The sequence below is a fragment of the Papio anubis genome, chromosome 7 (genome assembly GCF_008728515.1).
Source record: "Papio anubis isolate 15944 chromosome 7, Panubis1.0, whole genome shotgun sequence".
Taxonomy (NCBI): domain Eukaryota; kingdom Metazoa; phylum Chordata; class Mammalia; order Primates; family Cercopithecidae; genus Papio; species Papio anubis.
In genome coordinates, this window is record NC_044982.1 from 136,823,209 (window position 1) to 136,967,387 (window position 144,179).

Here is a 144,179-nt window from a genome sequence, read left to right on the forward strand (position 1 = left end):
CTCCCATTCGCCCTGTGAAATGCCTAGTCACCTTTGCACAAATCCAAGGTGAGTTCAGTTCACACGGGACCCTTTTCCCTATTGTGATAGTATATTATTGATTAACATCTATCCTTACAGTTTTAACTAATGTCCAGCTTTGTTTGTCTTTAATGCTCTTTACTAACCCATTTCAGAGTCACAACCTAGCAAAGTAGCATCTGAAATAGAAACAAAATTATGTGTTTGGCCTCTGAACTAATGATGAGCAAGCCACTTGTGAGCATAGCTTTTATTTGACTACCGGGTCCAGAAAACAAAGGGAAAATGCATAAGGTCCACACCTAGAAAGGAAACTTTTAAATGTACTGGAGGACCAGAGTGGCCTGCTGGGCCGTGAGCTCCTGTTCAGGGCCAACCTTGAGCAGTACTGCATGGTGGAAACAGCCTGGGCTTCACTGGAAGCCAGGAGACCTGGGTTTGACTATTTAAAGCTATGTGGGATTAAGAAAATGTGGCACGTATACACCACGGAATACTATGCAGCCATAAAAAAGGATGAGTTCATGTCCTTTGTAGGGACGTGGATGCAGCTGGAAACCATCATTCTCAGCAAACTATCACAAGAACAGAAAACCAAACCCGCATGTTCTCACTCATAGGAATTGAACAATGAGAACACTTGGACACAGGGTGGGGAACATCACACACCAGGGCCTGTTGTGGGGTTGGGGGAGGGGGGAGGGATAGCATTAGGAGATATACCTAATGTAAATGATGAGTTAATGGGTGCAGCACACCAACATGGCACATGTATACATATGTAACAAACCTGCACGTTGTGCACATGTACCCTAGAACTTAAAGTATAATAAATAAATAAATAAACAAAAAATAAAATAAAAAATAAAGCTATGTGACCTAAACATTGGTTTCCTCATTTATGAACCTTGAGCCACAGTGCCTGACTCATACTTGATGCTTCAAAAAAAGTACATGCATTTAAGCTCCCAGACTGGTTAATCAATGTTTCAGCAGCCAATTAAGTGACACAGGATATGTTTTGTTTCAGGGACAAACATAATTTATTTCTAGGTTATATTTCATGTCACAAGCTGAGCCACAGAAGCTGCCTGTCTACCCTCAGCCCTTTCTCTCTGACCAGCCTGCTGAGCCCATCTGGATCATGCTGGCTTCAACTCTTCGTTTGTATCCCATCGTGGGCCGTGAACCCCTGTGAGAATGTGATTAAAATTATGAACTCGCCCCCAAGAAAAATGCATGTACACATAAGCACACAAAGTTGGCATACAACTGTGAGGGGTTCTCAGAGTCCCTGAAGTATATCCGCAGACTCTGGCTGAAGACCCTGGGTCTAAACCATGGCCTGCAGAGGGCAGCAGGGCAGCTGGAGCCCACACTGAGAGCTGCATTCAGGGAAGCTGGGGACGCTGTAGAACTTGATGAGTTTTTTGAAGGCACTTTTCTTCAGCATCATCATCTCTTCTGGAAACCTGGAAAAGATTCTGACCCTGGAGGAGCCCCCATTCTTCACAGAGGCCTCTGTGGGCAGTGGCTTCTGAGCACTCACTGGCACACTGTTGCAGCTGAGGGAGCGCACTGTCTTCTTCTTAGTCTGCACAGACAAGTAACTGAACAGGAAGGAGGACAGCTTGTGCTTCGTGGCATCCGGGGCCTCTTCTGAAAAGCAGTCATCAACTGGGTCTGGCAGGCTTTCATGATGGCGGCCGTTTTCCCTTCTCATGGGACCAGCTCCCACACACTGAGGCTGCTTGATGATCTTCCTGGCCTGGACTGGATCATCTCCTGCCCCACTGACAGACTGAAGGGACGTTCCACCGGCCCAGGCTCGGGCGCCCCTGATTTGGGGGATGAGGTTCCCAACCCGAGGGCTGGGTTGGGAAGTACAGTGCTGACTCAGGATGAGAGTGGCAGCATCTCGGATGAGATTCCAGTCTCTCAGGATGTCATCCCTAGTGGTAAACTGGGATGTCACAGTGAAACGGATGATTAACTTGTCCTGGATAGTGGCCGGGATGAGGAAGAGATGGCCAGCTTTAGCGATTTCCTTTAACACATTTTCTGTGAGACAATTAGGACCCTGTTTGAAAAATAAAGAGAAGTCTCCATCACACCCCTGTCAGCATCCCCAGAGCCCAGCATTTGTGTTTCCGAGAGGCTCTGGAGCACCACATAACATCATTCACAGAGGGGCTTGGAAGATGGTATTACCTTTAGACGAAAAACCACCAGGCCAAGGTGCCTCTTGGCAGGAATTTCAAAGGAAGGGTCATTTCTGACCAGAGATTCAAAATATTTAGCCATTTCAGTACCCTGGAATTGCAAATATAAAGAGAACTGAGATTCACCATCGGACGAGGGACTAACTATGCATAAACTTTCATACTGCTAAATAGTTTTAAACCAGTGCCACCTTCCCATCACAGAGACCTAAGCGGCTTCTGCCTCATTGTCATCTCCATTTGATTTTGCTCATATTCCAAGCTGGAAAATGTCCAATGGCCCCCTGTTTCCTGTCACATCGGATCCACCTCGAGAATTCATCTCAGGGCCCTCTTTAAACTCAGCCCCAGAACCCAGAAGGCATGTGCTTTGCAGTCCAGGCAACCTGACCTCAACTCCTGGTTTCACAGCTCCTGGACCGGCCAAGTGGGCAAGTAAGGGCCAAAACCCAGCCCATGCTCTGCATCCCCAGCCAGGTGCCTCATGCGAGCTGCATCTGGCTATAGGAAGAGATGCCTGTTTCTAGGGCACATAAAGTTGCCATATGGGATAGTGGCAGCCCTGCCCCATCCTCAGCCTACATGCTTCACTTGCCTCTCAAACCTCTTCTCACCCTGTACCCCAAATGCCCTTTTCATCCCCTGTTTCTGACATTCCATAGAGAATATATTTTCACATCTTGTCCCCACCCACCATGGACAGGTTTTGGACCTGGTTAATGGATACAGAGTTTCCGCTCAGGATGATGAAAAAGTTCTGGAAATAACTCACACAACATTGTGAGTATACTTAATGCCACTGAATCGTGCACTTAAAAATGAGTAAAATGGTGCATTTTATGTTATGTATATTTTGTTACAATTTTAAAATGTTAAAGGCTTTGTATTATATTAATCTTCCACTGAAGTTCATGTCATCTTTTTAAATGTCCTGGGGTTTTTTGCTTTTTGTTTTTAAACTGGGATTACTAACTAAACAAGAACAGGACTTGCCTTTTCTTTTCTTTTTAAAAAATTTCTCCAAGCATCCAGAAGAGCTCAATAAAATATTTGCTAAGTAATTATATCAATTAGTTCTCACACTTGCTACTCTATTTCAAGAGAGGGCAAGGGATTTAGCTGATCGTCTTTTTTTTTTTTTTTTAAGAGGGTAGGGTCTTGCTTTGTCACACAGGCTAGAGTACAGTGGCATGTTGCACAATCAAAGTTAACTGCAGCCTTGAACTCCTGTGCTCAAGTAATCCTCCCACCTTCACCTCCTGAGAAGCTAGGACTACAGGCACGCACCACCATGCCCAGCTACATTTTTAAATTTTTTTGTAAAGACAGGGGTCTCACTAGGTTGCTCAGCCTGGTATCAAACTCCTGGGTTTAAGCGATCCTCCTTCCTAGGCCTCCCAAAATGCTGGGATTACTGGCATGAGCCACCATGTCTGGCCCTGATCCTTTCTTTTGACCATAATGAAATGAGTTTCTCCAAATCTTTCTCAGAGCCCCTTTCTCCCCTGCATGGTCAGTTTCAAACAGCACAGGACTTTTGACCTGCTCCATTTCTAACCTGGGCCCCTTCACCCCTCCTGAGGCAACCTGGTGATCCCTTGTCCTGGGAAGGGCAGGGATGCTGAACTTAGTGCGGACACTCAATCAGCATAGCACACCATAGCCCAGAACTCCTGAGCTCAATTGAGCTTCCCACCTCACCTCCTGAGTAGCTGGGACTACAGGCACGTGCCACTGTGCCCAGCTCAATCTTTCCATTTTTTAGAAGGAACCAAGGGAAAGTGACTTTCCCAAGTGACAGCAGGGAGATCTCCTTCCATTGTGCTTTTATCCCTCCTATAACGCATGCTGTTTGCAACAACATGTTGAAGCAGAGGTCAGGGGAGAGGAAAACACAGAGCACAGGCAGCACCACCACCTCCAAAGCCCCACTTCACAGGTCATGAAAAGAGAGCTGCTGCCAGTGCCCTGCACTGCTCTAGGTCAAGGGCAGGCACTGTGCAGCCATGGCCAAATATAGCCCCCACCTGTGCTTGTAAAGTTTTTTGGAACACAGCATTCCCATTTGCTTACATATTGTCTATGATAGCTTTTGTAGCACAGAGGTAATTACAATAGAGTATGGCCTACAAAGCCAAAAATATTTACTATCTGGCTTTTTATAGGAAATGTTTACCAATCCCTATTGTAGGTGATAGGAGATGATGATGATGAGGAGGATGGTGATGATGATGGCAACTTATAATTAGATGAAGAAGGAGATGATGAAGGAGGGGAAGAAGAGGAGAAGAGGAAGAAGTACTCATAGAGTACTTAACTGAGTAGTAGGTAGACCCTATGCTAAGGGCTGCATATATATTATCTCATTTAATTTGAGAGAGGTAGTATCCTTTTCTCATTTTTATAGATTAGGAAGGCATGGCCAAGGGTGGTGGCTCATGCCTGTAATCCTAGCACTTTGGGAGGCCAAGGTAGGCAGATTGCTTGAGCCCAGGAGCTTGAGATCAACCTGGGCAACATGACAAAACCCCATCTCTACAAAAAATACAAAATATTAGCCGGGCATGATGGTATGCACCTGTAGTCCCAGCTACTCAGGAGGCTGAGGTGGGAGGATCACCTGAGCCTGGGGAGGTCAAGGCTGCAGTGAGCTCTGATGGCACTACTGCACTTCAGCCTGGGCAACAGAGACCTCATCTCAAAAATAAATAACAATAAATGAATAAATAAGGCAGACAAATATAGAAAGTTTAAGTAATTTGTCTAAGGTCACCAAATAGTAAAGGGTAGAACTAAATTTCCATTCTTTAAAGCACTTCTCTGTAACAGAGAAATGTGAAATTTAATTTTATATAACTTTCCAAGAGCTCAGCGTAGTAGAAAGCAGCCCAGAGTTAAAGATTTGTAATTGGGAGGCTTCGGGGGAAGTCCCAGGCCTTCTTCCCTCAAGCAGGGCAATTGCTCCCTCTGAGCCTTGCCAGATGAGAGTGACCACCCCAAGCACTGTGCTAAGAATCTAATGAACAACTAGAATGTATGTTTGCATTGAAGGCATTATGCAAGTGTTAATAATTATCATCACAGTCAAGTTGAAGAGATAAAATTAAATCATATCAAACAGCTTTGTTTTCATTCCATTTCTTCTATCGTGGGACATTGGAAGAACTTTGAGCTCAGTTTTGTAAAGGGGTTTGAGTAGGTGATCATAGGGATGCTAATGAAGCAGAAACCAGAACAGATGGAATAGGCAGAAAAGCTCCTGGTGGAAGCAGAATTTAATCCATTCACAACATTTGGAAAGGAGAGGGCAATTCAGGTGAAGGACACGGGTGAAGGTGCAGAGATGGACTGAGCATGGGGTCTGGATGGGTCGATGAAATGCCCAAGCTAGGGTAGGAGCTGATCATCAAGTCCTTGAAAGCCAGGCCCAGGAGCGTGGGCCTCATATATGGTAGGCAATGGGGTTGCTAATAGGAATTCAGGGGTTTGACTCGCAGACGGAAGTGCTAAGGGAGGTTGGTCAGGATCTGCACATTGAATATCCAGTCCCAAATTGTAAGCAAAAAAAAACTTCCTAATTACTTGTAACCTCCACCAACCATTCCCCACCCACAACCCTCCAGTCTTGAGTCTGAGTTTCTAGAAACAGCACAAAGTGCCTAAAGTTCCTCAATATTGTTGGTGGCAGCTGCTCATTGGTAAACAACCAGTGGTGATTACAAAGGTAAAGTTACCAACATTAAAACCAGTCATATGAAACTGGAGAACATTATGTTAAGCAAAATAAGCCAGGCACAGAAGGACAAATTTCACATGTTCTCACTCAAGCATGGGAGTTAAAAAGCAAGCAAACTGAGCTCGTGGAGACACACAATAGAATGAAGGTTGGCAGAGGCTGGGAAGGGTAGCAGGGAATGGGGGATAAAAAGGTGATAGTTAACGGGGGCAAAAATACAATTAAATAGATCTAAGGTTAGGTGGCACAATAAGGCAACTGTAGTTAACTATAATTTGCTGTACATTTCAAAATAACTAAAAGAATGGACCTAGAATGTTTCTAACACAAAGAAATGATAAATGGTTGAGTGTGGATACCCAGTTACCCTAATTTGATCACTGTACATTGTAGGCCTGTATCAAAACCTCACACATACCCCATAAATAAATGCATAATTATTACATAAGCATAATAATTGATTTTTTTTAAGTTTTAAAAAGTCATAGTTACCGCTTCCACCACTTCATTTTGGTTTGTGTTTGTTTAACCCAGAAGGAATTCCCTAGAGGCAAGGTGGAAGGCCAAGGCACACACAGGCAGAAAGGATAGTGTCTCCAGCGTCCCCTGCCGCTTTTATCAATGGCTTTGCCTTGCATGTGGGCTCTTGTAGAAATGGGAGACCACCACCAGTGGCCAGAGTTCTTAAGTCCCGCCTCTTCCATGAAGAACATGGGAGAGAGGCTGTGCCTGTCTCATTTACCTCAGTGTCCCTTTCTTAGCACAATACCTTTGTAATTGCTGGATTGAATAGAAATAAATTAAGCCAAATAGGGGCTTCAATAAATGCCCGTCAATGCAGGGAGGTTTGTTCCAGACTTGGTAGGTCTACCTGTCCAAGCCAGGAGAGCATTGTTTAAGGCATAATCATAATAGTGCTAAAATATTCAGCCAGCTGTGACCACCGAGGTAATTCCAAAGCAGATAGGATCCTACCCTGGCCACACACACTTCCCCTTGATTTACTTTCTCTTTCTCTCTCTGCAAACCAGACTCTGGGGCCATCCCTCCCTAGTGCTCAGTGACAGCAAGGGGAACAGTGAGACACTCAGCAGAAGACAGGCATCAGGCGGCCCTCGGGACATGTTGTGCTCAGCGCTCCTCAGGTTAACAAAGAGAATCAAATCCCAGGAGCTGAGGAACAGGCCCAGACACCTGAACCAGACACCGCAAATCTCCTGGGCAGATCTGCAAAGTAGAAACCAGCTTTCCCCGCCATGAGAAAACGGAGGAACACAGGCTCAGCCCCCACAGTGGCATGCTACATACATGTCTGACATGTGCTTGAAGATTCTTCACCCCGAAGGACCGAATCACGAACCAGAGTTTAATAGACCGAAACCGTCGGCTCAGGGGGATCTGCCAGTGCTAGAAACAAAGGAACACAGTGCCCACGGTTAGAGACAAGGGCGCCCCACTCCCTCGGGCATTTCTGGGCATTATCTGTTGCCTGCCCAGCCCTCCAGGGATGAATGGTGTCACCATGACTCCGGAAGCTGTTGCTAAGGAGTAAGCCAAGCTTCCCAACGGTTGCCCCATCGTGTGACCAAGTCACTGATGAAGGTGGCCAATAGTCACTTGTCTGAGAGCCAGACAAGTGGAAATCAAGTCCATTACCCTGAACCAATGAGAAGGGCACTTTGCTTTAAATTGCTCCTTTAAACATTTCATCCCAGCCCAGAAATTCAACATAAGGGCAATACATTTTCACTCTAAACGAATCTATATTCCTTGAATAGCAGAAAATAAAGTCCTATTTTGATCCCCCCCAAAAATGTAAAGTATAGTGGTTAGAGCACAGACACTAGAGTCCTGCAGACCTAGGTTTTGCCTCCAGCTCTGCCACTTACTAGCTGTGTGACCTTGGGTAGTGCCACCTCACTGGCTCATCAGTGCGGGACGTAAAGAACCAACTGCACCTCCCGGGGAAGTGGCGTGAGGACAAAGAACGCCAAGAGCCTCAGAAGAAGTTGTCAGTAGGTGTTGGCTATTTCGATTATTTTAAAATGTGAGCTACAAATCACAGTAGCATTTCTGTCTAGAGCCAAGATGATCCCTATTTAACCTCACACTGCCTTGTTCATTTTCCTGTGAGATTCGTGTGATCTGAGGGGCATCACTCCAGCTGTCAGATTTCAAATGAGCAACGAAACTTCTGCCTCTGTTAGATGAAAATTGATCCTTTGCTCCTGGTGGCCAAATTCAACAGAGCTTAAAGTTCAAAGTTGCAGCCACCACAAACCTGAAAATTTCCAAATTAATTTCAGACTGATTTCTCAGATCTGAAAATAGAGCAGAGGATTTGGAAAACATTTGCAGTTATTATAATGAGTCATGTGGTTTCTAATGACGTCTCCCTCAAATGTCAGAAAGTTTCTACCACAATTTCTGTTGACTAAAAATAAATGTTTGTCCCACTGCGTATTTATCTGGCCATGCACAAGATTATCAAATCCTCACAAATGTCCTCACCTTCACCCTTCACCCCAGTTTCCTAAGCCAGGCACAGTTGGGACATCACCCCTTTGTTGATGGACAAAGTTTCCCCAGCATAAAAGTACTAAGCCTTTGATTTCCAAGCAAAAAACTCTGTTGTGCTGAGGACCAGCTTGTGGCCTTTGTGCCAGCAGAGGGCATCAAAACCTGAAAATGGAACAAAATTGCTGTAACAGGGAAAGCGTCAACTCCACCTCTTGTCCATGGACACTCCAAGAGAATAATGAACGGATGATAGGGGTCATCTCTTAAAAGGTTCTGATTTCCAGATAGTTATAGCCAATTTATTTCATATATAGAAAGAGCTACTTTGTTTTACCAGCAAATAAACCAGGATAGGCAGAGGTGATTTTATTTTGACTTCTTCACAATCTTCCTCATTCCCAGTTGCTCCTTTGCTTGTCACTATTCCAAAACTGATCCATGCTGACTCAGCAGAGTGGTTCTAGCCAACATTTTCTGTTGGATCAAAAAATCTGGACATACAAAGGCTGACAGGACTCTTCTGTACCTTGAGGCATCCCCAGCCTCCTCTATGTCCTTGTAAGGTTTTGCAGGGCTCCCCTGCCAAGGTCAAGGTAATGCTCCCTCCACTGGTGCTCTCTGTCCAGTGGGAGGCAGAAAAGAGGGAGCTTCTCTGCTGTCAGAGAATCTAGTCCTGATTTTAGGTGATTCCAGGGCCCCAGGGATTAAGCACCTAAGTCTTCTCTCCTGGGATGCTGGCCTATTTTTGGCTCTTCTCAGAGCAAGACGGAGCTTCTGTTCGAAGCTGCAGCCACCTGGGTGGGAAAGACATTGGGCCCATGTGAGAGTAGCTACGAGGACCCTCAGGATCATGACAAAGATAGCAGCTTCACTTTTCTAGGAGTTTCTTCATGGACTTCAAAATCAAATCCGTAGGATTAAAGGTGGGGGGAAGGATAACTGTCAGGCAGCACTTTCTGGGTGGAGAGGTAAAAATAATAAGGTTCCCCAGAGCAGGGCTGGGAAGAGTTTACTGTAACATTTTTATGAGTTATCTGGAAGAGAGAGAGAGCACTGTAAAATCTCCAAACTCCTGGGAATGAACCCCAGGAAGATCCTGAGGCACTGTGGTAAATGAATTTAAAGGGTAACATGAAATTCAAAAGGACAAGAGTGAACATAATGCTCCTCAGTTATGATGACCCAAATATACTGGTAGGAGAATGGGCATCAATTCACACTCAGGAAGCAAACCCACAGTTATCCCTAAAGATATCTGACCCTTGGGCTGTTCCGGAATTTTTTAAATTTTTCATTAAAAATCTCTGAAAACCCACCAGAAAGAGCAGTGGAGACAAAGAACCATTATTTTTCTTTATTTACCTCTAGAGGGTCTTCTGTCACTACCAGTAAGCCATGAGGCTTACCGCTGCAATTCTAATCCAAAAGCTTCAAAAATCTAAAGAGGGTGTGGGCTGGTCCAAAGGAGAATAGCCAGTATAATCAAGTGATGACGAAGGTATTATTTTAAGACTAAAAGGGCAAGACACTTCAGTTGTCCAAGAAGACAAGATAAAAGCATCTCTTCACAAGGAAGGACACTTACGGGGGTCAGACACTGCTCTCAGCGCTTCAGTGTATTAATTTGTATAATCCTCACAGCAAGCCTAAGAAGCCAGAACTGTGGTCATCAGCCTCATTCGACACAAGAGGAAATCTGGACACAGAGTTTAAGTCACTTGTCCAAGGTCACACAAGTTAGTAAACAGAAAGCCAGGACTCCAATACAAGCCATCTGGCTTTAGCACCTACATGCTTACCCACTGTCATAACAAATCTCAAAGAAGAGCTTTCAGAAATACTATGCCTACCATATATATATCGAGCACTTGCCACACGGTTATTGTGCTAAGTGATCTACACGTGTTCCCATTTAAGCTTCACAATACCGTGTGAATCAGTGCCACTATTCTCATTTTACAGATGAGGAAAGCGAGGCTCAGAGAGGTCCATTAGTTTCCCAAAGGGCCGCTGCTGCAATGGAATTCCAAACCAAGCTCGCCCCCACTCTGCTCTGCTGCCTTCGTTGGCCAGGTAATGTGTAATACATTCGTTTACATCCCTGTCTCCCCTCCAAGTAAAGGAAGGGCTCATCCTCAAACTGCGGAGTCAATTTGTAAGAACTCGTTTCCCTAAGGCAAAATACTGGCTGAGGATGTGGGATCAAGAGAGTTGAGGTTTGCCGGGCGCGGTGGTTCACGCCTGTAGTCCCAGGTACTTGGGAAGCTGAGGCAGGAGAATCGCTTGAATCCGGAAGGCGGTGGTTGCGGTGAGCCAAGATGGCGCCGCTGCACTCCAGCCTGGTTGACAGAGCGAGACTCCGTCTCAAAAAAAAGAAAAAAGAAAAAAGAGAGAGAGCGAGAGAGAGAGAGAGAGAGAGTTAAGAGAGTTGAGGTGCAGCCAGCTGGGGAAGTCAGGAATGCTCGGAGGCTTCCAGAACCTCACACAAGTCCCGCAGCCCGTCACTACCACAGAGCTGCCCCACAGCGCCTCTGTCAGGGACGAAAAAGCAAAAGCGATTTCAGCAAGAAGGCTCTTTCCCCACCGGGGAAATTGTCCACCCTGCCCTGCTGCTGGGTGGGAAACAAAAAAGATGACCCGAGATGGAGGCAGAAGGAACTGGTCCACCTGTGACAGGAAGAGCATTTCTAGGAATTAAAAAAATGCCACAAATATTCAGGAAATGTGCACACTGCCTCAAAGGCTAGTCTCATTTTCAACCATTTTCTGGGTTTCATTCTACATACTTAGGGACAATTAGAAACCAAGGTACGCATTGGCAATATTCTGAGAGGAGCTCATAGCGTGCTGCCTTCTGAAGGGAGCCACCGTCCAGATTTTTGGGGGGTCAGACGCCCGAGCCCACTAGGCTGCCTGTCCCTGGCCACTCACCATGAAGTCGGTGGCCACGCCTGAGTTGGCATGCCTGAGGTAGATGGGATTCACACTGAAGGTCTGCTGAAGCTTGTACTTGTCCTTGACCCTGTGGGTTTCCAAATGGGCATTAGTGGCTGGGGTCTCTCCAGAGGAGGCAAGGCTTTCCCGTGTGCTCAGAGCTGGGCTGCTCCACTCACCAGAACCCAGTACAGTCAAAATGCACCATCATCCACTTGGAAGGATTAAAGGTGAAGGAGTCGGCATACTCAATCCCCTTCAGAAACCCCCGGAACTCGGGGCACAGGAAGGCAGTGCCTGCATAAGCAGCATCGATGTGGAGCCACAGCCCCTCACGGGCACCTGAGGAGGCAAACATCACCTGGCTGGAGGGGAGGATGAAGTGGGGAAAGGTGTCTCTCACCTGGCCAAGCTGAGTGGTGGGCTGCAAGGATGATGTGCTTTGGCTAAATGAGAAATGGAGGGGTGTGGAGATGGGAGCAGGGGGAGTCAGTTTGAAGAAGTGGGGCTGAAGGAGGCATCGTTGCCTCCTAACAGGAAAGTCTACAAAGCCTCGCCCTTGCCTTTTTCTTCCACTGGGTAAAGGGCCAGCACCCTCTTGGCCTCAACCTAGAACATCCTGGCACAGAAATCAATTTCCCACCAGCACAGAGAGCAATGTTAGCACACCGAATACAAAAGTTAGAGGGTTTCTTGCTTGGGGGTTAAACAGTCCCGTCTGGGTTTCCTCTCTGCCTTTAATCTCTCCCATGATTTCCCCTACCCAACCCTTTTCCTTTTCTGAAGCTAGAATAGAAAGCATTTCTATTCTAGCCTAATTCACACTGTATTTTGGATATAGCCTGCATTAAGTAAAGTTCAACATACGAGTAAGAGGATGAGAAAACCAAAGCCTCTCCTAGGACAAGGGGCAAGGTAGGGCACCTCTAACTCTTGTCACACCACTGGGAAAGGCAGTGTCCAGGGATCCCTGGAAGACAGCCTCATGACCTTTGGTGGTTCTTCCCATGTCTCTGCATTGACCAAAGAGGAGCAGAATAATCCCATAGAGCTAGTCTCAGGTTCTTGCTTTCGGAGACATTTAAAAATGTATTCCTTGTCTTCCTAGCCAGAGAGGGAAGATACTTACAGATGGGGCCCAGCTCTGACAGACAGTCAAATGCACAGACCCCAGTGGTCCCTAGTGTTGCACAGACCTAGGGGAAAATGAAGGCAAAATATAGGAGGGTGGGCTCGTGTGACACATTTGGCCTGAGAAAGATTTCACCACACATGCGATCTTCTCCCATCCATCCCACCAGAACAGTGTATATTTCAGACTGTGTTTTACCATGACTCGTAAGAAACACATTTTATATAACAATCTAGTACATGTATACATGTGTATTTGGAAAAAAAGTTTCATAAAACAATGCATACTCTGGCTATCTGTGTGCACTCTAATATTTTATACTATATTTCTTTTTAATGCTGGTTATGACCCACAAAATTTATTCCACCACACACCTATGGATAGCACCTCATGATGTGTAAAATACTGTATGGGAGGACCTTTCTGCTTTCGTGTGCAGCATGTTACTTACCTGAATTCTGCCAAAATTCCTTCCTCACATCCAAGTTCTATCATTCTAAGCTTAGGCACACATCCTGACTTACAAAGACAGGCACCAAGCCCCGCTGCTTGTCTTCCTCGATGGCCTTCTGAAGAGCTTCCCCTCGGAGTGAGAAGTTGTCATCCACAGGCAGAAATTTCATCTTCACAAGGGATATCAAACCAGCCTTCTCCACGGAGGAGTGAGCCTAGAAGGGCCACAGAAACCTGTCAGCAAGAGTCGTCCTGGAATGATCACTCCCCAGAAACTGCTGAAGCCTAAGACTCGGGGAACCGAATACGATCGTTGCAAGCTTGCCTTCCTTACAGTTGCTGGAGACAAGCTTCCAGGTCTGAGCTGCCCGGAACCCCAGCGTACTCACATCTAGAAAAAAATTGCTCAGGGACCAAGATTCCAGAAGCCAAGCACCAACCCGAAGGGCTGTCCTGCGTCGGGCAACTCACCTGGTCAGACGCATAGGCCACGAGTCGGGCATTCAAGCAGGACTCATCAGCATCGGGCTCAGACGTTTTCATTTCCAGGATTTTGTTCTTCCTTGCTGCCAGCAGGGCAATCAAAGTGGATTCACTGACTGTGCTCTGCAGGGGAAAGGATTACCATGGCAGCCTTTCTGTGTTCTCTTGCCAAATTTCCCCAGGTTTTATAGTTGTTTCTCTCTCTCTCTTTCTCTGTGTGTGTGTGTGTGTGTGTGTGTGTGTGTGTGTCATAGCTATTCACAGAAGGAAATACACAGCTCCTCCTGCCCAAGGTGCCTATCTCCCTCCCCAGCTTGCATTCCTATTCTGCCTTCTAAAATAAGCTTGCACCTAATACCACCCTCTCTGTTAGAGAGGCCACAGAAACCGAAAAGAGAATGTTCTGTCCCTCCTGGATATGTTTGCTCCCCATATAAAACATATTTAAAAGAAGAACTCTCAGTTTATTACACAAATGGAAATGGAGTTCGATTCCCCAGGGAGAGAGGGTCCTGGCCTTTGCGAGAGGCTGGTGACTTGGGCCCATTTAGTTGTCAATAGCTCTTGTGACCTTGGGCTAACCTTTCCCCTCCAGAAGACTCTTTTCTGTCTATGAAATGGAGAGCATCCCTTTAACTGCTTCCCAGGACGGAAGTATAGATTATCCAAACAAGGGTTGGGTAGGATTTTGCTCTGGCCGTGATTGTGGAAATCTTCAGGGCCACCTCAGAAACTTCACAGGAGTCTTTATGGTTCCTCATCATTCATTCACCCAGTCTTTGATGTCTTTGCTTCTTGAAATCTTCAAGTAACCTATAGCTGATAGAATCCTGCTAAAAAGGCCTGGCAGACGCTGTCATGGAGAGTGGTGTGGACCAGATCACACAGATATTAAGTGTCTGGGAGTTACTCCATAACAAGCTATTTATGTAAAGAGGTACATAGCATAATAATAATAATAATAATAATCAGCTGGGTGCAGTGGCTTGCGCCTGTAATCCCAGCACTTTGGGAGGATCCCTTGAGTCCAGGAGTTTGAGACCAGCCTGGACAACATAGTGAGACCCTGTCTCTTAAAGAAAAAAAAATTAGCCAGGTTTAGTGGCGCACACCTGTAGTCCCAGCTACGTGGGAGGCTGAGGTGGGAGGATTGCTTGGGCCCAGGAGGTGGAGGCTGCAGTGAGCCATGATGGCTCCACTGCACTCCAGCCTGGGCGACAGAACCAGGCCCTGTTTTTAAAAAAAATAATAATAGTAACAACACCTTCCATCCGTATTGCAATTCCTAGTTTACAAAACACTTTCTGGCATTCTACTTGCTCCTCACAACACCTCTTTGAGATAATTATGATTCTTGTCACACTAAGATGAGGAGAGGGATGCTCAGAGAGATGATGGGACGAACTCAAGTTCACATGGCTGACGATACAGGAGAAAGCATGGTTTGGATTTAGACAGGCATGGGTTTGAATCCTCGTTCTTCTGCTTAGCAGCTGTGTAAGCTAGGGCAAGTTATTTAATCTCTCTGAACTTCAATGCTTTTATCTCAAACATTGGGGAATGGTACTATTCACCTACAGGGTTCCTGAGATAATTAGATGAAAAGCAAGATCATGTACCATAGACATTTAGCATGTTCTCCCAAATATGACATCCGAAGTTGTAACTATTTGCTGACAACCCAAAATGTCCACAACATGCAGCAATTTATCTTTCTTCCAAGGTTCAGATTTTAATCTTGCTGCAAGGCTGGAGTGAGAGAGGGAGTCACTCAGCTAGCAAGAGGACCCAGTGAACTTCCTGGCTCTCATCTCAGAGTGACATGGCAATTTTTTTATTTTTTGAGACAAGGTCGTCCTCTGTCGCCCAGGCTGGAGGGCAGTGGTGCAATCATAGCTCACTGATGCAAAAGCACCTAAGCGTTCCGGGAGGCACCCAGAAAGCTCCATTCCATGGCACTGCTGTTGAAAAAAAGAAATATTTGAAGAGCCATTATTTGACAACTATCCAAAAGATAGGGTCAGAGGATGCCATTAATCAGTTTATGCTGTTAGTTGCTCTCACTGCAAGGGATCTCCTGAACCTAGCAGGGAGAGAGAGAGAAGTCCTCCCTTGCCTTCTCCTTTCCCCTTTCACCGTGAGATGCAAAATGGGACAACAAAAGGGAATTGTCAGATTATAGACTAAGAAACCCGAATCAAGTCATACTGGACATGTGATCATGTGTTGGCTCTTTAATTGCTTTCAAAGGAAGTAGCAGCACATGTGAATGAAGCAGCAGCTGAGGTGGGAGTAGAGGTGGAAGCTGTGATGATGGTGGTGTTGGTGATGATGGTGTGGTAACGTGGGGGAAATTCCATGGAGAACGGGAGAATTGCCAGGTTAGGGTTTGGCTTGTTTTTCACTACTTAGCCCCCATGCTAGGCGAAGCTTTGCCAGGGGAAGTACCTGCAGGACGCCTCCGCCCTGGCTGCTGGGGTGGTAGTGCAAGAAGTGCTCTGGAAGTCCCAGCATTTTTGCCAGCCAGTCCATGACGTTCATCTCTAGCTCTGTACACGCAGGGCTGGATGCCTGAGAAAGGAAAAGGAACTTCGAACTGCACAGCCCCAGGGCACTGAGGTGCCCCCACGAGCTCCAGAAACATGTCTGCCCCTGATGGTGTCAATGGGAACCTTTCTGGAAAGGGGTCAATGTTAGGCTGTGTGCCTCTCTCCCGGTCCACGCTCTGTCAACCAAAAAGAGAAAATAATGTGGGGTTTTGGATTCATGTTGCCCTCAATGAGGCGAATTCTCCAAGGCTCTATGGAGAAATAGCCCTAGAAATCGTTGGCTTGGATTTGGTTCTCCAAGACCCTAAAATACATAGCTGAGAAGTCCTCAAATGCCCAGGGGGAGGTTTTAGGACTAAGAACGTACTCTTTCCTAGAAAAGATAGCCCCCATGCTAGGCGAAGCTTTGCCAGGGGAAGTACCTGCAGGACGCCTCCGCCCTGGCTGCTGGGGTGGTAGTGCAAGAAGTGCTCTGGAAGTGCCCTCCCACCCACACACCCGTAAGAGTTCAGGCTTAAAATAAAAAGATGTTCTAGAAGGCTTTTTGGCACCATTTAAAGCTGAGTGGTGCTTAAGGGGTTATTAAGGGAAGTCTCAGGACGTATCTCCAGCTACTCAAATACGAGAGCACAGGGGAAGTGGCAACCCAACAGGCATCAAATTGCTTAGTTAAGGTCACAAACTGTGGCAATAACCGGATCTATATCCAAATCTTATCTGTGTCTCTATGAGCTGTGTGATCTGGGGGAGATAAGTTGCTTAAGCCTCGATTTCCTCACCTACACAATGGGACCAATACTCGTGATTCCATAGGGTTAAAGGATGCAATGAGAAAATTAAAATAAAGCATAAGCTTAAAGAATGTAGCCGTTGTTAATAGTTATCGTGGAGCCATATTCAGAAAGAAAGGCAAAATATGTCTGCCGTAGGATGCCACTCCCTGCTACGTTCCCCATTGCCAGTAGTTACAGCCATTGCTACTCACCCACGTGAATCCCAAGCAGTTGATGGCATCAGCCAGCATGTCTCCTAGCAGGGAGGGCCAAGAGGTGAGGGCTGGGTAGTAGGCGTGCATATGGGGGCTCTGCCAATGTACCACCTGGAGGCAGAGCATGCACACAGTTGGCACCAGGAGGCTTTCTTTCTCCAGAGACCATCTCTGGCAAGGTGAAGTGTCACTCTAGACATGGGCTGACACTTTTAAGCAGAAATAAGTGACACAACTCCATGAAAATCCGACTTGTTAACTGGTGTTCTTGCCACTCACATGGCTCATGTCCTATGCTAGATCATCAGTGGAGCCTTTTCATATATGCAAAGTCCAGAAGGGAAAATGCAAAAGGAAAATCGCTGAAGTAATCCAGTTGTGGGATTCTGAGTGGTATTCACATTAGTCCCCAATACTTACCGCTCATGCCGCCTCTGCCCAGGAATAAAAGGAAGGAGAGACTGTGAGCTCTAGAAAAGTAGACTGCTTGTTTCACCCAGTTTCTTGCAAAAGGCACCTTTTGTTTTATGGAGCACTGAGCTCTCTGGGCATGCAGCTCAGAGGGTCAGGGTGAACAGGTTCAAAGCTGTCCTTAAGCATCACATTGGGAATGTAGTGAGGAGAGGAGACAGTAGAGAGGAGAGCCCAGACCAAGCATATTGGAGGCCAACCTCCAGGCTAAGCCCTGAGCCCACAATCAAACGCGGATGTAAGGAGGAGCTGAGTGGGCAGGGGGGGCCCCCCATCAGAAGTCAGAAGCAGCCCCAGTGGTTCATCTGCCTCATGGATTATCTAATCTCTCCTCATCTCACTGCTCTGCAAGCATGCCCTGTTCCTTTTTGAGCAATGCTGTGTCCCCTGATACAAAGGCACTCGCCATAAAGACATGACCTTCCAAAACCTGCCAGTTTTTAGAAAGCTACTAAATATTCATTTCCTACTCGAACTCTCCCCTAGCTCCCACAGCTCCCTTCGATCCCTTCCCTGAGCGATGGAACGCTGTAATTCTAGATGTTTCACTCTACTGAGGACTCATTTGATAACCTCTTAGAACATCATCCTGTTCTTTACTGTGCACAAATACTCAGAGTCCTTGAAGAACAAGGGCCTTGTCCTGGACAACATGTATAGTATAAGGAGCATAAGAATTAAGTCCAAGGACACAAGTTCCCATCCCACCTCGGTCCCTAACCAGCTGTGTGACTGTGTAGATTTACCATGAAGCTAATGAACTTAAGCTCCAACATACCATGTTTGCAGGGGTCTCTTTTGAGATTCATTCTTTTTTCTGAGACAGATTCTTACACTGTCACCAGGGCTAGAGTGCAATGGCACCATCTCGACTCACTGCAACCCCCGCCTCCCAGGTTCAAGCAATTCTCCTGCTTCAGCCTCCCAAGTAGCTGGGATTACAGGTGCCCACCACCATGCCTGCTAATGTTTTCATATTTTTAATAGAGACAGGGTTTCACTATGCTGGCCAGGCTGGTCTCGAACTCCTGACCTTGTGATCCGCCCGCCTCAGCCTCCCAAAGTGCTGGGATTACAGGTGTGCGCCACCGTGCCCAGCCTCATTCTTTTTTGTTTTTCAAGAGGAGGTCTCAAAAAGCGTTTACAGTACAGACCCCCTAAAACCAGGAGCCTATCCTGCACTTCCCTCAACCTCAGTTTCTCATCGTAAAATAAATCTTGTCTCCCAGGGTTGCTGTGTGGGTGGAGGTGTGGGCAAGAAATGTGTGAAATGTTAACGGTAAACTAATCATGTGGGTGACAGACACATCACATATCCTGACTTGACTCAGAGAATCAAACCTCTTCCTCCGATTTTCACCATGCAAGACTCATGACCGGTAATAACCACATCTCCTGCTCTCCATGCCTTCTCTTACTTACTTCTCACAGGACCTTATGGGGTAGGGCCTATGCATTATCTCTGTTTTACAGGTGAGAACTGGGGCTGGCAGAGAGAAGCAACATCCCTGTGGTCACACATACCCCATACGGACAGGTGACCTCAATGAGACAGAAGCCCAGACACCTGAGCAGGGTGGTGTCCTGACTTTTTCCATGGGAATGCCCTCTCTCTCTCGTGAAAAGTAAATGAGGATTGTCTAACCAGGGTTGGAATTAAAGGGGAAAGAGAATTTTTCTTCTCTTATTTTCTAGGTGGTGGCAGGAAGAGAAAAACTAATTCAGTTTTCAGTGAGGCACTGAGCAAAATGAGTAAGCAAAGGGCCAACTGCTTTCAGGCCAGCTCTCGGAGGCTGGTGTGGCCTGAGAGATGAGTTGAGAGATTTGACCCTTATTATCACTGTGTTTAGTGACAGTATTTTGGAAACCCCAGACAAGGGCTTCTACCTCCTAGCCCTATCAAGAGACAATAGTCTGTTCTCGTAAGATAAATAAGATAAAATAAGCCAGAAGGGCCTTATCAAAAACAAACAGACCTCTCTTTCCAGAAATGAGCTTCACCAACCACACCCACAGCAACTGCTGGAATTCCTTTCAATCAAATGAATCAGCTCCTTTCCACCTCTTCTGACAGTTGCTTTCAGTCTCACTCTCAGATTACAGTTAGCCCCTCAGCAGATTACATTTTACAGAATAAAAACCAGGAGATAATCTTATCAGGATCTAGCCTCCGTAAGCCTTACTGATACTGACATTTTCAAAAGATGCTTGTGAAATAGGCTGAATGGTCAAAGAGATGAGTGGCTTTATATGAAATTGCCTTCATGGCCAGGCGCAGTGGCTTAGGTCTCTCATCCCAGCACTTTGGAAGGCCGAGGTAGGAGGATCACTTGAGCCCAGGAATTGGAGACCAGCTTGGGCAACATAGTGAGACCTTGTTTCTGTTGCTTTAAAAAAAAAAAAAAAAATCAAAATTGCCATCACTTTCTGAGCTTGAGTATTTTCCCACCCCTGCCTCTAGCATATTTTTTGTCACTTTTTTTTTTTTTTTTTTGAGATGCAGTTTCACTCTTGTTGCCCAGGCTGGAGTGCAATGGTGCTATCTCAGCTCACCACAACCTCCTCCTCCCGGGTTCAAGCGATTCTCCTACTTCAGCCTCCCAAGTAGCTGGGATTACAGGCATGCGCCACCATGCCCAGCTAATTTTGTATTTTTAGTAGAGACGGGGTTTCTCCACGTTGGTCAGGCTGGTCTCGAATTCCCAACCTCAGGTGATCCTCCTGCCTCGGCCTCCCAAAGTGCTGGGATTACAGGCGTGAGACACCGCGCCTGGCCTTTTTGTCACATTTAAGTCAAAAGTTCTCTGGCAATGATGAAGGCAAACCTCAAGTTGGCCTCAGGAAGAGCCTCTAAACGTGTGTGGTTCAGAACACAAATGCCCTAAGCGGGGAGAGGGAGGACACAGCCTGTGTGGGGGTGCGGAACAAGAGAGGCAATGCTAGGGACCCAGGCTTAGCCAGGCACACTCAGGCACTCACCAGTAGAGGTGACAGAGGGTAGGAGAAACGGCAGAGCCTGTGAAGTAAGACTGGTCTAGGTTAAAATCCTGGATCTACCAGTTACTAATTCTGTGACTTTGGGCAAGACAATTAACTTCTCTGAGCATCAGCAGTTTCCTCATCTGTAAAACAGGGCCACTGGCACAGAGCTGGCACGTGGCAGGGAGCCCCACCACAGGAAGGGAGTCTACTTTAGCATGAGCACATGGCAGAGCTCCTCACCGCCGCTGGCCAGCGGTGTCATCACCACCCATCAAGGCAGGCTCCAGCTCAAGCCCATGCATCAGCCAGCTTCCATCAGCTTCCTGGCCCTACCAGCACTATCCCCGGCTGCACCTTCCATCATGGAAAGTATCAATGATTCAGGGAAAGCCCCCTCTTGCTCTTGAAAAGCAGCTCAATCACCAGACTTCAGAGGTGCCAGGAGGGGTTGCTGGGGCCCACTCAGTTTCCTGGACCAATGCAACCTGGTCACCAGAGTGTCCTTGCGGGGATGTGTTCCCCACTTCCTTCCTTCTCTTTGGTGTGGTCTCAGATACTGTATAGAAGAGTCCCTGGCTCCGTCGTCGGGGCCAGGCACTACCTCCAGCTTCCTCTCCGCTGTCTTACTACCCACAGTTGTCCTTTCCCCTCAGACAAAATGTTCTCTTCTCCACCCATCCCATGAGATTTCCACACTTCTGCCAGACTGTGCTCCGGAATGCAGGTGTTCTGGCCAGCCCTGCCCTGGCATCATAAACCTCTTGCCATGGCACAACTTGGAAAAAAAAAAGAAACCTAATACCAGTCAAAGTCCTGCCCTCCACATGCCTCACAGATGGGCTGGGGTGTTAGTGGCCAAGTGGCTGAAGGATGCATTCTCATCCCAAGCTGACACAAAGCAGGCCTTTCTTCAGGCCACCACCCACCCTTCTGTGCCCTGAAATCCAGATCTGCCCTTGTGGTCACTGTGTCTCACCCCAGGCATGATGATTCGTTCAATGTCCCCAAAGATGCTGTCCCAGCTGTCAGGGTCCTCAGGAGCACTCTCAGGCAGCTGGGCTCGCAGGTAGCCAGGCTGCACGTCTGGCGTCACACGTCTCTCCCGCACAGTGCTCAGGTACTGGCAGATGTAATCCACCATCTCTCTCCCTAGAAGTGACATAGAGAAATCAGGCTCGAGTCCTCTGACTGGGCCTGACCGATTTGTGCCCATCCCTCTCAGGTCCGGGCCAAGAGACTTGGTAAAGAAGGAGATGGATTTGGCCAGGCGCAGTGGCTCATGCCTGTAATCCCAGCACTTTGGGAGGCTGAGGCAGGTGGATCACTAGGTCAGGAGATCGAGACCATCCTGGCTAACACGGTGAAACCCCTCTCTTCTAAAAATACAAAAAAATTAGCCAAGCATGGTGGCAGGCGCCTGTAATCCCAGCTACTCGGGAGGCTGAGGCAGGAGAATCGCTTGAACCTGGGAGATGGAGGTTGCAGAGAGCCAAGATCGCACCACTGCACTCCAGCCTGGACCCAAAAAAAAAAAAAAAAAAAAAAGAGAGACAGATTCATGGGCCAAGGGTAGGATCTGATCCCCTGCACAACCTTATCTTCAGAATTTAAAAAAAGAGTAAGGGAGTGAATGAATGATGGAGGGAGATTCTGAGTGAGCAAATGAACAAGAGGGAAAATCTCCAAAGCACAAAACTCTAGCGCCAAAGTGAAACGTTTCATTTTCTTTCCCCTTCCTTTTTCCACTTCAATTTTGATTGTCTCTCCTACCTTTCTTTCCTTCTCAGAAACAGAACATCTATTAACTACTTTATAGGTTCCTTGTATCTACAAAGATATTATTTGTATCCACAAACTCTACAGCTCTTTGCATCCAAAAAGTGTTACACACACACCCACCAGTTATATCTGGTAGCACAGATGGAAAGATTCCATGCCCAGTTCCAATAAAGGACAAAAAAACTATTTTTTCACCATTCCCATTGAATCCGTTATTATTCATCTTTTTTGGACTCATATGAGGACTTAAATTCAAGAATCTGATTAAAACTGTAGGCTTACATACACACAGAACTTTGTGTATAATTTCTGAGGCTCACAGAATTCCTAAAGCACAACCATGGGTCCAGACCAAGCCCCCTGCCCTGGCCTGGGAAATGTGGCACCAAATCTTAATGACTTTCTCTCCCTCCCTGCTGCCTCCATCAACACATCAGTGCTTAGGATATTTTTTAGATGCTAAAAAAAAAAAAATGTATCAAGTGAATGAACATATGAATAAGGAAGGAAAAAAAGTCAAGTCGAACACTCTGAAACTATTGCAAATTATTTATCCTTTCAGGTTGCAGTCTTCAGTGCCTCTGTTGCTGTGTGTGTGTGTGTGTGTGTGTGTGTGTGTACATATTTCTTTGTCTGTCTCAATATCCATTCCTTAGTACTTCCTGAGCTGCTTTTACCTGGGAGAGGGAACTCAGTTTCTCCCCTCTGCATCAGCTTATGCAAAGTTCTTAAGAACAGAACCAGCCCCAGGCAACACTGATGAGACAAAGGTAGATTTCCACACCATTCTGTCTTCCTTCTGCTCCCCTTCAGCCCTCTCACATCCTGGTGCTTCTCCAGCAGGGCCCCACCAGAGATCTGAGAGCTCTAGACCTAACCCTCCACAGGTCCAGGAACAGTGCTAAATGTACTTGTATTCCACTCAGAGGATGAATATCTACAGGAACCTGCTCTCAGCTGACAGTGCCTTAGGAAAGCAACAGAAGAAGCTAATGCACACTAATTAGTGAGTAGAAGGATATAAAAAATTATAGAAATAAAGACATTCAAGATTCTCTTTTAAGCAACTACCTACTTTCCTGCTAAGGGAGAGCCATGTCTGAAAACTGGATAACCACTTGGTTTTGCCTGATACAGAGTAGGCGCCTACTAAATATTTATGAAATAAATGACTAAATGAAAGAACGCTACTGATAGGTTCGCACATGAAGGAATGAATGTTAAGAAAGAAAAGATTTGCAGTGATCACAGAATACTGAGAACATTTTTTTCTATTTCAGAATATGAACAATCCCCTTTTCCCATTTAGTGGCTCAGGAATCCAAATCCTCTATTTTGTGGGAAAGCGAGGAGGAAAAGCAAGGCACGGTAGTGTGGACGTGTGTGAGAGTGGGTATATGAGAGACAGAATGAAAGAGTGGTTGAAAAAAGTTTTACACTCTGATCCCACATCCCTTTTGCAGGAAAAAAAAAAAAGTGTTGCTGGTTCCAACTCTCAGAAGGCAATTCTAATGCTCCGGTCAAATGTCACCCCAAAATCTACGGGCCACCCACCAGCAGCTGTTCCTGCAGAAGTAGCAGCAGGGAAGAGGGCCAGGGATGCCTGTCGCTCACCTCTCTCTCTGTACTCCTCAGGCTCCATCATCTCCCTTGGGCTCTGGCTCCTTCTCACAGATGGACACGCAGGAGGTGGAAGGCGTGAAAGGCGTGGAGCAGCCCAGCTTCCCTCTCGCCAGCCCTGCGCACTCCCTGGCTGCCAGTGTGGGCCCTTTATTTAAAGGGTTCTTTCTTTAACCTTAGCTCCGCCCTTCAAAGTCCCTTCCTCTAGGTTTAATTAATTCCACCCTTTCTTTCCTGGTCCTCGTTGAAAACAGTGACCACAACTTCGACTGGTCAAGAGAGCCAGGATAAAAGGCGCTTCTAAATTAAGCAGTGCACTTAGCAACCCAAGCCTGCAGGCAGCCTCCAGGTGGATGCGGTAAAAGAGCCCTCAGTTATTTCTGCCCCTGGATTCAGACAATAGAGCTCCAGCCTCAGGCAAGCTCTCAGCTCAGTAGCCCAGAATAAGGCCAAGGGTATGCAGAAAAAGTAGCACAAATTATTAGTATTATTCCTGCCCCTGTTTCCTTATCAGCAGTAGGGAGGAAGGAACAGGCACTAATAGTGATGTCCCCTGTGCTCAGGAACGGGCAGAAGTTATCATTGACCACAATGGTTTTTCTATTACAATATACTACCTGTTGTTGTAGAGAATGAGAAAACACAGTTATAAGCCAAAAAGAATAAAAATTAAAACATCACCCCAAAATCATCACTTTTAGCACTTAAAGAAGTGGAAGGGGGCATGGAAAGGGACCTGCAGAAAACCCTGCAGGGAGGGGAAACACTATCCTTGGGGTTTGATTTCTGAGTAAAAAGTAATCCAGTGCTTGCAAGTTGCTAAATGCAATAGTCTGTCTGGTTTATTTGTTTCCCGTCGTCCTTCTTCCTCTCTTGGTGGCGTTTTATTTGTTACTGCTTCATCCTTGCAGCCCACAGTTTCTCTGGGCTTCCCTCCTACATCTCTGGCTGTTTGTTTCCTCCAGTGCTGGCACACCTCAGGGCACTGCCCTCCTTTCATCTTTCTTCTTACGTGGCATTGCCTATTTCTAAGGCTTTCTTTTTTTTCTTTTTTTTTTTTTTTTTCAGACAGAGTCTTGCTCTGTCGCCCAGGCTGGAGTGCAGTGGTGCAGTCTTGGCTCACTGCAACCTCTGCCTCCTGGGTTCACACAATTCTCCCACCTCAGCCTCCTGAGTAGCTGGGACTACAGGCACCCACCACCATGCCCCAGTAATTTTTGTGTTTTTAGTAGAGATGGGGTTTCACCATGTTGGCTGGGTTGGTCTTGAACTCCTGACGTCAAGTGATCCACCCGCCTCAGCCTCCCAAAGTGCTAGGATTACAAGTGTGAGCCACTGCGCCTGGCCCATTTCTCAGGCTTTAAATGTTACCTATGTGATATCCATATAGGTTTAAACATACCATCAGGCCCTCCCTATCTTTTGAGCTTCGAAATCTTATATCCAACTGCCTTTCTGACAAATCCTCTTGTATGACTCTGAGGCACCTCAAACTTAACGTATTGCAAAACTGTCTTTGCCCCAAAATATGCACCTCTTCTAGTCGTCCCTATCTCAGTTCATCATCTCTCCATTTTCCATCCACCCATCTATTCACCCCTTCACCATCCATTCATCCAACCACCCATCCATCCAACCACCATCCATCCATCCATCTATCCCTTCATCCATCCATTCATCCACCCAAATGCTGAAGGCATAAACCTGGAGTCTTCCTTCCCCTTCACCTTCCCTGCTCCCTGCCCAATTCAATCTGGTCAGATTCAGTTCTATTTCCAAAATAAATCTAGTCTGTCAAATTCTCCCCATTTCCATGACTACCACCCTATTCTGGTCCAAGCCACCATCATCCTTCACCTAGACTAATGCGGGAGACTTCTCATTGGCCTGTTACTGACCGTGAGTTCTTGGGCTCTCAATGTAATCGAAATTGAGAAGGCCAAAAGAGTTTTCCCAGACAGGGCTTTATCAGAGCTTATGCCCAGGCATAAGGCAGACAGCACAAGAGAAAGAGAATTCTCTGGCAGGCTCCCTGAAGAGAGTCAGGAAAGTAATTTTATGCTAAAGTAGGTAGGAACTTTTTAAATTACTACTGAAGAAACTACAGTGAGAAATCACTTCATACAGACTATGATGACTATAATAAAAAAGGTAACAAGTGTTGGTGAAGACAGGGAAAAATTAGAACTCTCATACTTTACTGGTGGGAATGTAAAATGGCACAGCCATTTTGGAAAATAATCTGGAAGCTCCTCAAAAAGCTAAACCTAGAGTTCTTTATGGCTCGACAATTCTACTGCTAGGTATATATCCAAGGAAAATGAAATCATGTCCACACAAAAACTTATACATGGGTGTTCATAGCAGAATTATTATAATAGACAAAGTGGAAATAATCCAAATGTTCATCAACAGATGAATGAATAAAATGCAGTATATCAATACAACAGAATATTATTCCACGATAATAAGGAATGAAATACTGATACATACCAAAACATGGATGAACTTGGAAACATACTAAGTGAAAGAAACTAGTCACAAGGAACCATATATTATATTATTTCATTCATATGAAATATCTAGAATAGTCAAATCTACAGAGACAGAAAATAGATTTATGGTTAGAGATGGGTAGGGAGCTGAAGATTGATGGCTAAGGAGAACAGGGTTTTTTGGCAGGATGGTGAGATGAAAATGTTCTAAAATTATTGAGTTTTTTGGTTTTGCTTTATTTTGTTTTGTTTTGAGACGGAGTCTCTGTGGCCCAGGCTGGAGTGCGGTGGCGCAATCTCAGCTCACTGAAACCTCTGCCTTCCGGGTTCAAGCAATTCTCCTGCCTCAGCCTCCTGAGTAGCTGGGATTACAGGCGTGAGCCACTGTGCCCTGCTGAAAATGTTTCAAAATTTATTATGGTGATGGTTGCACACTTCTGTGAATATACTAAAAACTATTAAACTATACAATTCAAAACAGGAAATTTTATAGAATGGGAATGATATTTCAAGAAAACTGTTGATTTAAGAAAAAAAATAATGCCCTAAGAAAATAAGGGCTTTGGTGAAAAAATGGCCTAGAGGATTTAGATTCCAGTGATATTGTCAATAAATCCTTCACAGGAGCCGGGGTGGGAAAAATAATAATATTGACAACGATATGGGAGGTAAAAAATTTGATCTCATGGAGGTAGAGAATAAAATGATAGTTACTAGAGACTGGAAAGGGTTGGTGGGAGCTGGGGGTGAGGAATAAATACAGATTGGTTAATTGGTACAAACATATAATTAGATGGAATTCAATAATATTCAATAGCACATTAGGATGACTATAGTTGGTAATTTATTATGTATTTCAAAATAGCTAGATTTGGAATGTTCTGAACACAAAGAAAAATGTTTGAGATGATGGATATCTTAAATACCTTCATTTGATGATTACACACATTGTATGCATGTATCAAAATATCACATATATTCCATAAACAGGTACAAATATTATGTATCAATTTTAGAAAGTGCCAAGCACCAAGTTAGGCACTTTTTTTTTTTTCTTTTTGAGACAGGGTCTCACTCTGTCAACCAGGCTAAAGTATAGTGATGTGATCACAGCTCACTGCAGGCTTAACTTCCAGGCCCTGGTAATTCTCCCACCCTCACCTCCTGAGTAGCAAGGACTACAGGCATGTGCTACCACACTCAGCTGATTATTGTTTTTTGTTTTGGGGGGTTTCTCTGTAGAGACGGGGTTTTGCCTGTTACCCAGGTTGGTCTTGAACTCCTGGGCTCAAATGATCCACCCAGCTCAGCCTCCCAAAGTGTTGGGATTACAGGTGTCAGCCACCACACCCAGCCAAGTTAGGCACTTTAAATAAAAAAGTATTAGTTATTTTTGGCCGGGTGTGGTGGCTCACGTCTGTAATCACAGCACTTTGGGAGGCCAAAGCAGGCAGATTACGAGGTCAGCAGATCGAGACCATCCTGACTAAAACGGTGAAACCCCATCTCTACTAAAAATACAAAAAAATTAGCCGGGCATGGTGGCGGGCGCCTGTAGTCCCAGCTACTTGGAAGGCTGAGGCAGGAGAATGGCGTGAACCCGAGAGGCGGAGCTTGCAGTGAGCAGAGATCGTGGCACTGCACTCCAGCCTGGGCGACAGAGCAAGACTCCGTCTCAAAAAAAAAGGTATTATTATTTTTTCTTCAAGTGTTGCTATCTTCCCATTATCTCTCTTCTATTCTGCAAATGCAGTCCTATGTTAAACTTGTGTATTATATATACTATTATATATAAACAGTATTGTATTCTTTTTTTATCTTCTTTTTTCTGAGTTGCTTTGAAAATATTTTTCCTATTTTTAGTTGTCTCTTCAAATATATCTAATATAATAAACCATTTATTGATTTCTTAATATTAGATATTATATTTTTTCAGTTGTAGAATTTTTTTTTTTTTTTTTTTGAGACAGAGTCTTGCTCGGAAGCTCCGGCTGGAGTGCAGTGGCCGATCTCAGCTCACTGCAAGCCATTCTCCTGCCTCAGCCTCCCAAGTAGCTGGGACTACAGGCGCCCGCCACCTCGCCCGGCTAGTTTTTTGTATTTTTAGTAGAGACGGGGTTTCACGGTGTTAGCCAGGATGGTCTCGATCTCCTGACCTCGTGATCCGCCCGTCTCGGCCTCCCAAAGTGCTGGGATTACAGGCTTGAGCCACCGCGCCCGGCCCAGTTGTAGAATTTTTATTTTTCTGCCTTATGGGGGCAAAAAAAGAATTTTTATTTGGTTCTTTTTTATAGTTTTCAACTCCTTGCCAAATTTTTAAATCTCGACTTTTATTTCATTGAACATAGTAGATGTTTTTTCAAATTGCTATTGAACAATATAAAAAAGGACCTGTGCAGGTGACAAGACGTACCATGCTCTCACGGAGTAAGACTTAATTAACATCATGAAGATAACCGTTTCCCCTAAGTTAACCTGAAAATTGAACATAATCTCAGTGGAACAATCAACAGGCTTTTGGGGTGTTCTATTTTGGAATTCAGTACCAACTTTTAATGTTCTTAGGAAAAATAAACCAGAATAAAGAAGAAAACTTTACAAGAGTAATAAGCAGTTTCTGTTCCTATCCAGAAGGTATTAAAATTTCTCATGAAGCTCAAATAATTAGAACAATGAGATAGATACTGGTGTACAAAGAGACAAACAAAAGGACCAAATAAATTTAAATGTACAGAAATTTCGCATCCTAATAAAGATAGCATCTCAGATCAGAAAGAAAAAGATGAACTATTTAATAAATTATGCTAGAACAAGGTGTTGCCATCTGGCAAGAAAAATAAGTTGGATCTATTTTTCACATCATGCACTTAAATAAATTCCAGAAAAGTCAGATTTAAATGTGAAAAATAGAAGCATAAAATTACATAAAACCATCACCACCATCAGGTTAACAGATGGTTTCATGGGTGTGTACACATGTCCAAACTCATCAAATTGTAGTAAATATGTGCTATTTTTGTATATCAATTATGCATCAATAGAGCTGTTTTTAAAAAGATGAAAATTAAATTACGAAAATTAGGAGCTTCTCTGGACAACCTCAGAGTAAAACATACATTTATAACTATGGTTCAATGCCAGAAACCATAAATCCAATCACATTTTTTTAAAACCGTAAGAAAAATCAAGATAAATAGCAAACCAAGAAAATATAATTGCAACATATTTGTACAATGGGCAAATTTGTCTAATCTGTGAAGAATTTCAAATCAAGAAGAAAAGAGGCCAGGCACAGTGGCTCATGCCTGTAATCCCAGAGCACTTGGGGAGGCCAAGGCAGGCGGATCACCTGAATTCAGGAGTTTGAGACCAGCCTGGGTAACATTGCGAAACCCTGGTGGGAGAATCACTTGAGCCTGGGAGGTGGAGGTTGCAGTGAGCCAAGATTGCCCCACTGCACTCCAACCTGGATAACAGAGTGAGATCCTGTCTCAAAAAAAAAAAAAAAAAGAAAGAAAAAGAAAAAGAAAAAGAAAAAAGATCAGCACTCTAATAGAAAAATGGGCAAAGGATAGTAAGATAAATTAGCAGAAAGGGAAATATAAAACTCATAATGGAGATCAATTTAAATCTACACTGACCTACCATATTTTACTTATCAGAATAACAAAAACCCCAGGTTAATAAACTCTGTGGGCAAGGCTGTAGGGAACTAGGAGCCCTCATCTAATGGTGGTAGAAGAGCATTCTGAAAATTCCTATAAAAACTTCAAATATACATGCCTTTTGATCCAGCTTTTCCACTTGAGGATATCCTTACTGATGTGCGCAAAGTAATTTTTTGTAGAACTGTTTGTAATAGCAAAAGACTGGAAACAACTGAAACGTACACTGCTAGGGAACTAGCACTGTACACTGCTAGATTACTCTCTGGTATGCCCACACAATGCAGCTCTACGAAAAAAAGAAGGACATGTCAAGATATATTAACAAATGAAGTACAGAACATTGTACTGTACTTGTCCCATTTGTGTTTAAAAAAAGAAAGAAAAGAAAGGAGAAAAATTGGCCGGGCGCGGTGGCTCAAGCCTGTAATCCCAGCACTTTGGGAGGCCGAGGCGGGCGGATCACGAGGTCAGGAGATCGAGACCATCCTGGCTAACATGGTGAAACCCCGTCTCTACTAAAAATACAAAAAACTAGCCGGGCGTGGTGGCGGGCGCCTGTAGTCCCAGCTACTCGGAGGCTGAGGCAGGAGAATGGCGTGAACCTGAGAGGCGGAGCTTGCAGTGAGCCGAGATCGCGCCACTGCACTCCAGCCTGGGTGACACAGCGCGAGACTCTGTCTCAAAAAAAAAAAAAAAAAGAAAGGAGAAAAATTAGAATACAGTATATATTTGCTTTTATGTTTTTTTTTCAAGACAGGGTCTCATTCTGTCACCCAGTCTGGAGTGCAGTGGCGTAATCATGGCTCACTGCAACCTCAACCTCCCGGGCTCAAGCGATCCTGCCACCTCAGCCTCCCAAGTAGCTGGGGCTACAGGTGCACACCATTCCTCAACATGTATTTAAGAATGTTAACTCTGTACTGAGCACTATGCCTTGCACTTGTCATGTACACTATTTGATTCAATCTTTACAACAACCTGGTGAAAGCCATTTTCTACATCATCTTTGAGAAACCAAGACTCAAGGAAATTAAACACTTGGCTAAAATTACAGAACATAATTACTGAAGAAGCCAGGATTTGAACCTAAGACTATCTGATCCAAAACCCATGTTCTTTCCACTACACCAAGCTGCCTCTCTCAACTTTACTGTTATTGACTCTTAAGATGACAGATATGTAGGATCAGGGGGCTAGTAGAATTCTAATTTTTGGAGGCTGTGCTAACCACTCCCAAACACTTTACTAAACATCATGTGCAATAATCCACTTAATCCTTTAAACTATAATTCAAAATACACAACTGTAAAATATCAGAAGTTAGAGCAAGTATTAAAAACAAGTTATATTAGGTAGCTTATTACATCTTTCAGAAACGCTAAAAGTGAAAATCCAATCTTTATCTCAGTAATTATCTGGAAAGTATACATTATAAAAAGGGGGAAGTACTGAACTAAAAAACAAAAGGATCAACTCGTAAATTAAAATTTCACTCCACCTTCAATTACAGGCACCCTGGGTGTCAGACTTATATAAAACTTCTTAGACTTCTTCCTCAGCTTGACATTAAGAATTGCACATAGGGGCTGGGCTCAGTGGCTCACGCCTGTAATCCCTACACTTTGGGAGGCCGCGGCGGGTGGATCACCTGAGGTCAGGAGTTCGAGACCAACCTGGCCAACATAATGAAACCCCATCTCTACTAAAAATACAAAAAATTAGCCGGTCATGGTAACAGGCACCTATAATCCCAGCTACTCGAAAAGCCTGAGACAGGAGAATCACTTGAACCCGGGAGGCAAAGGTTGCAGTGAGCTGAGATCGCGCCACTGCACTCCAGCCTGGGCAACAAGAGTGAAACTCCATCTCAAAAAAAAAAAAAAAGAATTGCACATAGAGGCATTCACTAAATATGTGCTAAGTTAGACAATACAAACGAAGTTTAAAAAAAAACATACAGTGGGAGAAGATATTTACAACTCATACAACTAGCAAAATATTAGTTTCCAGAAAAATACTAAACTTCAATATATCAGTAAGAAAAACTACACCCCCAAAATGGCCATGAACTGGTAATTCACAGAATGAACTTTAATGGATAAAAAATAAGAGGGAAAAAATGTTTGACCTCACTAGTAATAAGTGAAATGCAAATAATGAGAAACAATTTCATACCAACGTGGGTTGACAAAAATTTTTTTTTTCTTTCTTTGAGACGGAGTTTTGCTCTTGTTGCCCAGGCTGGAGTGCAATGGCATGTTCTTGGCTCACCACAACCTCCATCTCCTGGGTTCAGGTGATACTCCTGCCTCAGCCTCCCGGGTAGCTGGGATTACAGGCACGCGCCACCATGCCCGGCTAATTTTTGTATTTTTAGTAGAGACGGGGTTTCTGCATGTTGGTCCGGCTGGTCTTGAACTCCTGACCTCAGGTTATCCATCCGCCTCAGCTTCCCAAAGTGCTAGGATTACAGGTGTGAGCCACCGCGCCCGGCTGACAAGAATGTTAAAAATGTGACAGTATCAGGTGTTGGTGAGATGTGGTGAGATGAAAATTATCATTATTCCCTCATTATACTTTAGAAAGCAATTTGACAATATCTAGTAAGGTTGACTACTGTAGACCTAACAATTTCATTACTAGGTGCATGCCTCTGGGAAACTTGCATACGCTATAAGGAGATAATATACAAGGATGTTCATTATAGCACTATTCACATTAGCAAGAAATTCGAAATGGTATTTCTATACAGAGAAAAATGACAAATTATGATACATTCTTAATTTTATATAACAGTCAAAATGAATGACTTAGATACTCAAGTATAAACATGAATATCTAATATATCATTTACCTGAAAAAATCAATACGCAGAATGCTACTTATATAGTACAATAGCCTTAATAAAGTTTAAGAACCACACAAAACATATATTTCTGAAATACGGTCTATAATAAAAGCATAATGTAAAAATGTAGATAGAAACATCTCACACCCAGGATAGTGGTTGATATTGGTTACCTTTTAGGAGAGAGGAAGGGAATGGGTTATGGGGAGAAGACAAAATAACTACATCTATAACATTCTGTTTCTCAAAAGAATTAAAGCAAGAAAGGCCACTTAAGATGTATTAAATTTGGGTGGTAGGTACATGGATATTTTATTATTCTCTGTGATCTTTCATGAAAACTTCAAAACATAGTAAATGAATGCAATTTAAACAATTCTTAAGAGTCATGATGATGATGGTAAGTCTAGAATAATGAAAAATAGTAATGCAAAAACAAATGTTCTACTGTTAACTGGCACACAAAAATATATGGGAAAACTGCTTATAGAAAAACCAAGAAGACATTTAAATAATCCACACAATTCAAAATTATAATCCATGTAATCCATCAGCAGTAAGATTGGAATTGTATTCGATAATATTACGTATTTACAGATGTGGAAAACATTACATGTCAACCATGCACATGAGATCAAAACTATCCAAATTAAAAGCTGAGGAAGCTAGGGTCGGGCACGGTGGCTCATGCCTGAAATCCCAGCACTTTGTGAGGCCGAAGTAGGCAGATCACTTGAGGTCAGGTGTTTGAGACCAGCCTGCCAACATGGTGAACCCCAGCTCTACTAAAAATATAAAAATTAGCCGAGTGTGGTGGCGTGTGCCTGTAGTCCCAGCTACTCAGGATGCTGAGGCACAAGAATCACTTGAACTCGGGAGGTGGAGGTTGCAGTGAGCTGAGACTGCCCCACTGCACCCTAGCCTGGGGGACAGAGCGAGGCTCCGTCTCAAAAAACAAACAAACAAACAAAACTGAGGAAGCAATTAATAAAGCAGAATGAACAGAATCTCAGAAACCAGGTCAAAATTTTTCCGAAAAGCAACTGGTGCTTTTGAGGGGGTAGTTACAATATTTATCTGAAAATAAAGAGCCCCTAGAAATTGTATCCAAATTATGTTCAAAATTTGACTATCATTGAAGTGAAAAAAGTTAAAAGAGCTCTGTGTATCAAGAAGATCAAGACTGTGTATCTGTGTATCTATATATTTGGAAAATAGTTTTAATAAGTCACAAAAATATTGATATCAAAATTTTGGTTTGGAACCAGAAGCATATTTCCAATGATGATAGTATGTTTTCCATCGTAGGTTACACAAAATAATCTGAGAATGAATATGGAGAGCTTACGTCAAACTGAGTCCATGTGCATCCGGTTTTCTCAACTAACAGAGGAAGCAAATAGCAGACATCATTCAAAACTACAACAGACTAGTTATCTATAATGAAATCCAAGCACGGTAAATATTATTTGATGAAATAACGAATCTATTAGTTAGTCCATTCCTAAGTTGACCTGACATAATGGAGGAGTTATTTATTCAATAGAAACCAGGTGAATGGAAAATATTTTTTTCTATTTGCTATATAAGCCTGAGTGCTAATGCCTTGGGAACCCATCCATATGGACATTAAGGTTCCTTTGTTTGTGATTTTACCTGAAAAGGCTTTTCTTCTTGCTCTATTTTATTCTGAGTCAGCTCTCAAGGTCTTTCAGGTATTAAAGCACAAAGAAACTTTATAGATTTTATCATGAAAAAACTGTTATACAGTAGTATGGAAAAAATCAGTAACATCAGAATAAGGTACTCATAAACATTTCTATCAACTCATCAATTCCTGCTATGAGCAAGGATTTCTTCTAATTTTCAATAACATCATAAACGATCACGTTGAAGACATATATACTGGTAGAGATTTTCATCAGTCACATTTTGGACAAATATATTTGTAAGCAGATCTTTTTATTACAAACAAGTACAGATGCTCTCTGGCTTGCAATGGGGTTATGTCCTGATAAACTCATCCTGTCAAAAATATCATAAATGTAAAATGCAATTAATACCCCGATAAACCCATTGTAAAGTCAAACAATCACAAATCAAACCATCATAACTTGGAGACCATCTGTATAGTTTTCATTACATGAGATTTCTCATTTATCCCCTTTTCTCTTTAATTTTCTTCCCAACACTCCACCACCATAGAGAAATAGAGCAGTCCAGTGGCAGAGTAAAAGAACTATTCTGCCATTCATATCACAAAAGACTGATGTTAAGAAAATAATTCCTAAAAGCCAATGAAAGCAAATGACATCACAAGTCCTTTTGTGAAGCAATTTAGATATAAATAAAATAAATAACAATAAATAAAAATTAGTTGAGAAGCACAGTCCCTACAGATACTACTCAGATGAGGCTTTCTGAAAGCATCACAGATTCAACCTAGAATTTATAATTCTAGAGGTCCAGAGACTATACAGAGGGAAGTGTTAAATCTGAATCAAGTAATTGGGCAGTCAAGATGCCTAATGAACTCGGTGTCTAGATAATACGTAACAAGAACGATTCTAGGTGCATAGGAAAGAAAATAATTCATTACACCGTAACACTAAATGGCTTGCTTGTCTTGCAGAACCCTGGTTGAGAAAGGTTGCTCTAGAAGTGTTTGTTCATATATATGTCGAAACAATTAACCAGTGATGTGGCAACCAGATGACTGCTAACTACAAATCCATCATTTGGATATGTAGTGGAAACAACTGCGTGGATTTCTGAAAACTTTTATTTCACAGACTTTTATTTTTGTCAGTTCTTTAAATCCTCTGCTCACAGCACCATTGAGAATGACTAGAATGCAAAGCTTTTACAGCCCACCTGAAAACAGTATGAAATAAGTGAAGGGAAAAAGAAACCGATTTTAAGTTTTAATTACAAATTCTTGTCTAAGTATTGATTTTACAGAACAGTAAATGAGATGTAAATGATTGAGAAATTGTAAGTTATATAACAATGACTCTGAAAAAGGTGAGCTTCCGCCATAGATACCTGAGTGCCTGATGCTACCACAGACTTACTCCTTTTAAGCACCAATTATTTTCTCCCATCTATGCCAGCTGTTGTTATTAGGAATCAAAATTATTTCTTGCACCAGGTAAAGTCTCAAGCAGGAGAGGAGATTGGAAGTCAAAGACAACATTAAGTTAGCTTTCACAAACTTGTTCCCAACATTGTCTTGAGGCTTTTCAGGGGCAGCCTGGTCTGAAAGCAAAACTCTACAGTGGTTGCACTCTGGGGTGAAGACATTGGCCCGTCTCTGCTCCTGCACCACGTCAGGGTACCTGGCTGCTGTACCAGCACCCTGCCTCACCTGACAAATTAATGTGCCAAATTAATGCTCTCTGTAACCAGAAACAGACATTCTCTATTGACTTTTCAGGACTGCAGAAAAAGTCACTTCATGTTACCGGAAATATGGCCTGGCATTTATTTATATTTATTTATTTATTTATATTTTTTTGAGATGGAGTCTCGCTCTGTCACCCAGGCTGGAGTGCAGTAGTGCGATCTCGGCTCACTGCAAGCTCCGCCTCCCGGGTTCAAGCAATTCTCCTGCCTCAGCCTCCTGAGTAGCTGGGATTACAGGCGCCCGCCACCATGCCTGGCTAATTTTTTGTATTTTTACTAGAGACGGGGTTTCACCCTGTTAGCCAGGCTGGTCTCGAACTCCTGACCTTGTGATCTGCCTGTCTCGGCTTCCCAAAGTGCTGGGATTACAGGCGTGACCCACCGTGCCCCGCCCCTGGCATTTTTAAAAACTAGTTTTTGGATCACTTAAAATATGGCAAATTTAGTGGAAAATTGAAAAAGATCTTTTTCCTCTTCCTTACAGAGTTCTTCAATTTGCCCTAAACCCTTTTTAAGCGCTTCCAGTAGTAACCATCAGGCGGGCAGACCACAGATCCCTTTATTACATTAACAAATAAACTGGTAATTCCAGTGAGAGAGTTAACAAATTCTCAAGAGCTACCTCAGGAATTTTAATGTCACACTGTGGAGAGTATAAAATATTCTCATATGGTAGCTCAAATATGCAGTAGGATAACATTTTTAATGTGTTAATAAGATGTGATAAAAACATAAGTCTACAATGAACATATGTGAAAAAGATATTTAATTGCAAAATAGAAAAGTAGGCGAGAGTACAGTTTTAAGGGTAATTGCTTTTTTATACAGTATAGATAACCTAGAGGGATGTTAGGGCTAAACAGTTCATAAAGCAATAAAACATTGAAAAATAAAGCAAGAAAAAGGGGTTTGAAGTAATGTTTTACCAAAAAAAAAAAAGAAAAAGTGAACAGTCTGCCAGTGTTTAATGTCCATACATTGTGGAATTCAACAATACTGTGATGAGGGCAAGTCACAGCACAGACACTGAGCTTTCAAAGGGAAAAGTAGAAGTTACATTAGACATGTCTATTGCATCACTGTAGTACAAAAAGTTCCTGTTCTACATACAAAAGCAATTTTTTTCCATAAGAATAATTTCCTGGGGAGAAATAAGTCCATAAAATATTTCAGAAACCCATATACATTGAGTTTTCCAAAAACATTATCTTAAAATCCAGTGCCTTAAAGTGCTTTCATGTGGAAATCATGATGGAAGGCACAGAATACAGTTTCACGTCCCCACTATTAAATTTTCGAAAAAGCACAGATTTTGCAGAATTGGCAAATTCAAGTTATCTTGTAGGCTGCTCCTTCCGAGAACATTGTCATTCCAATAAAACCAGCTGCTAGCTTACTTAGTTTCATGACCTATAGAGTAAAGGGGTTTTGTTTTTTTTTTTCCTGGTCACTTTCATCATTTCTGTGGGAGAAATACCTATGTAAGTGATGCATTTTGAAATTATAAAACATGCAGAATATGTACAAACAGAAATTTTTTAAAATATTTGCTTCATATACATGTAAATCTACTTGGGTATAGCTGAAATTGAACAAATATAAAAATTTTGCTTTCTAAAAAATGTTTTCAGAGAATCTGACACAACTTAAAGCTGTACAAAGATTTCCTGGGAGAAATCTTCTCTCTGTATAGAGGTTTATACCTATAGGAGTAATTCCAGCATCAGTCCACCATAATTATTACACAACATTTGCTCTAACCAGCAACGATCACCCTTAAAACTGTTCTGTTTCTGAGAAATTAAGGTTTGTACTAAAATCAAAAAGAATTCACAAAAACAGTGGCTTATTGTGGTTTTGGATCTCTTCAACAATCTTTATCAACTCATTTGGAACTGTAAAAAAAAAAAACAAAAACTATTTACAGAATTCAGTTTTAAATACATTTCACAACTTCTAAAGTAAAGTTTTATGTTACAAGAATTCAGAGCTCATGGCTTAAGTCCAATTATCAATCTGTAGTCTCTTCTATCATTCTGTATTCCCATGGCTGTACCTTTGTTGTGTACAGTTCAAGACTGTATTCTTTCTTGACCAAAAGTAAAATCAAACTACATGTTCGTTTCAATTAAACAGCTTCTTTATTAGTCTGAAGACGAGTCATAGCTTCCAACTTCTGTCTGTAGGCCTCTGCTTCCTGTTCTTTCTTTAGGAGCTGCTGTCGATATTTTTGTGCTTCTCGATTTGCTTCATCCAGCTGTTTCTGAAGAGCTTCTCTCTCCTAATTAAAAGAATAGGTTTTTTTTAATTTTGGCAAAAATACATTTTTAATACATATAGGCATGCATCCTTCAAATTAAAAAAAAAAAAAAAAAAACTGTAGTAGCTAAAAGTAGCCACCTACTGAAATTTCCTAGACATCTTGCCTTTTCTTTTTTTCTTTTTTTTTTTTTTTTTTTTTGAGACGGAGTCTCGCGCTGTGTCACCCAGGCTGGAGTGCAGTGGCGCGATCTCGGCTCACTGCAAGCTCCGCCTCCCAGGTTCAGGCCATTCTCCCGCCTCAGCCTCCGAGTAGCTGGGACTACAGGCGCCCGCCACCACGCCCGGCTAGTTTTTTGTATTTTTAGTAGAGACGGGGTTTCACCATGTTAGCCAGGATGGTCTCGATCTCCTGACCTCGTGATCCGCCCGCCTCGGCCTCCCAAAGTGCTGGGATTACAGGCTTGAGCCACCGCGCCCGGCCTATTTTTTTTTTTTTTTTTTTTTTTGGACATCTTGCCTTTTCAATCAATTCACTAATATTTAAGTCCCTAATTTTGTGCTCCACATTATGAGATATGGATCAGTTTCCGACCGCAAGGAAATTATTTTCCTATTTAGAAATAAGACTAACAGAAAGACTCCAAACTGGGCACCTGTACTTTTATACGTACTACAAAAACTAACAAAGAGTTTTTAAGAGGGAAATACACAACCACACCTCTTTATATTTCCATTTGTTGTGCTCTTACCTAAAGGTAATAATTATAAAACAATTTTACTGAGCACCCACTATATGAGTAAACAGGGTGATTTCCAACAATAAGCTTCTGAGACAGATATTATGCACAAGTTACAGATGAGAAAAATGATGCTCAGGGATGATGTAGCTCTCCTAAGGTCACATACTAAGGAGTTAGATTTATAGGGTTCTAACATTACTGCTTTTAAAACTATTTTTCATTTACAATAGCAAGCATGGTAATTCACCTTTAAAATGAAGAGTGCTGATCAAGATCAGTATTTCTTAAATTATACTGTTTCATAAACCAATAAAATACGAAATTATCAATGATTAAATTATATAGGTATAAAATGTATGTATTAAACTCCTCAGCAAACTGAGAGCTGAAACACAAATCCAATCCAATGAAAACGGTATTCTTTCTCCTCTTCCTCCTCACTCTGCCCCTATTCAGTTATTGCAGGAAAAACAAGGAGAAACATTTCAACGAACCCATTCCCACACCTCTAAGCAAGCACAAGGACAAAAGCTCAGCCTCCACAGACCAAAGCCCAAGGTTAGTTTCCATGGTCTTAGGAATGAAGCAACCTCATCACAGATGCCCAGGACCTCTGAGTGGGGTGAAGGCCAGGGTTCAGACTGTCACAAGAATGATGGGTCCGCAGTGGACAAGATAATTGGTCAGAGGGAACTAAAGGTAAGTGGTTGGCCGACTGCTGGGGAGGCACAGTATGAGGTTCTCTTTCTCTATATCCTATTCTGTGTATCCTCTGCCTCCTTGACTCTTGTCCATTGCCAACACCAAAGGATTCCTCACCTTCACTATTCACACGGTTGGTCCACAAGCAGGAGCATGTATAATCCCCCTGCCTTTCTGTGATTCCACTTCCTTCCCCACAATGGGAATGAAGCGAGATCCAACATTTCTTTTTCTCATGGGCCCACCAGATGTGGGAGTGATTCATTTGGAATCCAATTACACAAAATGTACAAGTAGAAGAAAGGAATGCCCCTTACCCCCAGTTTAAGCAATGCCCAGGCCCTATCCTGCTGCCTCCCAACACTTCTTCTCCCCTCCTCTTATCCTAACTCCAGCCAAGGTAGGAACAAGTCAGAAAAGACACCCTGGGATGAGTCCAAGGTAAGCAATCAATGCCAGTACCCTGGCTATGGACTGCAGGACTTTAAGGACACCAATGGAAGGGGTGAGGGGTGGAAGGTTGGATGTTACTTCCCAGGAGCTAGACCACAGCTCTGGCAGGAGTGTCCACAGCCATGCATGTGTTTTAAAATGTTACGTGTGGCCGGGCACAGTGACTCACACCTGTAAAGCCAGCATGTTGAGAGGCCAAGGCAGGCGGACCACTTAAGCCCAGGAGTTCGAGACAAGCCTGGGCAACATGGCAAAACCCCTACAAAAAAATACAAAATTTAGCCAGGCATGGTGGCATGCGCCTATCGTCCCAGCTGCTTGGGAAGCTGAGGCAGGAGAATCACTTGAGCCCAGGAGGTTGAGGTTGCAGTGAGCGACTCCACTGCACTCTGGCCTGGGTGACAGAGCAAGACCTTGTCTCAAAAAACAAGAAAAAAGAAAAAAACAAACACAAACTTACATGTATGTGAAAAATAAGACCAATCCTTTGGTAGCCAAAGTTTCGAACATGGGTAAAAATTTACCTTGATTTAGCAGGAAATATTGGAAGAGGTTAACTCTAAAGCATCTTCTAGTATTACCTATTTATTAACATTTAGAGTCAGGAAAGGATTCACAATTATTGCAGAAGATGAAAGCAAACCGAGTGAGGTAGTCTAACAGTGAAAAGAGCCTAACCCTATTTTCCATATTGCATATTTTAATTTCAAGAAGTACAATTTATCTTGATAAAAATGAAAAGATAGCTCCCTTCTGCCTACTAGGTGAAATAAAAAACTCATTTTCACAGCATTTTTTGGCTAATTCTATAAAACCTAGAAGACAAAGATCATTAGCACTGCATGCTGAATACATTTAATCTTTAAGATTGAAAGTATAATTAACAGTATACTTTTTTTTTTTTTTTTTTTTGAGACGGAGTCTCGCTCAGGCTGGAGTACAGTGGTATGATCTCGGCTCACTGCAACCTCCACCTCCCGGGTTCACACCATTCTCCTGCCTCAACCTCCCGAGTAGCTGGGACTACAGGCACCCGCCATCACGCCCGGCTAATTTTTTGTATTTTTAGTAGAGACGGGGTTTCACCATGTTAGCCAGGATGGTCTCGATCTCCTGACCTCGTGATCCGCCTGCCTTGGCCTTCCAAAATACTGGGATTACAGGCATGAGCCACTGCGCCTGGCCTAAATGTTTTTTAAAAGAGATAAACTGGGCAGGATATGTGAGCTGTTTGCTTGTGTGTAAACGTCAATTTTCTAACTGCCCTGGGCCAAACATGACAACTATGATTTTGTTTTAATAAAGTTTTATTGAAATATATCCACACCCACCCATTTTCAAATTGTCTATGGCTGCTTTCACTACAATGGCAGAACTGAGTAGTTGACAAAGAGACTGTAGGGTCCACAGAGCCGAAAATATTTGGTACCTGGCCATTTATGAAAAACTTTGCCTTCTTCAGCCTTAGAAAAAAGAGATATGGACTGGGTGCTGGGCATGCAGTGGCTCATGCCTGAAATCCTAGTACTTTGGAAGGCCAAGGCAGGAGGATTGCTTGAGCCTAGGAGTAAGAGACTAGCCTGGGCAACAGGGCAAAGCCTCATCTCGAACTCCTGACCTCAAGAGATCCTCGCACTTCAGTCTCCCAAAGTGCTGGGATTACAGGCATGAACCACTATGCCTGGCCGCAAAACCTTATCTCTACAAAAAAATACAAAAATTGGCCAGGCATGGTGGTGTATGCCTGTAGTCCCAGCTACTCAAGAGGCTGTGAGGTGGGAGGATTGCTTGAGCCCAGGGAGGTCAAGGCTGCAGTGAGCTGTAAATGCACCACTGCACTCCAGCCTAGGCAACACAGTGAGACCCTGTCTCAAAAAATAAATAAAAACATACATAAAAACATTAATTTTTAAAAAGAGAGAGAAATGACCTGGATATGGTGACTTATGCCAGTAATCTCAGTAATCTCAGTTCTTCAGGAGGCTGAGGTGGGAGGATCACTTGAGGCCAGGAGTCCAAGACCAGCCTGGGCAACATAGCAAGACACCCTCTCTACAAAAAGAAAAAAAAGCCTAGCCAGGTATAGTGGTCCCAGCTACTTGGGAGGCTGAGGTGGGAAGCTTGCTTGAGCCCCGGAGTTTGAGGTTGCAGTGAGCCATGACTGCACCACTGCACTTCTGCCTGGGTGACAAAGCGAGACCCTGCCTTAAAAAAGAAAAAAGAAAAAAAAAAAAAACAAAAAAAAAAAAACCAGAGAGAGATGTGACTATAAACATTTTTAAATTGTGGCAGATCAGGAAAGATAGCCATTAAAAAAAAAACACACACAAATTGAAAAACTTTGCATCAAATAAAACATTTTATAAAGTTTACAGAAATCAGTTTTTTAGAGAGCACTAAGGATCTCAAATCTGCTACCAGTTAAAGGACACAAATATTTCATTAAAAATAAAATTTACAGACATGAGCAGTGACTCGCGCCTATAATCCCAGCACTTTGGGAGGCTGAAGCGGGCGTATCGCCTGAGGTCAGGAGTTCAAGATCAGTCTGGCCAACACAGTGAAACCCCATCTCTACCAAAAATACAAAAATTAACCGGGCATGGTGGTATGCACCTGTAATCCCAGCTACTTAGGAGACTGAGGCAGGAGAATCGCTTGAACCTGGGAGGCGGAGGTTGCAGTGAGCCGAGATCGCAGCACTGCACTCCAGCCTGGGCAACAGAGTGAGACTCTTTCTAAAAAAATTAAATTAAATAAAATTTACTAATAAACGTATTTATCTTTAACCTCCATGGGAAAGAAAATGTAAAGGTATTTCCTGAAGTCACACAATAAAGTAATAGACAAAATCTGTTACTCCTAATACACTAAATATATTTCTTACACATGTACAAAGATTAATTTCAATTCAGAATAGTCTAACGTTTATTTTTGGAAATCTGTAAATAACACTCTTCCGGAAAATATATTCAATGCAGTAATAAATGGAAGATAAAATTATATACATTATTGCAATTTGGTGTCTTATTCACACCTTTCTCTCCAAAAAACAAACCTATTTTATTTCCTATATTGCTATATGCAGATGTAAAGCCCACAAAATGTACAATACACTTTCTACAGTTTAAAGTAATTTTTCCAGAGACTCTTGGAAAACCTCTCCATTGTTAGTTGGGAAACTGTAAACATAAATTCTTAGCACCTTATTGTATTATCATTTTTTCTTTTGTCTCACTCTGTCATCCAGGCTGGAGTGCAATGGCATAATCTTGGCTCACTGCAACCTCCATCTCCCAGGTTCAAGCGACTGTCTCGCCTCAGCCTCCCGAGTAGCTGGGACTACAGGCGTGTGTCACCACACCCGGGTAATTTTTGTATTTTTTAGTAGAGGTGGGGTTTTGCCAGGTTGGCCAGGCTGGTCTCGAACTCCTGACCTCAGGTGATCCACCCACCTTGGCCTCCCAAAGTGCTGCGATTACAAGCGTGAGCCACTGCCCCTGGCCAATTCTTAGCACCTTCTTTATGGAGAGTCACTCTGGGCATTGCAGTCACAGATACATGGAGAAAACCCGAACATTAGATTTTGTATAGAGTTAATTTTTAAATTTCTTTAAGTTTCTCAATCTCAGCATCATTGATATTTTTGGGCCACACAATTCTTTATTGTGGGAGGCTATCTTGTGCATTGTAGGATGTCTACCCAGCCTCTATCCATTACATGTCAGTGGAATGCCACTAGTCATGACAACCAAATATGTCTTCTGACGCTGCTTTAGAGAAACTTTTTCAGTTAATGGCCAAGCTGTCCCTCAGGAGTATAGAAGTCTCCCCCCAAGATAACTCCATTGGCCACCTAAGAAAATAAATTCAAAATAACAACTTCACGTATTATAAGGAAATGATTACCTGGTTTGGTGAAAACATTGGAGGTCATCTCTTCATTCTATATCTCCAGCCTACCACTACCTGTATACTCACTGTATGCTTCCAGGTTTCTCTGAAATAGCCCTAAGAGGTCAGGCAAGCTTGGCTTGAACATTTCCAGTGATGGAGAACAAGATTTCCATTACCAGAAAGCTCTCTTTACTAAAATCAAAACAAAGCAAGCAAACGAAAACCACTGTTCTTCACACCAAGCTGAAACCGAATCTCCCTAAAGCTCCATCTCCTGGGCCCTAGTTATTTTATACACCTCTCAATTCATACTTCCCTGTTATTTGCAGTTATTTTCCCTGGTCTCTCAAAGACTGTAAGAAAGAAATCAGGCTAAACTTTGAGGGAAACAGCAATGCTCCCTGGTCATTAGGTAAATAAAGGTACAGGCTGCACATTCATTGTTTAAAAATATAATCTGTTGAATTAAATAAGCTTACATTTAATAAAAAAATTCAAGTAATTTTAAAATAATACTTTATTAAAGAGTTAAAGCGAAGTACATTTTTTTACCTTATGTGTCTGAAAAAGATCATCTGACATATCAGAAAAACAACAAAAAGTATTAAATAATAAGTATACTGATACCGTTCAATGGAAAAATTGTTAGTTTGTGAATAAAAACTTCAACATCCTACACATCACTTTAAATCCTGAAGAAATAAAACAACCCAACATCAATATTTAAAGTCATAATTTTACCAAATATTCTGGTTAAACCATTAATCAGATTCTTTTAAACTCAATAATATATTTGTGGTGTGGCCAAAGATGTACCAGTCTTATATTTACATGAATTTAGAAAGGGTATTTTCTCATTGTCTTTAGTTTGACTTATGTTACCTTTTAGTGGCTTATTTTAAAACTCTCCTTTCTATAACAAGAACCTTTACAAAAAATTACTAAATATTCACCAAATTTACTACAAACACATATCAGATATAAATATTGTATGACTATGCTGACTTTTTCAATTCTCATAAAAACCCAAAAATTGAGACATTATTATTCTAAATTCCAGTTTGGAACACAATAAAACTGCAACTCAGAAAGATAAGATTCCTTGCCTCAATGCTAACAGAACAAGAGGTGGGATTCAAACTCAACTCATCTGATTTCAAGTTCAGTGGTTGCAGTTGTTCTTTCAAAGTTATTCAAGAATAACTTTGTTTTCATTTGATATAATTTATTATCAAGTTCATGGAGCAAAATTTTATTTACAGTCAGTCAAGAAAAAAACCTGTGAAGCAACTATGGTTTGGTTACACCTACAAACTGGTTTACACTTACAAATTACTCTGGGGGAGGGGAAAAAAAGTTGAATCCTATGAACAGCTAGTCTAAATTCATTTACTTTCCTTGAAAGAAGCAATTATCTACTGCTTTTAAAAAATAACCCATTTGACAAACATCGACCTTCTTTAAGAGGACCCCCTAGCCCAATTAGGTATTTTAGCTTCAGTTTTGAATGAAAAAAAAAAATTTAGCCAATATATACTGGTATTTTCCTTAGTGACTTGTAAGAATGGTGTGTGTAAGTTTAAAATATAAAGGATGAAGTGCAAGAACCAAAGACATTCCAGTGTTGTCAAGATGACAGACTATTATAAAACAAATTCTTCACTCACTCATTCATTCATTCAATATTTATTTATTGAGGGCTTGCTATATGTATAAGGCAAAAATAAACAAAATGAAAATACTACGCACTTTCATTCTGTATCAAAACAATACTGTCAGTAATAAATATAAAAGACAAAAAAAATTGAATTTATTTTGGATGACTGCGGCAAAGCACACCGGGTAAAAGACTCCTTACTTCTATTTCTGCAGATTCCACCCGGTTTTCAATTATTTCGATACATTGTCTCTTAGCTGGTGGTTCTTCACTTATAACAGTTTCTTCAGCAATGTCTGTTGCTGGTACTGTTAATACTAAAATGAAAAAAAATTTATGTATTACTTCATTTTCAGAGAGATTTATTAGAAATAAAACTAGTCTTGACACTGTTGATGCTACTCATCTAAAATAAGTACATTCCAAAACAATAATTCCAAATCATCGATCTGCTTTTTATGAGACTATCCATATATGTCTTTTTTATTACCTTCTTGCTTTTTTACTGTATTTACATATATTTTTAAATTATATAGATAATATATTCATTCATGACTCAAACATCAAAATATTTAACAAGCATATTTTGAGAGGCTTCATGCCCACCCCGATAACAGATAATCATTTTATTAATTTATTATGTATTATCCTTATATTAATTTGTTTAAAAATTAATATACATTCTCATTTTCCTTTCTTACGTAAAAGGTAGCATATATACAACAGATACATTGTTCTGCATCTGCTTTTTTCACTCCAGATACTTATAGTATCTTACATCATTACATAGAGAGCTTCTGTTTATTTAGCTTCTTAATATCCACTAAGTGGATATTCCATTATGAGCACTGAGAGTTCATAAACATTGCTTGTTTTTGTATTGGACTGTTGGGCTTTTTCTCAGTTTTTAGTAGCTCTTTATATAAATGTAATTATATAGAGAGGTTGTCCTTGCTTTGCACAGCAGTACAGGAACATAAAAACGACTGTGCAAGCTGAAATCACGTGAAGCCATCCTAATAATCACAATGGGGAAAATTACAATTGTTCCATGGCCTTTAAAATTTTTTGCCAAAACATGAAAAACCCTCTTAGTGACAGCTATAAATGTAAATAAAAATTTAAAAATAGTAAAACTAATATTTATCTAGTACAACGTAATTTAAAACATTAGAGATATTGAGAATTCGAGTTTTCTTTTTTATTCATGACATTTATAAATTAACTTGGAAAAAAATGAGAATTTATATCTATTAGACTGTACAGTCTATATAATTCACATGTTAACTATATATTTTTTATTCAGGAAGGCTTTAAAAGTTTATTTTTTAAAAATATTCAGTAGAACTCTCTCATTGCTATTCTTTTCCAGAGTTTTCCTTATTCTTCTTCCCTCTGCCCCATCAACATAAACTTTAGAATCAATTTGGCTAATTACAGAAAAAAACGTGATCTTTGTTATGGGCTGAGTGGTACTCCCACTCCCCAAATTCACATGTTGAAGTCCTAACCCCCAGTACCTCAGAGTGTGACTCTATTTGGAGACAGGGTCCTTAAACAGATAATTAAGGTAAAATGAGATGGGCCCTAATCCAGTACTACTGGTGTCCTTACAGGAAGAGGAGATTAGGACACAGATAACACAAACAAACTGAGGTAGACCATGTGAGGACAGGCCAGAAGATGGCCATCTGCAAATCAAGGAGAGCAGCCTCAGAAGAAACCAAACCTGCCCCAAGACCTTGACCTGGCACTTCTAGCCTTCAGAGCTGTGAGAAATCATTAGTCTGCATAATGATACAGGTTTTGGAAACAATGTTACGTCTGCTTGATACAAATATTTTTAAAGCTTTCTTCTTTTCTAAAAATTAGAATTAGTTCTTTAACGCTTTGTGAAAGCATCTGACCCTAATCCAATTTCAGACCAGCTATCAGCAGAAGATTTCAGCAGAGTGGGACAGAATGGCCTCCCAGGCTTCACAGGCCAAGTGTTCCCTCTTCTACTGTCACAGCAACAAACTCCTTTCTCCAAATCTGGTCTCTGTTCAGTGTCATACCTCCTCTGCCACTCAAAACCAAACCTGGTTTAGGTGAAGTTCTACCTCTAGCCCTGCCCTTCACTGGCCATGAAAGGCACACGCTCTACAATCCTACTCATTTTTTCTTCTTCTTTATTTTCTTGGAGACAGGGTCTCGCTCTGTCATCCACACTGGAGTGCAATGGTGCAATCATAGTTCACTGCAGCCTCAAACTCCCGGGCCCAAGCGATCCTCCTGCCTCAGCCTTCCAAGTAGCTGGGACTACAGGTTCACACTACCATACCTGGCTAATTTCGTTGTTTCTACTTTTGTAGAGACAAGTATCATTGTGTTGCTAAGGCTGGTCTTGAACTCCTGGCCTCAAGCAATCCTCCGACCTTAGCATTCCAAAGTGCTGGGATTATGGGCTTAAGCCACCATACCAGCCCTAGTCATTTTCTCCAAGATTATGTGTGGACACTATTTTTAGGGGGAGACAAGGTACAGGGCAATGCTTAGTTAGATACTTTCTGCAGCTTCTCTCTCTGCCTCAGTATTCATGCCCTATTCTATCTTAGTCCTGCATTCAGCACTTCCTACTGAGTCTGGGGCCCTATACTTCTGAGAAAGCATGTTTATCTTTATTGCTGAGCTTAACCCCTTTTCTTTCCTTGATGCACCAGCGTGGATTTCCGTGACAGTCCTCTTGTCCTCTGGCTGTAATGGCTTCAGATGCTTTTGGCAGCACTTAAAAATGTGGAATTCTGAGGTTTTCTCAGCCTTTTAGTTTTACTGAAAATGTAGTTGAGGCTTTTGTTTCATCTTGTTAGCCTTTGTGGTTTCCAAAAGGAGAAAAATGTTAGAATTCACAATAAAGCTGCTAAAATTTGCTACCATATTCCTACTACAAGTCCTAAGTCCACCTTTTTTTTTTCTTTTTCTTTTTCTGAGAAAGAGCTTCTCTCTGTTCCCCAGGCTGGAATGCAGTGGCACGATAATGGCTCACTGCAGCTTCAACCTCCTGGGCTCTAGCAATTCTGCCACTTCGAGCTCCCAAGTAGCTGGGACTATCAGTAAATGTCACCATGCCTAGCTAATTTTTTATAATTTTTTTAGACATGGGGTCTCACCACGTTGCCCAGGCTCCAACTTCTTTTTAAGTAGCTTTTTCTTATGTGATATTTTTAAAAGCTCACATGGTATTCCAATTGGATTAAATGATCTAGGAAACTATTGTCCAATGCTGATTTGAATTATTTATTTCAGGTATTATTTGTGGTGACATTTAAGCTCATTTTTCAACCAGAATACTTTAGGGCCAATTTCTCTTTCCACCTAGTATATACTCAGAGAAAGCAAGCTAATTTTAATTTTAATTAGCCTAAGCAAATAAAATTAGGTAATTAGGTGTCCTGCAAAGGGTTATACAAATATAACTCAAGGCAAAAATAAATTCTTTGGAACACATATCATAATTTCCTGAGAATTAAAAATAAACACAATCTCTTTGGACTGCAGAGAAGACTTAAAGAAAATAAAAATAAAATAAAAACAAACACAAACTTTATAAAAATGTCTACTACTAACCTTGTTGTCCATCTGGCATGGTCACAATGATGGGTTGACCAATTCCACTGGTTGGAATAGAGTGCAAATTTCCAAGCTGAATTCCATCTGTAACTATTGTGATGACTTGCTGACCCCCTGAACTAACTACTTGCTGAATGGCACCATCCACAGATTCTGCAGTAACTACTTCCTCCGTGGCCACTACTGGAAAAAAAAAAAGAAAACTCAGCAAACATATGTAACAGTATGAATAGAAACCTATTATTGCTTTGTCTGCTACTTTTGCTTTCTCTGCTTCTTTCTTTTCTTTTTTTAAATAGAGACAGGGTCTCACTCTGATGCCCAGGCTGGAGCGTAGTGGTGCAATCATGGCTCACGGCATCCTTAACTCGTGCACTCAAGTGATCCTCTTGACAGCCTCCCAAGTAGATGAGACTGCAGGTACGTACCACCATCCCTGACTAGTTTTATTTTTGTAGGGATGAGGTGTTGCTATGTTGGCCAGGCTGGTCTCAAACTCATGGCCTCAAGCAAGCCTCCTGCCTTGACCTCCCAAAGTGCTGAGAATTACAAACATGAGCCACCACACCTGGTCCCCTGCTTCTTTCTTACCCAGGAAAATTTGTACATGGTTTTAAAACTCAGTCTCCAGTGGTGTTGGAAATATCTATGCAACCAGTTGATTACAAGTCTCTCGTAATTTACAATACATAAGTTTCAACTATCTTCACATGTGAGTGGTTAAACAATTTCTCTTCATTTGGTTGTATGAGGTATAAAATTTAGAAGATCTAATATCATGACGAAGGTTGTATCTGTTTCATAAAACCTCACAATTCAGTCGGGTGCTGGTGGCTCAGGCCTGTAATCCCAGCACTTTGAGAGGCTGAGGCGGGAGGATCACTTGAGGTCAGGAGTTTGAGACTAGCCTGGCCAACATGGCAAAATCCCGTCTCTACTAAAAATACAAAATTAGCAGGGACTGGTGGTGAATGCCTATAATCCCAGCTACTCAGGAGGTTGAGGCAGGAGAATTGTCTGAACCTGGGAGGCAGAGGTTGCAGTGAGAAAAGATCATGTCACTGCCCTCTAGAATAGGCAACAGAACAAGACCCTGTCTCAAAACAAAACAAAACAAAAAATCCACAATTCATAAGATGAATTTGAATATGATTATACTCCATTTACATTTATATATGAGTTGACATACAGAATAAAGAGTATTCTCTTTTTGGATTAAGTGAGCAAGGATTTGCCTTGATAATAAGTGGTATACAGACGTGGTACTATGTGATAGTAAATAGTATAATATATTAACATTTCCACAAATAAAATCCCCAAATATGCTCTTAATAATTTATGAGAGCCTTAGAGAGGATTCTGGCAGCAAAAGCAGCACCTGTGTCCCTGTCTGGGTAGAGAAATTGCAACTTAATACTGCCAAAATCCTTTCTCACAGGCAATCCTACACCCACTACTGAACCCAAAAGACATGTAGAAGAACATACATGGTAGCTTTATGCATACTAGTAAAAAACTACAAACAACCCAGATATTCTTTGATAATAAATAAACAATGGTAGACTCAAACACAGCAATCTGACTGTATGCAAAACATGGGTGAAACTGACAAAAAAACAAAACTAAGTGATGTAAACCAGACACAAAAGAATATGTACTGTCTACCTTCCATTTATGAACTGAGCAATGTTTATACAATGTTTACAATTATCCTCTGTGAGCCCTTTGTGATAATTCCTCAAACTGCACACTTATAAGCATTTCTGTATATTAAACTGCACTTCAATAAAAAAGCATCAAAAGGAATGATAGTAATGGATTACTATCCATTGAATTTTTTTTTTTTTTTTTGAGACAGAGTCTCACTCTGTCACTAGGCTAGAGTGCAGTGGCGCGATCTTGGCTTACTGCAACCCCCGCCTCCCAGGTTCAAGCAATTCTTCTGCCTCAGCCTCCCGAGTAACTGGAACTACAGGTGCATGCCGCCACACCCAGTTAATTTTTTTTTTTTTTTGTATTTTTAGTAGAGACGGGGTTTCACCACATTGGCAAGGCTGGTCTCGAACTCCTGACCTCATGATCCGCCTGCCTTGGCCTCCCAAAGTGCTAGGATTACAGGTGTGAGCCACCACACCCAGCCTGAATTTTAAAAAATCTTTCTATCTGATTCATGCCTATAATACCAGCACTCCAGGAGGCCGAGGCAGTATGATCACTTGAGCCCAGGAGTTCAAGACCAGCCTGAGTAACAGTGAAATCCTGTCTACAAAAAATTTAAAAATTAGCCAGGTTTGTTGGTTTACACCTGTAGTCACAGCTATTTGGGAGGCTGGGGTGGGAGGATCCCTTGAGCCTGGGAGGTTGAGGTTGCAGTGAGCAGTAATCACAACACTGCACTCCAGCCTGGGTGACACAGTGAGACTCTATCTCAAAAAAAAAAAAAAAAATCTATCACAATACCTCATAAAAAGGAGAGAAAGGAGGAAATGGGAAAGGTCCTCCTGATAGAAAGACATCTAATTAACATTGAAAAAACACAAGTTAAGATAAATCATTGTAACTCCTGACGTAATAATTGCTTCAAGCGAGGATCAGTAGTGGGTGCTAAAAGCACTGGTAAAATCTTGTGGGGAAACAGGATACTCAAATGTTCTCAAAGTATCCCACCAAAGATTACTATTAGTTGCAAAGGGGAAAAACTACCTGAAAAGAGCCGGCAGTCACAATTCCACCAAGTGGTTCTTATCAGGATGGGCTGATATTATGTGCCTCCTTACGTGATGCACTGGGAGGTTACAAAATTCACTGGTGTTCTTCCTGGAAATGTCTGAACTAAATCTGACTATAAATGACATTTGGAGGACAACTTGAAAATGGACCATATATCAGATAATTTTTGTGATTAATGTTGATGTTTTTAGAAAATAAAATGGAGCCGTGGATACGTAGAAGGCTATTCTTACTCCTGAGATATACATGCCAAAGTAAAGGTGAAGTATATCATGATGTCCCCAGCCTCCTTTCATATAACTTGGCAAAATAAAGGTGTGTGCGTGTGTGTGTGTGTGTGTACAAGCACGCATGTGTCAGAGAACATACGGGCATGCCAAGATGTTAATAGTTGGTGAATACAGGTCTAAGTTATACAGGTTCATCCTCCAATTTTTCTGTGGGTTTGAAAACTGTCTACATATAAAAAAAATTAATTATAACTAGCTCAAAAAGAGGAATGACATTAAAAATTATTTCTAAATGGCATGGTTTTTAATGTGTTATTTACACATTACAAAAGTGTAATTACAAAAAGGGTAATTTTACAAAAAGTGTAATTAAATAAAACCACTCTACTAAAATCGAGCTACCATCCAGATACACAGTTGCTCTGAAACATGCTGAGTTTCTATCAACTCACAGTAGGGCATCATGGATATCAGTGATCACAGGATTTACTAAGACAGAGAGGCCATAAATATAGGAACTGCTTTTTTTTTTTTAAGGCAGGAAAAATACTAGGAAACTGGTTTTCACGATGTACTCAACAGGCCTGTACTCAACAGGCCTGGCTTCGACTGTTACTGTGTTACTTAGTAATCAAGGATCACAATACAAACCACAGAACACTCAAAATGCAAACAATCTTTATGTTTTGAGCTCTCTTGTAATTTTTGTTTACCTTAAACTATGATTAGGTTTTATCACCAAGCACTTAAGAAAATTTCAGGAAGATAATTACAAAATGAAAAGTAGGACATAAAATAGTAATATAGTCAACAGAACTACTACTAGGATTTTCAAACACATTAAGTATTGCTTTGATTTTTTCAAAAAACTATCCATATGAAAAAGAAATGTTCACTTGAGTTGAATACTAACTACAGTTAGTAAATATTTTAAAGCTTAATCATATGTAAGAAATTTCTAAGATCACACACAAGGCACAATTCAAGAACTTTCATCTTTGCACTATTTGCAATGACTATTATTAAAATAAAAGAGTTCTTGCCTTTCATCTAACAAGCTTTCTTTTTAAGTTGTGCTATGGTAAGATATTTAAGAAAAAATTAAAAGGAAACCAATTATGTAAGACAAAGTGCCCCCCAGAAGCTTTAAGAACAATCTAACAGTAAAATGTTGAAACATGTAAGAATAAAAGAGAAAGTCTAAAAACTCTTAAAAGATTATTGATTTTTAAAAATATATTTATATTCCAAAACATAAAGCTCCCTGGATAAAAAAAAAACTATAACATAAATATTCACTGATCTAATTCAAAAGTCAAGTTGTAATATTTAAAGAAAACCTAGATAATCTGCAGCACCTTTGAAGACATCTGAGATCTCTTGTTCAACAAGAATTCTGAATTTGGACGCCATAAAAATGAAATAAGACAGGGAAGAACACTGTCTTTGAAATGCCCTAAAAGACTGAAAATTCTACATAGAAACATTTAAATAATAAAATAGAAACTATGGGCCGGGCGCAGTGGCTCATGCCTGTAATCTCAGCACTTTGGGAGGCCAAGGCGGGTGGATCATGAGGTCAAGAGATCGAGACCATCCTGGCCAAGATGGTGAAACCCCGTCTCTACTAAAAATACAAAAATTAGCTGGGCGTGATGGCGCACGCCTGTAATCCCAGCTACTGGGAAAGCTGAGGCAGGAGAATGGTGCAAACCTAGGAGGAGGCGGAGCTTGCAGTGAGCCAAGATCATGCCACTACACTCCAGCCTGGGCGACAGAGCGAGACTCCATCTCAAAAATAAATAAAATAAAATAAAATAAAATAAAATAAAGTAAAATAAAAATAAAATAAATAAAGTAGAAACTATGTTCATTGAAGAAAAAAAAAAAACTTTTCAAAGGTATTATGGCAGCAGTTTAACCTGAAATTAAAAACAAAAAAGCAAAAACAAAACAACCTCATGAGGCCCAGTATGTATCCCTTAAAGCCAACTGAGTTGTATTACCCTATTTTTTATACAGACCAAAAAACAATCTGCAAAACAGATCTGGTTCAAATTTCACTTTTAGGAAGAACGGACGGAACTTTTTATTTTTATTGTTTTTCTTTTTTGAACCCCTATTTTGACACATAAGAAAGGAGGGAAATTTTAAAGGCACCAGATGCATTACACCTTTGGAAAAACCACTTTATTAGTAATTACCAGAAGTTGCTCTAAAGACAAAAAAGAAGGGTAATCACAGATGTGTATTTAATCAAGGTATTGTATAATTAGACCACAAGGAAGAATAAAGCTAAGCAAAGAAAAGTTGCTATAGGACTACAGGCTAGAGCTACGAAATAAGAGATGTATGAAAAAATATTTTTAAAGAGCCAGATAACTACACTACAGATGTAAGGCCTCCATCTTAACCAATCACAGCTTCTAATTCTACATCCCAAATAACCCTCTAATCTATTCACTCACTGTCTCTGTCAAATCTTCATTCACGCTATCACTATGATAACTCTTCCCTGGTTGACTGCATTAGACTCCAAACAAAACTCCCTTCCAAAGCATTCTTCTAAACCTGCCAAAGGATCATTTTTAAAGTCCTATATAATCTCACCTTCAGTCACCTTGAGTGACTCTTCCACTTACTGGGTTTAGCTGCACTGGCCTCCGGGTCCCCTAAAAAGTCAAGTACTTTCCTGTCTCAAAAGCTTTACATGTCCCTCTTGCTAAAATGTTCTTCCCCAAACTTTTCCCTGACTAATGCCTACTTTAATTTTCAGTTTAAATGTTTCTTCCTCTAGGAAGATTCCATGATCCACTAGAGTGGCCTGTAAGCCTTAGTAGAAAGACAGGAAAATGTGATTGTTTCTGTATACTAATAAATAATGTACAACATGGTGGTGGTTTTCCTCATAAGAAAATATATATCCACAATTCCCCCCCCAAAAAAAAGCTTTCACTTTTCTGTCTATTCATTTTGGAATGACTTTCAAAATGAAAATCACACAAAATGGTATGAGTTAGAATTAGTTCCAATCTATCTAAATCTTACCCATTCTTTAGAGCATAACTCAACACATTCCCCTCCACCACACCCACCCCCAACTCCAGCTAAAAGTAATCTCTTTCCACTGAACAACAATAGTAATTCAATGAGCTATTTTAATCATCCAGCACTGACAACCTGCTGTTATATTTGCTAGAACGTCAAGAAAAGACAGAGGTATCATTTGGTTTCTCAATGAAAATATTATAATAGACATTCTAAGGTTCTCATGGGACTACCATTAATATGTGTGGTATATGTCAAAAATGGTACTAACGTCATTTCCATTTTCTAATGGAAAGTTAATTCCACTGACTTCCAAATGGAAATCATTTCCATTTTGCAAGTCATTCCAAAATGAAGAGACATGAAGGTGCTATCTAAAGCCATAATTCCTGAGTGAAATGGCATGGTACCCTGGACTTCCACAATTGCCTTCTCTTTATATATAGGACCATGCCAACCAGCTAGTTTCCATTTAAAATACAGTCCATCTGCTGCTACATTCTGGCTGTTTTCTACCCAGGAAAAATGTTTATTGTACCACTTAGCTAGTAAAAGAAAAGAATATGAGCAGTAACAATCAGTGTACTGATGGAGCTTACACTATATTTTGGCCAACATCATTTTAAAAGGACAAGAAAGTAGCAGAACACTTATTTCAACAGACTACCTATTACTAGAAAAAGCTACAGAAACAGATACATCCCAAAAGTAATAGTGACGCTTTTGCTTGAAATAAGGTAAAATGAAAATTACACAAATAATTCAATATTGTGTAATTCAAATATCACAAACCAAATTATAAACATTCTAAAAGAGCCCACAGACCATGTGAATAAGCTGCATAAGACAGATGGTACATGATAGTGGTCACAGACACATACCTTGGGAATCAGTCAGACTTTGAGCATAATCCTCCTTTCTCTACTTAATAGCCACATGCCCTTTGATAAAATTATTCAACTTCCACAAACCAGTTTCATTATATATAAAATGGAGGTACCACTACTGTATTTTCCAGATTCTAACAAGCCCTTGAAAAGATATATATAAACATTTCGAGAATCAGGATGAGTCTGACAATTGATTTTAAAGAAACTGGATAGCCAGAAGTCGGAGAAATAATTTGTGGCAGATTTAGCTTTGCCTGAGTATGTGCAAACTGAGCTTTGAGTTGTTTACTCTGGTGATAACATACTTAAACTTTTATTTATTTTTTATTTATTTATTTATTTTTTTTTTTTTGAGACAGAGTCTCCCTGTGTTACCCAGGTTGGAGCACAGTGGTACAATCTTGGCTCACTGCAATCTCTACCTCCAAGGTTCAAGCGATTCTCCTGTCTCAGCCTCCTGAGTAGCTGGGATTACAGGCACATGCCACCACATCCAGCTAATTTTTGTATTTTTAGTAGAGACGGGGTTTCAGACACATGTTGGCCAGGCTGGTCTTGAACTCCCAGGTTCAAGCGATCCTCTGACCTCAGCCTCCTGAGCAGCTGGACCACAGGCACCAACCACCACACCTGACTAATTTTTTATATTTTTTGGTAGAGATGGGCTTTCAGCATGTTGCCCAGGGTTCCGGGCTCAAGGAATCCACCTATCTCGGCCTCTCAAAGTGCTAGGATTACAGGTGTGAGCTACCATGCCCAGCCAAAGTAAGTTGTTTAAACAAAAAGTCACAAACTAGTAAATCAAGGGCCAACTTAGATACAGGGACATTTTTTTCTATGAGCCACAAAAGTTTTGTTTTGTTTTTCAATTAGTTACCAAGATTTAATGTTCTTTCAAAATCCAGATTCACAGCTTCCTATTAAAAAACAGAATTTGGGAATACTGGGCTGATGACTATAATCAGTTAGAGCTCAGTCACAGATGACTCCCTGCCCTTGCCCCACTCTTCAGCCGGGTGTAATCTCAATCCTGCACACCTTAGCCTTTTATTGTCTTCCTGGCCTTTGCAAATATTTGAATCTCCAACTGTTTTTTTGTTTTCTTTCTTTCTTTTTTTTTTTTGAGACAGAGTCTTGCTCTGTTACCCAGGCTGGAATGCAGTGGCGCAAACTCAGCTCACTACAACCTTCACCTCCTGGGTTCAAGCAATCCTCCTGCCTCAGCCTCCCGAGTAGCTGGGATTACAGGCATGTGCCACCACGCCTGGCTAATTTTTTGTGTTTTTAGTAGGGACAGGGTTTCACTATGTTGCCCAGGCTGGTCTCAAACTCCTGACCTCAGGCAATCCACCCGCCTCACCCTCCCAAAGTGCCAGGATTACAGGTGTGAGCCACTGCACCCAGCCTGAATCTGCAATTTTAATGTACACATTAGACGTGCTTTTCTAACCTGGAGTTTCTGAAGAATTGGACAATGGAGCAGATGCTTCAGCTAAGGCAGCTAATGTAGCTAATACTGATGTAGAAGAGTTTCCAAACTGAACAGCAGATACACCCGTTTCATCTGTAAGAAAAAAGAAAATAGATTTGAATTTCTAAGGAGCTTAATCCAATGCATATTTCTGATACTCTATTTACCTTATTTGACTCTTAAACAAAGCTTGGATAGCATTAGCTTTTGAAAGGTAATACTGCAGTAAATTTTGCAGTATCACCTTTCTTCAGATTGTTTTGTCTCATAAAATTTTTTTTGCCAGTTATGCCAAAGAAAACCAAGGTGGCTGACAGAATCTTACCCTTGTTCTCCAACAGTCCTTTCTTAAAATGATGAATACCTACTAAAGCATAAAATCCCAAAGCCTATCCTATATGCATCTCAATACCTGTTGCCTTGGATGAATTTTCTGAAGATACCAGACCTGTTAGGTTCACCACCCCTCCAGGTCCAATGATAAACTGTGGTGTTGCAGCATGTATTGTCACAGTGTCAGGACTCTCTGGGTTTGTGTTGATTTGGTTCTGCATAGCAATCTAGGGAAAAAATGACCACAGTGTTTTCAGAATTATAACCAGAACATATAGCACAAATTCTCCATATAATACAAACACACATGTAAAGGAATATTCTCGAAGAATAATCACATAGTACAAGTGGAAATATATGTCTAAGGTCCCCTGACAGTGTAGGGGCACACCATGGGTATATATTTATATCCCGAGTCCCCCTCCTAGGTAAAGCAGCAAAATCCTGGGAGAGGAGAAATGAGTATCTAAAAGGTTTTTAACAGAACAAAGAACAACTGGACATCAAGCCGGTTGAGGTGGCAGGTGCCTGTAATCCCAGCTATTCAGGAGGCGGAGGCAGGAGAAGTGCTTAAGCCCAGGAATTTGAGACCAGCATGGGCAACATAGTGAGACCCCCATCTTAAAAAAACCAAAACCAAAACAAAACAAACAAACAAAAAATATTTCTGTAGCTATAGAAATTTAATTATTTCTTCTATATTTGGCAATACATAATACCACATATATAAAGCATGTCCTTCTCAATTAATTGTTCCCCATCTTCAACTCCAACCCCCAAACTGCACTCCTAAGAGTAAAAGGAATGGAAAGAGGCATGGTAGAATTCATTTTCCTGAACATAAAACATCTTTTAAGTAACTAGTGAAAGCTCAAAGGAGTTAGACAGTCTTAGCAAAGAAGAGTTCTACTGCTGGGATCAGGAACAAACAGGCAAGAAGAGGCATTAATTAAAGAAGATAATTTATATTATGTCATATGGCTGAAAATAAGAGAAGTAATGTTAGTTACTAGAAAAATCTTCCCAAAAGCCAAAAACAGCAGATCTTTTTGAGGATGTTGAAAAATAAAAGAAACAAATCAAACTGCATCACTCACTCAAGGGATGTTATTACGGTTGCTAATATATACATTTTTTTAATTTTTATAAAGTCATTTATAGTAGACCTGGAAAAATCATATAGTATCAAAATGCAACAAAAATAATAGAATAAAATGTCTAGGGCCAGGCGCAGTGGCTCACACCTGTAATCCCCGCACTTTGGGAGGCCGAGGCAGGCAGATCACCTGAGCTCAGGAGTTCGACACCAGCCTGGGCAACATGGTGAAACACAACCTCTACTAAAAATACAAAAAATTAGCCGGGCGTGGCAGCATGCACCTGTAGTCTCAGTTACTCAGGAGGCTGAGGTAGAATTGCTTGAACCCAGGAGGCAAAGGTTGCAGTGAGCCAAGATCGTACCACTACACTCCAGCCTGGGTGACAGAGCAAGACTCTGGCTCAAAAAAAAAAAAAAGTCTACAGGGAAATTTAGAAACTTAAAAATCAGAAAGTAATCACCTTATCTAACGTTAATGAAAAGACTGGCCTTATAATCAAGAAAATGAATAGTAATAAACAAAGAGGAAGTGAAAGAGAAAAAGGCCTATCCAAAATAACTAAGCCCAAAATGAAAGGCTACAAACGAAATAGTTTAAATCATCCACAATATAAGAGATCCCTCTACTGATAATTCTTTTTCTTTATGTTCTTAAATTAAAAGTCAAAAGTTACCTGTAATATCTCTGCTAAATCTTCATTTCCATTGTCTATTGAAATATCAAATGCAGTTTTACAAAATTTACTTTGCGTGTGTACATCAGCACCATATTTGATTAAAAGTTCCACCACCTCTTGATGATTGTGTTCTGTGGCCCAATGGAGAGCTGTCATCTTTAACATGTCCTTTGCATTGACATCAGCACCATGCTACAAAAATATTCCAAAGAGATTACTAACATATGAAATGTTATATAAAAAATTCCTGATATGAAATTATTAGTCTGTGCTTTAAAGTAAGAACAAATAACATAATCAATTCTTTATTTGTATATGTTAAATACATGTTCCATGCCAGGTACAGTGGCTCACACCTGTAATCCCAACACTTTGGGAGGCCGAGGCGGTTGGATTGGCTGAGCTCAGGGTTTTGAAACCAGCCTGGGCAACATGGCAAAACCCCATCTCTACAATACAAAAAAACACAAAAAATTAAGGGCCAGACATGGTAGCTAACATCTGTAATCCCAGCACTTTGGGAGGCTAAGGCAGGCAGATAACTTGAGGTTAGGAGTTCGAGACCAGCCTGGCCAACATGGTGAAACGCCATCTCTACTAAAAATACAAAAATTAGCCAGGCACGGAGGCACACACCTGTAATGCCAGCTACATGGGAGACTGACACAGGAGAATCACTGGAACCCAGGAGGCAGAGGTTGCAATGAGCCAAGATCATGCCACCGCACTCCAGCCTGGGCAACAGAGCGAGATGCTATCTCAAATAAATAAATAAATACAAAAAATTAGCTGGGTGTGGTGGCACACAGCTGTGATCCCAGCTACTCAGGAGGCTGAGTTGGGAGGATTGCTCGAGCCTGGGAGGCGGAGGTTGCAATGAGCCAAGATTGCACCACTGCACTCCAACCTGGGTAACAGAGTGAGAGCCTATCTCAGAAAAAAGAAAAAAAAAAAAAAATATATATATATATATACACACATATACACACACACACACACACACACACACATGTCCCAGCAATCACCACTTAATCTGTCACTTACAATCACCACTTAATCTGTCACTTAATCATTTTTCTCTCATGCTGAATTTCCTGTTTTCCTTCTAATTTCTTAGGAATGAGGCAATTATTTTTTCAGTCACCCAGCTATGGGCATAAAGAGCTAGAATGGCATAAGAAATGAAGGAAACTATGAGCATTCCTCTAAAAGCTTCTTTAATGTTTGTATAGCAGCTGGTCCCTTGGTTCCTCATTTCCACCAAAAAAAATCTTTTGCTTTCAAAACCACTGTAACCCAGAAAAAATAAAAATAAAAAAATTATAAAAAGAAAACCAGTGCACCATAAAGAACTGAAAGTAAGCTAACTAGAGATATATTGTCCAATATGACAGTCAATAGACACATGTAGTTTTTGAGCATTTGAAATGCTGCTAGCCAGAATAGAGATGTGCTATATGTATAAACACACACTGAGGCCAGGTGCAGTGGCTCATGCCTGTAATCTCAGCACTTTGGGAGGCCAAGGCAGGCAGATCACCTTAGGTCGGGAGTTCAAGACCAGCCTGACCAACATGGAGCAACCCCGTCTCTACTAAAAATACAAAAAATTAGCGGGGCCTGGTGGTGCATGCCTGTAATCCTAGCTACTCGGGAGGCTGAGGCAAGAGAATCACTTGAACCTGGCAGGCAGAGGTTTCGGTGAGCCAAGATCACGCCACTGCACTCCAGCCTGGGCAACAAGAGCAAAACTTCATCCAAAAAAAAAAAAAAAAACCACACATTGAAATTGAAAAACATACCAAAAAAATAGAATGTAATACATCTCATTAATAATTTTTGTACTGGACTAGGCGTGGTGGCTCACCCCTATAATCCCAGCACTTTGGGAGGCCGAGGCAGGCAGATCACTTGAGGTCAGGAGTTAGAGACCAACCTGACCAACATGGTGAAACTCCATCTCTACGAAAAATACAAAAATTAGCCAGGCGGGTTAGCGGGCACCTGTAATCCTAGCTACTCAGGAGACTGAGGCAGGAGAATTCCTTGAATCTGGGAGGCGGAAGTTGCTATGAGCCAAGATCGTGCCACTGCACTCCAGCCTGGGCAACAAAGCTAGACTCCATCTCAGAAAAATAATAATAATAATAATAATTTTTATACTGATTTCATGTTGAAATGATAATCTTTGTATATATTGGGTTAAATAAAATATAAAATTAGAATTACTTTTTAAATGTAGCTACTGGAATATTTAGAATTACAGTATACGTGATTTGCATTTATGGCTTCCATTGTATTTCTTTTTGATAGGCTGATCTAGAGGCCAGAATAAGAAGGATCAAGCAGAACATCTATCACTCTATGTTTCAGAATTTTCTACAAGGTCAGGAGTTCAAGACCAGTCTGGCCAATATGGTGAAATCCCATCTCTACTAAAAACACAAAAATTAGCTAGGCGTGGTGGTGGGTGCCTGTAGTCCCAGCTACTCAGGAGGCTGAGGCAGGAAAATCGTTTGAACCCGGGAGGTGGAGGTTGCAGTGAGCCGAGATGGTGCCACTGCACTCCAGCCTGGGTGACAGAGAGAGACTCTGTCTCAAAAAAAAAAAGAAAAGAAAAAAGAAAAAAACGCTGTAGTCCCTCACCATAAGATAGACCAAGGTCCAAGAAATAAATTAGTTGACTTAACTAAGAATATACCTAAAGAAAGTTTTGTCTCTCATGAAATGAAAGCTGTAAGATAATTTTCATTTAATGGGCTTATACACACAAAAAATGAAATACTATAGATAAAATACTAAGTATGCATTTAACAAAAACTAGTTCCCTCTCCTTCTTATAAAACTCTAAAGCCTTTTAAAAGCAAAGTGCAAAAAGAGAACACATACCTTAAGTAAAACCTCTACTATGCTGGCATGGCCCTCAGAAGCTGCCATATGTAATGGTGTTCGGTCCACTTTGGTTCTGGCATCTCTGCTTACACCAGCTCGGAGCAGTACCTCTGTGGTGGAATAATGACCATACTGTGCTGCTAGATGAAGTGGAGAAGTTCCCAACTGTACCAAAGGAAAAAAAAAAAATCCACATTTACAGTATTGTTAGTACACTTCTGTTTATATAGTAAAGATTTTCTTTACATTATTTGTTTACATAGTAACTCAAAACTCAAAAGACATGACTAGATTCATGCTTATCACATCCTCTTCACAATGCCTTGAAGAATTCCCACTCTCAATGAAGAAAAACATCCAGTATTTCCTTTAATTCAAATTTTCTTTCTTCATTATTTTTTATCAGATAAACTGCCTGAACAAAATTAATTTCATTAGAAATTAAGAGACAGTGGCCAGACATGGTGGCTCACACCTGTAATCCCAGTACTTTGGGAGGCCAAGGCAGGTGGATCACTTGAGGTCAGGAGTTCAAGACCAGCCCGGCCAACATGGTGAAACCCCATCTCTGCTAAAACCACAGAAATTAGCCGGGCATGGTAGCATGTGCCTGTAATCCCAGCTACTCAGGAGGCTGAGGCAGGAGAACCACTTGAACCCGGGAGGCAGAGGTTGCAGTGAGCCAAGATTGCGCCACTGCACTCCAGCCTGGGCGACAGAGTGAGACTCTATCTCAAAAAAAAAAAAGTTCACTATGTTATGAAGAGATTAAGTGGGATATATGTATAAAAGTCCCTAGTCCTATCTCTCTCTCTCTATATATATATATATATTTTGTTTATTTGTTTGTTTGATTGATTGTTGTTTGCTTAATTAGAGACAGGGCTTCACTGTGTTGCCCAGGCTGGGGTGCAATGGCTATTCACAGGTACAATTATCACACACTACAGCTCTGAACTGCTGGGCTCAAGCAATCTGCCCACCTCAGCCTCCAGAGTAGCTGGGACTACAGGCACACACCAATGAACCCAGCTAAACCTTACATTTTCAAGGGAAGGTCATCCCAGCAGATCAAATAAATTCCTTAAACAATCCTTTCTTTCTCCATGCTTTGTCACTTTTTCTTTAACCTTTTCTATACTCTTAAATATCAGTATTTAATGAAAATATCTCAACAGCCAATTTAGCAACCAGGAGTTTTGCTCAGTTTGACATTAGGATCTACTTTTTTATTTTTGTCTTCTGAGACTTTCCCTTCTTGGTTATTGATGCAAAATATATATACATATATGCAGGTTTTTTGGTTTTGTTTTCTGAGACAGGGTCTCACTCTGTCACTCAGGCTGGAATATAGTGGGGTGATCACAGCTCACTGTATCTTCAAACTCCTGAGCTCTAGCGATCCTCCTCCCTCAGCCTCCCAAAGTGCTGGGATTATGGATATGAGCCACCACACCTGGCCATGTAGTTTTTGTAGCTTTTGGGGGGTTTTTTTAATGCATTTTTTTAGAGACAGGTTCTTGCTCTGTCGCCCAGGCTAGAGTGCAGTGGAGCAATCGTAGCTCACTGTAACCTCTAACTCCTGGGCTCAAGCGATCTTCCATCTCAGCCTCCAGAATTATACTGCATGTATTTCTCTGTGACTTGCCTTCTTTTGCTCGATATTATATTCATGAGATTCACCATGTTAATAAATATAAGTATAGCTTACTAATTTTCTGTGTTCTATAATATTCCATTGAATGAGTAAGCCACAATTAATTTAACCAGTATTGATGAATATTTGGGTTGTTTCCAGTTTTTGTGTTATTATGAATAATGTTGCTGCTAAATACAGAAGTCTTGTGTATGTTTCAGGCACATGAACACATTTCTCTTGGGAATAGTCTTAGAAGCCCAACTGCTACATCATACAGTATGTACATCTTCAAATTTACTATGTGCTGCCAAACTGTCTTCCAAAACGATTATACCAATTCCACACTTCCACCAAAAATATGTGAGAGTTCCCACCATCTCCTCACCAAGCCTTGGTACTGATCAACTGTTTTTGCTAATCTGGTGGATATATAATAGTTTTTCATGATTTTCCTCTGCATTTGCCTCAATCTTAATGTAGTTGAGTATCTTTTCATGTTTATTAATCAAACTTTCTCCTTGATAAAGTACCATATAAAGTCAGTCTTCTATTGCCTCATCTTTTTACTGCTAACCCATGGGAATTCCTTATGTATTATGGATAATAATCCTTCTTAAGATCTTTTTGGCTTTGGGAGGTCAAGGCAGGTGGATCACGGGGTCAGGAGTTCATGACCAGCTGGCCAACATATTGAAACCCCAACTCTACTAAAAATACAAAAAATTAGCCAGGCATGGTGGCAGGTGCCTGTAATTCCAGCTATTTGGGAGGCTGAGGCAGGAGAATCACTTCAACCTGGGAGGCGGAGGCTGCAGTGAGCTGAGATTGCACCATTTCACTCCAGCCCAGGCAACAGTACGAGACTCCATCTCAAAAAAAAAAAAAAAAAAATCTTTTTGTCTTGAGGTACTACAGCATCACTATGATGTATCTAGATATGGATTAGTTTTTAAATTGATTCTGCTGGAGATTTCTTAGGCTACTCAAATCTGTGGGCTGCCATCTTTCATCAGTTCTGGAAGATTATCAGCAATTACCTCTTTGAATTATTTCATCCCTATTTTTGCTCTTTTTGTGGATCTATGATCAGATATTAGACTTTCTCACATGATCCTTCATGATTCCTAACATCTCTTTTACATTTTCTATCTATTTTTATCTGTGATATAGTCTGGATCATCTTTTTTCATACCTTTCAGTTTACTAATTTTCTCTTTAGCAGTTTCTAATCTGTTACTAAAATTTTATCTCAAGTCCTTAGAGGTCTGCTTCTGTTGACAGTTGTTTTAGCAGGTTACTGTTCAAACTGGCATGTGTCCATGTGTTTAGTTATTTCTGACTGTTCACTTTCCTTTGAATTTCATTTGTGGATATGAAGCCTGGGATGAAGCCAGGTTTCTCCAGAGAGGATACTCATCTGCTTCTGTCAGGAACCTGGGGTAATCCCTAGTCCAAAGATCACTTCAAACTCATTTCTCAGTTTACAGTTTTTTAGACTACACAAGTATTTATGAGTTCAGGCTGCAAGTGTGTACAAAGGATGCCTTGTGATTCCAAATTCTCACCATCAGATTTTTTTCCTCTCTCCATTTGATGTCTTGGTTCACATCAGCTTATTATCTTTGCAGCATCATGGCAACAGGGACAAGGGCAGGAGCAGACAGGAGGAGGGACAGGGTATTCCTGCTTAACCTTACACTGAAGGTGCAGCTCTTTGGAATTCCAGAATTATGAGAAGAGATCTCCTATCAGACTTCTCTCCATGAATAGTCTCAGGTCTTTATCTTTAGTACCCCAAGTCAGTGAGGTGGAAAATCCACCAGACAAGTGTGAGTTCACCTAATCTTCTCTAGGTAAAATTTCTCTGGGTTTTAGCCTTCACTTGGTTTTTCAGGTTGATTAGCTCTTTCTTTCTAACTCAGCAGTGTACTTAAGAAGATTTTCTTTAACATATTTAATCAAAAAGTCTTTATTCTTTAAAGATACAAGTTGAAACATTTATGGATAAAATGATATGGTCCCTGGAATTTGCTTTAAAATAACACAGAACAAAAAATAATACAGTAGATGGAGTTATAGAGGAAACAAGATTTATCATGATTTGATAATTTTTGAAGTTGGGTAAAGAGTATTACAGGGATTGATATATATTTGAAATTTTCTATAATAAAAAATTTTGTTTTGTTTTTCATGAAAAATGTAAAAATAACAAGAGAAAGGAAGGCGAAAACAACAAAACCAATAATCTGGAATTTTTAGTTGTTACCAACGGGAGGGCTAATTCAGATTCCTAGCATTCCATATCCCCAATACAATGCTTTTTTATTTGCCCCCAGAATTAAAGAGTTATGTTTTTTTGCCCTCCCCACAACTGCCTTCTTTCTATAGTTGTCAAGATCTCATTCCCATTCCTTTCTTCCTCTTTGATCATGTTCGCAATAGTCTTACAAGTACTAATTGAAACATAAACTTGTTTTTCTTTTAGGAGTGACTGTAACACTAACGCCAATCTTTATCAGTATCTTTCTGAATTATAAATTCTACCTGTGCTATTTATAAGGCCTTTAAATTAAATCCCAAGCAGACACATGTTTATATTCATGCCACATTAATGCACTCCAAAGTTTGAAAGAAAAAATCTTTGTGGATGAAATATTTGGATAAGGTTATCCAGTATCAAAGAAAATAATATAAACCACTTCTTTTAGGACAGTTATAATTCAAAAATAATAAACGAATTTGCAAAAAAAAATAATTTTTTATCACTTGTAAACACAATCCTGACTACATTTTTCTCTGCAAAAACTCAAAAATGAGAAGGAAAAAAAACACACAACATTAAAATCATTCTTTACCCAGTCTGTAGTAAAAGGAGCTCCATTTGCCATCAAAATACGAACTTCATCATCTTGACCTGCTCGTGCCGCTTCTAAAAGCTTCTTTCCCAAATCTACCAGGGACATCTAAACAAAACATAGATGAACTGAACATCAAAATCTCCATTTATACATTATGACATGACATTTTCCCTCCCTGTCTTTATTAATAAGTCAATTCTCAATTATCCCTTCAAAAGAGTGTGCCATGGTTAATACAAAATTACAGATCATACAAAAGCAATTTATATTGGATTTTAGAATCCACTTTTCTTTCTCATTAAGTTTTTACTTAGAATAAAAGTAGTTTAAATTCTCCAAATACATCTGGTAAAAGAAGAGGTAAGTAGCAGAGAAAAGCTGGTCTAAATTTTTATTTATTTATTTATTTATTTATTTTTGACACAGAGTCTCGGCCTGTCACCCAGGCTGGAGTGCGGTGGCACGGTGTTGGCTCACTGCAACCTCCGCCTCCTGGGTTCAAGTGATTCTCCTGCCTCAGCCTCCCAAGTAGCTTGGACTACAGGCATGCACCACCACACCCAGCTAATTTTTCTATTTTCAATAGAGACAGGGTTTCACCATGTTAGCCAGGCTGGTCTCAAACTCCTGACCTCAAATGATCTGCCGGCTTTGGTCTCCCAAAGTGGTGGGATTACAGGCATGAGCCACCACGCCCAGCCAAGCTGGTCTAAAATTTAAAACTGGCAACTAATTGTTTTCACTGGAGGGTTTGCAGCAATAAAATTTTTCATAAAAGTAAATAAAGTGCAAGATATTATCATCTGTTGTTGGTGCAAATTAAACTAAACTTACCATAAATTATTTTGCAATAGTAAATGTGTTCAAAATTTTAAAATACAAATTTTCTGCCCTCCTACATGAATGTATATTTAAGTTCTTGCAGAAAGTAAATAATTCACATTCTATGAAAATACTAAAAAGAGAGTAATAGTATTATGAATAGACTATCTGTCTCATTAGAGGCTAGAGGCCAGGTATGATGACATACCCCTGTAATCCCAGCAGTTTGTGAGGCTGAGGCAGGTGGATCACTTGAGGCCAGGAGTTCGAGACCAGCCTGGACAACATGGTAAAACCCTATCTCTACTAAAAATAAAAAATTGGCTGGGTGTGGGGGCTCACACCTATAGTCCCAGCTCCTCAGGAGGCTGAGGCACAAGAATCACTTGAACCCAGGAGGCAGAGGTTGCAGTGAGCCGAGATCGCACCACTGCACTCTAGCCTGGGCGACAAAGTAAACTCTGTCTCAAAAAAAAAAAAAAAAAAAAAAAAAAAAAAACCAGGAAAGAGTATCTTGTGTCTTGAATTTAATATATCTGAAAAGGCTAATGTCCCAGCCTGGGATGTGAGGTGTGCATAGGTGTGTATGTATTTGTGTCTTCTTGAATAAGAAATATTGAAATACATGTCAGAAAAAAAGATTATGATAGTAGAATATAGGTAAATTAAGATTTGAATGTATCACAAACATTCAAATTCAAGGGATGACAGTTCTCAGAAGAGAGTTTCCAAACCCAGAAAGACTATCCAGCTGGAAGATTACTCAATTACGTTACACAGTATCGTAAATAAGGAAAAGCAGAATTTTGGGCCTGTAGGGAAAGGAAATATGGAACCCCTGAGATTTACAATGAAAAAATGTGCCTGGGGTATAAATTTATCTCAAAAAAAGTATATACTCTGAGGGTTAGGTAAGTAGTCAATAGGAAATAAGTTATAAAGAGTAATGGCAGGTTGATCAGTGTATCTCTACCTGGTATGAACAATTATTACAGGTTGAGTATCCCTAATCCAAAAATTTGAAATCTGAAACTTTTTAAGCATCAAAGGAATGCTCATTGGAGCATTTCAGATTTTGCATTTTTGCATTAGGGATGCTGAACCAGTAAGTATTAATGGAAATATTCCAAAATCTGAAAAAACCCAAAATCTGAAATACTTCTGGACTAAGTATTTCAGATAAGGGATACTCAACCTGAACTCAATAAGGAAGAGAAAGGAGTGTATGTGTGAGAAGGAAGTTGGCAAATGGGGCTTGAAAAAGTTATTTCTGCCAGGAAGAACTGAAATGTTCTACATCATTAAAAGGGCTGTCAAGAAATCTAAAAGGGGTAATTATAAGAAAAGCTGTCCATGAAAATAAACAGAATTATGCCTATAATTTTTAGTGAATTAGGTAAGATGGGAATAATCAAGCACAAAAGAGGTAACCAGGGACAGATACTAACACTTGGAGGCTTGCACAATAATTAGGTGAGATATACATATCCCAAACAGGCCTTCATCACAAGGCAGGAAAGAATTTCTTAGAATTGTTTCATTTGTAAGGATAAAAATAATCTATATTATGGTCAGGCACAGCAGCTCACACCTGTAATCCCACTACTCTGGGAGGCCGAGGTGGGCGAATCACTTGAGGTCAGGAGTTCGAGACCAGCCTGGCCAACAGGGTGAAACCCTGTCTCTACGAAAAATTCAATCCAGTCTGGGCATAAGAGTGAGATTCCATCTCCAAAAAAAAAACTATATTATATTCTGGAGTACAGAATAGGAAAAACAACCACATGTACTTGTGGGATTTATATGGGATTTTTTTAAATACACTTCTCTGTGATACTTGCAACATTTTCATCCTTGCATTTCTGATTTCCTTTCCTTTTTTTCTCCTATTCTCTCATAACCTTGATGGAGTCACTGAAAGCCAAGATATTCCTCAATCCTGCTTAAAGTCACTAAGATCTATAGAGATTACTGATCTCCAATGAGGCATTTTTTCCTAAATAATATGTAACTGCTGGACAGTAAAAATTAACATCATATTCAACAGGCAAGAAACCTGCAAAAATAATTTCCTATTAAACGGCAAGATAAAGCAAAAAGAAACTGACCTGTCTCCTACAGAAGTACGGTAAAATCTGAACTGGTCACACTAACAAATATAGCACCTATACTCTGAATGATATAAATTTGGCTTTACGATGAAATATATCTTTCCAAAAATAAACATTTTTAAATAGGTTTTACGCAGGTAATATAAAATCAGTTTGCATTCATTCAGCATACATACTGCCAAATGGTTTAGATATCTGAGTATCTTTTGTGAAGTGCCAGTTTAGGGCTTTTCCCCATTTTTTGAAACTGGGTTGTCTGTCTTTTTCTTATTGATTTGTAAGCATTCTCACATATGTTCTGGATATGAGTCCTTTGTCAAATATAACAAGTACTATAAGTATCTCTGTCCAGAACCCTGATTTTTGACTCTCTATCTTATGTTCTTTCTTTGATAACACATAGTATTTTCTATACTATTAAAATAAAATAAAATAAGAAATGGCAAAGAAATATATTTACCACAAAAATGACTAGAAGAAACAGTCATGTTTTACTTATTTAAAAGACTTGACTCAAAATGAAAAGGGGCGGGAAATAAACAGCAAGGACCCAACACATCAATAGTTAAAAGACAGGCCATACATTTTACAGAAAAGAAAATAGAAATAATTCACAAGGGCAAAAAATGCTCAGTGTCACTGCTAATCAGGTTAACATAAAGTAAATAATTTTAAAGTAATTACTGATGCAGCCAAGAATTAGGTGAAACTGATACTTTGATATATTGACAACTCAGATATGCTGATAGTAATATAAGTGGATCAGCTTTATTTTTAGTCAACTTGGCAAATTTAACAAGTTACAAAAATATCTGAGTCCATTGACCCAGTAAGTGATCCCACTTCTAAGAATCTATTCTAAAGGAAAGATATATTGAAACAGATCTATCAGTAAAGATTATATATGCATACACATATATATTATATATAATTCTTATGTGACCAATCTAAAGGTAGGAAAATGATTGAATTGTAGAATCGAAAGGAACAAAATGCAGTAATTTAACCTAATAGTTTTGAAGCTATATAAACAACAAAAAATTTATGCCACATTATGAAAAGATATAAAACTTTTTTGTCAAAATACGCATATAAAGTATAAAACACTGAAAAATATTAACAATTGTTTAGGATGGAATGATTATGGGAAATTTTGTCTTCATTTTACAAAGTTTCTATAACATTACTATATTACCTAATTTTAAAAATGTTTTTTTCAAAGGGACAAATTACATTGTATGACTGTCAACTAAGCAAATGATAACATTAAGGAAAGTTTTATGTTCCTGACTTACTAGATGGGATGAGCAGGAAAAAAATAAAGAAAATGTAGAATGTTGGGAACTTAAAATATCAATCATATATCTGCTTACATGAATTATAATAAAATCATGAAGCATTTGAACAAATCAACTTTGTCCATAATTATTCAATTGTCCTAATTATTCAAAACATATCACAGTTTAGGACCAAATACACTTAAGTTACTCTGGTTTTAAGTTTCCATGAGCAATACAGCCCTATGGTAGATTAATGAGATGGATTCTTGGAAATCAGTGGTTCTCACTGGCAGCAGCACTGCCCCCTTGAGAGCCCTTTGTATGTTTATGGCGGCATTTTGGGGACTGAAGGTGCCGATGCTCTGCTAGCATTTAATGGGCAAGCGCCATGGATACGAGAGGTCCAGCAAAGGAGGGAATAGTCCTGTAGAACAAAGAATTGTCACATGTTCTGGATAATTTTCAAAGATTCCACTGAAAACATATCTAAGGCTGGAATCTAACATGTAAACAAAATGTATTTTTTCCACAGTGTTAATGTGTTCCAAATATTCTAGAATGCAGCCGTACTATAAATCTATTTGTTTTGTTCAGAAATTTACTAAGAGTTGTTTGTCATTTTGGAAAATCATGTCAATGCCACTTTGGCATGTGCATCACCAATATCATATATCAATCAGCTTGTTCAGCTATCACATTCACAGTGATTTTATGTGCCAGCATAAGCATTTTACTAACTCACTGTGACATCTAATGCAGTGTGCTCAAGTATTTACATATTTTAATACACATTTTATTATAAATTGCTTCTTTTCAAATTATCCTTTATATTATAATCAAAACATGATTTTTTTGAAATCATGCAGATCAGTAACATTAACTATGATTTTCTTTCTTTTCTTTTGAGATAGAGACTCTCTCTGTAGCCCAGGCTGGAGTACAGTGGCGAGATCACAGCTCACGACAGACTCGACCTCCCAGGCTCAACTAATCCTCCCGCCTCAGCCTCCCGAGTAGCTGCAACTACAAGAGTGCACCATCACACCTGGCTGATTTTTGTATTTTTTGTAGAGATGAGTTTTTGCCACGTTGCTCAGGCTTGTCTTGAACCCCTGGGCTCAAGTGATCTGCCTACTGCAGCCTCCCAAAGTGCTGGGACTATAGGCATGAGCCACTGCACCCAGCAACGATGATTTTCATTTAAAGTTAGCAGAAGGGGCAATACAAAATATTTATTATAAAAAGGTGGCAATGGATCTAATAAGATTGAAATAAATGGAAGAAAATACACATAAGATCAAGCAAGACAAAAATCAAAGGTGCTCTGATTTTCTTGTCAAGATAATTAGTAGTTTTAAATAATGAAAACAACAAAATCGTAGCATTTTCACTCTGTCTCACCTAACAGGGACCACACACACTCATCGTAGTTTTTGACCCTTAGAGGAACTCAATTGTAATAACATAACTACACTGACCAAGGGGAACATAGCTCCAGGTCAAGTCACTAATTTACTCAGTTCAATATTTATATATTAAAATCCTGGATGGGTGCAGTGACTCAAGCCTGTAATCCTAGCACTTTGGGAGGCCGAAAAGGGAAGATCACTTGAGGCCAGGAGTTTGAGACCAGCCTAGCTAACATGGTGAAACCCCACCCATCTCTACTAAAAAAAACACAAAAATTAGCCTGGTGTGGTCCCAGCTACTTAGCTAGCTGAGGCAGGAGAATCCCTGAACCCGTGAGGCAGAGGTTGTAGTGAGCCGAGATTGCTCCACTGCACTCCAGCCTGGGCAACAGAGCAAGATTGCTTCAAAAACAAACAAACAAAAATCCTCAGAGATAAAGTGCTAGTTTTTTTTTAATCATTTAGTTTAACAACGAAAATATATTGCTTTTGTGGTGTGGCAAATAAGTTCTTTACTCCAATTAAAATGTTTGTTAAGGCTGGGCGTGGTGGCTCACGCCTGTAATCCCAGCACTTTGGGAGGCCGAGGCAGGTGGATCACGAGGTCAGGAGATCAAGATCATCCTGGCCAATATGGTGAAACCCCGTCTCTACTAAAAATACAAAAAATTAGCCTGGTGTGGTGGCACGCACCTGGAGTCCCAGCTACTCAGGAGGCTGAGGCAGGAGAATCGCTTGAACCTGAGAGGCAGAAGCTGCAGTGAGCTGAGATTGCACCACTGCACTCCAGTCTGGGCAACAGAGCCAGACTCCCTCTCAAAAAAAAAAAAAGAAAAAAAAGAAAAAAATGTATGTTAATAATAAATCTATTATACAAACTAGCTACTTTTGCTCAAAAGGACACACCAAGAGAGCCATCTAGTGGTAACAGGAATTACTACCAATAATTACATGTTAAAGCTTAGAGTATTTTGTTTTGAATTTTTCTGTAATTTACAGCTTATAGAGTGGTTGTGAGGATTATGGCATCTACCGGACATGAAAGCTCTATAAAATCATAAAGTACTAGTTCCACGTGAGTGGTTACTAACACTCTAAAAGAGTATGAATTTTAAAAATGTTTACACCTATTATATTTAATAAGCCTTTACTCACATTAAAACTTTAAAATAAACTTTTTATATAATTCTTATGCTCAATAAGTACAATTATAAATCCAATATAAATCTCCTAAAGATTTTCTCCACTTTTTGTATTACACACACATCCTACACACACATCCAAAGTCTTTAAAATGTTCATACTCTGACTAGTAATTCTACTCATATAAAACCATCATAAGGAAACTTTTCAAAAACCTAAATATATTAATGCTAATGCTATTTAAAATAAGGAAAAAAACAACTACAAACAATGATTAAAGACATTAAGATATGTCAGGCTGGGCGCGGTGGCTCACGCCTGTAATCCCAGCACTTTGGGAGGCCAAGGCGGGTGGATCACGAAGTCAGGAGATCGAGACCATCCTGGCTAACATGGCGAAACCCTGTCTCTACTAAAAAAATACAAAAAATTAGCCAGGCATGGTGGCGGGCGCCTGTAGTCCTAGCTTCTTGGGAGGCTGAGGCAGGAGAATCACTTGAACCCGGGAGGCGGAGGTTGCAGTGAGCCAAGATTGCGCCACGGCACTCCAGCCTGGGCGACAGAGCAAGACTCCATCTCAAAAAAAAAAAAAAAGATATGTCATAATGGAATACTGTAGTGATTTATTATTTTACATTATGGAAAATTTGTAATATATATAAAGTAGACTGTCGTATAATAAACTTCCACATAGCCAACATTTAGTTTAAATATTATCAATTTATGGCCAACTCATTTCCCACCTCCACCCACTCTTTTGAAGCAAGTGTTAGACATTATACCATATTATCTCTAAATATTTCAGTACAGATCTCTAAAAGATAAAAATATTTTTAAAATAATACTATATATATTCATTTGAAAATATTTACAAACAATATGTAACAGTTTAAGAATCAGGACTCTTAAGTTGTATATATACCATGATCTTAACAGAAAAACACTTGGGTTCGAGCGTGATGGCTCATGCCTGTAATCCTAGCACTTTGGGAGCCCGAGGCAGGTGAATCACCTGAGGTAAGGAGTTCAAGACCAGCCTCGCCAACACAGTGAAACCCCGTCTCTACTAAAAATAATAATAATTAAGAAAAGAATTAGCTGGGTGTGGTGGCTGACGCCTGTAATCCCAGCCACTCAGGAGGCTGAGGCAGAAGAATCACTTGAACCCGGGAGGTGGAGGTTGCAGTGAGCCGAGATTGCCCCTTTGCACTCCAGCCTGGGCAACAAGAGCAAAACTCCGTCTCAAAAGAAAAAGAAAGAAACAATTAAAAAAAAAAAACAAAAAACTTGGAAACAATACACCATGTTAATGGAAATTATGAATTTTCCCTTTTTTCTACTTTTTTCTAAGTTTTCATTTTTTATAGCAAGCATATATTACTAATGCAATATTAAAACTTTTATTAAAAAGCATTTTTTCAAAATTAGGTTACAGATAAGGTGATAAAGTCTTTAATGTACATTAGATATTGAAAGCATTTCTCATAGTAAAAGTATGTAAAATATGACTCCAAGTAAAATTTAGCATATTATAATCATGTGTACATGTATGAAAATATTCCAAATTTAGTTGCCTACAGTCTCATAAGAAAACAATTTCAATAATAATAAAAACAGTCCCTAGCATCTTGCTCTTTATCTGTATTGTCTCATTTTATCTAAAGTGCCTTAACAAGATCACTATTGTCTCCATTTTGCAGAGGAAGTAAGTGAAAAGTAAAAACATTTACCAAAGAACCCTAGTTTTGATCTTAAAATCCGACCCTTATTCTCAATTCTTCCTGTGTCCTAAGTTGGAGAACACTGGGAATCTGCTGGGATATAAAGGGCATGTCCTCCAACGATTTAAGTTTAGTGTCTCCCAGTGTAATTCCTTTGAACAGAAAAATCATTACGTGAACTCTGGTATATTTGGATTTTTCCCCCATGCCCATTTTACCTAATGGAGTTATTTTCCCCTTTATTTTTTTTTAAATGATATTTTCAAATATTATATCCATATATGTATTTCCCATATACCCCTTTTTCAGAAAACCACTAGATGACACGTTCCACCAAAACCAAGAGTAAACCAGAAAGAATAATCAAGGCCTTCGGGAAATAAAGGATCCAACATAAACAGAATAGGAGAGAGTACCCAAAATGATGGTGAAGGGAGACCCCAAGACAACAACTGTGACACAGGCATAGAAAGCAAACCCAGATGGGAGCCAGAGAACACAATTCCAGGAAAGAGGTCTCCAAGGAAAAGACAGGCTGGTAAGTCTCCCAAGAAGAGAATGAATGCCAGTGGAGAGTTTGGGATGGGTTAATGACGGATACAAGAAGACTAAGAAAAGAAAAAACTAGACTATTTTTCAGAAGGGAGAAAAAAACTATACCATAAAGGTATACATGTCCCTTGTATAGTTTTCCCTTTACACACACACACGCACATTTCCTTTGTGGTACAGACGTGGATTAGCTAAGAATAACAGTTCCTGGGGTGTAATGTAGAGCAAAATTTTCAGTGTAATCATACTGAAAAGATAAATGGTGAGGGAAAAACAGCTGAAGCCTCATCTTCATAAGTAGAAAGTCAAAAGGTATCTAATGTGGAAAAAAATCAAGAAATAGCATACATTTGTTATTTAGAAATATAAAGACCTAAAAGATTCATAAAATGGAGACCTCTGGGAAAGAGGGTTCTGGGGTGGGAAGAAATAACACAACTGACTATAGGATTTTCATCAGAAGGCTTACATTTTTTACTTTTTCAACTATGCGCACGTATAATTTTTTTCTTCCGAGTCTCGCTCTGTCGCCCAGGCTGGAGTGCAGAGGCGCGATCTCGGCTCACTGCAAGCTCCGCCTCCCGGGTTTACGTCATTCTCCTGCCTCAGCCTCACGAGTAGCTGGGACTACAGGCGCCCGCCACCTCGCCCGGCTAGTTTTTTGTATTTTTAGTAGAGACGGGGTTTCACCGTGTTAGCCACGATGGTCTCGATCTCCTGACCAAATGATCCGCCAGCCTCGGCCTCCCAAAATTCTGAGACTACAAGCGTGAGCCACAGTGCCCTGCCAAAAAAGTTTTTATTTTTTATAGATTCAGGGTGTACGAGTGCAGTTTGTTACATGTATATATTGCATAATGGTGAAGTCTGGCCTTTTAATGTGCCCATCACCTGAATAGTGAACACTGTACCCAACAGGGAATTTTTCAACCCTTGCCCTTCTCCCACCCTCCCTATTATTACCCTCTGTATATCCATGTATAACCACTGTTCAGCTCCCACTTATAAGTCAGAACTCTGCACATATACTTTCATAAAAATAAAATTACAGGGCTGGGCGCGGTGGCTCACGCCTATAATCCCAGCACTTTGGGAGGCTGAGGCGGGCAAATCACAAGGTCAGGAATTCGAGACCAGCCTGGCCAACATGGTGAAACCCCATCTCAACTAAAACTACAAAAAATTAGCTAGGCGTAGTGGCAGCCGCCTGTAATCCCAGCTACTTAGGAAGCTGAGGCAGGAGAGTTGTTTTGAACCCGGGAGGCAGAGGTCGCAGTGAGCCAAGATCGCGCCACTGCACTCCAGCCCAGGCGACACAGTGCGACTCCATCTCAAAAATAAATAAATAAATAAAATCACAACAAACAAACACATTTACTGTACAGAAGAATTATACAGTTTAAAGTCATCTCAACACATCCTTGTGTTCTCAGAAGTAACCACTACCCAAATGTTTAGTGTGCATTCTTCCAGATCTTTTCTATGTGTATAGAAATACATACACACAATGCTTACTTCTTTTTAAACAAAAACACGCAAAGGGGTCAGGAGGGTGGGCAAAAATAAAAAATTAAAATTCAAAAACATACAAAAAGGGATCATACTATACTGTTTGGCAACTTGCTTTTTTCCCCATTCACAAGCAATCTTCTTTTTTTCATTTTATTTTTTTGAGATGGAGTTTTGCTCTTGTTGCCCAGGCTAGAATGGAATAGCACAATCTTGGCTCACTGCAACCTCTGCCTCCCTGGTTCAAGCAATCCTCCTGCCTCAGCCTCCCAAGTAGCTGGGATTACAGGCATGTACCACCAGGCCCAGCTAATTTTTGCATTTTTAGTAGAGATGGGGTTTCAACATTTTGGTCAGGCTGGTCTCAAACTCCTGACCTCAAGTAATCCATCTGCCTTGGCCTCCCGAAGTGCTGGGATTATGGGTGTGAGCCACCACTCCTGGCCAATCCTCTTGTTTTATCAGTGAAATCTTCCTGTGTCAGTACACACAGTTTTTTTATTGGCTGCACAGTACTATGGAGTGTGACAGGCTGAATAATGCTCCCCCAAAGATGTCTAGATCCTAATTCTCAGATCCTGTGAATATGCTACCTTACATGGCAAAAGGAACTCTGCAGAAATGATTAAATTAAGGATCCTGACTAGGGTGGTTATCCTGGATTATCCAAGTATGATGTAATCACAAGAGTTCTTGTAAGAGGGAGACAGGAGGATCAGAATAGGAGATGTGACACTGGGAGCAAAAGGTCACGGTCAGGGAGAAGGAAGCAGAGATCAGAGAGAGGATGAGAGAGATGTGAAGATACTATGCTGTTGGCCTTAAAGATGGAGGAAGGGGCCACAGGTCAAGAAATGCATGCATTCTTTAGAAGCTACAAAAGGAAAGAAAACAGATTCTCTCCTAAAGCTTCCAGAAGGAACAGTCCTGCTGAAATCCTAATTTTAGGTCTTCAGACTTCCAGAATTATAAAATAATAAATTTGTGTTGTTTTAAGACACTAAGGTTGTGGTAATTTGTTATAGCAAATAGGAAATTATTACACTATAGGAACAGGAAACAAATATACAGTATATTATTTATATGATCCTATTTTAACTTTTCATCTTTACAAACAGTGCTGCAATACACATGAGTTAGCATTGTTCTAGAAATTATTGTCAGAAGCAGGATTGCTAGACTTGCTTAAAATCACATTTTAATTGTGATTAGACACTGCCAAATTATCTACCAAAAAATTGTAGCAACTTATACTCCCACTATCAGTGTACAAGAATAACTGTTTCTCCACAAGGTCTCCACTCCCCACAGCCAGAACCTTGATCTCAGAGCCAGATCTTCCTAAAGTCAAGACCAGTTCCAATGAAATCATACTCACAAAGTTGATAAAAAACCTCCTTCTAAGATAACTTTCTTTCAGTAACCATAATCTGAGGACATCCCACTACCACGCAAGGAGAGAAAGACTTAAGAAGTAAAAGATGCAGCAACCCTTTTTATCACTTTTAAAGTCTGCATTAAAAGGGCATTCTGTTAGCCAGGCATGGTGGCAGGTGCCTGTAGTCCCAGCTACTCGGGAAGCTGGGGCAGCAGAATCACTTGAACCCAGGAGGCAGAGGTTGCAGCGAGCCGAGATCACGCCACTGTACTCCAGCCTGGGCAACAGAGCAAGACTCCATCTCAGAAAAAAAAAAAAGTTCAACAAATATTAATCCATTGAATGAACAATATTTGGCACACAGTAGAAACTCCAGAAATACTTGGAATAACCAAAAACATCATAATGTTTGACTTTTTTTAATGTAATCTAAATTTCACAAACCCTAGGAAATATCATAATAGAATGCTTACTGAATACTTACGTCAACCTTGTTGTAACAAAATTTCTTATAACTAAACAAGACTGGAACTTGCCTGAATATTATCTTTTTATTGGCAGCAACTCAAATTGACAGATGTGACCAAAAAAAAAAAAAAAAAAAATCTGAGGTCAATCCTGTTTTTTAGTCAAAAGAGAAAATTGTGAACATAATAAATGTAGATATTGGCTTCGTCTGGGACCCTGAGAATTACTCTTGGACCTGCCAAGTTAGCATAGAAAAATCTAGACAGGAAGCCAGAACTTGTCTAATAACTAGCAATAATATTACAAAGCAAAATCAGCTCAAGACCACCCTCAATGACAGTAGATCAAATCAGTACACCAAACTGAGTTCAAAGGTTTCAAATGGGTATATTCTAAAATTGAGGTGTCCGGGCTGGGCGCAGTGACTCATGCCTGTAATCTCAGCACTTTGGGAGGCCAAGGCCAGAGGATAACTTGAGGTCAGGAGTTTGAGAGCACCCCAGCCAACATGGTGAAAAATACAAAGAAAAAAAAAATTAGCCGGATATGGTGGTGCAAGCCTGTAGTCCCAGCTACTCAGGAGGCTGAGGCAGGAGAATCACCTGAATCAAGGAGTCAGAGGTTGCAGTGACCCAAGATTGCACCACTGCACTCCTGCTTGGGCGACTGAGCAAGACTCCATCTCAAAAAAAAAAAAAAAAAAGAACTGAGGTGTCCAATACAGTAACCACTAGTTATACAAGGATACTGGGCATTGAAATGTGGCTAGCCCAAATTGAGATGTGCTATACATATAACATACCAGATTTTGAAGACTTGCCATCAAGAAAGAATGTAAAATATCTCATTAATAACTTTTATACTGATTACTTGATGAAACAGTATTTTGGAAGGGCCAGGTGCAGTGGCTCACGCCTGTAATTCCAACACTTTTGAGAGGCTGAGGTGGGTGGATTGCTTGAGGCCAGGAGTTCAAGACCAGCCTGGGCAACATGGCAAAACCTGGTCTCTACAAAAAATACAAAAAAAATCAGCCACGCATGGTGGCACATGCCTGTAGACCCAACTACTTGGGAGGCTGAAATGACAGAATAACCTGAACCTAGGAAGTCAAGGCTGCAGTGAGGTGTGATCACACTACTGTACTCCTGTCTGGGCAACAGGAGTGAGACCCTGTCTCCAAAAATAATAATAATAATATTTTAGATATAAGGGATTAAACGCTATTATGAAAATTAATTTTGCTGGGCACAGTGGCGTGCACCTGCAGTACCAGCTACTTGGGAGGCTAAGGCAGGAAGGTCACTTGAACCTAGGAGTTTGAAACTGTACTGCACAGTGGCTACTAGAAATTTTTAAATTAAATCTGTAGCTGCAGGCACCACCGCAGAGGAATGGGAAGCTGCTACCCTAGGATCAGGCCCATGGGGGAAATGGGAAACCTTGGTACTGCAGTAGTCCCTGCTGGCCCATCATTTTTAGGAGCCATGACAGTAAAACCAATCATAATTAATAGAATGCACTACTCTCACTACAGGCCCCAGAAGACAACATAGATGCCCTTTTTCTATCCCTGCCTAAGGGAAAGGAAAAAAAACACGTGCAGAGGCAAGAAGTGGCCAAGGACCCAGAAGTGAGGCAGGGAGAGGTCATTCAGCCTTTCTACGCCTCAGTTTACACATCTGTAAAATGAGGGTAATAGCACAACCTCTCTCACAGGGTTGTTCTGAGGATTAGAGGCAATTAGCAAGGCACAGTTGCTCCCAATATTTGGGGAGGCTGAGGCAGGAGCACCCCTTGAGCCCAGGAGTTCAAGACCAGCCTGGGCAACACATAGAGAGACATCATCCCTCCCTAAAATAAAAAAAAAATTAGCTGTGTATAGTGGGGTCTCCCTCTAGTCCCAGCTACAGCTACTCAGGAGGCTGGGGGGTGGGGGGAGGATCACTTAAGCCCAGAAGTTTGAGGCTTCAGGGAGCCACGATTGTGCCACTGCACTCCAGCCTGGGCAACAGAGTCAGATCCTGTTGTTCATTCATTCATTAATAAATAAATAAAATTTAAAATTTAATTTTAAAAAAATGGCTGGGTGTGGTGCTCATGCCTGTAATCCTAGCACTTTGGGAAGCCAAGATGGGTGGACTGCTTGAGCCCTGGAGTTTGAGACCTGCCTAGGCAACATCGCAAAACTCTGTCTCTACAAAAAATACACAAAAATTAGCTGGGCGGGTGGCTCACACCTGTGGTCCTAGCTACTCAGAAGGTTGAGATGGGAGGATCACCTGAGCCCAGGGAGGTCAAGGCTGCAGTGAGCTATGATTGCACCACTGCACTCCAGTCTAGACAACAGAATGAGACCTCATCTCAAAAAAAATTTTTTTAATGAGTTCATTGACGGCAAGCACCAGGTCAACAGTAAGTGCTCAATAAATCTTAGTTACTGCTGTCTCCCACTGTTAATGACCTGCATTCGGTGAGTGCTGTGTGCCCAAGCACCATCTCCCTACACACAGTCCTAGGAGTAGGGGCTGTGCTGCCCATACTCACATTACAGATGGGAAAACCAAGGTTTGGAAAAGTCACCTGACCAAGGTCACAAAGCTAGTAGGTGAGACATTCAGCCTCAAAAGTGGGCTCCCCTGGCTTTGAAGCTCCTCCAGTGATCCACTGCCCTGAATGCTCCCAATGTCTCCGTGGCTCTTTTTTTTTTTCTTTTTTTTCTTTTTGAGACAGAGTCTCACTCTGTCGCCCAAGCTGGAGTGCAGTGGCGCGATCTCGGCTCACTGCAACCTCCGCCTCCCGGGTTCAAGCAATTCCCCTGCCTCAGCCTCCCAAATAGCTGGGATTACAGGAGCATGCCACCATGCCCGACTAATTTTTTTGTATTTTTAGTAGAGACAGGGTTTCACCATGTTGGCCAGGCTGGTCTCAAACTCCTGACCTCAGGCAATCCACCTGCCTCGGCCTCGCAAAGTGCTAGGTTTATACGTGTGAGCCACCCCACCTGGTCTCCATGGTTCTTTTTATGGGCACAAGTTAAGGTTATAGTACTAGCTGTTTAGAAAATAGTTAAAGGAGGTTAGCTAGACAAGAATCTCTGGCTCCTTGGGGAGACTGTGGGATTATGAGTAGGTTGTTTCTTGTCTCCACTTTTTAGAGGGCCGGCCCCACTAGACATGCATAGCTCCCTGAAAACACCATGCCCAAGGAAGGTGCTCAGTAATGGGTGTTCCTTTCTGACTCTAAGTGTCAGGTCCTAAGTAAATTTTGTGATTTAAAAAAGGTGAAGTCCCTAAAGGATGAAATGTTCTTTGAGACCTCAGTGTCAGGATGAAACTGTTTCCATGAGGAAGAGGGACAAGTGTACCCCATGGTAAGTGGGACTAGATCAAGACTTGGCCTCCAATAGTTAGTAACTACAAACTGGACAAATAATATTTTGAGGGCACTAAGGCAATATGATGCTGTCAAAAAAAAAAAAAAAAAAGGCACGGCTAAAAGCCAGAAGTTGAGACCCCCACCTCTGCCACAGATCAGCTGTGTGACCCAGGTGCAAATCTCATCACTCCCTGTCTGGGTCTGTTTCTGTGGATGTAGAATGGAGCAATCAATGACAAAATAATAATGATAATATGTGGCTCACTATATTTCTACTGGAGAGAGCTGTTCTAGAATCATTGGTCAAACTTCTTTTTTTTTTTTTTTTTGAGACCGAGTCTCCCTCTGTCACCCAGGCTGGAGTGCAGTGGCGTGATCTCCGCTCACTGCAAGCTCCGCCTCCTTGGTTCACGCCATTCTCCTGCCTAAGCCTCCCGAGTAGCTGGGACTACAGGTGCCCGCCACCACACACGGTTAATTTTTTGTATTTTTAGTAGAGACGGGGTTTCACCCTGTTAGCCAGGATGGTCTCGATCTCCTGACCTCGTGATCCGCCCACCTCGGCCTCCCAAAGTGCTGGGATTACAGGCATGAGCCACCACGCCTGGCCTGGTCAAACTTCTTGAAGTCACTAACTTCAGAATATGCAAGAAGTCACAACGTTTTAAAATAAGATATAAGGGTTTTGTTTTTTTGTTTGTTTGTTTGTTTGTTTAAGATGGAGTCTGGCTCTGTCGCCCAGGCTTGAGTACAATGGCATGATCTCAGCTCACTGCAATCTCTGCCTCCCTGGCTCAAGTGATTCTTCTGCCTCAGCCTCTCAAGTAGCTGGGATTACAGGCGCCCACTACCACACCCAGCTAATTCTGTATTTTTCGTAGAGACAGGGTTTCACCATGTTGGCCAGGCTAGTCTCAAACTCCTGATGTCAGATGATCCACCCACCTCAGCCTCCCAAAGTGTCAAAAGGCATGAGCCACCATGCCCAACCAAGGGGATTCTTTTAGAAAAATTTCATCTAGGCCAGACATGGTGGTTCATGCCCGTAATCCCAGCATTTTGGAAAGCCAAGGTGGGAAGATCGCTCAAGCCCAGGAGTTTGAGACCAGACTGAGCAACATGGTGAAATCATAATCTCTCCAAAAATTTTTAAAAATTAGCCAAGAGCTGGGCGTGGTGGCTCACGCCTGTAATCCCAGCACTTTGTGAGGCTGAGGTGGGTGGATTACCTGAGGTCAGGAGTTTGAGACTAGCCTGGCCAACATGGTGAAACCCCCGTCTCTACTATACAATAAAAAAAAAAAATAATTGGCTGGGCATGGTTGCATGCGCCTGTAATCCCAGCTGCTGGGGAGGCTGAGGCAGGAGAATCACTGGAACCTGGAAGGCAGAGATTGCAGTGAGCTGAGATTGCGCCACTGCACTCCAGCCTGGGCAACAGAGCGAGACATCTCAAAAAAAAATGAAAAACAAAAATTAGCTAGAGTTGGTGGCATGCTCCTGTGGTCCAGCTACTCAGGAGGCTGAGGTGGGAGGACTGCTTGAGCCTGGGAGGTCAAGGCTGCACTGATCACACTCCTGCATGCCAGCCTGGGCAACAGAGCAAGACCCTGTCTTTAAAAAAATAATAATAAAAACTGCACATGATGAACTGCCCGTTATGGTGCTGAATACGCTTTCCTTCTAAAAACCATAGGAGGAGACAGCCTTTATCCTTGGAAGATTTCACAAATTCATTTGACAAGGAAGGGGCCCATAGATTCTACTAAATCCTCCTCATCTTTGCCACTGACTGTGCCTTTGCCCAATTCGACTATCAGTTGCTTTTAAATCGCATGAATGTATCCCAGGAAAAAAACGGAGGCTTGAAAAGAGTGCAAGCAGAAGATAAAGAAAAGGCTAGAACTCTACTGGAATTAGCCAGAAGATGCCTTTGATTTAATTAGGGAAGTATAACTTACCTGCTTCCTACAAAGTTAAGCCAATAAACTGCTGGTTCTTGTAAGTCACAAAAATGAACCATCGATATTCTCCTCAACAAAAAGAATGCATACATTCTGATCCTTTCTTCTAGGGAGTTCTCATATCCATCCCCTCCTCTCTACTACCTCTGGTCTTACACACTCATTGCCTCATACCTTAAACATCACAATGGTCTCTCAGCTGACCTAACTCAAGTTTCTCCATCCTGCTGCCAGGCAATCCTCCTAAAATACGATTGCATTCAATCAAACATTTCTATATTTGAACCTCTACACAGTACCTGCCCTTAAAGAATTCACCATCTAGTAGGGAAGACATATGTCTCATGATTCCCTTGTCCAAAATCCCCACCAATACAATCATTCTGAAGAACAACTTATGAACATCTAGTAGAGTTTAAGATGTGCCGACCAGGCGTGGTGGCTCACATCTGTAATCCTAGCACATTGGGAGGCCGAGGTGGGCAGATTAACTGAGGTCAGAAGTTCGAGACTAGCCTGACCAACATGGAGAAACCCTGTTTCTACTGAAAATACAAAATTAGCTGGGCGTGGTGGTGCACGCCTGTAATCCCAGCTACTTGGAAGGCTGAGGCAGGAGAATCGCTTGAACCTGGGAGGTGGAGGTTGCGGTGAGCCGAGATCATGCTATTGCACTCCAGCCTGGGGCAACAAGAGTGAAACTCCATCTTTTTAAAAAAAAAAAAAAAAAAAAAAAAGCTGTGCCTACTCTTTGACCTAGGGACTCCACTGCTAGCTACCCTATATTGGTATACACTTAAACACATAAACAAGGAAAGGAATGTTTATAAAAACATTATCGTAACAGGAAAAAAAAAAAAAAGAAATTCCAAATAACCTAAGTATCTGTAAACAAAAAAATTAAATTTTCATTATACAAATTTTCAAATATAGGAAATATACATGCATATATATAATATGTACTGTATATGTGTGTTTGATTATATACACACCTCTATACCCATCACTGACATTCTAAATTAAAAGCTGGTCATCTTGCTTCATCCTACTCCTTTCTTTTAAAAAAAAAAAAAAAGGAACTTTACAGTTTACACATGTTGTATTTGCTTACTCTATCTCTAAATCAAGTTTATTCTAGGACACTTTCCCTTTCTCCCATCTACCTCTCCCGTTTTTCTCCCTCATGACATTGATTTGTTGAAGAGAATGGTCGGTTCATCTGTACCTCATACTGAGTTTTTTAAATTTCTTCCTCAAGATAGCATGTAATTTCTTGATCTTCCATATGCCTTACAAACTAAGTCTCTGAAGTTAATTAAAATTCAGATTTAAAATTTTAGACAAAAAATTTCAATAGCAACGTGCTTGATATTGAAGCACATCTTTTTTGGCTCACTTTTAATGATACTAAGAATAATAGCTAGGTTAGTGATAGTCTAATCCTTCCAACGTAAAGTTATATTCTTTTAGCCTGAGGCCAACTAGTAATCTAGTAATCTGTGGAATCATACTTTGGCTCCATGGGAATATCCAATTCCCAATCAAACATTTTTGTCTAACAGTTTTAGCACCCATTAATGATCCTGGCCCAAAGTAATTATTCATAACAGGTTATAATAAATTGTCACTTTCAAATTCTTTAATTCCTTCTACGTTATTTGGCATTCCTCATTAAACATAAAATGGTTCCCACTCAAAAGGCAGTTCAAATATATAATTCTTTTTCATTACCAATTTTCACAGTAAAGAATAATAGCCACCTAGCCACCTCCATTTGTTCTATTTATTGTTATATAATCATTTTCTCAATAAATTATTCTCCTTATTTCTTCTGATGTTCAAATTGTCCCAATTTTGGCCAAGGAGAGCCTTTTCAATTTGGCTTTTCCATCTTTGAAAGCTTTCTTGGTTTTGGCACAAGATGTTCCAGGTTCATTATGCATGTCCCCTGCCCCAGACCCAGAATCAGTCATTTCTTCAAGGAGTCCTGGATTATTTCAAGTACAAGTATTTAAAGACCAAAATTAGGGTATTAGAGGAGCTTACATCTACCAAGGTGACAAAGTGTTTCTAAGTCCTCTCAGTGGACAGAGCTAAGGAACAAATTTATATGGATTAAGAAATGTGTATTATAAATGATGAATTCATATTGACATTTATAATTCAGGTTCAAAATTACAGGTTTTGTGCTTAGCTTCTTTGATTTTATACATGTATCTCTATTGATTACTAATACATTCACATAAAGACTTACTGGCTTTATCCTATAATACATATCATATGGTGTCAAAATTAAAATACGAATATTACAACTAGCAATAAAATGAATAAAGGTGGGGGTTTTTTTGCAGTTCTTTTTATCCTTAGCATATATGCCATTTAGTATTAAGCTCCAAAGTCACCTGAAATAGTTTTTCTCCATGTATTTAAATAACTATTTTGATATACACATGGATGCAATTGTTCAAGTTTGTCTTCAATTTTAAGGATTTAAAAATTTTTGATTTTACTATAATTTTTGAATGTATATTTACTAATTCAAAAGTCAAAACTAAATAATAAAAAGACACATTCAGAAATCACACTTCCATCCCTACTTCATGTACTTCCCATACCCTCTATCATAGGGTAACAATGTTATTAGTTTCTAATTTGTCTTTTCAGTGTTTCTCTTTGCAACATAAACAAATTTGCATATTCTCATATTCTTATTCTCCACACTTCCACTCTACCTTTTTTTTTTTTTCTCAAGGCAGGATCTCATTCTGTCACCCAGGCTGGAATGCAGTGGCGTGATCATGGCTCACTGCAGCCTCAACCTCTCATATTCAGGTGATCCTCCCACCTCAGCCTCCCAAGTAGCTGGGACTACAGGCACGCATCACCACACCTGACTAATTCTAATTTTTGGAGAGATGAGGTTTTGACATGTTGCCCAGGCTGGTCTCAAACTCCAGGGCTCAAGCAATCCTCCCGCCTCAGCCTCCCAAACTGCTGGGATTACAGGTATGAATCACCACGCCTAGCCACCATTCCCTACTTCTCACACCAAAGGAACATACTAAACACATTGTTCTGTATTTTGCTTTTTTCCTCCATTTAATATGTATCCTGGAAAATACTGCATAGAGATTTTTCTCATTTTGCTTTACAGCTGCATAGTACTTGGCTATGTGAAAACACCATCACAAACTTTTTTTTTTTTTTTTGAGGCGGAGTCTCACTCTGTCGCCCAGGCTGGAGTGCAGTGTGCCATCTTGGCTCACTGCAAGCTCCACCTCCCGGGTTCACGCCATTCTCCTGCCTCAGCCTCCCGAGTAGCTGGGACTACAGGAGCCTGCCACCTCGCCCGGCTAATTTTTTGTATTTTTAGTAGAGACGGGGTTTCACCGTGTTAGCCAGGGTGGTCTCGATCTCCTGACCTCGTGATCCGCCCACCTCGGCCTCCCAAAGTGCTGGGATTACAAGCGTGAGCCACCGCGCCCGGCCCATCACAAACTTTTTAATTAAAAAAAAAAAAAAACTAGTTATCTCTTACTCTAGCAATCACAAGATCTTACCTTGCAATTTGAGTCCCTCTGTCAACTGCCTCACACATTTACTTCATCCATTTTTCTCTTAATATAGGGCCCTGACAGTCTATCTGATTTTAAACAATTCTCCTTCCTCATCCCATACACACTTACCTTATTCCAGACCCAATGTCTCCCCTCATGCGATTTTCCCACTTCAGAATGGTTACATTCTTTCTCTCCAAATTCTATACTTCAAAGCCCATTTTTAAATGATCTTTTCTCCAACAAAACTTTGAGTTCTTAAATTTCCTCAGCAATTTATAGCATAATCTATATGCTTCTCCTTCATTCAACAAACGTTTACTGAGCATATGAAGAGCAAGGAGCTTATGTTCTGGGATAAGAACTTCACAATAAAGAAATAAATAAATAGTAGTAGTAGTAGTGGTTGTGACAGTGATAAATGGAATGAAGAAAAAGTAAGGCAGAGTAAGAAACAGAGTACTAGATTAGGGATAAGGAATTGCCATTCTGGAGAAAGTGATTATGAAAGGCCTCTCTGAGGTGACAACTGAGTAGAAACAGGAATGAAAGGGAAAAGCAAACCAAGGAAGGATCCAAAGAAAGCATCATGATGCACAAGTCATTCTCTTGGTTGCTTAGCATCAAAACACCTTGTCCTTGGGGAATTCCCTTCCATATGCATCTTGAAAGAAGGCAGAAACCTCTGTCTACTACCGACTATTTGCCTTCCTTGCTTCCCATATGGCAAGGGTACAGTCGTATGACCTCCACTCCACAAGAGAAGCATCTGTGCTGGACCTTAATGTAGAAGATAGTGCATTAAAAAAGCAGAGTGTGTGTAGAACCCTTTGCGGTAAACATGGCAGCAGATTCCAATGACAGTAGTGGTAGCAGCTTCTTCCTGTGATAAATTCCTTTTCTGTTCAATTAACCAGAGATTATTTGACTGCTTAGAACTAAGAATTCTGGCTGACCCTGGTGATTCAGGGAAATGGAACAGCAAATGTAAGGGCCCTGAGCTACAGTGAAGAAGTATAACAGCAAATGCAATCGTAGAAATACGAATGGGCTGGATCACATAGAGAGCCTTATAGGCACTAGTAAAGAGTAAATTTTATTGAGATTACTACCAAGTTGTCAGAAAGTTTTAAACAGGAGAGTGTTGTGATGTGATTTACATTGCTAAGAGACTACTCTTGTTATCATATAGTTAATACATGGTGGAAAGCAAGAACTGAAGCAAGCGTACTAGTTAGAAAATTATTCCAGGCAAGAGCTGCTGGCACCTCAGGCCTGGATGATACCTGTGTGGTTATTAGACAATTTACCTTTAATTACTATATATTTAAGTTAAATCGAACATCATATTTTGTGCTTTCCATTTGTCCCCTGTTCAGTTTTCAGTTGTTTTGTTTTGAAATAGAGTCTCGCTCTGTCGCCCAGGCTAGAGTGCAGTGGCATGATCTTGGCTCACTGCAACCTCCACCTCCTGGGTTCAAGCGATTCTCTTGCCTCAGTCTCCCAAGTAGCTGGGATTACAGGCATGCACCACCATGCTGGGCTAATTTTTGTATTTTTACTTGAGACGGGGTTTCACCACGTTGATCATGCTGGTCTCGAACTCCTGACCTCAAGCAATCCACCTGCCTCGGCCTCCCAAAGTGCTGGGATTATGCCCACCCCCTGTCCAGTTTCTTTTCTCTCCTTTGTTGCTGCTGCCTTCTTTTACCTCAATTCTTTTTTAACATTCTATTTATTTCCTCTACTGATCTGGAAGTTACACTCTGTTTCTGTTCTTTTACTGGTTTTCTAGAAATTATACCATGCAGTAAAGTCTAATCAAAATCTTTATTCTCTCTTTTCCCAAAAAATCTATAGCTTTTAAAAGATATAAGCAACACATCAACCAAATGCAATATGTAAACCCTGTTTGGATTCCAGTTTGAAAAAACCAAATATAATTTTTTAAATAATTTTTTTAGATAATTGGGAAAATATGAATACTAAGTATGTAATGCTAAGTATTAATTTTTTTCTGTATATGATACTGGTATTATACTTTAAGCCCATACCTTTTATGAGCTAAGAACAATATATTTATGGGTTAAATAACGTGATTGTTATGACTTACTTTAAAATACTTGGGATATATATAAAAACACTTTAGTCATCAATTCATAATGGTTGAAGGTGGGTAATAAATACGTAAGGATTCATTATACTCTTCTCTTTTACATATTTAAAATTTTCCGTAACAAAGAGTTTTTAATTACTATCCTTCTAGGTAAGACAAGAACCTTAAATCCTAGACTCTATCTATCCTACTTGTTATTCCCTTGTGTTTATCCATTAGATATTTTTACTATGTTTAATGCAATCCATATTCATTTTCATTCTCTAAATATGTATCATTTTCTTTACCTTTCATTTACTCTTCATACATTTCATTTTGTGATTTGGGATCAATTTCATTCTGTCCTAAGTATATCCTTTAAAAACGTAGTGTCCAATATGGTGCATGTGGCTATTTAATAAAAATTAAGTAAAACTAAAAATTCAGTTTATTGGTTACACTAGTTATATTTCAAGTACTCAATAGCCCTATGTAGCTTGTGACTACAATATTGGACAGCACAGACAAAGAACATTTCCAGGCCAAATGTGATGGCTCACACCTATAATCCCAGCACTTTCTAGGACTGAGGTGGGAGAATCACCTGAGCACAGGAATTTGAGTCTGAGCAACATAGCAAGACCTCGTCTCTACAAATAATTTTAAAAATTAGCCAGGTCGAGGTAATGTGCATCTGTGATCCCAGCTACTCAGGAGGCTGAGGTAGGAGGATCTCCTGAGTGATCACATTATTATCACATTATCACATTACTTAATCCATAAATATATTGTTTTTAGCTCAGTGAGCCATGATTGCACCACACTCCAGCCTGGGTAACAGAGTGAGATCCTGTCTCAAGAAAAAAATAAGTAACATTCCCATTTCCACAGAAACTTCTATTGAACAGTGCTGCTTTAAACAATCTTTCACAGGTGAGATGTTGATGACAAGTTGTTTTTATCTGAAAATATCCTTATTTTACCATCATTCTTTAAATATATTTTCACTGGGCATAAAATTCTAGATTGACAGGTAGTTTTCATTTCACATAGCAGACATTTCGCTGTCTGCTGATTTCCACTGTTGCTGTTGAAAAGTCATCCTGCCAGGCGCGGTGGCTCACGTCTGTAATCCCAATACTTCAGGAGGCTGAGGCAGGTGGATCACCAGAGGTCAGGAGTTCGAGACCAGCCTGGCCAATATAGTGAAACCCTGTCTCTACTAAAAATACAAAAAGTTAGCTGCGTGTGGTTGTGGGCACCTGTAATCTCAGCTACTAGGGAGGCTGAAGCAGGAGAATTGCTTGAACCCGGAAGGCAGAGGTTGCAGTGAGCCAAGATTGCACCATTGCACTCCAGCCTGGGCAACAAGAGCGAAACTCCATCTCAAAAAAAAAGAAAAAAGAAAGAAAAGAAAAGTCATCTATTACTCTAATTCTTGCTCTTTTGATGGTTTTCTCTTTCTCCAGCTACTTTTGGCTTTCTGTGACTTTATTACAATGTGTTTAGGTGTGGACTTATTATTATCCTAATTAGGATTCACTGGAATTCTTGCATGCTGGTTTGGTATTTTTCCTTGGTTCTGGAAAATATGAGCCATCATCTCTTCAAATGTCCCATTCTCTCTTCCTTTCCTTCTGGAATTCCAATTAAGACTCTCTCACTCTATCCCCATATGTCTTACACTGTCTTCTATAATTCCCATCTTTTTGCCTCTAGCCATCATCTATGCTACATTCTGGATAATTTTATCTAATCTATATTCCAGTTTGATAATTTTTCTGATATGTCCAATCTGCTGCAAATTGAGTCATTAGGTTTTTAATTCAGTTACTTTATCTTTTTTTTTTTTTTTTTTTTTTTTTAGACAGGGTCTTATTCTGTCACCTAGGTTGCAGTAAAGTGGTACCATCTTGGCTCACTATAGCCTTGACTTCCTGGGCTCAAGCAATCCTCCCATGTCAGCCTCCTCAGCAGCTGGGACTACAGGCACATGCCGCTATACCCAGCTAATTTTTTTGTATTTTCTGTACAGACAAGGTTTCACCATGTTGCCCAGGCTGGCCTCAAACTCCTAATCAGTTATTTTTTATTCTAAAAGTTCTATTTGTTTTTTTCAAAACTATGATGCCACTTAAAAAAATAAATCATTTCCTGGCCGGGCACGGTGGCTCAAGCCTGTAATCCCAGCACTTTGGGAGGCCGAGACGGGTGGATCATGAGGTCAGGAGATCGAGACCATCCTGGCTAACACGGTGAAACCCCGTCTCTACTAAAAAATACAAAAAAAATTAGCCGGGTGAGGTGGCGGGCGCCTGTAGTCCCAGCTACTCGGGAGGCTGAGGCAGGAGAATGGCGTGGACCCGGGAGGCGGAGCTTGCAGTGAGCTGAGATCTGGCCACTGCACTCCAGCCTGGGAGACAGAGCAAGACTCCGTCTCAAAAAAAAAAAAAAAAAATAAATAAATAAATAAATAAATAAATAAATAAATCATTTCCTATTCCCTATTCTCAAATTTGTCACTTATTTCTGTAAACACAGTAAACTTGGTTGTTTCATTACATAGCTTTTAATTCTATTACATCGTGCCTATGAAAATCTTTTTCTGCTGTCTGTTGTTTCTACTGGTTCATGCCTATGGTTCCTTGTCTCCTTGTATGTCTAGTTATCTTTTGACTACGGGCTGATTACTGTCCTTGAAAAACTGTGGGGAGGCCTAAGATGAAGGAGCCTTCCATCAGAGAACATTTGCATTTGCTTCTGACAAGCACCTGGAGTCAGGAACCAACCTAAATTAGGTATGGCTTACGGTTCCCTTTCCCACCTATGCTATGGGCACAGCTTTGTAAAGACTTGTGTTTGCTTGTTTCCTTTCTCTTTTTTCCTCCTGCTCTGCTCAGTGCCTACACAACTTGTCTTGAAGTTCCTTGATATTTGATTGAGAGGTAGGTGATGAAAGGTGATGAAAAGGGGTTAGTTCTGGTTCATCCTTACCTCTCAGCTATATATATATGGAGCCCAAGCCTAATCAGGCAAGAATATCTCATAAGCCTTTACATGTCCACATGTTGGGTGGGCTCTGCATCTTAATTTCTGTCCACCTCACCCCGTAAGACTGATGAACAGAAATCTAAATTTCTTGATATTGGCAAACATATTGAAGGCAAAAGTGGCTTCAGTTCACCAGACAGTCTGTTAACTTCTTGCTTTAGGCTTTCTTCCAGAATTTGGCTTAACAGATTCCCCAGTTCTTCAAAGCTATTAAGGCAATGTTCTATGTATTTTATCCAACATTCTCAATTGTCTTCAAAAAGAAGACTGGTCGGCCGGGAGCAGTGGCTCACACCTGGAATCCCAGCATTTTGGGAGGCCAAGGCGGGTGGATCATGAGGTCAGGAGTTCAAGACCAGCCTGGCCAACATGGTGTAACCCCATCTCTATTAAAAATACAAAATTAGCCAGGCATAGTGGCATGCACCTGTAATCCTAGCTACTGGGGAGGGTGAGGTAGGAGAATCGCTTGAACCCAAGAGGACAGGTTGCAGTGAGCCAAGATCACGCTGCTGCACTGCAGCCTGGGCGATAGAGCAAGACTCCGACTCAAAAAACAAAAAAAGAAGATTGGTCTAATTTAGGCCACTATTATCCAGAAACCAGACATATTTGGAAGTGACCTTCCTGATGTACAGCTTGACCCTTGAACAACATAGGTTTGAATTGCACAGTTCACGCATACATTTTTTTTTAATATATTAGAAAATTATTTTGAGGCTGGACACGGTGGCTCACGCCTGTAATCCCAGCACTTTGGGAGGCCAAGGCAGGTGGATCACCTGAGGTCAGGAGCTTGAGACTAGTCTGGCCAACATGACAAAAACCCATCTTTATTAAAATAATACAAAAATTAGCCGGGCATGGTGGCAGGCACCTGCAATCCCAGCTACTCAGGAGGCTGAGGCAGGGAGAACTGCTTGAACCCAGGAGGAGGAGGTTGCAGTAAGCCAAGATCACACTACTGCACTCCAGCTTGGGCAATAGAGTAAGACTCCGTCTCAAAAAAAAAAGAAGCAAAAAGAAAAGATATAAGTTAAATTTTTTGAAAATTTAAAAAAAAAAAAAAAACTCACAAGCCTAGGCACAGTGTCTCACACCTGTAATCCCAGCACTTCAGGAAGGTGAGGCAGGCAGATTGCTTAAGCCCAGGAGTTCAAGATCAGACCAGGCAACATAGTGAGACTCCATCTCTACAAAAAAAATTTTTAATTTTTTAATTAGCCAGGCATGGTGGCATGCAGCTGTGGTCCCAGCTACTCAGGAGGCTGAAGAAGGAGGATCATTTGAACCCAGGAGGTCAAAGTTACAGTGAGCCATGTTCATGCCACTGCACTCCATCCTGGGCAACAGAACAAGACACTGTCTCAAAAACAAAACTCACCAACTGCATATTTAAAAACTTAAGAAAAAGGTGTCAAGAATGCATAAAATATATATAGATTTTGGTCTATTTTATGGTTTACTACAATTAAATATACACAAATCTATTATAAAAAGTTAAATGTAGCCAGGCATGGTGGTACATGACTGAGAGGATGAGGCAGGGGGATTTCCTGAGCTCAGGAGCACCAGGCCAGTCAGCCACAGTGGTGTGTGCTTGTAGTCTCAGCTACTCAGGAAGCTGAAGTGGGAGGATCACTTGAGCCCAAGAGATTGAGGCTGCAGTGGGCCATAATCACACCACTGCACTCCAGCCTGGACAAAAGAGTGAGACCTTGTCTCAAGAAGAAAAAATTACTTTTTTATATATATATATATATATATATATATATATGAAGAGGTCAGAGCCCATCCAAAACTCTAGCCCAGCCCAATCCAGCATTTCTCAATTTGTGATTCCCAAAGCTCCAGACTTCAGTACCAAGAAGGGCAGTGGCTAAAGAGGTAAGCACAGGTTGGAGGTGGCAGAACGTTTCAGACCCTTTTCACTCTCACATAAACAAGCCCATCTCCACCTGTTACGAGATTCTATAATATTTGTAATTTTAAAGCATTTTTTGAAAGACTAAGCCAGCAATAAAAGACTCTTAAAAAGTAAACTTTTACTAGTAAACTATTTTCTCTTCAGACATAAATGGTTAAAAGTTTTGAATCTCAAGCAAAAATTACTGGCTGAGTGCAGTGGTTCACACCTGTAGTAGTCCCAGCACTTTGGGAGGCTGAGGCAAGCAGATCACTTGAGCTCAGGAGTTCAAGAACAGCCTGGACAACATGAAGAAATTTCGTCTCCACCAAAAAATACAAAAAATAGCCAGGTGTGGTGATGCAAGCATGTGGTCCCAGCTACTCGGGAGGCTGAAGTGAGAGGATCACCAGAGTCCAAGTAGAGGACTGCAGTGAGCTGAGATTGCTCCACTGCACTCCAGCCTGAGTGTTAGAGACAGACCCCGTCTCAATTAAAAAAGAAAACAAAGAATTACTTAGTAGTTCTTTTTCATTACTATTCCATACCCAAATCCTTACTAACAAAAATCCAGAAAAAAACTACATTTATTTGCAAGTCCTGCAAGTATGTGCTTTATCTGTGCTCCTCTTTTACTTAATTTTAGACTCTAGCCAAATAAAACTCAGGTAAAAGTAGTATGGATATATTAGAACCTCAAAAATCAGATTCTGAAATATAATTCACTCAAAAAAAATTTAAACTCTAAATTATATACCAAAAGCTTGTTTTTGTTTTTTGTTTATTGAGACAAAGTCTCGCTCTGTGGCCCAGGATGGAATGTAGTGGTGTGATCTTGGCTCACTGCAACCTCTGCCTCCCGGGTTCAAGTGATTCTCCTGCCTCAGCCTCCCAAGTAGCTGGGATTACAGGCGCGTGCCACCACGCCCGGCTAATTTTTGTACTTTTAGTAGAGATGGGGTTTCACCATGTTGGTCAGGCTGGTCTCTAACTCCTGACTTCAAGCGATCCAACCACCTCGGCCTCCCAAAGTGCTGGGATTACAGGCGTGAGCCACCACACCCGACAAAGAGCTTGTTTTAAGTAGCACCCAACATGTTATGACTCCATGTCTCCATTAGGTTAAATCTCTTTCTTTGTCTTATATACAGTTACTCCCAAAGGTACTACATAAAAAAATATTTCTGTGCTGTTATAAACTTCCCTAAATTTCAAAGAGATTTATTTTTCTTTCAGAGTTCTGTCTCCCAGGCTGGAGTATAGCGGTGTGATGTTGGCTCACACCTCCTGGGCTCGAGGGATCCTCCCACCTCAGCCTCCCGAGAAGCTGGGACTACAGGCACACACCACCATGCCCAGCTAATTTTTTTCATTTTTTGTAGAGACAGGGCTTCACCATGTTACACAGGCTGGTGTTGAACTCCTGGGCTCAAGTGAGCCACCCACCTTGGCCTACCAAAGTGCTGGGATTACAGGCATGAGTCACCACACCTGGCCTAAACTTCAGTTTTAAATATTACAGCATAAGCTCATCTACCATGATGACTTCCTTATTCATATATATTTTTATTTCTTTGAATTTCAGATATCAAACGATGTCATTAAATTGGAACCATAGGCCAGACATGGTGGCTCATGTCTCACTTTGGGAGGCCGAGGCAGGCAGATCACCTGAGATCTGGAGTTCGAGACCAAACTAGCAAACATGGTGAAACCCCATCTCTACTAAAAACACGAGAATTAACCAGCAGCTGGGTGCGGTGGCTCCTACCTGTAATCCCAGCACTTTGGGAGGCCAAGGCGAGCAGATCACCTGAGGTCAGGAATTCCAGATCAGCCTGGCCAACATGATGAAACCCTGTCTCTACTAAAAATACAAAATTAGCCAAGCATGGTGGTGCGTGCCTGTAGTCCCAGTTACTCGGGAGGCTGAGGCGGGAGCATTGCTTGAGCCTGGTAAGCAGAGGTTGCAGTGAGCCAAGATCGTACTGCTGCACTCCAGTCTGGGCAACAAAGTGACACTCCGTCTCAAAAAATAAACAAACAAATAAATAACCGGTAATTAACCAGGGCATGGTGGCAGGCACCTGTAATCCCAGTTACTTGGTAGACTGAGGCAGGAGAATCACTTGAACCTGGGAGGCAGAGGTTGCAGTAAGTCAAGATTGTGCCACTGCACTCCAGCTTGGGCAACAGAGTAAGACTCCATCTTGGAAAAAAAAAATAAAGCTTCTTGAAACCATGTTAATAAATTAAGCTCTTACTTTCCACCTAAGCTATATATTTATCAGATATACATTCTCTATTTCTCTATCTACATTCTACCTGTGTTTATCAGTGTCCCTATTATGATTATAGAATTAGTCATAATTTTCTAAAAATTAACCCAGAATATGTCCATGGATAAAGAATATTTATTGATGACTACTTAACATTCATGTTTAAGATAAGCTCAAAAGTTCCATATCTAAAGCACATAAATTATACCAACACTAAACTAAAAAGTAGTAAGGTGATAAAAACTAAAAAGTAGTAAGGTGAGTAGTCAGTTAGCATGTCCAGAACTTCCCAGGCACATGCCAAAACCTAATCTTCCTTCTGTATTACCTGATAATATTAACAGCCTCTTTACTTCCCAATTTAGAAACCTGGGAGCTATCTTAAACTCTTCCCTCTCCCTCATCTTCTACATACAGCTGGTCTCAATGTTTGTGTCCCCACAAAATTAACATGTTGAAACCCTAACCCCAAGGTGATGGTATTAGTAGATGGGGACTTTGAGTGATGATTAGGTCATGAGGGCAAACCTTATCATTCCATTCATAATTTCATGGATGGAATTACTGCCAGATAACTGCTTTGTCCCTTCACCATATGAGGGCACAGCAAGGTGGCTCCATCAGTAAAGTAGGAAATGGACCCTCACCAGCCACGGAATCTGCCACCACCTTGATCTTGAACTTCCCAGCCTCCAGAACTGTGAGAAATAAATTTCTATTGTTTATAAGTCACTAGTTTATATTTTTGTTACAGTACCACAAATGGACTAAGACAGTTGGTCGTCAAGTTCTATAAAGTCTACTTCACATCTTTTTCTTTTTTTAATAGGCAATACTTTCATTTAGCTCAAAAGCCCAAACACAGAAATGTATACATTGAAAATTCTCAACGGAAGTATTTACACTACTCACTGCTCCTCCTCAGCCCAGCCTGGACCCACAACTCCAACAAGTAATCACCTTTACTAGTTTCATGAGTATCCTTCCAGCATTTCTATAATCACCAAAAAAATAAATAAATAACATTACCACATAACACTGTTCCCCACTTGCTTTTCCTGTTTAACACATCCCAGAGATCTTTTCCCATTAGTTCACAGAGAGGTGAACTTCCTCATTTTTTTATACAGCTGCACAGTATGCTATTACTGTGTTTTAACATGCATTTCTCAAACTACTGAGACCGTGCATCTTTATCAAATGTTTGTTGGCCACTATGTTTCCTCTTCAGAAACTGCCTATTCATATTCTTTACCTATTTTATCATTTCATTCTCTTTGTAGGAGTGCAATATGTATATTTCTGGTTTATTACATATGTTGCATACTCCTCTCAGTCTGTTTTAAATTTGTATATTCTTTTTTTCTTTAAAATTTGTATATTCTAAATGTTAATGTTGTCATAAAGTTTTAAATTGTGGTTTGGTCAAATGTATCAAAATACCTTTCCAAAATGAACGTAGATATAATTATGCATTCCAATCACCCATAGAATACAGTGGCACTGAACCATATGTGTATTTAACTTGAAAATGATTTAGGCCAGGTGCAGTGGCTCACGTCTGTAATCCCAGCACCTTGGGAGGCCAGGGTGGGCAGATCACCTGAGGTCGGTAGTTCGACACGAGCCTGACCAACATGGAGAAGCTCCGTCTCTACTAAAAGAACAAAATTAGCCGGGCATGGTGGCGCATGCCTGTAATCCCAGCTACCCCGGGAGGCTGAGGCAGAAGAATCACTTGAACCTGGGAGGTGGAGGTTGCAGTGAGCCGAGATCACGCCACTGCACTCCAGCCTGGGCAACAAGAGTGAAATTCTGTCTCAAAAAAAAAAAAACAAAAAAGAAGATTTAAACATTTGGCTACTCACCATTCTATTTAATAAACATAAGTCCCAGCATGAGCCTGAAATATGAATCTATTTCCTCAGTAGGTCTCAGTTCTTCAAATGCATCTTATGGAATGAACTTCTCATTGCAATAGATAAGTTAATGTTTCATACGATTTTATTTTGTACAACATGGCCCATAAATGTAAGCCACCTTCCTCTAGAGCACAATTGAGGAAACGGTGATATATTTCATCACTAGATGAAAAACTGGCTGTTTTGGAATTATCGAGAGATGGTATCTTACTTCCCATATGGCAACTTCCTACAAGTTGATTCTGACTATACAGTATTTTCCCCTAATATGCATAATCAGTAAGTGGTAACTCCAAAGCATCCCAGACCTTCAAGGATATGACCTGTGCCTCACTGCAGCCTCTTCACTCAACATTTCCCCCTTGGATTTATATTTTAATATAGAGTTATCTACAATACCCTCATGTGCTATTCTCTCTCACAATTCTACTCCTTTATATGTTATCCTGCCTAAGAAGTCGTTCCCTCCCAAACTTACCTAAGTAGTTCTATTCTCCCTCCAAACCCAGATCAGACATTACCTCCTCCAATAAGTTTCCCTTGACCTTCTCAGCAAAATGAATTAATCACTTCTTTATTCTCTCATTGTGGCCTTAACACACTTTCATTATTAGATAGATTCCATCACATTACAAATGATTTATTTACAAGCTTTCCTCTCTCATAAACCTTAGGAATTCAGATAGGGATTTATCTTTTTTTTTTTTTTTTTTTTAACCCTTATAGGAGTAAAGGCTAATAGTTTATCTTCTTCTTACGTGTATTTTAGTATCTAGCAGCTTCTAATACACCACTCAACAGATGTTTGCCAAATTAAACAAGTCCTTTCTATTCAGCATTATTACAAACACTGTAAGCCTACAAACACAGAAATTGAAGGTAAGATCTTTAACCAAAAATATTTCACAAACTGAAAAAATGTGTGGATTATAACAAAAGTAGTTTGTAGTTCAGTGTTTTGTTTAAGCGGGTATAGATACCATAGATCAGTGTTCTTCAAACTGTTAGTCATGACCTATTAACAGACTGTGAAATCACTTTAGTGGGTTAAAGCCAATGTTTTTGAAAATATCAGCATATATCAAATGTAGTTATCTCTCACACACACACATGCACACAGTAACATAAATAGACAATTACCATATAAGATGTATTTTTTATTGGGAGTCAGAATAAACAATCATCTGAGAGCTACTTCCATAGTTGATAGGTTCCAAGGTTTATATTAACAAATTGTAGCAGTCAAGGAAGGCCTCTTCAATGAAGGACTTAACATCTGAAGCATAACCTGTCTCCCCACCATCTCTTCTCAGCTCCTCTCTCATTCTCACCCTTACTTACTGTGCTCTAGCCACAAAAGTCTTAGCAATTCTTTGAACAAGGCAAATGTGTTCGCACTTTAGGGTCTAGCACATGTTGGTTCCGTTGCCTAGAAAACTCTTCACTTAGATAACTGCATGGCTTGCTCCTGCACTCCAGGACGCCCAGGGAGTAGCTTTCGCAGACCACCTAAGATAGCTACCACATCTCACCAATCTATCCCCTTACCTCCTTTTTTTTTTTTTTAAGATGGAGTCTCACTCTGTCGCCAGGCTGGAGATGCAGTGGCGCCATCTCAGCTCACTGCAACCTCCGCCTCCCAGGTTCAAGCAATTCTCCTGCCTCAGCCTCCCGAGCGGCTGGGACTACAGGCACACACCACCACGCCCAGCTAGTTTTTGTATGTTTAGTAGAGATGGGGTTTCACCATGTTGGCCAGGATGGTCTTGATCTCCTGACCTTGTGATCTGTCCGCCTTGACCTCCCAAAATGCTGGGATTACAGGCATGAGCCACCGCACCTGGCCTCCCCTTACCTACTTTTATTCCTTTTCATTTTACTCATTACCACCTAATATCACATATTTATTTACTATGAGTCCCTCCCCACAAACGTCAGCTCCAAGAAAACAGGGACTTTGTCTTCGTTTTGTTCATTATTCTAACACTAGAGATTAGAACAGTGCCGGCCGCAGGGCAAACATCCCTGAGTAGGCTCTGACAGGCAAGGAAAAGGAAGAATGCACGGAGTTGTGCTTAAGCAAGGTATATTACAGAGGAAACCCCAGCTTAATAATGTCAAACAGTAAGGAATAAGGCTGAAAAAGAATATAAAAAGGTTGGAAAGTCAGAAGTAGAATTTGGACTTTATCTTGTAAACAACTGGGAGCCATTCAAATTTTTGAGCAAATGGTGACCCTTTCAAACATTTATTCAGCACAGGTTCAATTCACTTTGTTTGACAGAATAGACAGTGCAAAGGTCAACAGCACATGTTCTCCCCTTAGGCTTATATGTTTAGCAATGGGTTCAAAAATTTTTCAGGAAAATCATTCTGGCAGCCATATGCAAAACGGATTCAAGGAAGGAAAATCTAAAGTTTAAAGGAAGTAAATAATAGGCAAAAAAAAAAAAAAGAAAGCAAAAGTATGCATCGCAGACTACTTCAAGATTTAAGTATGACAAAATTAAGAGAAATGCTGAAAGCAGGTGGGAGGCTGAATAATAATAAATCTAAAAGTGATGGAAATTCCTTGAGTTTTCCAACAGAAATATCCAGTAAACTATTAGAGCAACAAACACGGATGGGACACACATTTGGGAGCCATCAGCATATAAAACATCTGAGAGGGGAACAGATAATCAAGTACTGATGAGACTAACAGTGCTAAGAAGCTCAAGAAACAACAAAGAAAACAGAAAAGCAGTAGTCAGAAGGGAAAACCAGGATGGCAAATTAACACAAAGGGCAAGGAAAGAACATTAAGAAGCCTTGGTGGAAACAGTAACACATATATACTAGCTGAAGAGAGTCAGGATGAAGCCGTTATTATTGACAAAAAAGATGTCCTCTGAAGCAACAATCTGAATTATGATATTCCAAAACTGCGTAATTTAGGAAAGAAGTAGTAAAAGAACTCAGGAGTTGAATAGCCTGGACAACACAGTGAGACTTTGTCTCTACCAGAAAAATACAAAAATTAGCCAGGCATGGTGGCACATACCTGTAGTCCCAGCTACTCAGGAAACTGAGGTAGGAGGATCACCTGAGCCCAGGGAGGTCAAGGCTGCAGTGAGCTGCAATTGTACTCCAGCCTGGGCAACACAGTGTGGCCTTGTCTCAAAAAAAAAAAGTAAGAACTCAGGGCAACAACGGTAAGTCAATTCTTAAAATTTTTGAAAATAAAGAAGAGAAATGCAGCAGATAGAACAGTAGCAGCAGTTCATCAAAATTGATTCTTTTTCCTCCCAAAGTACAGAAGTCCGTACATATTTTAAGACAGCGAAGAAAAAACATTGCAAATAATGATCAAGGCCAGGCGCAGTGGCTCACGCCTGTAATCCCAGCACTTTGGGAGGCCAAGGCAGGCAGATCACAAGGTCAGGAGATCGAGACCATCTGGCTAACACAGTGAAATCCCGTCTCTACTAAAAATAGAAAAAAACTTAGCCGGGCGTGGTGGCACGCACCTGTAATCCCAGCTACTCGGGAGGCTGAGGCAGGAGAATCGCTTGAATCCAGTAGGCAGAGGTTGCAGTGAGCCGAGATTGTGCCACTGCACTCCAGCCTGGGCAACAGAGTAAGACTCCGGCTCAAAAAAAAAAAAAAAAAAAAAAAAACAATCAAAGTGACCAGAGAGGTAGTTAACTGTGGCAGCAGGATCCTTCTTCTATTCAATTTACAAAATAAGATGAAAGAACAGTGATTTGTCATGGTTACAATGAAAAAAAAATGTGCAAGCTTGTATCCTGTTTTCCTTTTTCACTTAAATAGAAGTAAATGGCATCTATTAAGAGTTAAAGAGGAAGAAGGAATATAAGACAACAGAAAAATGCAATTAATAAGATGATTGCCAAGAAGTAGGAAGGGCCTATTTGGAATTGTTCAGCATAAATTTATAGTGGCCAAGAAATCTTCATAATTACTCACCTTCCTCCACAAATATGCTGTGACCTGTGAGGGAAAACAGAAGAAATCGATGGTGGAAAAATCTGACAATATGCGTCCAGTAAAATATAAAATAAGTGACCGATGTCAAAGTGCAGACTGTATCTAGTGCGTACAGGAGTAAGTTAAATGTCTTAGACTGGGTTGCTGTAACAAAATACCATGAACTGGGTAGCTTACTAAACAACAGAAAATGATTTTCTTTTTTTTTTTTTTTTTTTTTGTAGAGATAGGATCTATGTTGCCTAGGCTGGTCTCAAGCAATCCTCCCACCTCAGCCTCCTCAAAGTGCCAGGATTACAGGTAGCAACCACCACACCCAGCCCAGAAAACCATTTTTAATAGTTCTGGAGGCTGAGAAGTCCAAGATAAGGCACTGGCAGATTCAGTATCTGGTAAGGGCCAGCTTCTAGACAGCAGTCTTTTTGCTGTAACCTCATGTGGAAGAAAGAGCTAACAAGCTGTCTGGAGTCTCCTTTTTTTTTTTTTTTTTTTTTTTGAGACAGAGTCTCATTCTGTCACTCAGGCTGGAGAGCAGTGGCGTGATCTCTGCTCACTGCAACCTCCACTCCCCAGGTTCAAGCGATTCTCCTGCCTCAGCCTCCCGAGTAGCTGGGATTACAGGCGCCTACCATCGCGCCCAGCTAATTTTTGTATTTTTAGTAGAGATGGGGTTTCACCATCTTGGCCAGACTGGTCTTGTACTCCTGACCTCCTGATCTACGCACCTCAGCCTCCTAAAGTGCTGGGATTATAAGCATGAGCTACTGCATCCAGCCTGGAGTCTATTTTTTAAGAGCACTAATCCCACTTGTGAGGGCTCTACCCATCTGAGCTAGTCACCTCCCAAAGGCCCCACCTCCTAATGCCATCATCTTGGAGGTTAAGATTTCAACATGAATTATGGGGAGACACAAGCATTTAGACCATAGCACTAAGGGAGAGAAAGTGAGGGTCTCTATGAATGGAACAAGTAAAGGAACATAGGAAGAAGAATCCCATCGGCAAAGACACAGAGTTCACACAAGCCATTCAGGGCGTAAAGGAAATTTTTAGATCATTCACTTACCACACAAATTTTTTTTATTTTTTATCATTAAAAAGAATAAACATGGAACACATCACAAATTTATGTGTCATCCTTGTGCAGGGACCATGCTAATCTTCTCTGCATCGTTCCAATTTTAGTATATTTGCTGCTGAAACAAGCACTAGACTACTAATTATTTTTTCCTCTGTTTGGATACATGGGAAGTGCTGTGGACATAAAGGATTCCAGGAGTCAGAAGGGGCTATACATCCAAAACCGTTATCATAATGAGAAGAATCGACCTAATTCCAAAGTTCCGTTCTGTCATTTTAAAACCACCTCAGTGTCTACGTGCACAGAATGGGTGTGTTAAAGACAGGTATCATACTGGCATCTACCCACCTCCTTTAAAGAATCATTACTATAGGCTGGGCGCAGTGGCTTATGCCTGTAATCTCAGCACTTTGGGAGGCCAAGGCGGGCAGATCACTTGAGGTCAGAAGTTCGAGACCAGCCTAGCCAACATGGCTAAACCCCGTCTCTACTAAATATAAAAAAGTTAGCTGGGTGTGGTGGCGGGCACCTGTAACTGCAGCTATGTGGGAGAATCACTTGAACTCAGGAGGCAGAGGTTACAGTGAACCAAGATCACGCCACGCACTCCAGCCTGGGTGACAAGAATGAAACTCCATCTCACAAAAAAAAAAAGAATCACTACTATAGTAAACCACCATAGTAAAAGTATCTTATCCCTCAAGTGTAATGAGACATAAACAAGCTAATTGGGTTATAGGAATGCTCAAGCCTCATTCAGAAAAAAAAGATTCTATATTATATAATCACAGCATTAGTGGGTTTAAAATATTCTTAAAAATAGAATCACAGTCAGGACCAACAAGAGTAGTTTTTTAAAGTTTCAGTTTTGTTTTGTTTTTTTTTTTCTCTTGAGACAGAATCTTGCTCTGTCACCCAGGCTGCAGTACAGTGGCGCAACCTCGGCTCACTACAACCTCCACCTCCCAGGCTAAAGGGTTGCTCCCGCCTCGGCCTCCCGAGTAGCTGTGACACAAGCGCACGCCACCATGTCTGGCTAATTTTTGTATTTTTAGTAGAGACGGCGTTTCACCATATTGGCCAGGCTGGTCTCGAACTCCTGACCTCAACTGATCCACCCGCCTCAGCCTCCCAAGGTGCGGGAATTACAGACATGAGACACTGCGCCCAGCCATTTTTTTTTTCATTTTAGACTGCGAAACTTTTAGGCTGGGCACAGTGGCTCACACCTGTAATCACTGCACTTTGGGAGGCCAAGGCAGGCAGATCACAAGGTCAAGAGATCGAGACCATCCTGGCCAACATGGTGAAACCACGTTTCTACTAAAAATGCAAAAATTCGCTGGGCATGGTGGCGCACGCCTGTAGTCCCAGCTACTCGGGAGGCTGAGGCAGGAGAATCACTTGAACCCAGGAGGTGGAGACTGCAGTGAGCTAAGATCGTGCCACTGCACTCCTGCCTGGTGACAGAGACTCCATCTCAAAAAGAAAAAAAATTAAAAAAAAAAATCATAGTATCAGTGTGCTCCGTATTTTTTTAATCAAAGGAGATGGAGGTGGACATTTTCCATTATTTCATTTTAATTGACTTTAATTTACCATGCACTATAAAACTATATAATGCCATGAAAAGATGTTTTAATATTATAAAATAGGACTCAAAATTAGTATTTTGTAGGTTCTTTATCTGCAATTCCAAAAATCCAAAAAACTTCTGAAACCCAAAATAACTCATCTTGTGGTAAACCTTACCCAAACCGATATGAAGCTATTTACAGTCTTTATCCTATTTAGTGCAAACATTGATACATTTTGCTGCAGAAACAGTAACATTTTTGAAGGGGGATACTGCACTGGACTCTATTGGAAGGCTATACATTACTACCTTGCCCTTATCAAAAAAAATTCCTAATTCCATAACCTATTAGACTCTAAGAGTTTGAATGGTGGACTGTGATCCTATAATTGCTAACATTTATTGAGCTATTAACTATGTGTCAGATACTGTTCACTTTATATGAAATAACTCATTTAATCTTTCCAATCATCATGAGCTAAGTATTATAATAATCCCCATTTTACAAAGAAGGAAACTGAGACATGGAGAGATTAAGTAAACTGCCTAAAATCACACAGCTAGAGTGTGACTAACTGGGATGACACTGGGATGAATATTTAAAACATTACACATAAGAGTAACAAAACACAAGAAAATGGGATAATTGATTATGCTAGGTGCTAGGAGTCAGTGATATGTTTCTCTACTCAATTGATATTACTTCCAGAATAAGGAATCAAACAAAAAATTACAAAACACTACATGCATTTACAAATTCTCATTTATGTACAATTTCTACACACTTGCTTAAAGTGCAGAGTATAAAACCCAAATTTCTCAGCTTATGTAACATATTTTTTTATTGAAAAATAACATCTTAATATCTTAATTATAACACATGATAATTTATAGTCATTGTAGAAGTTAGAAAATTTGGATAAGCAAAAAAAAAAATAATCACCTATAAAACTACACTCAGAAATAACCATTTAACAATTTGGCACATATCCTCCCAAACATCGATATATTTTCGGTTTTTTTACCAAATGGAATCATGTTTTTAAATCTTACTTTTTCTCACATATACCAAGACATCCTTTCATGGATTTATATTATTCTATAATTATTTTCACGGCTGAGAAGGCAGTACCCCACTGTATGGATGGACCCTAACAATCACTGTGAAACATTTAGGTTTACAGTTTTACCATATAATGATCAATAGTACTGGCTCTAGAGTCACAGTGGTTGGATTCAAGTCCTGGCCCTAAAACTTAAGTAACTCAGGTATCTTGAGCAAGCAACCTCATTTCTCTATGCCTGTTTTCTCTTCTGAAAAACAGAAATAGTACTACCCACTCCATATGATTACCGTGGGGGTCAAAGGCATTAACACACAGCTTGTATAACCAACAACACTGCAATTGGTATGCTCACAGCTAAATATTCACACACACCTTTACTACACCAAAAAAAAATTCTTTAAAGGGAATTTCCATGTCAGAAAGTATGCCCGTTTTTAAGGCTTCTGAATCTGCCAAATTACAGAGTGGTTTACAGTCCTTCATTAAATAGCCTTCTCACTTAATACTCATTTCTCTTTATCAAAAAAGGCAAAAACTATTATCCAGTTAAGTTAACCAGCTTGTTTCACTCAATTAGTTTTTTGTTCTTCCACCTATAAACCTCGGCATATTTAATAAAACCTCAAAGTTTATAGGTAACTTGAAGACACCTAGCCCAAATTCTCCTTCAGCACGATTCCTCTACTCTAGAATCCTCAATCTGTCAGTGAAAAGGAACAGCCTACCACCCAAAACAACTCATTCTATTTTCACAGTTTTGAGGAAATTTCTCTTGAAATAGAGTGGAAATCTGTTTCTTTTAAACTTCTACCCACTGACCCTAGTTCCTTCTGGTCAAATCTGATCCTTCTGTGTGACAGAACACCAAATCCTTAAAGGTGGCTGTTACTTCTTAAAAGAAGCTCCTCTTCTTTAGGTCAAATATCCCATTTTTTCAACTTTTTCTCATTTCCATTTCTCTCATGATCAAGGTCCTCGTTTATGCTCTACAGATAAGTGATTTTGACACTTTGATGTCTACCACCTTGAAAATGAGAAAAATAAAGGTCCATTCCTACCCTACATTAAGTTTGGGGCTCTGTGTGGTTTCTTATTAGCTCTCCAGATTATTCTGATAAAGTCTGAGAATGAATACAAGGTCTCACTTATGATAGTATGCTACCCAAAAAACCAACTCAATACCCCACGTGTAATATAACTAGTACAAAGTAAAGTGGGGCTAACACCTTGCTCTTTCAATAAGCTGTTCTACCATCTTCAGAATTACTCTCTGACAGGTTTGGTGGCTGACGCCTGTAATCCCAACACGTGGGAGGCCAAGGTGGAAGGATCACTTGAGTCCAGAAGTTTGAGACCAGCTTGGGCAACATAGTGAGACCTCGTCTCTACAAAAAAATTTAAAAATTAGCCGGACACGTTGGCAGGTATCTGTAGTCCCAGCTACTCAGGAGGCTGAGGCAGAGGCAGCATTGCTTGAGCCTGAAAGGCGGAGCTTGCAGTGAAGTATAACTGCACCACTGCACTAAGCCTGGGTAACAGAGAAAGCAAGATCCTGTCAAAGAAAGAAAAGGTGCAGAGGGGAACACAGGGAGGAAAGAAGGGAGAGAGGGAGGGAAGGAAGGGAGGGAGGGAAGGGAGGGAGGGAGGGAGGGAGACAGACAGACAGAGAGACAGAGGAAGGTGCACTAGCCCACCAACAACCGAACTGACAGCTGATTGCACCAAAGCATCTTCTCTGTATAGAGCACTGTGATGTCAACACTGAGAAAAAACAGAGGCCCTAATACTGATCTCATCTAGTGCTAGATTTACCTTCTAGAAAGCATGATGGAACAAACATCTTCAGAAAACTATAATACTAATTATAGCTATACCAAAGTAGGCACATCAGGCTATAGAAACATTGTGATTACTAGCTGGAAATCCTACTAGTTGTGGGGGAGGAGAGGGGAGGGGAAGGATGACACTAAGGAAACTAAGTTGCTCTGAACTTCGAGATTTTGTGTGGGTTTGTTTTTTAACGTTTGCAAAGTCAGAAGAGATGAAGGCCATCAGAGAGTTCATCTGAACTCAGGCTACCTGCAAACAGAGACTGGGTAACCGCCTCAAGCACCCTCAAAAATAAATTCATGATGCAAAACTTCATGTAATTTCTGAATTTCTGAATTCCTCATGACATGTGAACTTTACCTGTTACTATTTCTAACAAGGTAATGAAGGCCAAAGGAAAAACAAAACAAAACAAAACATCCATGGTACAGGAGATGTGGTCCATTATAATGACACAATGTTAGAGGAAAAAACAAACTAAAACCAAGCATACTTTTTTTTTTTGAGACGGAGCAGAGTTTCGCTCTTGTTGCCCAAGCTGGAATGCAATAGCGCTATCTCGGCTCGTTGCAACCTCCATCTCTCTGGCTCAAGCGATTCTCCTGCCTCAGCCTCCCAAGTAGCTAGGATTACAGGCGCGCACCACCGCACCCGGCTAATTTTTTGTACTTTTAGTAGAAATGGGGCTTCACCGTGTTAGCCAGGCTGGTCTCAAACTCTTGACCTCAGGTGATCGGCCCGCCTCCGCCTCCCCAAGTGCTGGGATTGCAGGCGTGAGCCACTGTGCCTGGCCAAACCAAGTAAACTTAACCAAGATCCAATCTATTTTCATTTAAACAGCAAACATTAAAAATACACCTGGTATTTTCTAACAATTACACGAAGAATGACCAGATGCTTCCTGTTGATGGAACAGTAGAGAACTACAGACTGACAGATTCAGACTAGAGTTCACAGAAACAACTGGAAACAAACTTAGCTTCCTTTCAAAACCATTAAAGTATGGCCTTAAATTTTTACGCATTAATCAATTAGGTATAATTGTCTCTCAACCTAGAAAACCCAGAATGATTCAGAGACAAAGAACTCTAAGGATACGTATCTGCGAACTATTCGTTTCACCAAAGGATTCACTGCAGAACTAGTTTTCCGTAGAATCTGCACCTCCTATAGTTTTCAGCATGTTTCATCTTTAAAAATAACATTTACACACAAGTGTTAATAGCATATGTAATGTGGAATTCACGTGTTACTTGTGTAAATCATTGTACGTACTAGAATTAAATTTTTTAATCACTTAAGAATATTTTCAAATGTTCCTGAGTCTCCAAGATCATAGGCAGATTATGCAGTCATTATCTATGATTTTGTTTAGGTACCTAAATTCCAACTTTTAAAAAAGCTGGAGCCCAGTAAAAAAAAGTATGGGAATCAATCTTATTCGTCTTGTTAAAATGTGTCTTGCATAACATCCTGATTTGACTTGTATGGTGAAAGCACGGTAAGAATGACACATTTCTGTTTTTTGGTATAAAAAAAAAAAGTATGAGTGTACAGTGGAGTGTTCCAGAGGTTACATGGTGTGCTAACCACAACAGTGACGTAGTTTTGAGAATCTTCTATTAAACCAGGCATTAAAAAGATTTGCAAAAATGCAAGATGTTACTCTTAACAAATCATCTATGCTAACATGTAATGGATGTATTTTTTGTTTTTGGGAAAAAAAACCCGGGAGAAAATAAAACAAAGCCATCTTTAGTTTCCTCAAAGTCTGACCCTGAAAATGGAAGTATCAAAGCTGATGGTTTATACGTCAGTGAGAAAAAAATTTAAACCAAGCTGGGTGGGTCTTTACACGAGATAAACTATCTACAAGAATGTCTGACCACTAACTTCTGCATAATAAATGAGAGTGGATCTTTTCATTCTGGGATGGCAATGTACTTTACAAGGACCATTTACAGCCTACATCAAACCTTTTTCTAGATAAAAAACGTACTTCAGTAACTTGCCTGAATTGAAAGAGCAAAACAGTCCGGAGAGAAAACTTAAAATGTTTCCACATTATCAAGCCCCCTTCAGAAGTACTGTGGTCTCGGCCCCTCCTTTGAACAGATGTCCGCTCGCCACAGTCCAATCAGGTTTAAAGCAAGAGTATTTGTACTGAAAACAAGCTTCAAGTGGGAAGACACACACAAAGCAGGCCTGTATCATTCCTTTGGTTTCAGTTTTCACGATGCACCCTTGAGGCTAGGCACGCTGATTCAACACACTTGGAGAGCTTCACCGAAACACACTAAATACACACTGATGAACTGTGCCCTGGCAGAGATGACCTGGCAAAATTCTCAACTTTTTCCCTGAGGCCGTGCACCCGCGGGTCTCGGCGGCGAAGTCTTTCGGGCAGAAGTCCCAAGCCTTCAAAACGGCAGGCTTCTCCCCCTCAGGACTCCAGTCCCCGCGGCCAAGACTGTCGCTGCGGGGGCCCCGCGCGGGACTGGCCAGGCTCTCCCGTTAACCCTGTCTGAGCCGGCCGATCTCGCCGCGGCCCGAGCGCCTCTCGGCCCCGCAGCACAGGGCGCCCAGGACCCGCCGCCCCCGCCGCCCGTTCCCCTCTCCGGAGAGCCCAGCGGGGCCGTCAAGCTGCCCAGACAAAGGCTACCGCGGCGCCAGAGGCCGGGCCCGGCCGCGCCTGCCTTCCTCCTTCTCCCGCCCACTGCCAACCTCCAGTCGCCCGCAGAACCTCCGCTGCCTCGGCGCGACCCCATCGCCACCCCGGGGCTGCCGCTCGGGACCGGCCCGCCAGGTAGCCGCGAGGAGGCCGCCGCACGCCAGGGCCGAGGAGGGGGCGGCGGCCGCCACCATGTCTGCCCGCCCCTCCCAGAAGCGGGGTGCCCAGCGGACAAAGCGCAGCGACGGCGCAGGCGGAGCGGGCGCCCAGGCCGACCCCGCCGACCCCCGCGGAATAAGCGGGGCCAGGAGCCCCGGAAACCCGGCGCCTTAATGCAATAAACAGGAAATCGCGGGGATGATCTGGGTTCCGGGGGAAGTGGAATTATTTTTTACCAGCGAAGAGATCAACTTCCACATCCGGTGGTAACAGGGCCCTACACAGACCCGCACTGACCTGGAAAAGCTTCGGGAGCGGCGACGGGAAGGCAGCAGGAGGTGGTGCGGGGACCCGAGGCGCCTCGTACCCGGCCGGGCTGACGCGGCCCCGCTACACACAAAGCGCTTCAGCAGCACAGGGCGCTATTTTCCGAAAATGCCGCGTCTGGTCGGCGCCCAAAATCCCCACCGAAAAGTCCCCCGTGCTGCGCGCGGAGGGACACATGGTGTGCGAGTGAGTCAAGCTCCCAGCATCCCTCCCGGACCCGGCCCTCGTCAGCTGCTCGCCCGAGGATTTTCCGCCTCTGCACTCATCGGCAGATCCCGTTCCTACCCACTCCCTGACTCTGTTCCCACCGGGAGAGAGGGGAAAGAGAGTCTGATTTTTTAACGAAAGGGATGAAAATATGCCACTTCTAGCGCTTCAGCCACACAAAGAAAGCGGCGGAATGATCCGCTCTCGGCGACCGCAAGTCCCGGCCTACCCGGCGCCTGCGCGGCAGCGGGGGTGGGAGCTGCGGCCGGCCATGTGCGCGGCGGAGAGGCTGGGTGGCCGCGGAGCCTTCCCGCGTGTTTCTGCGGTGGGTAGTAGTTTGGAAACTAATGTTCTGTGCTAACCTTCGTGTCTCTGTGACATGACCGTTTAAAGACGGAGAGTGCGGAATCTTTGGACTTTAAGCTTGCCAACTGAGCGGCCTAGCAGAATCCTGGGAGACGGAAGGACAGCCAGGAGGCTAGGATTTACCTTTTAAGTGTCCCTAGATTCAACTAGTCAAACTGGGACGGGAGACGCTGTGAAGGTACCAGGGAAGGAACGAGTGAGGTTCCTTTTCCACTTTTACATAAACTCAACGGTCAGATTCATGACGAGGATGTACATATTTCTGTAGATTTTTTTCCCGAGCATTCTAATGATGCCTCATATTTCGTAGATCCTAGTAACTGCTTGGATTACTGCCACCTCAGAGGTAGAGATCTGTTTTTCCGTGGCTGCAATGTCAAAACTTTTGTTGTATTTTATTAAGTAGCAAAAGTTTGGAGATTTGCAAGGTTAAAAAAAAAAAAAAGCTTTATGAACTTAATCTAGATGTGATTTGCTAAGGAACTTAACATATTGATATGTTTTTCGCAGGGGAGTCAGGGCATGGCTTTCCCAACCTAGTAACTGCAACTTATAGCATCCTACATCTAGGACTTGGGAGTATGTGAGACAGCGCCAAGAATTTAATCCAGGAGAACTGACAAGCTTAAATGAAATCCATATTGCCCACTGATTTTGTGCAGCCTCAGATAAGTAATCTTTCTCCACTTAGCCTTTTGTAACAATTGATGTAATAAAGGTTTGTAGTCTTTGCGTAATTTATTAAAGCATTGTGGCTAAAACAGAAAAAAAGCATAGGAACCATAGTCTATGTTTTCTTTTGATTTAATATTTTCATTGCTTCGGTTAATAGAAATTTGTCAAAATGCGGATGTTTTTCTGTAGCATTATTTGAATGAGCATTGTTTGAGTGAACATTCAGCTAATTATTGTTAGAAAATCGTTGCCCCCAGAATGAGCATTGTTTGAGTGAACATTCAACTAATTATTGTTAGAAAATCGTTTCCCCCATTAATCTTACACTGTAGAATGTAGACAAGTAAGTAGGCATCATCAGTATGATGAGAGTGAAGCTACTTAATACTGTGGAATCAAATAAAGGAGGAACCCCTTAATAAACCAAGAGGGAGGAATAAAATGGAATGGGACTAGAGAAGCAATTGGCTTTAATAAGGGTATTATGGAAGACCTAGATAAGAAGCAGTAAGTACCGATGTTTGGAGGCAAACACTGGAGAGATTTTTGGGTAAAGAAGACAGTGCTGGAGGTCTGCTTGTGAAGGCCTTGAATGCTGTGTGCAGAAGTCAGCTTCTGAGAGCCAGGAGGAAGATATTGAAAGATTTTAAGTAGAAGAATCAGGATTGAATTCATTTTAGACAGATCACTGTTACACAAAAATTTGAGGCAAGGAAAAGAGTTTGGAGTAAACAGCAGACTGTGAGCCAACGACGACTTGGACTGAGTTGGTGGCAAGTAGTTGTGAAGAAGATGAAGTGGTTATTGGGAGATTTCGTTAACTGAAAATGACTGAGGAAAATAGATGTCAGAGGTGACTGCCAAATGAGTTGGAGCAGCTACGAGGATAGTAATATCTTCACTGAGATTAGAAACAAAATAAGAATATATGTTAGGGAAGAAAGAAGTCTCTGTTTTGACCATGTAAAATTCGAAGTGCCTGTGAGCCAACCAGACAGATGCGTGTAGTCAGCAATTAGATATTCATTCAACACTGTTGGAAGAACAGCTACTCTGTGCCAGGTACGGAGTAGGTGTTCACCTACACTGAAATAAAGCAGCAGCAAAACAAACGGTTCCTACTCCTGTTTTTAGAGGGAAACAGCGTATAAACAAGTTTTTAAAATGAGAAAATATCCCGTAAGTTTGTGAAGAAGGCCGGGTGCAGTGGCTCACGCCGGTAATCCCAGCACTTTGGGAGGCTGAGGTGGGTGGATCTCCTGAGCTCAGGAGTTAGAGAGCAGCCTGGCCAACCTGGCGAAACCCCATCACTACTAAAAATACAAAAATTAGCTGGGCACAATGGCACGCTTGTGTAATCCCAGGTACTCCGGAGGCTGAGGCAGGAGAATAGCTTGAACCCAGGACATGGAGGCTGCAGTGAGCCTCGATCTCGCCACTGCATTCCAGCCTGGGCGATGGAACGAGACTCCGTCTCAAAAAGAAAAAAAAAAAGTTTGTGAAGAGAATTAAAGGCTGATTGGATGAAGTGTTAGTCTGGGGAAAAGAGCAGACTTTTGGTGGTTGGTTGATCAGAGATGGCCTCACTGAGAAGGTATTAGAAAGGACTTAAGAACAGAGTGTGAGACCAAAATAGCGGGGCAAAGGCCCTAAGGTGAGAAGTTTGTTGTGTTTAGGGAACAGCAAGGTCAGTGTAGCTGAAGTCTACTGACCAAAAGAAGGAATGATAGGAGGTGAAGTCTTCAGCCTCGATAAGAAGGTGACGTGCACTGGAAGCCATTGAGGGATTTACGAAACGGAGTATCATGGACTAGGATAGTAGCAGTAGAGGTGAGGAAAAAGCTGACCTATCTTGCTCACCAATTAAATGAGGAAAAGGAGGAATCAATAGTGATGCCTAGGTTTGGGGCATGTTGTCTAGGTGGAATTAATTTTAATTACACCTTTTATTTAACCCAGTATATCCAAATATTATTTCACATGTGATCAATATAAAAAATCACTAAACATTAAAAATATTTTACATTTTTCTCATAACTAAGCATTTGAAATCTGGTGTGTATTTTATACTTATAGCATATCTCAGTACTTGATTTCGTAAAATTTCCAGCTAAAAAAATAGATTCACATATCCAAGTCATTCCAAGCATACTTAAAAGTTGTACGGTAATCGAATCGTGTATATTTTTAAATTTTATTTTAAATTAAAGTTAGGATTATGAATTCGGTTCCTAAATTAGCCTCATTTCACTTCCTGCATTTCAAGTGGGACAAGTTGTTACCATATTGGACAGTGCAGTCTAGTGAAATAAAGAATAGTGGAAAGTCAGACTTAAAAAGTTTAGAACCAGCTCTGGAAGGCCTTGGATGTCAGATTAAAGGACTGAGATTTTACCCTTGAGTCAGGCAGAACAATGGATGGTTTTTGAACTAAGGAGTGACACAACATTGTGCTTATGACTAGAAAGAGGCCACTAGGTGGCCAGCCGTGAGTCAGGACACCCTTCAGTTGCTTTGACTTCAGCCCTGTGGATTCAAAGTCTGATTTTTGTCAGCACTCTAGAGCAGTTCCACCAAGAGTGTGGTCCACAGGGCAGTGCCAGTCTGTAAGCCCTTTGTTACACATCCATGACAAGTCATTTACAGAAAGTAAATGTAGAAACTTAATAGCAATTTAACAGACTAATTTTATTTCTGTGGGTCTAATAAAAATTTGAGGGACTGTACTTTGCATATGTCTTTATTCCCTTTTTTTTGTTTGTTTGTTTTTTGTGTTTGAGATGAAGTCTTGCTCTGTCGCCAGTCTGGAGTGCAGTGGTGCAATCTCGGCTCACTGCAACCTCTGCCTCCCAGGTTCAAGCAATTCTTCTGCCTCAGCCTCCCAAATAGCTGGGATTACAAGTATGCACCACCACACCCAGCTAATTTTTGTATTTTCAGTAGAGACGGGGTTTCACCATGTTGGCCAGGATGGTGTGATCCTGACCTTGTGATCCATACCTCGACTCCCAAAGTGCTGGGATTTACAGGCGCAAGCCACGTTCCTAGCCTTTTTTCCCTTTTCTTTTCCTTTTTTTTGAGACAGGTTTGGCTCTTACTGCCCAGGCTGGAGTGATGGGAGTGCGATCCCGGCTCACAGCAACCTCCCGCCCACCACCACCCCTTAGTTGGGTGGTGCTCCTACCTCACTCTCCCAAGTAGCTGGGATTACAAGCATGCGCCACCACACCCTGCTAATTTTGTATTTTTAGCAGAGACGGGGGTTTCTCCGTGTTGGTCAGGCTGGTCTCCAACTCCCGACCTCAGGTGATCCACTCGCCTTGGCCTCCCAAAGTACTGGGATTACAGGCGTGAGCCACCGCACCTGGCCGTTTTTTTCCTTTTTCTAATAATTTTTATCATATTACATAAAAGTACCTATGGTCTCACAGATGAAGGGAGTCAGAAGAACCAAACTCCCAGAAGACTTAGTAAATCTAAATGCCTTTTTTACTTTGGAGTGAAAACTGTAATAGCTGAACTACAACGGACATTGCTCATTTTCTCCCTCCATGTAGACATGGAAAGCTATATGGAAATAACCGAGTTTATAGTAGCTACCATATATTAAACGTTTCCTGTATGCCAGCCACTGTGCAAAGCCTATTATATATATTGTCTGATTTAATCCTCACAACTCTGTAAAATAAGTATTGTTGCCCCATTTTTCCATTGAAGAAACTGAGGCTAAAATAGGTTGAATAACTTACCTAAATTTACCAACCTCAAAGATGTTAAAGACGGTTCCAATACAGGTCTCTCATTTCCTTCTTGATTAGGAATACTACTTTGAAATGAGAGACCTGTACTGTGTCTGTTAATACCAAATTCCCTGGCATAAAGACTTAGTACATTGTTTAAAGAGAATGCATGAAGTTAACTGCATTACCTTCTGGAGGGTTCATTTGTGAATTTGGGGCCACAGTAAAGGTAGGTAGTGGTGTTCTAACAGCATCAAACAAATGAATTCATTTCTTTTTTGAGGGGGGGTGGGGTGGAGGGAATAAGGTCTCACCCTGTCGCCCATGCAGGCTAGAAGGCCATGAAGTGATCTCGGCTGACTGCAGTCTCAACCTGGGCTCAAGCAATCCTCCCACCTCAGCCTCCAGAGTAGCTGGGACTACAGGTGCACACCACTATGCCCAGCTCATTTTTGTATGTTTGGTAGAGACTGGGTTTTGCCACGTTACCCAGGCTGTTCTCGAACTCGTGAGCTCAAGTGATCCTTCCACCTCAGCCTCCCGAAGTGCTGGGATTACATAATAAGACAGCCAATAAAAAATGGGTAGAGGCCAGGTGCAGTGGCTCACACCTATAATCCAAGCACTTCGGGAGGCCCAGGCAGGCAGATCACCTGAGGTCAGGAGTTTGAGACCAGCCTGGCCAACATGACAAAACCCTATCTCTAATAAAAATATAAAAATTAGCCGGACGTGGTGGCACGTGCCTGTAATCCCAACTACTCGGGAGGCTGAGACAGGAGAATTGTTTGAACCCAGGAGGCAGAGGTTGCAGTGAGCCAAGATCACGCCACTGCACTCCAGCCTGGGTGACAGAGCAAGACTCCATCTCAAAAAAAAAAAGGATAGAAACTTAAACAGTCACCTCACAAAAGAGGGTATCTAAATATTAGTTCCTTTAAAAAAATTTTTTAAAAAAAGGCATGTAGATGGCCGAAAAACATGTAAAAGGTACTCAACTAATTTAATCACTAGAGAAATGCAAATTAAAACCTAAATGAGATTTTAATCTCACATCCAACAGAATAGCTAAAATGAAAAACCCAGAAAATGCCAAATGTTTGTTAAGAGTTGGAGTAACTAAAACTACACGGCTGCTGGAAATGTATATTGGTATGACCACTTTGGGAAATGGAAAGTTCAACAAACAGGCAAACCAATCTAGATTTAGGGATATATGTTTAGGAAGTAAAAGTATAAAGAAAAGAAATAGCTGGCTTTGCAGGGCGTAGTGCTTGAGAGGTAATAGGTGCTTCTGGAGTGCTGTTGATGTTCTGTTCCTAAGTAGGGTGCTATGGTTTGAGTTTGGTTTGCCTGACCCTACCAAGTCCCATGTTAAAATTTGATCCCAGTGTTGGAGGTGAGGCCTGGTGGGAAGGGTTGTGGGAGTGGGTTTCTCATAAATGGCTTGGTATTCTGGAAGGAGTGAGTTCATTAAGAGACTGGCACCTCCTCTCTCCTTTCTCTTGCTGTGTGATTTCTGCATATGTTATCTCCCGTCTGCCTTCCACCATGAGTGGAAGCAGCCTGAAGCCCTCACTGGGAGCAGATACTGCTGTCATGCTTCTTGTACAGCCTGCAAAACCATAAGCCAAATAAGCCTAACATTCTAAGACACTGGTATTACATGAGTGTTCCTTCTATGATTTATTGAGAAGTAGGTTTTTTGGAGAAAAATGTACTTTCAGTATATATATTATATATTTCATGGTTAGTTATTTTTAAAACTCCTGAGCAATACTGGATACATATTACCAACTATTATTTCCTTTACTGAGCCAATTTTTCTGTAAATGCAGCACAAATGTGAAAGATAAGGTAGGCCTGAATTCTGGGGAATGACAATGGTGAAGGAAAGGCGAGACAGAGGCAAAAGACACTGCAGAACTCAGGCTCAAAATCTCAATCATCCTTAACACCTTCCCTCATCCCATCATGTTGAATCAGATGTCAGTAGCAATTTTATGTGGCATTTTTTAGGCTTGCAAAAAGTTATAAACAGAAAATGGTCATTTTATCACTCCATCACAGGCAAAAAAAAACATGAGATTAAGCTAGGAGACATGTTCAGGTGATTAGGTAGAGCATAGACTAAAAACCAGTGAACTTGTTAAAAAAAAAAAAAATTGCCATGATGGGGACGAAAAAAAAAAAAAGATTTGAGCTTGTGGCTCCTCACTCCAACTCCTGTGACTCTCACCTTACCCCCACTGCCTTCATGTTTTTTGTAGAAAGAGAAATTATATTTTATGTGGATTGAGTTTAAGATTATGCCAGAGGCTGGGTGCGGTGGCTCAAGCCTGTAATCCCAGCACTTTGGGAGGCCGAGACGGGTGGATCACGAGGTCAGGAGATCCAGACCATCCTGGCTAACACGGTGAAACCCCGTCTCTACTAAGAAATACAAAAAACTAGCTGGGCGAGGTGTCAGGCGCCTGTAGTCCCAGCTACTCGGGAGGCTGAGGCAGGAGAATGGCGTGAACCCGGGAGGCGGAGCTTGCAGTGAGCTGAGATCTGGCCACTGCACTCCAGCCTGGGCGACAGAGCGAGACTCCATCTCAAAAAAAAAAAAAAAAGATGATGCCAGAGTATCAAGGTAGAATTATTAAACAGACACAAAAGCTAAGATTTGGTACTCTGAAAAAACGTCAGAGTTGGTGATAGAAAATTAGAAATTATCCATTCCTAGAAAGATAATAATAAAGCCATGACAGTGAAGGGAAACCAGTGGGAGAGAATACTGAGAAAGGTACTGAAGGACAGAGAAGGAGAAGCGAAGGAGGAAAGGAAATCAGCATTTATTGAGCATCTGTTAAACTGTATGCCAGCTGCTCTACATTTACTATCTCATTTATTCCTCTCCATTTCCAGGGTAGCCAATTTCAGCCTCATTTGGTATTTGGTCGACTGACTTTGTAGACTCACACAGCAGTAAAAAGAACAAGCATTCAAAACCAGCTTGACTCCAGTTTATTCTATGTACTACACCATTCCTGGAGAGGCTAAGTGTGTGTTATAGAAGACCATGGGGAGAATTTAGGTCGAGGAAAGATAAGCCCTGGAAAAAGACCATTGGATTTTTGTGTTTTTTTAACCAAGGGGTTCCTATAACATAGCAGCACCTGCACTCCTGTCTTTAACACTTCTGTGAATGTGGGTAATCCAGACATACATTTGTGTTGTAAACGCCTGTCAATAAGGGGGAAAAAAAGTCAAGATAGTAAATGTGAAAATTAGTATAATGAAAACAAACCAGCTATTAAATTCTAGCTAGCTACTCTTGCCAACCAAGCACTTCGAATCTCAAGGCTTGAAAGAAGAACAGATTTTTTTTTTTTTTTTTTTTTTTCCTGAGACAGGGTCTTACTCTGTTGCCCAGGCTGGCATACAGTGGCATACAGTCAGCTCACTGCAGCCTCGATTTCCCATGCTCAGGTGATTCTCCCACCTCAGCCTCCTTAGCAGCTGGGACTACAAGCGCAGCCACCATGCATGACTAATTCTATGTATTTTTGGTAGAGACGGGGTTTTGCCATGTTGCCAAGGCTGGTCTGGAACTCCTGAGCTCAAGTGAGACACCCATCTTGACCTCCCAAAGTGTTGGGATTATAGACATTAGCCACCACACCTGGCCTGTAAACAGGAATAACCTTGTTGTGTAATTCAGTGCTGTTTACTGCTTTGTTCAGGTACTGCCTAGAACTATCTTGATTATCACCAGTGGTATGGATCCTGCACATGGGGAAATGCTGCGGTGTTATATAATTTTGTTCACTGTTTACAGTGCCGTTTTAGTCACCTGACATTCTAAGAGAAAAGATCAAGATGGTTTTGCCAATCAAAGGTCATTAATACTTGGAATGAAAGATGAAAGATAACTTCTACTGGTGATGAACACATGCCTTTTGAAAAGCATCAGTATCTCCTTAAAATATATAAACTACAGTAATCAATGAGGAAGACTTTTTCCTACCAGATTTATTAAACTCATTTACTATACACATAGCATTATAACATTAAAGAAAATTTTTGAACAATTCTGTACCATAAAACAATTACTGGTTCCTTCCTACCTGTTTTCAGGTTTACAGATGAATAATGTGTGGATTTTTGGCAGACACACTGCTGAAAATTTTTCACTTGGTTGGATGAGCATCTCACTCTATCTCTATTTGTCTCCCTGCTCTATCTGAGTTCTAGAGAAGACCACCAATAAGCAAGTGAAATTATTTGGCCAAGTCACTGATATCAGAATTCCCCAGAGGCACCAACAACTTTGATTTCCAGAAATTGGTTAGGCATAGCCCCTTCATTCAACCTTATATTTTGTATCTCAGAGTTAAGGTTGCATGCATTTGGGCTACCTATGCAATGTGAACTATTTTAAGACAAGCAGGCATTTAATAATTGTTGGTTGGTTGGATTTAGAACTTCCTAGCCAATTTTAAAATTACTTGAATAGATAAGCCATTCACTGGTTCAAAATTTTTTTTTTTAATCATCACTCCCACCCATCCAGTTTCCACTACTGAAGTAACCTCTACTTTTTGTTTCTTGCTTTTTTTGAGACATAGTCTCACTCTATTTGCCAGGCTCAGTGCAACTTCTGCCTCCTGAGTTCAAGCGATTCTCCTGCCTCAACCTCCCAAGTAGCTAGGACTACAGGTGCACGCTACCACGCCCGGCTAATTTTTATATTTTTAGTAGAGACGGGGTTTCACCATGTTGGCCAGGCTGGTCTTGAACTCCTGACCTCAGGTGATCAGCCCGCCTCAGCCTCCCAAAGTGCTGAGATTACAGGCATGAGCCATCGTGCACGGCCTCTTGTATATTTTTCCACATACACATTTTTTCATGCATATCTATGTAAGAATAAATGTTCTTATTCCCCCCTTCCCCATTTTTATATAAGAGAAAATACCACACAAACCCTTCAGCACATTGGACTTGAGATGGATTTTCCATCTCAGTGCAAAAAGCGACGTGTTTTCTTAACCACTGCACATTACTTAGTTATGACCCAGTTTAGGGACATTGAGTTTCTTTTGTACTCAAACTAGTGCTTGAATGATTATCCTTGGATGTACATCTTTCCTTGTATATTTAAATATGTCTCATCTCAGTTTCCAGAGGTGGGATTGCTCTGCAAAAAGACATGTATGTATTTTTATTTTGCCCTCTATGTACCAAATGTTTTCACCCCAGCATTGCTGATGGATTAGAGTGCTACCAAGTTTTTGGATTTTTACCTACCAGCTTTTGAAGGTTATTTCAAGTCTTAATTAATCTTTTCAGGAACAGTAACAATATCATTTGGTTAAAATGAGAAAAATGGGGTTCAGTTGACAGAATTTGTTCAGGATATAGAATTTTTTGGCTGCTGCTCCTGCAGCTACACACCCACAACTAGTAAAAACATGGTTGCTTAGGTTGTCAAATGACCAGCAAACCTGGAGAGGAACCAGGAATGACTATAAATAGCTCCACCCACACTTTTTTTGGGCAAATGTGCAAGCTTAGCAGAATCTAAAAGGATCCTTCAGCCTTTGAGTTGCAGAAAATTAACATGGTAAGGAGGAAGAAATCACTAATTTCGTTAAAAAGTTCCCTAATATGGGAACCGAAAATGATTTTTGACCAACCTGGGCAATAGAGCAAAATCCCATCTCTACACCATGCCGAAAAATTAGTCGGCCATGGTGGTGCTGCCTGTAGTGAAGGCTACTCATCCTGAGGTGGGAGGATTGCCTGAGGCCAGGAGGTTGAGACTGCAGTGAGCCAGGATCACACCACTGCACCAGCCTGGGCTACAGAGTTAAGACTCGAGGAAAACAAAAGATTTTTAATTAATCTTGCTTCAGTGCTGAGGTGGTACAGGGAGGGGAAAGGAGTGGGTCTCTGACTTGCCAAACTTTTTATTCATTTTACAAATCATGGGTTTCTAGAGCATCTTAATCTTTGACACCCAACTGCTTAGAAGTTGCATAATCTCTATGCTTCAGTTCCCCTCTATAAAACGGGGAATATGATAGAATCTACCTTGTATTTGAGAGGATCAAGTAAATATAAAGTGCTTAGAAAAGTAAGGACTCAGCCGGGCGCGGTGGCTCAAGCCTATAATCCCAGCACTTTGGGAGGCCGAGACGGGCGGATCACGAGGTCAGCAGATCGAGACCATTCTGGCTAACACGGTGAAACCCCGTCTCTACTAAAAAATACAAAAAACTAGCCGGGTGAGGTGGCAGGCGCCTGTAGTCTGAGCTACTCGGGAGGCTGAGGCAGGAGAATGGCGTGAACCCAGGAGGCAGAGCTTGCAGTGAGCTAAGATCCGGCCACTGCACTCCAGCCTGGGCGACACAGCGAGACTCCATTTTTAAAAAAAAAGAAAAGTAAGGACTCGAATACTAGTAATTATTATTTTGACATGTTTAAGTAATCAGTACTATCTGGAAAACTGTGTTAATAGTGCCTGATCTACACAAATTTAAGTGACTACGTATACCTCTTTTTTGAGTCAGAGTCTCGCTCTGTTGCCCAGGCTGGAGTATAGTGGCGTGATCTCTACTTACTGTAGCCTCCGCCTCCCGGGTTCAAGAGATTCTCCAGCCTCAGCCTCCCAAGTAGCTGGGATTACAGGCGCCCCCCCACCACACCTGGCTAATTTTTGTATTTTTAGTAGAGACAGGATTTCACCAAGTTGGCCAGGCTGGCCTCAAACTCCAGATTTCAAGTGATCTGCCTGCCTCAGCCTCCCAAAGTGCTAGGATTATAGGCATGAGCCACTGCACCCAGCACTCTATCTCTTTTGAAAGTCATAAGAAATATCTTTGGGAAAAACACTTAAGGTTATTTATTTAGAGATAGTGTCTCTCACTCTGTACCCCAGCTGGAGTACAGTGGCAGAATCACAGCTTGCTGCAGCATCAAATTCCTAGGCTCAAGCCATCCTTCCACCGGACATGTTGGCGTGCGCCTCCTGAGTAGCTGGGACTACAGTTGTGCTCCACCACACCGGGCTAATTTTTGTATTTTTTAGTAGAGGTGGGGTTTTGCCATGTTGGACAGGCTGGTCTGAAACACCTGACCTCTGGTGATCTGCCCACCTCAGCCTCCCAAAGGGCTGGGATTACAGGCATGAGCCACCACACTCAGCCACTTAAGGCTTTAAAAAAAAAAAATCAGTAATTTCTAAATGGTTTTGGACTTTTCATTCCTTATAAGTGTTAAGGTATTTTGGTATCGCTTTTTTCCTTGCCAAAAAAAAAAAAAAAAAAATCAACTAGGTGATACCTATTCCTCCGTTAAAGTTAATTAAAACTATTTTGGATCCCAGCACTTTGGGAAATCAAGGCAGGTGGATCACCTGAGGTCAGGAGTTCAAGACAAGCCTGGCCAACATAGTGAAACCCTGTCTCTACTAAAAATACAAAAATTAGCCGGGCATGGTAGCAGGTGCCTGTAATCCCAGCTACTCGGGATGCTGAGGCAGGGGAATTGCTTGAACCCGGGAGGCGGAGTTTGCAGTGAGCCAAGATCGTGCCATCGCACTCCAGCTTGGACAACAGAGCAAGACTCCATCTCAAAAAAAAAAAAAATGCGGTTTTTGGTTTTGAAAATATCATGATACCTGTTGAGATAACTGCTGAATATATGGGGTAATATACAGTCTAGGGCATGGTATCAAAAGAACTTGTCACTGTATATATCCGAAATGGTAAAAATATGTTTTGCCATTTTCACAAATTCATTCATTTTTCATGTTTCACGAATTCATTATTTTAAAAAAAAGATCCTGCTAATTCTCTATTTCTCTTGCTTTTCTCCTTTACGACTAAGTTTTCCTCATTGTGGGTTACCTCACATTGCTGCTTACAAAGACATCTCTTTAGTCAGAAAACAGTAGCTTGGTTCAGCTCTAGCTTCATTGTTAAGGTCATAAGTAAATCTGGCAAATGGCTAGAAACATTCACATGTTTGCATGTCCTTAATGCTCTCTCACCTTTTCCCAGCTATTTGGATGTCTATACTTTTGCTCACTTTGTAGTGTGCCAACTTAATATATGTTATAGACTAAATGTTTATGTCCTCCAAAACTTCATATTTTGGAAGCCAGACATGGTAACTCAACACCTGTAAACCTAACACTTTGGGAGGCCTAGGTGGGAGGATTGCTTGAGTATGGGAGTTCGGGACCAGCCTGGACTAGTGAGACCCCATCTCTACCAAAAAAAAAAAATTTTTTTTTAATTAGCCAGGCATGGTGGCACACACCTGTAGTCCCAGCTACTCAGGAGGCTTGCTTGAGCCCAGAAGTTTGAGATTGCAATGAGCCATGATTATGCCAGTCTGGGTGACAGAGCAAGACCTTGTCTCAAGAAAAAGAGAAAAAAAATTAGCCAAGCGCAGTGGCTCATGCCTGTAATCCCAGCACTAGGAGGCCGAGGTGGGTGAATCACCTAAGGTCAGGAGTTTTGAGACCAGCCTGGCCAACGTGGCAAAACTCTGTCTCTACTAAAAATGCAAAAATCACCCAGACATGTTGGTGCACACTTGTAATCCCAGCTACTTGGGAGGCTGAGGCAAGAGAATCTCTTGAACCCAGTGGGTGGAGGTTGCACTGAGCCGAGATCATGGCATTGCACTCCAGCCTGGGCAACAAGAGGGAAACAGTCTCCAAAAAAAAAAAAAAAAAAAATTTGGAGGCCAGGCACAGTGGCTCACACCTGTAATCCCAGCACTTTGGGAGGCTGAAGAGGGTGGATCACGAGACCAGCCTGGCCAACATAGTGAAACCTTGTCTCTACTAAAAATACAAAAATTAGCTAGGCGTGGTGGCACACACCTGTAGTCCCAGCTACTGGGGAGGCTGAGGCAGGAAAATCGCTTTGAACCCGGGAGGTGGAGGTTGTGGTGAGCTGAGATCACGTCAACGCACTCCAGCCTGGGCAACAATGTGAGACTCCATCTCAAACAAATAAATAAAATATTTTGGAGTCCCACCCTCCAATGTGATAGTATCTGGAGATGGAACCTTTGGAGGTAATATGGGTTAGATAGGTCATGAGAGTAGGGCCCTCATAATGGGATCAGTGGCCTTAAGAGAGAAGCCGGGGCAGTGGCTCACGTCTGTAATCCCAGCACTTTGGGAGGCCCAGGCGGGCGGATCATGAGGTCAGGAGATCCAAGACCATCCTGGCTAACACAGTGAAACCCTGTCTCTACTGAAAATACAAAAAATTAGCCAGCTGTGGTGGCGGGCGCCTGTGGTCCCAACTACTCGGGAGGCTGAGGCAGGAGAATGGCGTGAACCCGGGAGGCAGAGCTTGCAGTGAGCCGAGATCGCACCACTGTGCTCCAGCCTGGGCGACAGAGCAAGACTCTGTCTCAAAAAAAAAAAAAAAAGAAATCTTCCTACTCAAGAGCACAGAGGAAAGCCATATAAGAATACAGTGAGAAGGTGGCCACCTGCAAGCCAGAAAGGGAGCCCCCACCAGGAAACAAATTGGCTGGCACCTTGATCTTGGACTTCCCATGCTCCAGAACTATGAGAAATGAATTTCTATTATTTAAGCCCATGGTAGTTTTATGGCATCCCAAGCTAAGATAACGTGTCTCTAGTTTCCTACAGACTCATAAAGGTCTGTTAATAGTGTCCTGTCCTTGAGTTTAACAGCAACCAACATATTGTTTGTGAGTTCTTGCACCATTTGGAAACAGTGACCTTTAGGTGTTGCAGGTAACTATTGGGAAATCCTTCAATTTAATGTTTCCATATTTTAATTTGCGTCTTGGGAGTTGCTTGGAATTTGGGATCCTCTTCTGTCTCGAGTTGAAATCAGAGGCTGCTTGCCAGGCGAGGTGGCTCACACCTGTAATCCCAGCAGTTTGGGAGGCCCAGGCAGATGGATCACCTGAGGTCGGGAGTTAGAAACCAGCCTGGCCAACATGGCGAAACCCCGTCTCTACTAAAAATACAAAAATTAGCCGGGCATGCTGGTGCATGCCTGTAATCCTAGCTACCTGGGCGCTGAGGCAGGAGAATCGCTTGAACCCTGGAGGTGGAGGTTGCAGTGAACCGAGATCGTGTCACTGCACTCCAGCCTGGGTGACAGAGCAAGACTCCACCTCAAAAAAAAAAGAAGAAATCAGAGGCTGGGGACAGTGGCTCATATCTGTAATCCCAGCACTTTGGGAGGCCAAGGCAGGTGGATCACTTGAAGCAAGGTAGGTGTTACCCCTGATTTTACAAATGAGAAAATTTAGATTCAAGATAAGTTCAAGACCAGCCTGGGCAACGTGGCAAAAGCCTATCTCTACTAAAGATACAAAAAATTAACTGGACGTGATGGTGTGTGCCTATAATCCCAGCTACTGAAGAGGCTGAGGCACAAGAGAATTGCTTGAACACAGGAGGTGGAGGTTGCAGTGAGCCAAGATCACACCACTGCACTCCAACCTGGGGCGACAGAGTCAGACTCTCTCAAAAAAAAAAGAAATCAGAGATACATAAATGCAGGTGTAAACTCATACACTTAATGGGCTGTAAGTTTTGGAACTGGCTGTGATAATATAACAAAAGTAATAATGGACTGTAAGTGGTATTAAACATGGGATTAACTGAATATGTAATGATACCAAGGAATCATTAGTTTTGTTTGGCTATGATGTTTGATTATTAGAATGATGTTATGATCAAATTTTATTTTTTGGCTGGATACAGTGGCTCATACCTGCAATCCCAGCACTTTGGGAGGCCGAGGCAGATGGATCTCTTGAGGCCAGGAGTTCAAGACCAGCCTGACCAACATGGCGAAACCTCATCTCTACTAAAAATACAAAAAAATAGCCAGGTGTGGTGGTGCACACTTGTAATCCCAGGTACTTGGGAGGCTAAGGCAGGAGGATCACTTGAACCCAGGAGGTGGAGGCTGCAGTGAGCTGAGATTGCGCCACTGCACTCCAGCTTGGTCAACAGAACAAGACTCCGTCTCAAAAAGGAGAAAGAAAGAAATTCTATTTTTTAAGTTTTTTTTTCTTTGAATGAACGCCGTTTATAGCCTTTCCGTTCTGAGCATAATGATTAAATTTTAAAACAAGGCTTGGCACCCTGGCTTATGCCTGTAATCCCAGCCCTTTGTGAGGCTGAGGTGGGCGGATCACCTGAGCTCAGAAGTTCAAGTCCAGCCTGGCTAACATGGCGAAACCCCGTCTCTACTAAGAGTACACAAGCAGGGAGCGGTGGTGTGTGCCTGTAGTCCTAGCTACTTGGGAGGCTGAACCAGGAGAATTGCTTGAGCCTGGAAGGCAGAGGTTGCAGTGAGCCAAGATCGCACCATTGCACTCCAGCCTGGGTGATAAAGTAAGACCCTGTGCCCCTCAAAAAAATTGTTTTTAAACAAGAATCTCTTAAGCATACTGAAATATTTAAGAGGGAATTATATTAATATCTGGGACTTGTTTCCAAATAATCTGGAATCGGGGCAGGGTGTAAATTGTCGGCAATATCAAAGAAACAAGAGGAGTTGGGATGATAATTGTAGAAGCTGCAGGATGGATACATGTTCTTTATACTTCTGTATATGTTGAAATTTTTAATAAAATTATAATTGTGTATAATAACTAATTATACTTTCATTGTCTTTATTCTGTGTGGTTATGTTACTTGCTGAAATTAATACATAAAGAGTCTTCAACTTAAATGACTTATCAAGCATAAACATTAAAATACTGGATGTTACTACACATTTGACTCCACTTACGCATTTATTCATCAACTATTAAATGCTTTCATGTAGGTTTCTCATTTAATCTCTGCAAGGTAGGTGTTACCCCTGATTTTACAAATGAGAAAATGTAGATTCAAGATAAGTAATATGCAGGTCAAAAATAGCAAAATCGGCCGGGTGTGGTGCCTCATGCCTGTAATCCCAGCACTTTGAGAGGCCAAGGTGGGTGGATCACCTGAGGTCAGGAGTTCAAGACCAGCCTAGCCAACATAGTGAAACCCCATCTCTACTAAAAATACAAAAATTAGCCAGGCATGATGGCAGGTGCCTGTAATACCAGCTACTTGGGAAATTGAGGCAGGAGAATTGTTTGAACCGGGGAGGTAGAGGTTGCAGTGGCCCAAGATTGTACCACTGCACTCCAGCCTGGGTGACAGAGTGAGACTCTGTCTAAAAAAAAGAGAAAAAATAGCAAAATTATAACATTTCCCCCATTTGGTGTTCCACCTGGAAACTCATGTTTTATTTCTACTGTACCATGCTGCTTCTCAGACATGCCTGACTATGTTTTTTCCCCTGCTGTTTCCTGTAGGAGTGAAAGCCTGACACAACATGTACAATAAAATTCATGGAAGATTTTTGGGGTATTTGTCCTCTTCTTTCCTGTTAAAGCAGCTAGAGTCAGTAGGCAGGACCTAAGGTGTCTACACCATAAGGAAGCCATGGAACAGTGAACTGGCAAAATTCTAGACCTAACTCATGACATTTTGGTTCTTTAAGAATTTCTTTTGACTGCTATTACCTGTATTTGTGTTGGTTACTGTTCAATATACTGGGTCTTGTCTCACTTTCAGAACAAACTAATAGCTCAATCCCAACACATTTGTCTTTGTCCTCCTTCCTGTCTATGTATTACACATCTTCTCAATCAGAAGGCATGCCTGTACAGCTCAGCAGCTCAGGAGATAGAGTAAATGCAAGGTACAAACATTCCCAACCAACACTGAGCAGCTACCCCAGCCATTCAGTCATTACTTTCTCATTCTTCTCAAGGACATTCCAGGTTTTCAGTATAGGGAAGCTTGGGACAACCCCTATGCCCAGACTGATTGTAATAGTGGAGCTTTATGAATTACACATAGTGTAGCAGAGGTTAACTAAATTCTCACGCTGAATAGTGTGAAGAGACCAGATTTTGTAAGCACTTGTGGTTAGAGACCCAAGAAAGGATCTACCTGTTGAGGTCTTAACATGGGTTCTGGGTATTTATACTCTCTTAATTCCTTCTAATTTGCCCCCACCTAAGTCACCATACTTAGGCAAACCTAGACCCAACTATGCTTAAAGCAGTCCTTTGCTGACTAGCCCATAGAGTTGCTTATGCAAGATAGACTCGCAGCTGGATGGTACGCTTTCCCTGCCTCTGGCTTTCTGCATCTCCAGGCCAGAAAGAGTTAATGACAACAGAAGTACAGACTCCAGTTTTATCCACAGAGATATCCTTTGACCAGACAAAAACACAAGATCGGCCAGGCGCGGTGGCTTATGCCTGTAATCCCCAGAACTTTGGGAGGCTGAGGCAGGCAGATCACGAGGTCAGGAGTTAAAGACCAGCCTGGCCAACGTGGTGAAACCCTGTCTCTACTAAAAATACAAAAATTAGCTGAGCATGATGGCGTGTGCCTGTAACCCCAGCTACTCAGGAGGCTGAGGCAGGAGAATTGAACCGGGACCTGGGAGGCAAATGTTGCAGTGAACTGAGATCGTGCCACTGCACTCCAGCCTCGGCTGGCTACAGAGCGAGACTCCGTTTCAAAAAACAAAAACAAAAACAAAAAACACAGTATCACTGAAGAAGCTATACTATTATTGATTCTGACTCAAATCAGAAGTCAGTGAAAAAAACTGATCAAGTCAACTATGTAAAAATCAAAAACAGGCCGGGCACAGTGGCTCACGCCTGTAATCACAGCACTTTGGGAGGCCAAGGCAGGCCGGATCACGAGGTCAAGAGATTGAGACCATCCTGGCCAACATGGTGAAACCCCGTCTCTACTAAAAACACAAAAAATACTTAGCTGGGTGTGGTGGTGTGCGCCTATAGTCCCAGCTACTCAGGAGGCTGAGAGAGGAGAATCGCTTCAATCTGGGAGGCAGAGGTTGCAGTGAGCCAAGATCACACCACTGTACTCCAGCCCGGTGACAGAGTGACACTCAGTCTCCAAAAAAAAAAAAAATCTGTACCCCCCCTCAAAAAAAATAAACAAGTCAAGGGACAGATTAATGACCTAGGAGGAAGTATAAGGAATATTGATAAGTACTCATAGGCAAATATTTTCTGTTTAATATAAACTTAATGATAGATTAAATTTAAAAAGGAAAGTGCAGAAAGTGTATATATTGTGCTACCTTTGAATAAAAGGAGAATATTACTGATAATCAAGCCTAGTGTTAAGTAAACTGAAACTTTTGGCCTGCCTGCTGTTAATAACCCATGGATTCCCTTCTATCCTGCCTCTGGGATGAGATCACTCTGGGTTTTCCAGGGCCTTTTAGAAAAGACTCGACCCTGGCACTCTGTCTCCTATTCCCACCAACAGACTGCTGTGCAAGACTCAGTGTCTTAAAGGCAGGAGCCGTTAGTTTCTTTGTATTCCTCACACCTGCCACAGTCCCCAGAATACTTAATGTTACGTAGCTGAACCGAATAGAACATATCTAGGGCCCAGTATACTTAAGATCCAAATGTGTCCCCTCCAATGTGTATTCTATTAGAGTGAGTTTCTGTTGATTTCCAATCTGTTTTAAAGTTTCTGATACCCAACTATAAATCCTGTAGCTCCCACTCCCTTTTCCCACAATCATAACTACTATCTTTTCTCCATCCCTTCTGGAAATGTACATTAACCCTAGCTTTTTTGGGAAGCAGGCATTTCCCTGGTGCTTAAGATAAAACTTGGCAAGTTGATTTTTGTTCCTTAAGGATTTCCTCAATACATATTTGATGCAAGCTTGACCCTTTGTTCTGGCAGGTTATGAGTCAAGGTTTCTTCAGTCTTTTCTCCAGAAACCTTCTCAGTGTGTTGCATGACAAGGTGGACAAGAGCTCATGCTTTAAACACACACATAATTGCTTTCAAGTTTGATTCTGTCACTCATCAGCTCCATGAATATTAAGTCACTAAAGCACTCTGAGCATCATTTTCCTTATCTATAAATTTAGCATAATAGTGCTCATCTCATAGTGTTGTTGTGGGGAGTTGGAGATAATGTATGTGAAAATCCCTGGCATAAAGTAACTGCTCTAAATTCATCCACCTTCTTCTCCACAAAGTGATTTATGAATTGATGAATAAATAAATGAATAGCTTTCCCAGGCAGCAATACTAACCTTATTTGTAGAAACCTGTATTACAAGTTTCTGGCTGGGTGCGGTGGATCACGCCTGTAATCCCAGAACTTTGGGAGGCCAAGGCGGGCAGATCACAAGGTCAGGAGATCGAGACTATCACAAGGTCAGGAGATCGAGACTATCCTGGCTAACATGGTGAAACCCTGTCTCTACTAAAAATACAAAACAATTAGCCGGGCATGGTGGCAGGCGCCTGTAGTCCCAGCTGCTCGGGGGGCTGAGGCAGGAGAATGGCATGAACCCAGGAGGCAGAGCTTGCAGTGAGCTGAGATTGCACCACTGCACTCCAGCCTGGGTGACAGAGCGAGACTCCATCTGATGGGGGGGTGGGTGGAGAAGAAACCTGTATTACAAGTTTCTAAATACCGGGGCAAACTAGGTCTCTTAGTAGCTTGCCTTGGCCTATCCCTCCCTATCATTTTAGTTTTTGAACTTTGTACTCTTGAGGTATGTCAGTATATCCTGATCAAAGTCAAATCTAGGTGTGACAATGATGTAGGGAGCCTATATAGTAAGGGCCCTCTTACTAGCCTCCTTGAGGCTCTCAGATGTTAAGGCAAAGTCTCTGACCTTTAGGGTATAACCATCCATCAGGGTACATAAATAACAATTACATATGGTAGAAAATGATGTGACATCAGATGTACAGAGAAAACGCTATGGCAATTTAATAAAGACAATTTACTTTTTTTTTTTTCTCTTTGAGATGGAGTCTCACTCTGTTACCCAGGCTAGAGTACAATGGCGTGATCTCGGCTCACTGCAACTTCCGCCTCCCATGTTCAAGCGATACTCCTGCCTCAGCATCCCAAGTAGTTGGGATTACAGGCGCATGCCACCACGCTCGGCTAATTTTTGTATTTTTAGTAGAGAAAGGGTTTTGCCATGTTGGCCAGGCTGGTCTCGAACTCCTGACCTCAGGTGATCTGCCCGCCTTGGCCTCCCAAAGTGCTGGGATTACAGGCATGAGCCACGATGCCCTGCCGACAATTTACTTTTAGCTAGAGAAGATCAAAAATGAGTTCATTCATTTCAGTCTATAAAGATTTATCATAGATGTTTCTTTTTTTTTTTTTTTTTTTTTTCTTGAGACGGAGTCTTGCTCTTGTCTCCCAAGCTGGAGTGCAATGGTGCGGTCTCGGAGTTTCACTATGTTGACTAGGTTGGTCTCGAATTCCCGACCGCAGGTGATCTACCCTCCTTGGCCTCCCAAAGTGCTGGGATTATAGGCATGAGCCACTGCGCCCGGTCTATCATAGATATTTCTGGGCAAAGTGTTATGCTGGACATTAGGGATGCAGAGATTAAAATTATCTTCCAGGCCAGGCACTGTAGCTCACGTCTGTAATCCAGCACTTTGGGAGGCCGAGGTGGGCAGATCACCTGAGGTTGGGAGTTAGAGACCAGCCCAACAAACATGGAGAAACCCCATCTCTACTGAAAATACAAAATTAGCCGGGCATGGTGGCACATGCCTGTGATCCCAGCTAAGTAAAAAGAATTCATGAATTGGGTCCAGTTTGTGTTGGAACTAAAGACAATGGGGAAAAAAAAACATTAAAGATCTTCATAATAGGACATGGTAAGATTAGAACTTTGAATTGAGAAGATTAAGTTTGTAGTCTTGTTCAGGATAGGTTGGATTAGGACACACCAGGAACAAGAAGGGCAATTAAGAGATCATTAAAATAGCTACTAAGTAAGAGATAATGAGATGATACAGAATATGGCAGGAGGAATGGAAGGGAGGGGCCAAATGGAAGAAGTGTTGCAGGCAGGCATGTATTGTTTTTGGCAACCTGAGTGTCTCAGAGGATGGTGTACCATTAACAAGTAAGAAACATAAGAGATAAGGCTTGGGGGAAGTGAAAAAAATTCAGTTTGGACACACTAATTCTGAGAGTCTTCAAGAGAGCAGTTTCTGTAGATCGGTAAGAGAATTGACAAGATGGGTTAAGTGGTTAAGAAATGGGAAGTGAGAAAGTAGAAAGCAAATATGACTATTCTTTTCTGACCTTTGACAATGAGAAAAACAGTTGAGGGTTTTTACTGTCGGATAAATTGGGGAGATTGAGCTTGTTTTAGGTTGAAAGGGAAAACAGAGAAAACTGAAGGTGAAGGAAAGGATAAGAGATAGAGCAAGGTCATAGCATCAGAGGTATTGGTGGAGCAGTTACCCTTGGAAAGATATTTCTATGACAAGAACTTTCAGAAATAGGAGGTCAATAATCTCAGATTCTACTTTAAACGATCTCACTTTCTTTTTTTCTTTCCTGTGTGGAAAATCTCACCCAGTTTTATTTTTTATTTTTTTCTAGTCCCTTGACAATCAAACCAATTTCTGACTGGCTTGCAACATGGCCTACTTAGTAAGGGACACATTGCTGAAAAGTAGAGTGGGAGTTGTGTGACTGCATTTCCTAGTGTTCCTGCTGCAAGAGCTGCTCGTTCAACTACTTCAGATTTGATGTCACAATACTCTGTGACTGGCTCTTTAAAAATCACTGTTTAATTTGGATAGATGTTGATTTTTACAACTCTAACTCATACATTTTTAAAGTCATGAGTAAAACAATAAAACCTCTAGAAGAAAACAAGAGGATAGTTTCATGATCTTAGAACAGGAAAATATTCTTTAAAATAGGACACAAAAAACACCAATCATAAAGGAGGGGAATGGTATAAATTGGGACTATTAAACAATTACAGGCCAGGTGCAGTGGCTCTCACCTGAAATTTCAGCACTTTGAGAGCCTGAGGCAGGACAGCACTTAAGCCCAGGAGTATAAGAACAGCCTGGGCAACATAGTGAGACTCTGTCTCTATTAAAAATAAAGTTAGCATGTGACATGTGCCTGTAGTCTCAGCTTCTTGGGAGACTGAGCTGGGAGGATAGCTTGAGACCAGGAGTTCAAGGCTGCAATAAGCTATGATTGCACACTACTGCACTCTAGCCTGGGCAACAGAGTTAGACTCTCTCTCAAAAAAAATTTTTTTTGAAGCCACAGAGTGGAAGAAGACATTTTAACATAATTTTTTTGGTTGGGTGCAGTAGTTCACGCCTATATATATATATGTGTGTGTGTGTGTGTGTGTGTGTGTGTGTAAATAAAAATAGAGACAGGGTCTCACTGCATTGCCCAGGCTGGTCTCAAACTCCTGGGCTCAAATGATCCACCTGCCTTGGCCTGCAAAAGTGCTGGGATTACAGGTGCGAGCCACCACGCCAAGCTGATAAATTTAAAATACTCATACCCAGAATATATAAAGAATTTTTACATATATAAGAAAAAAACAGCCTTGGCTGGGTGTGGTGACTCACACCTGTAATCCCAGCACTTTGGGAGGCCGAGGCAGGCAGATCACTTGAAGTCAGGTGTTCGAGACCACCCTGGCCAACTTGGTGAAACCCTGTCTCTACTGAAAATACAAAAATTAGTCAGGTATGATGGTGTGCATCTGTAGTTCCCACTACTCGGGAGGCTGAGGCATGAGAATTGCTTGAATCAAGGAGGTGGAGGCTGTAGTGAGCCGAGATATGCCACTGCCCTCCAGCCTGGGCAACAGAGCAAGACCCCATATCAAAAACAAAAAAAAAGAAAGAAAGAAAAGAAAAAACAGCCTTGTGAGCTTTTGAGATTGCAAAGAAAGAATAAAATAAAATAAAAATCATAAAATGGGCAAATAACATGAATAGGCATTTTATAAAAGACTATCCAGGCCAGGCACAGTGGCTCACGCCTGTAATCTCAGCACTTCGGGAGGCTGAGGCAGGTGGATCACCTGAGGTCAGGAGTTCAAGACCAGCCTGACCAACATGGTGAAACCCTGTCTCTACTAAAAATACAAAAAAATTAGCCAGGCATGGTGGCAGGTGCCTGTAATCCCAGCTACTCAGGAGGCCAAGCCAGGAAATAAATTTCTTTTTCTTTTTTTTTTGAGATGCAGTTTCATTCTTGTCACCCAGGCTGGAGTGCAATGGTGCAATCTTGGCTCACTGCAACCTCAGCCTCCCAGGGTCAAGCGATTCTTCTGCCTCAGCCTCCTGAGTAGCTGGGATTATAGGCATGTACCACCATGGCCAGCTAATTTTGTATTTTTAGTAGAGATGGGGTTTCTCCATGTTGGTCAGGCTGGTCTTGACCTCAGGTGATCCACCCACCTCAGTCTCCGAAAGTGCTGGGATTACAGGCTTAAACCACGGTGCCTGGCCCCCAATAAACATTTTTAAAGCTACTCAAGAGTCTTTAGTCATCAAAGAAGTGTACATTGCAACCACAATGGAATATCACTACATACCCATCAAAATGGCAAAAATGAAAAGGACAGAAAATACCAAGAGTTGGCAAGGAGTTGGAACAAATCCAAACCCTATGACTCAGCAATTCCAATCTTAGGATATAATAAGTAGAAACAACTGGATTCTATTTAAATATCCTACAGTAAAATGAATGAATAAATTGTGGTATAATCATACAGTGTAATACTACTCTATAATAAGAATGAAAGAACCAAAGCTACGCACAACAATATGGATAAATTATACAACAGAATGATGAAGCCAGAGACAAAAGAATTAATATTGTATGATTCCACTTATATAAAGTTCAAAAACAAGTAAAGTATCTATTTTGTTAGAAAAGAGGATATTTCTGGTAGTTCAGTGGTTAGGAAGAGGAGAGAAAAGAGGATAATGATTACCCTTGGTGTGTGGGGGGAAGGGTGTACAATGTAGCAACTGGAAAGGGACAGGAGGAAGATTTCTGGGATAGAGGTGTTATCTTTCTTGAGCTGATAATAGTTACACAGGTGTGCTCAATTTGTGAAAATTCATTGAAATATACACTTATGATTTGTGCTCTTACTCTATACGCAAATTATACTACAGGACTTTTTAAAGTTAGAGGTCTCAAATCTGTCAATATTCTCATAATAGGTTTGAATCAAAACTGTAATTTGTCATTTTTCCTCTGATTTATCCATTTATTAAAATTATCCATGCTTCTCGTTAGTTTCTTCCTTCGAAAGCTCTAAGTACCTAGTTGTCCACATCTTAAAATGTTCTAATCATTTCCATAGAACAGAATATTACACTAAGTTCTGGACTTTGTGGACCCTCTAGTTGTTATAGAATATAGCTTATCTCCCTTAAAATACACAACACTAATGAAGTTCCTCAAATAATCACATGGATAATAACATCCATTTAGTCTGGAGTCCACAACCATAAAGAAAGTCTAGCATAACTACAACTATGGAGATCCTCAGTTTGGTAATGCCTTGGTGATTCTTGTTGCCACATTCTAGTCTTCTAGTCTCCTTGAGAACATTTGGATGTTAACATCATGTTCAGGAGGAAATAATGATAATGGAGGGGGATGGATGTCAGCAATGCCTTGGTTTTGGCAGCTTCATTATTCATAAGTTATTCACCATTCAGGAGAGACAACTATATAAAAATTTCTTCAATACAGTAATCTAAATGCTAGAGAAAAAAAAAAGGAACAAAGGTTTTTTTTTTATTTTATTTTTATAGGCAGCCCCTGAAATTGAATAGGTCTAGAGAGACTCCCTGAAATGAGCTTTAAAAATAAAACTAGGCTTAATATTAGAGATTCCTGACTTTTAAAATAATACATTGCTGGTTCAGAGAATGTGCACTTTTGTTTTGTTTTGTTTTGTTTGAGACGGAGTCTCGTTCTGTTGCCCCGAGGCTGGAATACAGTGGTGCCATCTTGACTCACTGCAACCTCCACCTCCCGAGTCCAAGCGATTCTCCTGCCTCAGCCTCTCAAGTAGCTGGGATTACAGGCATGAGCCACCACGCCTGACCAAATGTGCACGTTTTTATTGGAATTACATTCCACCCAAAATGTGATTTGGAGGGAGATGACATTTTAAATAATGTTTCCATTTGTAATCCAAGAGCATGATGTGTCTTTCCATTTATTCTCCTGGTTTTTAATGGAAAGTTTTGAAGATTTCTCCTTTAGCCCCTGCCCATTTCTTATTTGGTTAATTAGTTTCTAAGTAAACATAAGTGGACTTTAAGATTCCTGGGACTCAGGGGTTCCAAAGGAACCCACGTGATCTTTTTCTTCTTTAAACCATACATCTAATATAATTGATGTGGTTTGGATTTGTTTCCCTGCCCAAATCTCATGTCGAATTGTAATCTCTCCCAATGTTGGAGGAGGGGCCTGGTGGGAGGTAATTGGATCTTGGGGGTGGATTTTCCCCCTTGCTGCTCTCATGATAATGAGTGAGTTCTCATGAAATCCAGTTCTTTAGAAGTGTGTAGTATTTCCCCCTTCTCTCCTTCTATCCTGCTCTGGCCATGTGAAGATATGCCTACTTCCCCTTCACCTTCATGATTGAAAGTTTCCTGAGGCCTCCCAGCCATGCTATCTGTACAGCCTGCAGAACCTGAGCCAATTAAACCTCTTTTCTTTTTTTTGAAACAGTCTCACTCTGTTGCCAGGCTGGAGTGCAGTGGTGCGATCTCAGCTCACTGCAACCTCTGCCTCCGGAGTTCATGCTATTCTCCTGCCTCAGCCTCCTGAGTGGCTGGGATCACAGGCGTGTGCCACCACGCCCAACTAATTTTTTTTTTTTTTTTTTTTTTTGAGATGGAGTCTCACTCTGTCGCCCAGGCTGGAGAGCACTGGCTTGATCTCGATTCACTGCAAACTCTGCCTCCTGGGTTCAAGCGATTCTCTCACTTCAGCCTCCCAAGTAGCTGGGATTACAGGCATGCGCCACCATGCCCAGCTACTTTTTGTATTTTCAGTGGAGACAGGGTTTCACTATATTGGTCAAGCTGTTCTCGAACTCCTGACCTTGTGATCCTCCCGCCTTCGCCTCCCAAAGTGCTGGGATTACAGGCATCAGCCACCTCGCCCGGCTACCTCTTCTCTTTATAAATTACCTAGTCTCAGGCTAGGCACGGTGGCTCATGCCTGTAATCCCAGCACTTTGGGAGGCTGAGTGGGGCAGACTGCTTGAGTTCAAGACCAGCCTGGCCAATATGATGAAACCCTGTCTCTATTAAAAATACAAGAAAAAAATTAGCTGGGTGTGGTGGTGAGGGCCTGCAATTCCAGCTACTGGGGAGGCTAAGGCAGGAGAATCGCTTGAACCTGGGAGGCAAAGGTTGCAGTGAGCCAAGATCATGCCATCGCACTCCAGCTTAGGCAATAAGAGCGAAACTCCATCTCAAAAAAACAAAAAAAGAACACAGAAGTCTGTGTGTGGTGGCTCACACCTGTAATCCCAGCATTTTGAGAGGCTGAGGCAGGAGGATAGCTTGAACCAGATGTTTAAGACCAGCCTGGGCAAGATAGCAAGACTCATCTCTGCAAAAGAGTTTTAAAAATTAGCCAGCCGTGATGGTGTGCATCTGTAGTCCCAGCTACTCAGGAGAGTGAGGCAGAAGGATTGCTTGAGCCCAGCAATTTGAGACTGCCATGAGCTATGATCACAGCACTGCATACACACTGTTGCCTGGGCAACAGAATAGGACCCTGTCTCTAACAAACAACAACAAAAACCAAAACAAAATAACAGGGTCAGGCGCGGTGGCTCACGCCTGTGATCCCAGCACTTTGGGTGGCTAAGGTGGGTGGATTACGTGAGGTCAGGAGATCGAGACCAATCTGGCCAACATGGTGAAACCTTGTCTCTACTAAAAATACAAAAAATTTAGCTGGGCATGGTGGCGGGTGCCTATAATCCCAACTACTCGGGAGGCTGAGGCAGGAGAATTGCTTGAACCCAGGAGGCAGATGTTGTGGTGAGCTGAGATCATGCCACTGCACTCCAGCCTGGGCCACAGAGCAAGGCTCCATTTCAAAAAACAAAACATAAAAATAAAAATGAGGTCCACGATAGAATGAAATGACAAGTCAGGCTGGGAGAAAATATTTGCAAAAGACATATCTGATAAAGGAATGTTATCTAAAATATACAAAGAACTCTTTGGCCAAGTGCAGCGGCTCACATCTGTAATTCCAGCACTTTGGGAGTCCAAAGCAGGCGAATCACTTGAGGCCAGGAATTCAATACCAGCATGGCCAACATGGTGAAACCCTGTCTCTACTAAAAATATTAAAAAATAAAATATGCAAATAACTTAAAATGCAACCATTTTTTTAAAAATCTGATTTAAAAATTGAGCTCAAGACCTGGACAGACACCTCACTAAAGAAAATATACAGGGGCCAGGCATGGTGGCTAACGCCTATATTCCCAGCACTTTGGGAGGCCGAGGCAGGCGGATCACGAGGTCAGGTGATCAAGACCATCCTGGCTAACACAGTGAAACCCCATCTCTACTAAAAATATAAAAAATTAGCCAGGCATGGTGATGGGTGCCTGTAGTCCCAGCTACTCTACTCGGGAGGCTGAGGCAGGAGAATGGTGTGAACCCGAGAGGCAGAGGTTGCAGTAAGCTGAGATCGTGCCACTGCACTCCAACCTGGGCGACAGAGTGAGACTCTGTCTCACAAAAAAAAACAAAAAGAAAAGAAAAGAAAGAAAATATACATGGAGCTGGGCATGGTGGCTCACACCTGTAATCCCAGCACTTTGGGAGGCCAAGGCAGGTGGATTACTTGAGGTCAGAAATTTGAGACCAGCCTGGCCAACATGGTGAAACCCCCATCTCTACTAAAAACACAAAAATTAGCCAGGTGTGGTGGTGTGCACCTATAATCCCAGGTACTAGGGAGGCCAAGGCATGATAATTCCTTGAACTGGGGAGGCAGAGGTTGCAGTGAGCCGAGATTGCATCACTGTCCTCCAGCCTGGGTGACAGAGAGAGACTCCATCTGAAAAAAAAAAAAAAAAAAACCACGAAACAAAATAAAACAAAACAAAGAAAGCAAAGAAGATATATAGACAGAAAATAGGGGCCGGGCGTAGTGGCTGATGCCTGTAATCCCAGCAGCACTTTGGGAGAAAAAGGTGGGCAGATCACTTAAGGTCAGGAGTTTGAGAACAGATGGAAAATAGACATATGAAAAGATGTTCCACATCATATGGCATTTGGGAAAAGCAAATTAAAACAACAATGAGATACCACTACACACCTATTAAAATGGCCAAAATTCCGAACAATGACAATACCAAAAGCTGGTGAGGATATGGACCAACAGGAATTCTCATTCATTACCGATAGGAATGCAAAATGATATAGCCAGTTTTGGTTTGTTTTTGTTTTTGTTTTTGTTTTTAACTATCCAGTTAAATGACAAGGAATGATACAGCCAGTTTGGAAGACACTTTAGTAGCTTCTTACAAGATTAAACATAATCTTACCTTACAATCCATTATCAATCATACTCCTTGGTATTTACCTAAAGAAGTTGAAAACATGTCTACACAGAAATCTGCATACAGATGTTCATAGCAACTTTATTCATAATTTCCAAAACTTGTTTTCTGGTTTTTTGTTTTGTTTTGGTTTTTTGAGACAGAGTTTTACTCTTGTTGCCCAGGCTGGAGTGCAATGGCGCAATCTTGACACACAACCTCGGACTCCCGGGTTCAAGTGATTCTCTGACCTCAGTCTCCCAAGTAGCTGGGATTACAGGCATGTGCCACCACGCCCGGATAATTTTGTATTTTTAGTAGAGACAGGGTTTCTCCATGTTGGTCAGGCTGGTCTCAAACTCCTGACCTCAGGTGATCCGCCCACCTCAGCCTCCCAAACTGATGGGATTACAGACGTGAGCCACCACTCCCAGCCAACTGCCAAAACTTGGAAGCAACCAAGATGTTTCTCAGTAGGTGAATGATAAACTGTGATACATTCAGACAATAGAAAGACATAGAGGAAAGTTATATGCATATTACTAAGTGAAAGAAGTGGATCTAGGCTGGGAACGGTGGCTCACACCTGTAATCCTAGCACTTTGGGAGGCCGAGGCGGGTGGATCACCCGAGGTCAGGAGTTTAAGACCAGTCTGGCCAACATGGCAAGACGCTGTCTCTACTAAAAATACAAAAATTAGCTGGGTGTGGTGGCGGGCGTCTGTAATCCTAGCCACTTGGGAGGCTGAGGCAGGAGAATTGCTTGAACCCTGGGGGCGGAGGTTGCAGTGAGCCAAGATCGTGCCATTGCAAGCCAGCCTGGGCAACAAGAGCAAAATTCCATCTCAAAAAAAAAAAAAAAAAAAAAAAGAAGAAGTCGATCTGAAAGCCTCTGTACTTCATGATTCCAATTATATGACATTCTGAAAAAGGCAAAAATATAGAGACAGTAAAAAGATCAGTGATGGCCGGGTGCGGTGGCTCACACCTGTAATCCCAGTACTTTGGGAGGCCGAGGCAGGCGGATCATTAGGTCAAGAGATCAAGACCATCCTGGCCAATATGCTGAAACCCTGTCTCTACTAAAAATACAAAAAATTAGCTGGGTGTGTTGGCACACACCTGTAGCCCCAGCTACTCGGTGGGGTGAGTCAGGATAATCGCTTGAACCTGGGAGGCGGAGGTTGCAGTGAGCCAAGATTGCACCACTGCACTCCAGCCTGGCGACAGACTGAGACTCTGTCTCAAAAGAAAAAAAAAAAAAAAGATCAGTGGTTCCCAGGGGTTAGGAAAGAGAGAAAGAGATGTCTAGATGGAGCACAGAGGAGTTTTAGTGCAGTGAAAATACTCTGTATGATCTTAAAATGGTGGATACATGTAATTATACATTTGTCCCAACTGACAGGCTGTACACCAAGAAAAAACCCTAATGTAAACTGTGGACTTTCATAATGATGTGTCAATGTAGGTTCATCAATTCTAACAAACGTACCACTCTGGTGGGGGATGATGATAATGGAGGAAGATATGCGTGCAGGTGGGCAGGGGGTATATGGGAAATCTGTGCATTTTTCTCTCTATTTTGCTGTGAACCTAAAATTGCTCTAGAAAAATAAAGTCTTAAAAAAAAAAAAAAAGTAGGACCCTAAAGGGATTTTGTTTATGTAGGTTAAATCTACAGATATAGTTTTAAGCTTATGGCAAAATTGAGAGGAAAGTATAGAGCTATCCCATTGCTGTGGTTTGAACATGTCCCCATAGTTTATGTGGCTCCCCAATTTTTTTTTCTATTTTGGAAATTAAAGTTTTTTTTAATAAAAATATATTACTTATGTTAACATATATGATACAATAAGAAATATATATTTGGTCTTTGCTCCTGGTTTTTATTTATTTTTATTTATTTATTTATTTATTTTTGAGACAGAGTTTTGCTCTTGTTGCCCAGACTGGAGTGCAATGG

The 144,179-nt window shown here is 41.4% G+C and overlaps 2 protein-coding genes and 1 non-coding gene across 10 annotated transcripts; all 3 read right to left on the reverse strand.

Moving 5' to 3' along the window:
- Window positions 1-1,040: 1,040 nt before the first annotated feature.
- LOC101023980 (histidine decarboxylase) lies at window positions 1,041-24,561 on the reverse strand. Of its 2 annotated transcripts, XM_021940554.2 has the most exons (12): window positions 23,885-24,559; window positions 21,468-21,640; window positions 17,036-17,149; window positions 15,950-16,072; window positions 13,490-13,624; window positions 13,090-13,233; window positions 12,563-12,629; window positions 11,613-11,775; window positions 11,431-11,521; window positions 7,288-7,386; window positions 2,233-2,334; window positions 1,041-2,101 (listed from the first exon to the last, which is right to left on the reverse strand). In XM_021940554.2, exons 1-12 carry the CDS (start codon window positions 23,913-23,915, stop codon window positions 1,355-1,357), a joined length of 1,989 nt encoding a protein of 662 aa, XP_021796246.2. In that variant the 5' UTR covers window positions 23,916-24,559; the 3' UTR covers window positions 1,041-1,354. The 2 variants fall into 2 exon arrangements, with proteins under 2 accessions (XP_021796246.2, XP_031524564.1); XM_031668704.1 differs by lacking the exon at window positions 17,036-17,149 and having other exon boundaries at window positions 23,885-24,561.
- A 12,494-nt stretch (window positions 24,562-37,055) lies between these two features.
- On the reverse strand, window positions 37,056-114,091 carry LOC101024330 (GA binding protein transcription factor subunit beta 1). Of its 7 annotated transcripts, XM_009210153.3 has the most exons (10): window positions 112,710-114,091; window positions 104,008-104,031; window positions 67,491-67,598; window positions 62,994-63,161; window positions 60,102-60,296; window positions 58,408-58,555; window positions 57,975-58,088; window positions 49,624-49,809; window positions 46,219-46,334; window positions 38,435-38,587 (listed from the first exon to the last, which is right to left on the reverse strand). In XM_009210153.3, exons 3-10 carry the CDS (start codon window positions 67,596-67,598, stop codon window positions 38,435-38,437), a joined length of 1,188 nt encoding a protein of 395 aa, XP_009208417.1. In that variant the 5' UTR covers window positions 104,008-104,031; window positions 112,710-114,091. The 7 variants fall into 7 exon arrangements, with proteins under 7 accessions (XP_003900974.1, XP_017816099.1, XP_003900975.1 ...); XM_003900925.4 differs by lacking the exon at window positions 104,008-104,031 and having other exon boundaries at window positions 37,056-38,587; window positions 58,444-58,555; window positions 112,710-112,927; XM_017960610.2 differs by lacking the exon at window positions 104,008-104,031 and having other exon boundaries at window positions 37,056-38,587; window positions 49,624-49,806; window positions 112,710-112,871.
- On the reverse strand, window positions 105,131-105,233 carry LOC116275979. The gene has a single exon (XR_004185445.1). It is a non-coding gene; the product is annotated as a U6 spliceosomal RNA (small nuclear RNA).
- Window positions 114,092-144,179: the final 30,088 nt, after the last annotated feature.

Excerpts from the sequence above, each read along its gene's own strand:
- LOC101024330 (XM_003900926.5), bottom strand. The coding sequence starts at position 67,598 with ATGTCCCTGGTAGATTTGGGAAAGAAGCTTTTAGAAGCGGCACGAGCA. Across the intron at positions 60,297-62,993 it reads TAGTAGAGGTTTTACTTAAG|CATGGTGCTGATGTCAATGC; the intron begins GTATGTGTTCTC and ends ATATTTTTGTAG. Across the intron at positions 46,335-49,623 it reads CATGCCAGATGGACAACAAG|TATTAACAGTACCAGCAACA; the intron begins GTTAGTAGTAGA and ends TTTTCATTTTAG.
- LOC101023980 (XM_021940554.2), bottom strand. The coding sequence starts at position 23,915 with ATGATGGAGCCTGAGGAGTACAGAGAGAGAG. Across the intron at positions 21,641-23,884 it reads TGAGGAGTACAGAGAGAGAG|GGAGAGAGATGGTGGATTAC; the intron begins GTGAGCGACAGG and ends TGTCACTTCTAG. Across the intron at positions 11,522-11,612 it reads TTTGACTGTACTGGGTTCTG|GGTCAAGGACAAGTACAAGC; the intron begins GTGAGTGGAGCA and ends GGAAACCCACAG.